We start from the raw sequence: 134,598 nt of genomic DNA, 5'->3' as shown, positions 1-134,598 counted from the left end.
ACACACACATCTCCAGCCCTGGGGCTGCAGGGCCCTTGGAATGTGCCGAGAGGAACAATCCAGGAAGTCGCCGCACTTGCTGCACATGCGCCACAGCTCCCCTGCCTGTCATCTCAAGCCCCAGGGGCCTGCGCTCAGTTGTCAGCGAGACCTTCCAGCCTTTGGTCTGCAGACTAAGGTCATCGCCGTAGTTTTCGTCGTCATCACAGATCACCGTCATCATCGCTGCTACATCAATAGTGCTTCCTATGTAGCAGGCATGCATGTGTAGCTCACCTCATTTTATCCCGTCCGGCCTATGAAATGGGCGTTATCATCATCTCCACTTTCATCACGTGAAGCACAAAGCGGTTAGGAGACTTTCCCAAGATCACACAGCTACTAGCGGCAGAGTCTGGCTCTGGAGTCCTTTTCTGAACCATCAGAAATAATCGTGAGCCCTGGCTGGTTTGCTCCGTGGGTTGGCCTGCGGACTGAGGTCCCAGGTTCGATTCCAGTCAAGGGCACAGGCCTGGGTTGCAGCTTGATCCCCAGTAGGGGGCGTGCAGAAGACAGCCAATCAATGATTTCTCTCATCATTGATGTTTCTATCTCACACATCTTTCCTCTCTGAAATCAATAAAATATATATTTTAAAAAATAATCATGACGTAAAGTAATACAACAGCTGGGGATTGCTGCAAATGACCCCACAGAATAGCCGGGTCACAGTGGAAAGAACTTGGGCCCCTGCCAACCTGGGTCACTCACACCTGGAGTATATGTGAGAGTAAATTCCTTTTTAGTTTAGTTGTCATATTTTGAAGTCTCTTTGTTTTTATTTTTATTGAGCTCAAAGAGAAAGGGAGGGGGAGAGAAGATAGAAACATCACTGAGAAATCAATGATCGGCTGCCTCCTGCACTCTTCTTACTGGGGATTGAGCCCGCAGTCTGGGCATGTGCCCTTGACTGGAATGGAACTCCAGACCCTTCAGTCTGCAGGCTGATGCTCTATCCACTGGGCCAAACCAGCCAGGGCTAAATTCTCTTTGCTATAGTGACTTAGCTTACATCCTATTATACAACGAGGCCATCAGAGTCATGGGGAGGGCTTGTTAAATGACAGGTTGCTGGCCCCGCTCCTGGAGAAGGGATGGAGAACGTGTACTTGAAATAAGTTCCCAGGGGTTGCCGCTCATCTGGGGACCACACTGTGAGAGCCACTTCCTGGACGATGCAGGTCCTCGCCAAGTGCTGCCTGCATGCCCGGCATCACGCTTTCTCTGTGGGAAGCGTCTCCGTCAGTATGAGTCCGGGTTGACCCTGCAGGGAGGCTCCAGTGAGTCCCTTCCCTGGCACCTTTGCTGTTGGTTCAGAGATGGCCATTTCCCAGAAGCCGGGCCTATGAGAGGCAGCTCTGGGACTATTGCTGAACTGGTGGGAGGGACCTCCGAGGCTTGCTGTATAGGAAAAGTTACGCTATAAATTAGAACATTATTGGATCAATGACAAAACTGCTATATAGTAGATGAGAAAAATTGTGTGTATTGATAAATTCATTAAAATTAGTCATTGTGCTGAAACCGGTTTGGCTCAGAGGATAGAGCGTCAGCCTGCAGACTGAAAGGTCCCAGGTTCGATTCCGGTGAAGGGCATGTACATTGGTTGTGGGTACATCCCTGGTAGGGGGTGTGTAAGAGGCAGCTGTCGATGTTTCTCTCTCATTGACGTTTCTAACTCTCCCTCTCCCTTTCTCTCTGTAAAAAATCAATAAAATACATTTTAAAAAATTAGTCATTGTACTGTGGTTATATAAGAGAACTAGAGGCTCATTGCATGAAATTTGTGCATGGAGGATTGTGTCCCTCAGCCCAGCCTGCATGCTCTCCATTATGGGATATCCCTCTCATAATCCAGGACTGCTGACTCCAATTGCTCCCCTGCCTGCCTTCCTGATTGCCCCTAATCACTTCTGCCTGCCAGCCTGATCACCCCCTAACCACTCCCTGCCAGCCTGATTGATGTCTAACTGCTGCCCTGTCAGCCTGGTTGCCCCAACTGGCCTCTCCTGCAGGCTTGATCACCCCCAACTGCCCTACCTTGCAGGCCATCTTGTGGTAGCTATCTTGTGTCCACATGGGGGCAGGATCTTTGATAACATAGAGGCAGCCATCTTGTAAGTTGGAGTGATGGTCAATTTGCATATTACTCTTTTATTAGATAGGATAGAGGCCTTGTGCATGGGTGGGGGCCAGCTGGTTTGCCCTGAAGGGTGTCCCAGATCAGGATGGGGATTCCCTTGGGGCATGAGGTGAACTGGGTGAGGGGCCTGTGGTGATTTTCAGGCTGGCCACACCCTCCCAACAACCCAAGTGGAGGCCCTTGGATCTGGGATTTATTTATCTTCTATAATTGAAACTTTGCAGCCTTGAGCAGAGTTTGCTCAGTGGCCACAGTCATTTAAAAAAAAATTTTTTTTAGAATAACAAAAAATATTTTACTAAAACATAAGATTTACAGAAGTTTCCAGACAAGCCATACAAAATGGTCACAAGCTTTTCCTGAAGGGGGGATTCTACATTTGACAGCAAAGTCACAATGTTATTTGTGAGGGCCATGGTATTTGTTTAATGTTCCCATTTTGGTTCAAATAATCAAGCTTGTCCACCTACAGAATCTAAATAAAGTTAGACTTGGCTAGGGAGCATATTCTAAAGAACTGGTTAGCTGCATTTAACCAATGCAATTAGATCACCATAAAAAGGGGGAAAGGAACCGAAACCGGTGTGGATCAGTGGATAGAGCATCGGCCTGCGGACTGAACGGTTCTGGGTTCAATTCCGGTCAAGGGCATGTACCTTGGTTGAGGGCACATCCCCAGTAGGGGTTGTGCAAGAGGCAGCTGATCGATGATTCTTTCTCATCGATGTTTCTAGCTCTCTATTCCTCTCTCTTCCTCTCTGTAAAAAGTCAATAAAATATATTTTAAAAAAAAGAAATGAATAAAAGCAGAGAGGGGTCACTGCTTTTAAACATTTCACAACAGTCCAGATGGTACTTCTAGCCTCTGCTCATGCTTTATGACAGTGAATCAGGACAAGACATAGATATGCTAATGCAGTGTTTTTCAACCTTTTTTGGGCAAAGGCACACTTGTTTCATGAAAAAAATCACGAGGCACACCACCATTAGAAAATGTTAAAAAATTTAACTCTGTGCCTATATTGACTATATATAAAGTAATTCTCTTGAATAGGAATCAAATAAACACAAAGAAAGTATTTTATAATTACTTTATTATGAAATATTAAGTAAACAAAATAGTGAAAAATTATAAAATTCTTGTCTTGTCTGCACCTACGGCACACCAGGCAACATCTCGCGGCACACTAGTGTGCCGCGGAACAGTGGTTGAAAAACGCTGTGCTAATGTGCATTTAATCACCAAAGGACTGAAGATGTCTGGGCTTTTATTCTGTAATGTTTCTAAGACTGTGTCCATTAAATGCAAACAAAAAAGGAAGAAGTCTTGGCAGAACAGGAGAAGTGATGCACACTTGATGATCAGATCGATTTAAATATTACCCAGGGCATATAGCCTAGTCCGTGCTCTAGCTGTTTCTATGGCTTGGGCTTCGTTGGTCTTCCATTGCTCCGCTACATCATTTGCTAATGGGTCATCTGGATTGGGAGCACTTAACAAGGCCTGGATCGATAGCAGAACTGTGCGAATCTGCAGTGCTGGGGACCACTTATCTTTAAAAATATCTAAACATATTCTTTCCAACTTGTCTACATTAGGATGATAAATTTTGGTTATGAAACATACTTTAGGTGCTGCCATTGGGTATTCTTCTGGAAGGAATAGTTCAAGTTTAAAAGTCCCTCCCTCAAAGGGGGAATCCTGGGGGCCAGCAATGACCACATGAAAATAAGGGTGTTGCTCTCATCTGGTTCTGCTTTAATTCCGGGAACTGGTTCTGCCAGAAAACTCTGGGTTTCCTTGATAATCCTGTGGGGCAGCCCGGCCATCTTGTCAGATCCCAAGTTTGGCCTCCGGTCTAGTCTGGCCACAGTCATTTTTGTTGGAATTTATTTATCTTCTTTAATTGAAACTTGGTAGCCTTGAGTGGAGGCCTGGCCCACCAGGGTGTGCAGAAAGTTTGACTTCCTCCATTGCTGGGAAAACCCAAACCTCCTACTAGCTCTGTGGCAGCAGCCATATTGGTTGGATTAATTTGCATACTCTCCCCTGATTGGCTGGTGGATGTGGCTTGTCGGTGTAGCAAAGTGATGGTTAATTTCCATATTAGTCTTTTATTAGATAGTATATCTCCATTCTTAAGAAAATACATCCAAGTATTTAGGAATAAAAGGTCATGGAGTATGTAACTTAGCATCATGGTACAAAAAACAACAACAACAACAACAAAAAAAAAAAACAAGGGGAAGAGGGAGAAATAAAAAAAGTAAATAAAAAAAATATTAATAGAATTTGAGTAAAAAGTGTATATGTTATTTGTACTATCTTAGTTTTGCTTTTGTCTGTGTGAAATTATCTCCAAATAAATAGCTTTTTTTTTTTTCTTTCTTTTTTTTAAGAAATGAGAACTGGATATCAACGTGGAAGAGGCCAACTTGGAGGAGGATCCAAGATGGCTGCACGAGTAAACACCTAACCGCAGCCACACACAACAATTTCAATAAAATATAAAATGGACAATGCCCAGAGCTACAGGAAAGTTGACTGACTGGAAATTCTACAACGAGAAGGAAAGAGAAAACCAGAAGGAAAATCAGAAGAGCTGTAAAAGCCTAAGGTACAGAGACATGCTGCACACACACGCGGAGAGGACGGAGCCGGAGAGGAGGGAGAGGCTGAGTGCCTGGCTGGTGTTCCCTAGTGGGAAGCACAAATCACCTGGCTTGTGCTGAACCCCAGACCCAACAGCGCTGAACCCCAGTTCTAGGCCAGACCCTGGGGACCCAGGCTCAAACAGAGGGAGCCTGGGCTGTGAGGTGGAAACCCGAGGGAGCGGCGAAAGGCAGAGCCCCCGGAGTCATGCACATTGCGTGCAGAGGACAAACTGTTGACTTTGCTGCCAGATTGCCCTAGTGGGAAGGAGACAAAAACTCCGGACTGTGCTGAGCCCCAGTTCCGACTGCTCTGAACCCCAGTTCTAGGCCAGACCCCAGGGACCCAGGCTCATACAGAAGGAGACTGGGCTGTAAGGCCGAAACCCGAGGGAGCGGCAAAAGGCAGAGCCCCCGGAGGCACGCACATTGCATGCAGAGAAGGGACGATTGGCTGTGCCAAGGGATTGCCCTGGTGGGAAGGAGACAAAAGCTCCAGACTGCTCTGAATCCCACTTCCAACCCCACTTTCAACTAAACTGAACCCCAGTTCTGGGCTCATTGGAGGAGAGACTAGACTGTTTGGTAGCAGGCGAAACTCGAGGGCACCTCACTCTCAGAGGTGCTTGCAGCAAGTACTGATGGACCCTGGGGAATACTGAGACTCAGGAGCTGCATAGGGCGGGGCTGACATGACTGATGGAAGCCACTGCTGTAGGCTCCACCCTGAAACTCTGCCCCATCCAATCAAAACACAGAGACTTTTAAGGCTACCAACTCAGGGAAGCTGCAAAAATGCCGAGATAAGGAAATAGATCACAAACGAAAAAAATGGAGGACAAAAAGCGACTGGATATAGAGTTCAAAACCACGCTTAAAAGGTTTTTCAAGAATTTCCTAGAAAAAATTGATAAGTCCTATGAGGATATGAAAAGGGATCAACTAGAAATAATAAGGAATCAACAAGAAATAATAAGGGATCAACAAGAAATAAAGAATACATTGTCTGAAATAAAACATATTATACAGAGACCTAAAAACAGAATGGAAGATCGCAAGAATCAAGTCAAACATTTGGAACATAAAGAGCCAGAAGACACTCCTGTGCAGAAGCAAGAAGGTAAGAAAATCCAGAAAGTTGAAGATAATGTAAGAAACCTCTGGACAACTTCAAGCGAACCAAAATCAGAATTATGGGGGTCCCAGAAGAAGAGAGAGAGCAAGATATCGAAAACATACTGAAAGAAATAGTGACAGAAAACTTCCCCCACCTGGTGAAAGAATTAGACTTACAAGTCCAGGAAGCACACAGAACTCCAAACAAAAGGAATCCAAAGAAGAACACACCAAGACAAATCATAATTAAAATTCCAAGAGCAAAAGACAAAGAGAGAATATTAAAAGCAGCAAGAGAAAAGCAGGTAGTCACCTATAAAGAAGCATCCATATGATTGTCAGCTGATTTCTCAACAGAAACCATGCAGGCCAGACAGGAATGGCAAGAAATATTCAAGGTGATGAATAGTAAGAACCTACAGCCAAAGATAATCTACCCAGCAAAGCTATCACTCAGAATTGAAGGCCAGATAAAGAGCTTCACCAATAAAAAAAAAAAAGCTAAAGGAGTTCATCACCCCCAAACCAGAATTATATGAATTGCTGAAGGGGGTTCTTTCAGAAGAGAAAGTAAATAAAGATAAAAACTATGAACAACAAATATGTAACTATCAACAAGTGAATCTAAGAACCAAGGAAATTTTTAAAAATCTGATGAACAATATTAACTGTTGAATATAATAGAATCAGAGGTATGGAAGGGAAGTGAACTGACAATTCTTGGGGAGAGGGGGATGTGGGAAGAGACTGAACATAAACTGTGCACACTATGGATGAGGACAATGAGGGGTGGGGTGGGAACCTGGTGGAGGGAAGCAATAAAGGGGGGGGGGGCGGAGAGGAACATTTGTAATAATATGAACAATAAAGATTTATTTAAAAAAAAGAAATGAGAACTGTAAAAGTCTGGACAACAATCTCAATATAAGTATAACTGGGGAGATAAAGATAAGATAAAGTCCTCTGGCCTGGCTGGTGTGACTCAGTGCCTGAGTATGAACCCATGAACCAAGTGGTCCCTGGTTTGATTTCTGGTCAGGGCACATGTGGGGATTGCAGGCTAGATTCCCAGTGGGGGGCATGCAGGAGGCAGCAGATCCATGTTTCTCTGTCATTGATGTTTCTACCTCTCTATCCTTCTCCCTTCCTCTCTTTCTAAAATCTAAAAAACATATTTTAAAAAAGATTAAGCACTCTATAATCCAAGTATGCTGATTCAACTATGGGTTAAACTTAACACCTGACTTTTAAAAGAATGTGTGGTGGAATCTCAAGGATTACTACTAAAAGAATAGAAATGGTGTATAGATTGCAAACTGGTAGAAGGAAGAGAGCGAGGAAGAAATCACAAGACAAAACAAAAAAATGTAGCCACTTTAGAGAGGGAGAAACGCACAGAGAAAATGGGGACAACAGAGTCACAAAGTAAGAAGATAAGAGTAAATTCAATATATCACTAAGCACATACAGAAAAATGCCTTCTGAGGCCAAACACCTCTGGCTCCCACCTTAGCCAGTTTGGCTGAGTGGATAAGCATTGAGCCTGTAGAAGGGTCCTGGGTGCGATTCTGGTCAAGGATACTGACCTCGGTTGCAGGCTCCTCCAGGGCCCCAGACCCTGGTCAGGGCGCATGCAGGAAGCAACCAATCAATGTGTTTCTCTCACATCAATATTTCTCTCTGTCTTTCCCTCTCTCTTCCCCTCTCTCTAAAAGTCAATGGAAGAATACCCTCAGATGAAGATTTTTTTTTAAAAAAAGTAAACACTCTGGCTCCCATCCTGCCCCCACCCTGCCTTCCTCTCTGCCTCCCTCCATGGCTCCCACCCTGGCTTCATCCTGCCTCCTGAAAGATGAGAAGGACCCCTGCCGGGCTGCCCCGCAGGGGGAGTAGCCACCTGTCCAGAGGTGAACACGCCTTTTGAGGGGAGGAACAGGGATGGAGCTTAGGTACTCGACACTCGATGATTGTTGGTTTCATATATGGCACATGATTAGGCATTTAGGTACTTAGGAATCGCCAACCAGAAGCTGTGGGAGATCTACCTGGCCTTGAATTCAGAACCTAGAGACACCTATGTCACCAGAATCCTTGAGACCCTGGGTAGACGCCCCTAATGACGCCCCCTCTCAGCAGGAATTAGCTACTGAAGATGGACCCTCACCCCCTGACCTTGCCTGGACTCTCAATTGTTTTTTAATTACCAAAAGCATGGAATGATAGATTCTCCCTTCCCCCAACTGAGGGACAGAGTGTGACATAAACTGCACCTGAGGCCTGGACACTCCTGAGCACCTAACCAGGCACCTTATATGGACTGAACATCGAACCACCAATCAGCACCTGCCAAATACCCTAAGCACCCCCCCCCCCATTCCTAAGTCCCTAAGTGCCTAATCATGTGCCTTACATGAAACCACCAATCAGCGTGTGCAGAGTACCCTAAGGCCCATCCCTTCCCGTTCCCCTCAAAAGGCGTGTTCACCTCTGCATGAGTTGCTACTCTCCCTTGTGAGACAACCCGGCAGGGTCCTTCTCTTCTAATAAAGCCTGTAGTCCTGGTTTCAGGCCCTCTGTCCCATCTTTCACCTCCCTCCCTGCCTCCCACCATGACTCCCTCCCTGCCTCTCTCCCTACCCCCCACCTGCCTCCCTACTGCACTTGCCCCCAGGAGCCCTTCTGTCCTACAGCTGAGGGACTCAGATCCAGCCCCTCCCCTGCTCAGAACCTTCCTGACGTTCCATCTGACTCAGAGTGAAAGCCAGGGTCCCCCCTGTGGCCTGTACCACTCTCACCTCATTGCCCCCTTCCCCACCTGGCTTGCTCCTCTCCAGCTACCTGACCCTCCCAGCACCAGACACGTCCCACCTCAGGGCCTCCGCACTGGCTGTTCCCTCTGTCAGCTGGGCTCACGCCCGCACCCGCGGGAAATCGGTAAGAAATTGGGCAAATCACACAGTGGAGTCGTGCACCACCGTGAGCATAACCCGTAACTGCACACACTAGCAGGAATGCGTCTTAAACTGTGTTGAGTGGATAAGGCCAGACACTAAAGAGACTATGTTTTCTGATTCTATTTATACAAAATTCAAGACAGGAAAAAGCAGCCGGTGCAGCCGGAAGTCAGAATGATGGTGGATTTGAGGGGAGGGAACCCATTGTAGGAGCCCAAAGGGGCTGGGAGGGGGAGAGGGGCTAGAAATGCTTCCTGGTCTGGGAGTTGGCAGCCCCCGGTGTGTTGTTGGTGAAAAGCCACCTCACTCTGCATTTGTGGCTTGTACTGGTTTGCATGTGCATCTACTTCAAGAATCAGTTTAGAAAAAAACAAAACCCAAAGGAATGAAACTCCGTGTTCCCAGCACCTAGCTTAAGAAGCAGGACGCTCCGCACTCAGGCCCCTCTCCACCAAATGTGTTTTTGTAGCTGCTCAGCCCGCTGCCACTTCAGTTTCTTCCCCCGACTTATAAGCACCCCGCCCCCTGCGTGTTCCAGACCGCAGGCACCGGCTCCAGGGCAGAACTCAGGCGCCGTGGGGCGAGGGCGGGAGGGACTTCCCCATGGAACCCGGGCAGGAGGAGGTAATGTTAATCTGGTGCCCTGGCCCTAAATCTTTATTGGTGGGGGGGCTTTGTAGGGCACCCCTAATTGTTCAGGGCCCCGTGTCTGCAGCGGTACTCCTGTGAAGGAGGCTGAGCCTTCCTGTAAAGCAGCCATTGGCAATGCAACCTGCTGGCATGCACTCCGTGTCTCTCTCTCTCCCTCCGCCTCCTTCCCTCCCTCCCAGCCTCTCTTCAAGAAAAGGAATAAAACTTCACAATTATTTACATAAAGTTTTATTACAGCAAACTGTAACCAAAGGATCCACATTCAAGCTTTGAATCTTTCAATAAGCTTTGAATAAATAGCAGTGCATTTTTTCTCTTTTGTACTGTAATGTTTATTTTGAAATTCTTTTTCTGCTGGCATGATTTCATATGAATGAGGTTCAAGAAAAGAAAATGTTCTCTGCTTGCATTTCTTTTCTGGCCACTAATATTATTCATTTCACTTCCTGATTGTTCCTGGGAATAATTTTGTCATGTAGGGCCTGAAGGGGCTGGACAGGCCTCTGTGATATCTGGAAAGGGGGGGAAAGGAAGGGTGTGGAGAGACTTAGGAAGGCTCTCGGTGGCTGAAAGGGAGTGGGTCCCAGAGGACACAAAGGTAGAACAGGCTGGGGAACTCTGGGATGGGGGAGGGGTATTGACGGTAGTGTGGAGGATGACTGGGGGGATGGGGGGAAGGGGACACGGAGTGCTGGCTGCTGTGTGGGCCTGGTGCCTGGACAAGGGGATGACTTAGCCTGGTGGGGAGGGGCTTAAATAAAGAAGAAAGAGCAGGTCACAGCAACCTCTGTGGTTGAGAGCTTCCTGGCACCTTTCCTAACTTACTGGGTCCTCACAGCTCCACCTCACAAATGAGGAAACTGTGGCTCAGAAAGTGGAGGCCATTGCCTGGCTGGTGTGGCTCAGTGGTTGAGTGTAGACCCATGAACCAAGAGGTCACCAGTTTGATTCCTGGTTGGAGGCTGGATCCCCAGTAGGGGGCATGCAGAAAGCATTGGATCTATGTTTCTCTCTTTCATTGATATTTCTTTCTTTTTTTCTTTTAATATATTTTATGCATATTTTTACAGAGAGGAAGGGAGAGAGATAGAGATCTCTCTATCTCTTAATATATTTTATTCATTTTTTTACAGAGAGGAAGGGAGAGAGATAGAGATCTTTCTATGAGAGAGAAACATCGATCAGCTGCCTCCTGCACACCCCCTATTGGGGATGTGCCTGCAACCAATGTAACATGCCCTTGACCAGAATCGAACTTGAGACCTTTCAGTCTGCCAGTGGACGCTCTATCCACTGAGCCAAACCGGTTTGAGCTAGCTAGCTTGCTTGCTTGCTTGCTTGCTTGCTTCCTTCCTTCCTTCCTTCCTTTCTTTCTTTCTTCTTTCTTAATTTGATTTCAGAGAGGAAGGGAGAGGGAGAGTGAGTTGGAAATATCAATGATGAGAGGAGAAACATTGATTGGCTGCCTTCTGCATGCTTCACAATGGGAATTGAGCCTGTAACCCAGGCATGTGCCCTGACAGGGAATTGAACTGTGCCTCCTGGATCATGGGTTGATGCTCAACCCTGAGCTATGCCGGCCCAGCCTTCATTGATGTTTCTTTCTCTATCACATATCTTTCCTCTCTCTCTAAAAAAAAAAAAATCAGTTAAAATATTTTTTAAAGGTTATTAAAAGAAGGCCCTCGCTGGTTTGGCTCAGTGGACAGAGTGTGGGAGCCTGTGGACCGAAGGGTCCTGGGTTTGATTCTGGTCAAGGACATGTACCTCAGTTGGAGGCTCCTCCCTGGTCTGGGCCCTGGTCAAGGCATATGCATGAGGCAACTAATCAATGTATTTCTCTCACATTGATATTTCTCTCTGTCTTTCCCTTGCTCTTCTTCCACTCTCTCTAAAAATCAACGGAAAAATATTCTCAGGTGAGGATTTAAAAAAAAAAAAAAAAAAGGTTAGAAAAGAAAGAAAGAAAGAAACCAAGATGTTGGCATAGGTAAACACCTAAACTGCTGCCTCGCACAACAATTTCAAAAATACAACTAAAAGACAAAATGTCTGTCACCCAGAACCACGGGAAAGCTGGCTGAGTGGAAGTTCCACAACTAGAAGGAAAGAGGAAAGAGCATTGAGACGTACACAAGTGCTGAAAAGCTGAGGTACAGAGGTGCGCAAACCGAGCTGGCAGTGGGCTTCTGGGTGTGCTGCTTTTTTCAACCCAACGGGAGACAAGCTCCCGATTACTCTGAACTCCAGTTTCTGGGGAGACACTGGGGACCCAAACTCCTACAGGGAGAAGCTGGACTGTCTGCCATCGGGTCAGAAAGTGAGGGTGACTTTCTTGCAGAAGTGCGCCCAGCAATTGTTGTTACTGTGCTGGGGTGCGGGGTGTGAGGACTTGGAAACATGGAAATGCAGAGACAGCTGACTGGCAGACATCACTGTTTGCCACGCCCTAGCCTAGTGACTCCCTGAGACCCCACCCAAGCTCCACACAGTGGCTTTTGCATATAAATGGCCTGCCCTATCTCAGCTTAACCTAACAAACTGCAGCTCTGGTCAGACAGCTCCAAAACCTCCAAATTCCAAGCAAAGAGGAGTTTGTAGCTCACTGTAGGTAGCTCCTGCTGGGTGGACTCAGACAGTAGCTGACATGCACCCCATTGGAGATCCAGAAGCTAGTGTATCTAGTGGTCAGTGTGAGACAACACTAGATTTCAACATCCATGAGTGACACATTCAAGAGGCAGACTCAGTGAGCACCAAAGCCCCACTGAAGCAAGTGCTGCCCCATAAGCATGTATCCAACACAGCCGTTCTTCCATTATAGACACAGTGGGTCCTCACAGCCAACTGGCCTGGAAATCAATTCTTCCCAGTGATACCAACAACAATCAAGACTTAACTACAACAAGGCTGTACACACAGTCCATAAAGGAGTGCACCAAGAGTGTCCACCTCAGGTAACTGGGAGGCTGACCTATTGGACCATATAGGACACCTAGCACACAAACTCATCTTTCCAACTCAGGGAACTAGCAAAAATGCGGAGATAAAGAAACAGATCACAGGGAGAAGGATCCAAGATGGCTGCTCGGGTAGACACCTAACCGCAGCAGCACACAACAATTTCAATGGAATACAACTAAAATGTAGAATGGACATCGCCCAGAGCTACAGGTAGTCGACTGACTGAAAATTCTACAACAAGAAGGAAAGAGAAAACCAGAAGGAAAATCAGAGGAGCTGAAAAAAAGCCTAAGGTACGGAGACATGCTGCGCGCTCATGCGCGCGCGGAGAGGTCGCAGTTGGAGAGGAGGAGAGGGCTGGGTGCTGCCTGGCGTTCCCTAGCAGGAAGGAAATAAAACCCCCAGCCTGGGCTAAACCCCCGAACCGGCAGCACTGACCCCCAGTTATGAGCCAGACCCTGGGGACCCAGGCTCTGGTGGGGGAGACAGGGCTGTGAGGCGGAATCCCAAGCAAGCAGCGAAAAGCAGGGCCCCCAGAGTCACGCGCATTTTGCGCGCAGAGGACTGAATGTTGACTCTGATGCTGGATTACCCTAGCGTGAAGAAACAAAGCCTCCGGCGGCGCTATGCCTCAGTCCAGACTGCTCTGAACCCCAGTCCTGGACCAGACCCTGGGGACCCAGACTCGGGCAGGGGGAGATGGGGCTGTGAGGCGGAATCCCAGGGGAGTGGCAAAAAGCGGAGCCCCCAGAGTCCCGCGCACTGCTCGCAGAGGACAGTATGTTGACTCTGATCCTAGACTCCCCTAGTGGGAAGGAGAAAAAAAAAAAAAGCTCCAGACTGGAGGAATGCGACAGGGAGCAGGAGCCCCTGCCGGACACCAGCCAGCCGGGCGCCAGCAGGGAGCCGGGCGACGGGGCCCCCGGGGGGGGGGGGTGCCCCCGAACCATCGACCTCTGAGCTCGGGCAACGGAGTCAAGGCCAGGGGCTGCTTCCTGGGCGGCGCCGACCCCGGCAACAGGCTGGAGCAGCGCGGGAGCCCGCGGAGAACAAAGGGGTGCCACAGGCCAACCTGCTGAGCTCCCAGGACAAGGAGGAAGAAACCAAAGTTCTCAATGTGAAGAAATCAAGTGAGAGCAAAAGATAGTAAAATTACTTAAGAAAGAATACAAAGAAGATCTTGAAAAATAAAAGACTAAGTCAGAACTCAACTCACCAGCCAACATTGCAACATAAATGCGTTTAAAAAAAAAAAAAAAAAAAGGACAGAATGTTGGAACAGTGGCTGCCAGGCCTAGAGTGGCCAGGCACGAACCAATGGCAAACAGGGCCCGGAGCAGCAGCGGCCAGAACCAGAGCAACAACAGCCAGCACTGGAGCAGCCAGACCTGGGGCAGTGGCAGCCAGGCCTGAGGCAGAGGCAGCCAAGCCCAGGGTGGCCAGTCCAGGAATATCCAGACCCGGAGTGGCTGGACCCGGAGAAGCCGGGCCCAGAGCAGCCGGGTTGGGAGCAGCCAGGTCCAGAACAGCAGTAGCCAAGCCCAGAGCATCCAGGCTGGGAGTGGCCAGACTCGGAGCGGCCGGGCCTGGGGCAGCCGGGCCCAGAGCACCCGGGTCTGGTGCGGCCAGGCCTGGAGCAGCGGCTGCCAGGCTGGGAGCGGCCAGGCCCGGAGCAGCCGGGTCTGGTGTGGCCAGGCCCAAAGCAGTGGTTGCCAGGCTGGGAGCAGCCAGGCCCGGAGCAGCGGCTGCCAGGCTGGGAGCGGCCAGGCCCGGAGCAGCCGGGTCGGGTGTGGCCAGGCCCAGAGCAGCGGCTGCCAGGCTGGGAGCGGCCAGGCCCGGAGCAGCCGGGTCTGGTGCAGCCAGGCCTGGAGCAGCGGCTGCCAGGCTGGGAGCGGCCAGGCCCGGAGCAGCAGGGTCTGGTTCGGCCAGGCCCGGAGCAGCGGTTGCCAGGCTGGGAGCAGCCAGGCCTGGAGCAGCCAGGTTTTGTGTGGCCAGGCCCGGAGTAGCAGCTGCCAGGCTGGGAGCGGCCAGGCCCGGAGCGGCCGGGCCCGGAGCAGCTGGGTCGGGTTCGGCCAGGCCCGGAGCAGCAGCTGCCAGGCTGGGAGCGGCCAGGCCCGGAGCAGCAGCTGCCAGGCTGGGAGCGGCCAGGCCCGAAGCAGCCGGGTCGGGTGCGGCCAGGCCCAGAGCAGCAGCAGCCAGGTCCAGAGCAACTAGGTAGGGAGCGGCGGTGACCAGACCCGGAGCAGCTGGTTGTGGAACGAACCAGAGCAACAGAGGCCAGTCCCGGAGCAGCCAGGTCCGGGACAGCTTGCTTCTCGCCTGCCCCTGCCCCATGGCTGCCTCTCAGACATGGCTGGAAACTTTGTGGGAACTTGAGGGTCTGCTGAATCAAGTGATGAAGGCTTAGATCTGGATGTGTTGAGTTAGTACAGGGCTGGGGTGTTGATCTGTGAGTGCCTTGGGTGGGTCCTGGATGAGGCTGGTTGACCTATTTGGAAATGTCTTTTGTGTGAAATGTATCATTGGGCATGTGGTGGTATTATTGATATGAGAAAATGCTAAGTAACTGATTTACTATCTGAAAAGGGATTTACTATCGGGGAAAGGGAGGGAGGAAGAGACTGAACATAAACTGCACCTATAAATGAGGACAATGGGGGATGGGGAGGGGGCGGAGGGTGGGGTGGGAACCTGGTGGAGGGGGGAAGAAATGAGGAACTTTTGTAACAATATGAACAATAAAGATTGATTTAAAAAAATAATAATAAAATAAAATAAATTAAAAATTAAAAAATTTTTTAAAAAAACTTAAAAAAAAAGAAACAGATCACAAATGAAATAAATGGAGGAACACAAAAGACTAGATATAGAGTTCAAAACCACAGTTATCAGGTTTTTCAAGAATTTCTTAGAAAAAGCTGATAAATTTAATGAGACCCTCGAGAATATGAAAAAGGACCAACTAGAAATTAAACATATACTGACTGAAATATAAAATATTATACAGAGGAACACAAGAATCAAGTCAAAGATTTGAAATACAAAGAAGCAAATAACACTCAACTGGGAAAGAAAAAAGAAAAAAGAATCCAAAAATTTGAAGATAGTGTAAGGAGCCTCTGGGACAACTTCAAGCATACCTACATCAGAATTATGGGGGTGCCAGAAGAAGAGAGACAGCAAGATACTGAAAACCTATTTGAAAAAATAATGCCAGAAAACTTTCCCTACCTGGTGAAATAAATAGACTTACAAGTCTAGGAAGTGCAGAGAACCCCAAACAAAAGGAATCCAAAGAGGACCACACCAAGACACATCCTAATTAAAATGCCAAGGGCAAAAGACAAAGAGAGAGCCAAAACCAGTTTGGCTCAATGGATAGAGCATTGGTCTTCAGACTGAAAGGTCCCAGGTTTGATTCCGGTCAAGGGCATGTACAGTACATTGGTTGCAGGCACATCCCCAGTAGAGGGTGTGCAGGAGGCAGCTGGTCAATGTTCCTTTCTCATTGATGTTTCTAGCTCTCTATCCCTCTCCCTTCCTCTCCGTAAAAAATAAAATAAAATAAAATAAAATAAAATAAAACAAAGAGAATATTAAAGGAATAAGAGAAAAACAATTAATTACAAGGGAGCACTCATATGATTGTCAGCTGATTTCTCAACAGAAACTATGAAGACCAGATGGGAGTGGCAAGAAATATTCCAAGTGATGAATAGCAGGAATCTACAGCCAAGATTACTCTACCTAACAAAGTTATCATTCAGAATTGAAGGTCAGATAAAGAGCTTCATTTATAAGAAAAAGCTGAGTTCATCACCACTAAACCAGTATTATATAAAATGCTTAAAGGTATTCTTTAAGAAGAGGAGGAAGAAGAAAAAGGTAAAGATAAAAATTATGAACAAATATATATCTATCAACAAGTGAACTTAAAAATCAAGTGAATAAAAAAATCTGATGAATAGCCGAAACCGGTTTGGCTCAGCGGTAGAGCGTCAGTCTGCGGACTGAAAGGTCCCAGGTTCGATTTCAGTCAAGGGCATGTACATTGGTTGCGGGCACGCACATCCCTGGTAGGGAGTGTGCAAGAGGCAGCTGGTCGATGTTTATCTCTCATCGATGTTTCTAGCTCTCTCTCTCCCTTCCTCTCTGTAAGAAACTCAATAAAATATATATTTTTTAAAAATCTGATGAACAGGATAAACTGGTGAATATAATAGAATCAGGGGCATAGAATGGGAGTGGACTGACAATTCTCAGGGGGATGGGGGGATGGGAGGTATGAGAAGAGGCTGGACAAAAATTCTACACCTATAGATGAATACAGTTTGGAGGGAGGTAAGGGCAGAGGGTGGAGTGGAAACTGGGTGGAGGGGAGCTATGGCGGAGGAGAAACAATTGTAATAATCTGAACAATAAAGATTTATTAAATTTTAAAAAATAAAATAAAAGGAGGGATGGAAGGAAGGAAGGAAGAAAAAAAAGAAAAGGAAGGAAGAAAAAAAAAAAAAGGAAGGAAGGAAGGAAGAAAAGGAGGAAAAGAAAAAATAGGAGGCTTTAAGATGGAGAGTGGGGCCGGGACCGGTTTGGCTCAGAGGATAGAGCGTCGGCCTGCGGACTGAAAGGTCCCGGGTTCGATTCTGGGCAAGGGCATGTACCTTGGTTGTGGGCACATCTCCGGTGGGGAGTGTGTAGGAGGCAGCTGGTCGATGATTCTCTCTCATCGATGTTTCTAACTCTCTATCCCTCTCTCTTCCTCTCTGTGAAAAATCAATAAAATATATTAAAAAAAAAAAAAAAAAAAAAAAAAAAAGATGGAGAGTGGGGATGGAGGCCTGGTCTTCTATACAGCCTTGTTCTTCGAGATCTTAACTTCAGGGCTTAAATCACCTCTGATTATTGATTTTTTTTTCTCCCATTAGAAAAACAAATACAGAAACATGAAACCAAAAATATGTATTAGTAGCTGCAAAGATTGAGAAAGTTTTTGGAGTGGCAGAACTGCCAAGAATCCTGCTTGCAGTGGTGGTTACATGACTCCATGCATTTGTCAAAGCTCATAGAGCTGTGTACACCCATAACTTCTACTGTTCGTAAATGAAAATAATAATAGAGAGAAACCAAGATAGCAGCATAGGTAAACACCTGAACTTGCTACCTTGCACAACCACTTTAAAAGTACAACTAAAAGACAAAATGGACATCATCCAGAACCACAGGAAGGCTGGCTGAGTGGAAATTCTACAACTAGAAAGGAAGAGAAAAGCACACTGAAACTCAGAGGAGGTGCAGAAGTAAAGTGCAGAGGTATGGAGGCATGTGTGCAGAGAGGGCTGGCAACTGAATATGTGGCTGGCTTTTTCAATTGGGAGGGAGACACAAGCTCCCGATTGCTCTGAACTCCAGATCTGGGTGAGACTCTGGGGACCCAGACTCATATGGGGGGAAACTGGACTGTCTGGCATTGGGCCGAATATGAGGGCGGCTTTTTCTCAGAGGTGCTTGAAGCGATAACCAAGAAACGCTGAGACCTGGGGACCTCTTATGGCAGAGCTGAAGATCAGCCATTGTGTTTTCTCTGCCCTGTTGATTCCCTGAGACCCTGTCCCATCCAATTTACAACCACACCCCAGCTGTGTGCAGGGGCTTTTGCATATGAATGGCCTGGCCCTTTGCAACCTAAACTAACAAACTGCAGCTGTGTCAAAGAGTACCAGAACTTCCAAAAGAAGGCCCAAGGCTCCACAGCAGCTTGTATTGCTTCATAGCTGGGCCTCATCTGGGCACCTCCACACCCAAAACAAAGAAGAGAAATCTGCAGATCTCTCTGTAGCTCCTGCTGTGTGGCCTCAGGCAGAGGCTAAATTTTGACCTCCTTGGAGAGCCAAGAGCCAGTGTACCCAGTGGTCAGAGTGGGACCATCCAGATTACAGCTCCTCAGATCCATAAGGGACACACTCAAGGGGCAAACACAGTGAGCACCAAAGCTCCACTGAAGCAAGTATTGTCTCATAAGGGTGTCACCAGCACAAAAGTTCTCCCATCGTAGACACAACTTATCCTCACAGCCAATTGGCCTGGAAATCAATTCCTTCCAGTGATACCAACAACAATCAAGGCTTAACTACAACAAGACTGTGCACACAGCCCACAAAGGGGTGCACTAAGAGTGTCCAACTCAGGTAACTGGGGAGGCTGAGCCACTGGGCCCTATAAAACACCTAGCACACAAAGCCACTCTATCAACACAGGGAAGCAGCCAAAATGTGGAGACAAAGAAACAGACCACAAATGAAAGAAATGGAGGAACACAAATGACTGGATATAGAGTTCAAAACCATGGTTATCAGGTTTTTCAAGAATTTTCTAGAAACCGCTGATAAATTTAGTGAGTCCGTCGAAGATATGAAAAAGAACCAACTAGAAATTAAGCATACACTGACTGAGACAAAGAATAATATCCAGAGATCCAATAGCAGACTAAAGGATCACAAGAATCAAGTTAAAGATTTGAAATATAAAGAAGCAAAAATACCCAACCTGAAAGAAAAAATAAAAAATAAAAATAAAAAGAATCAAAAAAGTTGAAGATCGTGTAAGGAGCCTCTGGGATAACTTCAAGCATACCTACATCAGAATTATGGGGGTGCCAGAAGAAGAGAAAGAGCAAGATACTGAAAACCTATTTGAAGAAATAATGACAGAAAACTTCCCCCATCTGGTGAAAGAAATAGACTTACAAGTCCAAGAAGCACACAGAACCCCAAACAAAAGAAATCCAAAGAGGACCACACCAAGACACATTATAATTAAAATTTCAAGGGCAAAAGACAGAGAGAGAATATTAAAAGCAATAAGAGAAAAACAGTTACCTACAAGGGAGTACCCATGCAAATGTTAGCTGATTTCTCAATAGAAACAATGCAGACCAGACAGGAGTGGCAAGAAATATTCAAAGTGATGAATAGCAAGAACCTACAACCAAGATTACTCTACCCAGCAAAGCTATCATTCAGAATTAAATGTCAGATAAAGAGCTTCACAGACAAGAAAAAGCTAAAGGAGTTCATTACTGCCAAACCAGTATTAATGAAATGCTGAAGGGTATTCTGTAAGAAGAAGAGGAAAAAGAAAAAGGTTAAGATAAAAATATGAATAAAAAATACATATCTGTCAACAAGTGGATCTAAAAATCAAATGAATAAAAAACCTGAGGAACAGAATAAACTGTTATGAATATAATAGAATCAGGGGCATAGAAAAGGAATGGACTGACAATTCTCAGGGGGAGGGGGGAAGAGGGAGGGGGTAAAGTGTATGGGAAGGTACTGGACCAAAATCGTACACCTATATATGAGGGCAGTGGGAACTAAGGGCAGGGGGTGGGGTGGGAACTGGGTGGAGGGGAGCTATGGGGGGAATAAAGAGGAACAACTGTAATAATCTGAACAATAAAGATTTATTTTTAAAAAATAAAATAAAATAAAAAAGCAACTAATAGTGAAGAAGAAGAAGAAGAAGAAGAAGAAGAAGAAGAAGAAGAAGAAGAAGAAGAAGAAGAAGAAGAAGAAGAAGAAGAAGGAAGGAAGGAAGGAAGGAAGGAAGGAAGGAAGGAAGGAAGGAAGGAAGGAAGGAAAGAAGGAAGGAAGGAAGAAGGAAGGAAGGAAGGAAGGAAGAAAGGAAGGAAGAAAGGAAGAAAGGAAGAAAGGAAGAAAGGAAGAAAGGAAGAAAGGAAGAAAGAATAATAACATATCAAAAGACCAGCAGGAATGGCTCAGTGATTGAGGGTCGACCTAGGAACCAGGAGGTCATGGTTCCATTCCCATCAGGGTGCTTCCTGGTCAGGATGTGGGCTCGATCCCCAGTAGGGGGCATGCAGAAGGCAGTTGACCAATGGTTCTCATCATTAATGTTTTTATCTCCCTCTCCCTTCATCTCTGAAGTCAATAAGAATATATTTTAAATAAATAAATAAAACAGAGCCCTGGCCGGGTAGTTCAGTTGGTTAGAGCATCCTCCTGCTACTCCAAGGTTTCGGGTTCCATCCCTATCAGGGCACATATAAGAAGCAACCAATGAATGCATAAATGAGTGGATCAACATATGTTTCTCTCTCTCTCTCCCTAATCATTAAATAAAAATTTTAAAAATACGAGAATTTGTTGTTTGCTAAGCACAATTTGAAAAATACAGAAAACTGGAAAAACAGTACCTCTGCCTCCCCCACCACATGGCCCTCTTCCAGCATCACTATTGTATTTAACATTTTGATACATTTCCATTCAGCTTTTCTATTTTACTCAGGCTTTTAAAAACGTGTGTGTTTTACATAACTGTATGACCAAATTGTTTATACGGTCCTGCTTTTTCCCTTAAAACGTAAGCTGTTCCCCTGTTCCCCGTCCTCTCTGTGTAAACACAATCTCTAGTGTTTGCACGATGTTTACTCAACGGGCCATGTTGCCAGACATTGAAGCTGTTTCCAATTTCCTCCCATTATAAATAATGCCTCGATGCACATCCCCGTGAGTCCCAGAGGCGGGATTCCTGGGCCAAAGGGTGCGGACCCTTTGGCAGCTCAGTCAAAATTGCCTTAGAGTTTCTGCCTGACCCAAAGCTGAAATGACCTCATTCAGTTAAAGTGGGATTTCACTGCCATTTGTTATTTCCTAAAGGTTTGATTCATGACTCACATTCATGAGAGGATGTCTTTTTTTCTTTTTTTCTTTTTTCTTTCCTCAATTTGCAGGAAACAGAAATCCATTCACACTAGCCCATGTTAAAAGGAGATTGATCAGTCAGCGAGTAAAGCTAATGTTCAGCTTGGACAAACTATCTTGTTCTGTCCATTGTTAAAATACTTAAACATTCCTATGTTGCTTGGTAAGTCGTGCTGTCCCACCAGACTGTTCCAACCGCTTGAGTCCCTTCCCCAGGACTTCCCAGACCTTCCCACCCTAACACCAGGCACAGCCTCAAACCATTCAGTGCCCAACATACTGGTGGTTAAATATTTTCTTTAGTCTTTGATGCAAGTAACAGAAGAGCTGATTTAATTGGTTTAAATTCTAAAGGAAATGTGTAACTGGACAGCAACAGGACAGCAAGGTTCCCATTACTTTTCAACCTCTGTCAACCGAATAAAATAGTCAGTTATTTTACCAGCAAAAATTAGTTTATTCGAGAATACAAGAAAAATTGCAATTCAGAACAAGCAAACTATCATGAACCACAGGCAAGTCTGGAGAACAAGAGAGGAGCATTGTTTTATAGAGAAAAAGGGGAAAGTTGGGAGGCGTGGTTGTCAACAAAAGTTTATTGGAGGAGAGAGACAGAGACAGAGACAGAGTGTGTACTCAGGGTGGCAGTGGCTCTTCATTGGCTGGGCTGTTGCTAAGCAAGAAGAAAATCTTCCTTCCTCCTGCTGGGGTAGTAAAGTAAGTTTCTTTCTGCACCGATTTGTAAATTAAGCTGCCATGAGTAGTACCTGAGAGAGAGCTCCCCATTCAGGGCTTTCTAACTCCACTTTGAGTGAAGTGGGGTTTTAACATTTTTTACACCACTGTTGTACTGGTATCTTTTCCGGTGACAGCTCCCAAGATGGCTTCGATGAGCCTGTGGCCACATGGAACTGCATTCATATATCATAGGTGAAGAAGAGCACCTTTATCCCAGAGTTTCCAGCCAAAGTAATGAGGCTGGCTCTGATTGGCTAACTGAGTTCACATTCCTGTGCCAGAACCAATCACTGTGGCCTGGGGACCTGATTGGCTGAGCCAAGTCACATGTTTCTCACTGGTAAGGTTAGTGATTAAAATTTGCTGCTGAAGCCACAACCAGGTTCAGATTTCATTCTTAGCCAATCCTACAATCCTTTCTGCCCTGTTTCCCATCCATAAAAGAGATAATAATGGCACACCTCCTAGGGTTGCTGTGAGGACTAAATGATTTGGTTGATACCAAGCACTTAAAATGGTGCTCATTCACAGAAAGCACTTAAATGTTAGCTGCTCCTTTTGATCATCTTTAGCTACCAAGGCTCTGGCTCTATCCAAGCTCCTTATTATTTTCCACATCATCCTCTTTCTAGTTAGTGTTGTGGGGTAAAAGTCACCCCAAAACATGGTGGCTTAAAGCAACAGCCAGCCAGGAAACAGTGACTCTAAATGACACACTGGATCAGATGGATTTAATTGACATTTATAGAACATTTCACCCCAAAGCTGATGAATATACATTCTTCTCAATGCACATGGGTAATCACAAAGATAGACCACATGTTAAGACACAAAACAAGTCTCTACAAGTTTAAGATTGAAATCATATCAAGAATCTTCTCAGATCACAGTGGAATGAAATTAGAAACTAACTACAGTGAAAACACCCAAAAACTTTCAAATACATAGAGGCTAAGTAGCATGTTATTAAAGAATGAATTGGGTTACTAATGAGATTAAAAAAAGAAATTAAAATATTCCTGGAAACAAATGAAAATAAACACACAATAACCCAAAATCTTTGGGACACAGCAAAAGCAGTCCTAAGAGGGAAGTTCATGGTACTACAGGCATACCTCAAAAGACAAGAAGAATTAATGATAAACTATTTGACCTTACAACTTAAAAAATTAGAAAGAGAACAAGAAAAGCCCAGAGTAAGGAAAGAAATAAAGATTAGAACAGAAATAAATAACAGAGATTTAAAAATAAAAAACAAAACACACACACACAAAAATCAATGAAACCAAGAGCTGGTTCTTTGAAAAAATAAACAAGATGGATGAACCATTAGCTAGACTCATCAAGAAATGGAGAGGATCCAAATAATTATAATCAGAAACAAAAGTGGAGAAGTAACTACTGGCACCACAGAAATACAAAGGATTGGAAGAAAATACTATGAACAACTATATGCCAACAAGCTGGACAATGTGGATGAAATGGATAAATTCCCATAAAAATACAATCTCCCAAAAAGGAATCAGGAAGAATTAGAAAACCCGAATAGGCCAATAACGACTGAGGAAATAGAAGCAGTAATAATAAAAAAAAATCACAGCAAACAAAAGCCCAGGTCCAGATGACTTCACAGGGGAGTTGTACCAAACATCCAAAGAAAAACTAACACCTATATTCCCTCAGCCCAGCCTGCCCCCTCTCACAGTCTGGGAGCCCTCAGGGGTGGGAGGTAACCCAGAAATCAGGGGAATGCGATGCCCCCATCAAACCTCTGCTGCTGCCACTGCCAGCACTGCAAACCTTGGCTGGCCCTGGTTACCTGAGCCTCGGGCGGCCTTGGACAGCTGGACAACTGCCATCTGAGGTTTGCCTGCACCTCGGGCCAGCCCTGCATGGCTGGGCAGCCAACGTCCGAGGCTTGCCTGTGCTTCAGGCCTGCCCTGGGCAGCTGTGGGGCTGAGTAGACTAGGGACTCTGGAGGCAGGCATGCAGAGTGGCTGGACCCATCTGGGCGGCGGGCCTGGCTGTGCCATGCACCTACCAACCTGGCAGGGCTGAGGGGACTGAGTGCTGCCATCTTGTGGCCATAGGTGTCGCCATTATTTTAGGGTGTGATGGTCAATTAGCATATTCACTCCTTATTGGATGTGGGCACCGCCATCTTTGTGAGGGCATGATGGTCTATTAGATAGCCCATGGACACAGAAGAGGTCAATGGGGGGGAAAGGAGGACATATGCAATACTTTCTACAATAAAGACTTAAAATCAATAAAAAAGAGAAGCTAGATGGCTTGTTCTCTCTTACCATGATTGTGGTCAGATTTGGGGGACAGCCTATCTGGGCTTCTCCACACAGTCTAGTCTCTCCAGGTGGGCTAGTTTGGGCTTCTCTCCTGGTGGTGGCCTCAGGCAGTCAGACTTCTTGCCTGGCAGCTCAGGCCCGGGGCCAGATTTCAGAAGAGGCAGAGGCGGCCTCACCTCTTCCGCTCCACCCTCGGGAGCGAGGCAAGGCCTCTCTGCCATCTGTTAGTTACAGGCCACTCACAAGCCCCAGATGAGGAGAGAGGGCACACAAAGCTCCCTCTGAGTTGGCGGGGTCTCAAGGTTAAGAAAAATATGTGGACGGACATTACTGCAGCCATCTTCGGAGATCCCGGGCTGACTCCGCTTGGCACTCACCTAAGTCCCACCTCTACAGTCAGTGCCCCCGACCACCCACCTGGTCACGGCCTACAAGGCCCAATTCTAAATGGAAACCGTTTATTGACAAGCCTCAATTCCCTGGGATGGAAAACATGATACAGTAGTCCCCCTTTTCCACTGTTTCAATGTCATTGTTTCAGTTACCACTATGATAAAAAATAAATAAATAAATAGGAAATTCCAGAATTAGGGAACTCATGCTTTAAATTGCATGCCATTCCAAACAGAGTGATGACGCATCTTGCCATTTGACTCTGTCCTACATGGGACCTGAATCACCCCTCTGTCCAGCGTCTCCATACTCACACGCTACCCACCTGTTAGTCAGTTAGCAGTCCTCTCGGTCATCAGCCTGGCCGTCACAGTATGGCAGTGCTTGTGTTCAAGTCACCCTTATTTTACTTAATGACGGCCCCAAAGTGCAAGAGCAGTGATGCTGGCAATTCGGATGGGCCAAAGAGAAGCAGTCAAGTGAAAAGATAGTATGTATGCATGTGAAAAAACATCGTAAATATGTTTAGGTTCTTAGGCATCCACAGTTTCAGGCATTCACTGAGAGTCCTGGACCAGGTCCTCCATGGATAAGGGGGACTTCTATATTTTCCTCTGTTTTTAAGTGACTTCCCCCACCTGCTATCTACGCTAATTTTCTTTATTCTTCTGCAAAAAGGTGGAAAAAGGGAGCCTTAATGACAATTTCACTGGATTCTCATTCATTTTAAAACTCGGTCTTGGATATTAGATCATCCTTTGAAATGATCGCTCCTGTTTGTAGGTGTGACAATGGGTGAGAGGATGGCCTAGTTCTGAGAGGACACAGGGGGATGTGTTTAGGAGCCAGGACTCAGGATGACTCAGCAGATATTCACGTGTGCATGCATGTGTGCGTGCACACACGTGTGTGGATTGAGAGAGAGAGAGAGAGAGGAGAAAAACAAACAACATAAAATGTGAACAACTGCTGGTTCTAGTGGACTGAACCCTAGGTGCCTAGAGGAGGGAAGGTTCTCCCCTTCTGAGAACTCTGCCATCCCGCACTCCTTTCTCCTCCCCTTTTCTGAGGTGTGTGTGTTGGGGGGTGATGAGGTAACACTGGGCTTGCCCTATCTGAGTTCTTTGGGTAGGTGGCTGGTTCCCATGGCTGTGACCTTGACCTTAGGCTGTGGGGTGGTTGGCCACTTTTGTCCTCAGCTTTGGCCCTGGTGGCAATCCTGGAGGTCCTGGGAAAGTGCATTCGACATCCTGTTACCGCCCTCTGAGGGCAGACTGCATTTGGCGTCCAGCAGCTGCTGGCTGAGAGTCTCACCCACGGCCAGGGACCTTCGGAAATGTGCGGGTTGTTTGTTGTTGCCGCGGTGCCTCTGGGGAGGGCTGCTTTGGGCAGCTGTTCTCTAGCTTTTTTACTTCATTTCCAACTCCACCCTGAGGACACGCCAGCCCTCCCGCCCTCAGTGTGCGCCCAGCGCTGCTGCCCCCCAGCCGGGAACCGGCCCCCTCAGAGCTGGGCGACCCGCCCTCCAGTCAGGTCTCTGCTCAGGGTCCGGTGCCACGCACCCTGGTGATGGGGCGAGGTCACCTGTTAGGGCAGGGATGTTAACCCCGCTGTCCCCGGGTCTACTGACGTTTCTTTTCTTTTCTTTTTTAAAAATTCATTTTTATTGATTTCAGAGAGGAAGGGAGGGGGGGAGAGAGACATCAAAGATGAGAATCACTGATTCTCATCACCTCCTGCATGCCCCCCACTGGGGACTGAGGTGCCCGGACCAGGAATCCAGCCCTCAACCACTGAGCCATGCTGGCCGGGCTCTTCATTGATGTTTCTCTTTCTCTCCCTTCCTCTCTGAAATCAATAAAAATACACTTAGAGGAAGAAAAGACAAGAAAAGAAAAAACACACCAAAAAACAAACAGGTGACTCTTATGAGATGTATATTATACTTCAATTAAATAAAACAAAGCGCATATTGGTTGAGGACGTGAATGAATGCCCTGCCGGCACCTGCCTTACTCTGTGCCCTGCCCTGGCGACACGGGGGCCACGGTGTAACCAAGACAGCCCTGTCCCTGCCCTCGCAGGCCACAGGGCAGCACAAGTGGTGGGGCCTGGACCGGGAGGCACAGGCAGGGGGCTCAGCCAGGAGGGGGAAGGGCTGCCGAGGGGGAGGGGAGCTGGGCGGAAGGGAGGTGAGCTGGACGCCGGGGCGGGTGCAGGAGCAATCAGAAAGAACTTCCTGGAGGAGCCAGCGGCGCAGCCAGAGCCTGGAGAGTCACGCTGCTCATGACCGAGACTCCAATTTTAAAAAGCCCTTCTGTCTTAGTATCCGCGGGGGTCTCGGCTGGAGCCACGGAGGCGGCGCCCCGGATTCCGAGAACAAGGCCACCAGGGGGCGCTGTTCCGCCGCGCCCGCCGCAGCGCCCACGCGGTCCGGCGGCGGCGGGGCCGGACGGCGGGAGCCCAGACGGCCCGGAGACGCCGCGGCCACGTGGATGGGAGAGCCGCTGGGCGGGAGAGGGCGCCGAACACCCCGAGGTGGCGCCACGCACAAAGGAGGGTGCTGGGTGCCGCACATGGCCCTGAGGGGACGAGGCCACCCGCTGGAGCAGGGACGCTGGCTGGTTCTGTCCCACGTCTATTCCGAGCCCCCAGCCCCGGGGAAGCAGAGGGCGGGAGGTGACCCCCTGATCTGCGGTGTCAGCGGAGAAGCCCCAGAACTGGGGCGTCTCCATCGGGCGAGGGAGGGAGGAGGGGGATCGGCTCAGGGAGCTTGCATCAGTGGGGCTGGGGCAGGGGGGGATGCGGGGGGAGAGGATAAAGGGGGGTCTGAGAAAGGCCACCCTGGGCACAGGGAGGGTGGTGTAAGGTCAGCCTCTGCAGAGAAGAGCTGACTCCGTCCCTGTTCTCTGTGGCTGCGTGGCCTTTCCCCACCCACCCAATGGTGGGACCAGCCCTGCCAGCCTCAGCCCTCCCGGCCCTCCCTCAGCGCCTGTAGAGCAACTGCCGATGCCTGGCTGCGCTGCCCACACCAGCCTCACTCACGGCCCAGCGGGCACCGGGCAGGGACTGCCCTGGATGGGCGGCAGAGGCAGGACTCAGGGCCCTTAGGATCCAAGTGTGTGTGTGGGGGGGGGGGGGGGAGTAGTGCTCCTGACCCAGCCTGAAGGGTCAAAGGTCTTCCTAAACTTTGAAAGGGCTGTCTGGGGGCGGGGCCTGGGGAGAGGGTCCATTGGTAAGAAGGGGCTGCTTGGCCCCAGGCCTGCAGGAGTGGACTCTTTGGTGAAAGTGCCCCGGCCGGACCCACAGCTGATGGACTCCTGAGGGCGGACCCTAGCGGTTCCCTCTCAGCGGGTGGATACTAACTGGCCTGCAGATACGACTCCCGGCTGCCCCACCAATCAGGGGTATGACGTGGGAGAGTGACAGTTCCCCACCCCTAAAATGGAGAGATGACATTGGGCTTCACCAAACCCGTCACCTCATTTTAAAGCGCTATAAAGAGTTAAGAGTATAATTTACATATAATATATTTAAAAATATATAAGGTAGATTATATTAAGGGGCCCCAAAACAAGACAGACTTACAACATGCTGCCACATCAAATGACACTTTGGTCTGTTACAGAGAATACAGCCCATGAACAAGAATGGACCAGCTCATACTATTCCAAACCTCGGTAACGAGAAGGGATTTTAATACTGAACTTATTAGCAGCAGATGAGAACTTTAATTCCTGGGTTCAAACTCTTAAGTATCAGGAAGGGGTGATCAGTGGTGGGCACCCTTTACTACTCACCTCTCTGTGCCAGGCCAGCCGCTACCTGCTGCTACGCTCTGACCCGGGGTATCATGCAGGGAGCCCCTCTTGCTTTGGGGGCGCCTCAGGAGAAAGGCTGCGACCTCATCGTCCCTCCCAGACACACACCCAGCTGTCCTGAGGGGCACCGTTATAGTCTTCCTTTATTGGCTATCCTGGTATAATACAAATCTGCAAGTTTAGATACAAAAAAATCTGGAAATAAAAGATAGAAAAGTACCCGCCAGGCACCCCTCCCCCTTCCTCTGGGCCCCTCCCCAGGGGGCACCAACGTGAGGTAACTGAGCATCTCCTCCTCCTCCCCCCAAACTCACTTCCCAGCGTGGCCCTGCCCCCAAGAGACCTTGTCCGAAGGAAGGTGTGGGCCGAGGGGGGGAGGCCAACGGGTGAGCACAGCATTGGCAGTGAACGCAGCGGGTGGGCAGAGGGAAGCCCTTGGCTTGTGCTGTGTGGGGGGCAACCACGTGGGGCCCAGGAGAGCCCCTAAATGGACATCCCTCCCTCATCCCACCAACAATGGGAGGTGGACGGTCAACAACAGAAACTGGGAACTAGCTTGAACGAGGGCACTCGTGGGCCTGCAGCCGGGCCGGGTCTGTCCCTGAATTCCATCCTGTGGAAACCTGGGCGTCACATGTCGGTTCTATAGTGGTTGTGGGGGCGGTGGAGAGGAGGAGTTAGAGGGATGTGGAGGGGCGAAGCCCCAGAGAGCAAGGTGAGGGGAGAGGCGGGCCTCCGCTCCTGGGTGCGGGCACCTCGAGGCCTGGGGTGGGCAGGGCGGCTGGGGCTACAGTTCAATCTCGAAGGTCTTCTGCAGGTCGCCCGAGAAGGGGTTGGAAGGCTTCTCTGCAGCGGGTTTGCCCTCTAACGCCGCCCACTGGGCCTCAAAGGGGTCCAACTCGGGGGCTGGGGTGGGTGCTGGCTCTGGGGGCCAGGGAGCCGCGTTGGGGCGTGGGGGGGCCTGGCCCCCGGGGGCACTGGGCACAGCAGGTGGGGGGAAGGCTCCGGCCTTCCCAAGCAGGGCGGTGGGCTGCGGCTGGAGCTGGGCAGCTGAGCAGAAGGCGTTGGCCACCATCTGTGAGGGTGTGATGCCCACCACGGGCACGCGGGGCATGGGCGGGTAGCCCAGGCCTGGGTAGGCGGGCACAAAGGGGGGCTGCATGTGTGGGGGTGGCAGGAACAGCGCCACCTGGGCGGGTGTGGCATCGAAAGGCCCCACGGGGGCGGGGAAGGGCTGCAGGGGAGGGGGCACGGCGGGCACCGAGGACACCTGCTGCTGCTGCTGCTGCTGCTGCACTTTGGCCACCTGGGACACCTCCTCCAGCCACCGCTCGGCCTCCGAAGGCGTCCGCTTGTGCCCAGGCTGGAAGGCGGCTGCCGGCGACGCGGAGGGCTCGCCCCAGGCAGACGGCCCTGCACAGAGGAGAGGGCGGTGAGAGCCAGGCCTGGGATCGGACTCTGAACCGGGCCTGGATCCATCCTGGACCACAGAGGGTTCTGCGGTGCTAAGAACACCCAGGGCTGGGATCCTACGGCCCCAAGATGGGAGCATACAGGCAGGACTGCAACCATCACCCAGGCGGCTTCACCTCCGACGGTGAGCGCCTAACCTGGTGTCACCCATGTTAACGGCACCCTAAGGCTCCATAGATCTTTCTCACCCTAACGTGATGAGGAAGGTTCGATGGTTTTGTCTCCGTTTTCTAAGAGCTTTGCACTGACATTGTTGGCAAGCCTCCGTGCTCCGCTGGTTCTAAGGTAAGCCCCGAGGCTGAGGTGACTCCGCTGGGATGCCTCAGCGAGCACTCCCCTAAAGCTGGGAGACTCCAGGGTCATGGCCCAAATCTGTTCCATTCCAGTATTCTGTCATGATAAGGCTAGAGGCTTCCGGCTTTTATTATTCTAAGACCGGAAGTCTTTCTTAAAATATGTTTTTATTTATTTTTTAGACATAGAGGAAGGGAGAGGGACACAGAATCAATCGGCTGCCTCCTACACACCCCCTACCGGGCATGTGCCCTGACCAGAACTAAACTGGTGGCCTCTTGGTGCACGTATGACGTTCAATCCACTGAGCCACGCTGGCAGGATCAAGACAGGAAGGTTTAAAAATGATTCCATGGCCCTGGCCGGTTTGGCTTAGTGGATGGAGCGTTGGCTGTGGACTGAAGGGTCCCAGGTTTGATTCCGGTCAAGGGCATGTACCCTGATTGCGGGCACATCCCCAGTAGGGGGTGTGCAAGAGGCAGCTGATCGATGATTCTCTCTCATCAGTGTTTCTAACTCTCTATCCCTCTCCCTTCCTCTCTGTAAAAAATCAATAAAACATATATATTTTTTAAAATGATCCCATGGCCCAGCTCGTGTTTCTCAGTGGTTGAGCATCAACCTATGAACCAGGTCACGCTTAGATTTCCAGTCAGGGCATATGCACCAAATGTGGTCTCGATTCCAGTGGGGGGCATGCAGGAGGCAGCCAATCAATGATTCTCTCTCATCATAGATGTTTCTAACCTCTCCCTTTCCCTGCCTCTCTAAAATAAAAACGTATTTAAAAATAAAAGAAAAATAGCCAAAACCGGTTTGGCTCAGTGGATAGAGCATCGGCCTGCAGACTGAAAGGTCCCAGGTTCAATTCCGGTCAAGGGCATGTACCCTGATTGCGGGCACATCCCCAGTAGGGGGTGTGCAAGAGGCAGCTGATCAATGATTCTCTCTCATCGATGTATCTAACTCTCTGTCCCTCTCTCTTCCTCTCTGTAAAAAATCAATAAAACATATATATTTTTAAATATATTTTATTGATTTTATACAGAGAGGAAGGGAGAGAGATAGAGAGTTAGAAACATCGATGAGAGAGAGTCATCGATCAGCTGCCTCTTGCACACCCCCTACTGGGGATGTGCCCGCAACCAAGGTACATGCCCTTGACCAGAACCGAACCCGGGACCCTTCAGACCCCAAGCCGACGCTCTATCCATTGAGCCAAACCGGTCCCGGCAACATATTTTAAAAATAAAGAAAGAAAAAGAAAAAGGATCCCATTGTGCCCTGGTCAGGTAGCTCAGCTGGTTGGAGCACTGTCCCATACACCAAGGTTGCGGGTTTGATTCCTGGTCAGGGCACATACCTAGGTTGCAGGTTGTCCAGGTAAGAGCACATCTGGAAGGCAACTGATCGATGTTTCTCCCTCTCCTCCTTCGTCTTTCAAATCAATAAAACCATGTCCTTGGGTGAGGATTAAGAAAACAAAATGATCCCCTGGTTCTGAGGTGCCGGAGCCCTAAGATGACCCAGGTCCCTGGAGCCCTGAGTGACCCTGAGCGGAGCAGGAGGGTGCAGGGGGCACCTAGGAAGGGCTGGGCTCACCGGTCGAGGCGGGCGGCGGCCCTGGGGCTGGGGCCCCAGCACTGGCAAAAGACGAGCTGATCTGCGTGCACAGAGCACTGATGCTGTCGCTGTCGCTGGCACCAGGTGGCTCCATCTCCGGCACTGGGGGGTCAGGGAGAGGCGGAGTCAGTGAGGCCCAGACCCTGTGCCTGACCCCTCTGCCCTCGGCTGCCCTCTCACAAGGTGTGTGGGTGGGTGGTAACTAAGTGGCCATGGTCACTCTGCATACGTGTGTGTGACATCTGGGTGGTGCCAGCAGTGTGGCGCGGGGGCAGGGAGAGGCTACACCTGGATCAGGGGTCTTCAAACTACGGCCCGCGGGCCACATGCGGCCCGCAGAGGAGTCTGATCCGGCCTGCCAGGTTTTTTGGGCAGTGAGCGCAGCCGAGGTGTTACAGTAGGAATTAGTAGTTCATATAGTCCGGCCCTCCAGCTCTCTGAGGGACCGTGATCTGGCCCCCACTTTAAAAAGTTTGAGGACCCCTGAGATAGTCTGGATGGGCCCACAGGCCAGGGCAGGGCAGCACGGAGACTGCTTCTGCACCTCCCCTGGGCGGTCTCCTCCGCCCCAGGTGCGCTGCTCCAGGATCAGGGCATCGCCGGCCCTAGGCAGGCAGGTAAGCTGTCTTCCCCTTACCTGGCAGGCCACACCCGTACCCCGCCAGCCTGCCCTGTCTTTTACAACCTCCTGGCGCCTGCACGTGGCACAGCGGGTACTCATGTCATCTTGCCTCTGCCCACGATGTGTCTCGAAGTAAATCCCTTAATAAACTCCTGGTGTCGTGATGGAGTCATCGGCCTCTTTCTCTGCTCTCTTGGCCCTGGGAAATTTTCCCCACAGTTGGATGGCAGTCACAGGGACCCCAAATCAAGGTGGACCTGTCTGTAGCTACAAACCAGAAGAAAGACTTAAAACTGTTTAAAAACGAATAGTGGCCGGTCAGGGGCACAGTGGGTGAGCATCAAACTATGAACCATGATGTCACGGTTCAATCCCAGGTCAGACACATGCCTGGACTGCGGGCTCGATCCCCAAAAGGGGGTGTGCAGGAGGCAGCCAATCAATGATTCTGTCTCATTGGTGTTTTTATCTCCTCCCTCTCCCTTCCTCACTGAAATCAATACAATTATACTATAAAAATAAAAACATATAATAATTTTAAAAATATATTTAACCACATAGTAGGTGGCAAGAGCACTGACCAGTCAGAATGGATGTGGGCCACATGGGCTGGAACCCCTTGTCCTGCTTTGAGTGGCTAATGGGGCCTGTAGCACAGAGCACGAGGGCAGAGACAAACCTGTGCCAGGAACACAGGGAGCAGATGTGGGGCCTCAGAGCACTTGAGACGAGCAAAGGGACCAACTGAATGAACGGCAGTGTGGGCGACGAGTGCCCGCGCCATCTCAGCAAGCCGGTGTGAGCGTGAGGAGGAAACTGACCGCAGGAGTCCGCGGTGGGACGTGGGGTGGGCAGGTGGGAGGGTGGGCGGCTCCCACGTCATTTACATGAACGTGTGTGTGTTAGTCCGAATGAGCGTGAGGCTTCTGAGGCTGTGGCATCTGAGTGTGACGGAAACCCAGTGTGTGATGACCTGACTGATTCCCAAGTGTGAGCCAATCTGCCTGCATGATGTACGAACACGTTTGCAAGCATGCATGACTCTGCATGTGTGACTTCCAAGTGTGTGTGAATGGGGGGGTGTAACTGCAACTTCCAATTATATGTGATTTCAGGGTACACATGACGAAGTGTGTGACTGGAGTGTATGACACCTGCAGCAGACTGTAACACCGTGTGAGCTGGTGACATTTCTGTGTGGCAAGTTGCGTCTAAGCAAACAAGCAATTGGCTACAGGAGTGTGAGGCCCCCATGTAAAGCTGGGGAGCCTGTCCCCTCCAGGCAGCATGTGTGCAGCCCCGGGGTGAGCTGAGCGTCAGGCGGTAAGAGGACAGCAGAGGGACGCTGCCTGCCGAAGGAGTGAATGCTTAGCAAGCCCTGGCACCTGCCCCGCAGACACCCCCTGGAGCCACCCAGCCTCCTGGATACCACACCCCACACCAGCCCTGGGGCCGTGAGGGTGGTTGTCTCAGATGAGGTGTCTGGAGGCAGGGGAGCAGGCCAGACCAGTGACTGACAGCTGGGAGGAAAGGCAGCCTCCTGCCTAACTCTCTTGCACAAAACGTGTACGCCTCCTCTCTTCTCCCTATCTCACCGCAGATGTTGCTTTATTTTTTCTTTAAATATATTTTTATTGAGTTCAGGGAGGGGGAGGGAGAGAGAGAGTGATAGAAGCATCAGTGAGAGAGTGTCATTGACCAACGGCCTCTGGCTTGCCCCCTACTGGGGATTGAGCCCACAGGGGTGCAAGCAGTGTGTGGCACTGGGGTAGAGGAGAGACTACGCCTTGGTAGTCTGGTCTAGACCCACAGTGTGTCCTGGGCATGTGCTCTGACCGGGTTCGAACCATGACCTCCTGGTCCACTGGTCGGCGTTCATCCACTGAGCCACATCGGCTGGGCCAGACATTGCTTTACATCAGGACATGTACCATCTTTCTCCTTTTCCGGCCCATCACAGACATTAGTAATCAAACACAATGTTTCTTCCTCCCCACCCCCCACTCTCCCCATCCCCCCACCCCCGCCACTGAACTCTGCTCACCTCACCCCTCACCTGGCTCTGGCCTCCTCAGGCCAAATCCTGGAAGACAGGACTGATCCTTGTGACTCCAAGCAAAACAGGACATTTAACTGCCTCTCTCCCAGCATTCCCCACGGCAGACATTGCTAATCAACATGGTGGGCCTTGCCCTAGCCTGATCCTCTGCCCTCAGGTGACACCACCACCACGCTCCCTGGCCCTGCGATTCCTGCTCCCTGTGCCTCCGCTGCACGTTTCCTCTGGAATTCCGCTCTCTCCTAGGGTGAGAACACAGCGTGCCCATTGCTCTCCCTGCTCCCTGGCCCACAGCAAACTCTGCTGATTATTCACCTGCCGTGCCACCTTCTCCTTTCCTCGCTCTCGCAGACACTGGAAGGAGATCACGATGTAAGCTCTCACCCTCTTCCCCCTGCCTCAGGCCTGAATTCACAGCCTGGCCCATCTCCTGGCTTCATGGGGGAGGCTGGTGCCTCCGTCTCCTCCTGAGCAAAACCATAACACAGGTGCAGCCTCCTCCTCCCATGTCCACTGCACTTCGCACTTCGCGGGCAGGTCCTGCAGGCCGCCCTGCACTTCCCTGGCCACAGCCCACGGAGCTCACTGGTCATGGTCTGTGCCACCTTTTACACTTTGTCCACAGCGGACACTGCTGACCCAGCACGATTTCCTCTCTCCTCTCTCTGGCCCGCGGCAGACTGCTCCCTGACCACAGCTGTCCACTCTCCCCTCTGCACGGGGACAGTGCCGCTGGGTCTCACAGGCAGCGGGGCCGACCCCGGGCTCACCTGTGCTCTTCACCTGGAAGTCGGTGCGGCGCTGCAGCGTGGACGGCAGCTCGTTGAGCCGCAGGCTCAGCTGCCGCTTGAAGGGCGAGTTCTTCTGGCTGAGCGCCGGGAAGCCGCGGAAGGAGCCCTGGCGCACCAGCTGCTCCAGCGGCGCGTGGCGCCGGGGGATGGCCGCCGCCGTGGTGCCCGCGGCCACGGGGGTGCCCGCCTCGCCCTTCTCCCCGGGGGACGTGGTGGCTGGTGTGGGGGACACGCGCCCGGGCTGGGCGGGGCCCGGAGCCGCGGTGGGGGCAGCCGCCGCCTCTGCTGGAGACACGGAGAGGGCGGTCAGGTAGCTCGGCGGCGCCGGAGGCCCCCCACCGGCTCCCCTGGGTCGTTCCCCACCGATTACCCTGCCCTCCAGACGGGCTGGTCGGGGGGCCATGCATGCCCCTCACCCCACCCAAGTCAAGACCACTTCCCCAGGAAGCCGCTGAGGAATTTCACCCCAACCTCACCTCGGTGTCTTGCTAGCTTTCTGCCACCCGCCTCTTTCCTCTGCTGTTCCCCCGTTTTCCCTGTGAGACCTTCTATCTCCTCTCCTGACTAGTGGAATGGACACTTGTTTGGTGCGTGATCAATGGACCGGGCCTTGTTCCAAGTGCCTGGCAATTATTAACTCACTCAATCTTCAAAACCACCCCTGAGGTCAATACTACCGACATCCCCATTTCACAGAGATGAAAACTGAGGCTCAGCAATGGCAAGTGCCCACGCCACAGTGCTGGAAAGAGGCAGGCTGACTCGAGTTGGTGATCCAATTACCCTAACCCCGTGGTCGGCAAACTGCAGCTCTCGAGCCACATGCGGCTCTTTGGCCCCTTGAGTGTGGCTCTTCCACAAAATGCCACGGCCTGGGTGAGTCTATTTTAAAGAAGTGGCCTTAGAAGAAGTTTAAGTTTTAAAAATTTGGCTCTCAAAAGAAATTTCAATCATTGTACTGTTGATATTTGGCTCTGTGGATTAATGAGTTTGCCGACCACTGCCCTAACCTGTCTCTCCCTCTGGCTTGGTCTCTGCTTGTCATGCTGTCTTCCTCTATCATTCATCAGTTCTTTCCGTCTCTGTACCTCCCACCATTCTGCCCACCTCAACCACCTCCTCCCTTCCTCCAGCTGCTACCCATCCTTCCAGACCCAGCTGACACACTTCCTCTGGGGAGCTTTCCCTTCAGCCTGTCTCCCTCCCTCCGCTCAGGGTATTCCCAAGGCCTGCTCTTCCGTGAGGGGACCCTGCCCCCCCCCACACCCTCCCATCAGGGCCCACTCAGCTGCAGCCTGAATGCCGGGAGATTAAACTCAGGTGCAGAGAGGGCAGGAGGTCACCTGGCATTTCCTCTTCCATCTTCCAGGTTGAGAAGCCTGGGACAGGATGGAACCAGCAACTACCTTTACCCCACCCCCACCCCCACCCCCTTTAGGGACCTTAGGAAGTGCCCCCGGCTCTCTGGGCTCCAGCTTCTGAACTATAACTGGGCCTCCTGAGAGGGTCAGTTGAGGCAGTAAATGTTCCATGCTTTTCCTTCCTCTCTGAAATCAATAAAAATATATATACATATTTTTTATAAAGAATGCTATTGATAAACCAATAAAAATTAGTTAAAAATTAGTTTTCCTGCCAGGACCGGTTTGGCTCAGTGGATAGAGCGTCGGCCTGGGGACTAAAAGGTCCCGGGTTCGATTCCGGTCAAGGGCACATACCGTGGTTGCAGGCGCATTCCCAGTAGGGGGTGTGCAAGAGGCAGCTGATCGATAATTCTCTCTCATCGATGTTTCTAGCTCTCTATCTCTCTCTCTTCCTCTCTGTGAAAAATCAATAAAATATATTTTTAAAAAAATTAGTTTTCCTAACATCTTAGTTAGAACTATTTTAAACTTACAGAAAAGATATTATAATGGAACAATGGGTGTGCATATTTCCTATCTTTAAAAAAAAAAAAAAAAAGATGTTTTTACTGATATTTAGAGAAAGGGGAAGGAGGTAGAAACATGGATGAGAGAGAAACATCAATCGGCTGTCTCCTGCACACCCCCTACTGTGTATCAAACCCACAACCCAGTCATGTGCCCTGACTGGGAATTGAACCAGTGACCTCTTGGTGCATGGGACAATGCTCAATCCACTGAGCCACACCAGCTGGGCAAGCATGCAGGTTCTCTTAGCCTAAGGTTCCCCAGAGTTAACATGTTATCATATGTGCTCTCTCCCTCCTTCTATAATTTCCCCCTACCATTTAAGAGTAACTTTCAGTGTGGCCAGCATGGCTCAGTGGTTGAGCCTTGACCTATGAACCAGGAGGTCACGGTTCGATTCCCCATTAAGGGCACAAGCCTGGGTTGTGGGCCGATCCCCAGCAGGAGGCAGCCAACCAATGATTCTCTCTCATCATTGATGTTTTTATTTCTCTCTCCCTCTCCCTTCCTCTCTGAAATTTATTTTTTAAAAATAAAATAAGAGATATTATTCTAATTAAAAAAAAAGTAATTTTCAGACAACTTAACCCAAGCCTTCAGCATGTACCTCCCAGGAACAAGGACAGTCTCCTACACCTGCAGCCTATTCCTCACATGGGGAACTGACCATGAGCTCAATATTGTCAGCCAGCCCACAGGCCGTATTCCAGTTTCCCCAACTGTCCAGATCATGTCCTTCATAGATGTTCTTTTTTACATACATGCAGCACCACACACTGCATTTAATAACACTTGTCAAATCTCTTCAGTCTCTTTTAATCTGGAACAGTCCCAAAAGTAAATTCTTTATCAATTTTAAGCAGTATTTTAAAAATATCTTAAAACTAGAATCCAGCCGAAACCGGTTTGGCTCAGTGGATAGAGCGTTAGCCTTGGGACTGAAAGATCTCAGGTTCGATTCCGGTCAAGGGCATGTACCTTGGTTGTGGGCACATCCCCAATAGTGGGTGTGCAAGAGGCAGCTGATGGATGATTCTCTCTCATCGATGTTTCTAACTCTCTATCCCTTTCTCTTCCTCTCTGTAAAAAAATCAATAAAATATATAAAAAACAAAACAAAACTAGAATCCACAGAAAAGAAAAATGAAGTCACATTGTGACTTAGCATATAATACACTTACGTTGAAAAAAATTTTTTTTAATAATTTACAAAGGTATTTGCCAGTCACTTAGAATGTTAGTCTATCAGATGTTTATCAAGCTTTCTTGATGGCAACCAGAGTAAGAAATGCCTTTACATGATAACCTAGTCCACGTATAAACATACACAAATGAAATAAAGATATCATTAAGCCATGCTTATCCTTAAGCATTCGCTGGCTCTGTATTTTCCATTTCATCTTCGTTGTACGCGCTGTGGGAAGCCTGGGAACCTGCCTGAGTCGGCAGGTAGCAGAGCAACTTGTGAACTTTGCTGGGACCTGCGGCCTACAGAACCCTGCCCACAGGCCTCTGACCAAACGGGCTTTAGGAACTGGAACCCAACTCTGTGGTTGCGCTCTGCTTTGTAAGCTGTAGAGTCCCTGAGCGGCTGCAGCTTTCCCTGCAAACCGCACCCCCAGCCCCAGGGGCCCACGCTGTGCCCGCTGCCTGGGCGGCACCCACCTTTCTTTTTGTCCGGGGCTTCTCGGTCAGTGGGCCGCCCACCCCCCGACAGGCGGAAGGAGCCCTCGCGGGCGAAGCTGGTGCGGCTGGCATCGAAGGTAGCCGTGACCCCACACTCCTTCTCCCGCCGCTGTTTCCGCTCCAGGCAGGCAGCAAACGCACAGCCCACGGCGTGGCTCAGCCTCTCGCCCTGTGAGAAGCGGGGGAGGGGGCGGGGAGAAGAGTTGGAGACTCTGTGGTGTGCACCCTGGACACCAGGAGCCCTGGGTCCCAGCTCCCTCTGCCTCTCGGACCTCAGTGAACACCCGCCCCGAGGGACACAAATGACAGCCCTGAGTGAAAATAAAAAGCCAGCAACAAGGGTTCGAGACTGTGGAGATTCCTCAAAAAATTAAAATCAGAGCTGTCATATGACCCAGCAAGTCCACTTCTGGCTATTTATCCAAAGAAACAAACAAACAAAACAAAACAGAAACAGACCTATAAGATATATAGAACAAACTGATGGTTGTCAAAGAGAAGGGGGTGGGGATGGGAATTCAAAAAGAGTGCCATACTGGATAACTCCATTTATACGAAGGTCTAAAATAGGCAACACTGATCTTCGGTGAAAAAAGTCAGAACAGTGGCTCTTTCTTAGGGGGTGGGGTGGGGATGGGCTGGGAAGGGCAGGGCTGGTTGGGTGGTTGTCATGTTCTAAAGCTTGACAGGGGTTTGGGTTCCACAGGTGTATGCAGTTGTCAAAAGTATACCTAAGGCTTATGGTCAACATGTGTGGTTTTTTTTTCAAAACAGAAAGAGCTGGGAAGCTGCTGTGGTTGCTCCACTGGCCTGGTCTCCCTGGGTGTGGGCCCAGCACCACGGGGAAATGAGACAACCACGAGGCTTATGGAGTCCCAAAAGCTATGGCCAGTTCAAAGGCTTCCATCCAGTCTTCAGGTCAATGATCCAAGTCAGTTACCCGAATCAACAAGGGCCTACCTGGGAAGAAGTGAAATAACAACTAGAGAAGAAAAAGGAAGGCTCCAAGGAATTGGCTGAATTTGAAGAAAAAATGAATGAGAACTTGAAGAAAGACCAAGAAAAAGACCAGGGAGAACTGAGTAAGTGGAAATGGGAGCTCAGCCAAAAAAGGACCCCACCCCCAGCCCCACCGCGGTGCAAGGGAAAAAAATCTGGTGGGTATTCATCTTCTTCTTCAAGCTCTGCTTCTCCCAGCAGTTCCCTAAATTCTGAAGATGTGAATTTAAAAAAGAAAAAGAGCAACCATTCACATTAATCTACTGAAAGTGCTAATTTAGAGAGTGAATCAGAGAGAGGAGAGTTAAAAAATAAATTAAAAAAAAGGAAAAAGATGCAACTGAGCCCTGGCAGTGTGGCTTGGATGGTTGGGCATTGTCCCATGCACTGGAGGGCTGCTGGTTTGATTCCAGATCAAGGCACATACCTGGATTTCAGGTTTCATCCCTAGTGGGGTTTTTCAGGAGGTAGCCGATCATTGTTTCTCTCTCACATCAATGTTCCTCTCTCTCCCCCACTCTCTCTAAAAAGAAAATCAGCCGAAGCCAGTTTGGCTCAGTGGTAGGGCGTCGGTCTACGGACTGAAAGGTCCCAGGTTCAATTCCGGTCAGGGGCATGTACGTTGGTTGCGGGCACATCCCCGATAGGGGGTGTGCAAGAGGCAGCTGGTCGATGTTTCTCTCTCATCGACATTTCTAGCTCTCTATCTCTCTCCCTTCCTCTCTGTAAAAAATCAATAATATATAATATTTTTAAATTAAAATGACAAAAATTAAAGACAAAGAGAGAATCTTAAAGGCAGCAAGAGAAAAGAAAATTGTTACCTACAAAGGAGCTCCCATAAGGCTGTCAGCCGATTTCTCATTAGAAACTCTAAATGCAGAAGGGAATGGCATGAAGTATTCAAGGTAAGGAAAAGCAAGGATCTGAAACCAAGACGACTATAGTCAGCAAGGCTATCATTCAAAATAGATGTGACATAAAGATCTTCCCAGACAAAAAAAAAAAAAAAAGGCTAAAGAAGTTTATCACCACAAAAATAGCACTAAAAGAACAATATATATATGGAGAGTGAGAGAAGAGAGAGAGAGAAACATAGTGTGATAGCATGATATTAAACAATGAATGGGTTACCAATGAGATCAAGAATTAAAATAGCAATAAATAAATACCTATCAATAATAACCTAAAATGTAAGTGGATTAAATGGTCTAGTCAAAAGATGTAGGGTAGCGCCGAAGCCGGTTTGGCTCAGTGGTAGAGCGTCGATCTGCGGACTGAAAGGTCCCAGGTTCGATTCCGGTCAAGGGCATGTACATTGGTTGTGGGCACATCTCCGGTAGGGGGAGTGCAAGAGGCAACTGGTCGATGTTTCTCTCTCATCGACGTTTCTAGCTCTCTATCTCTCTCCCTTCCTCTCTGTAAAAAATCAATAAAAAATATATATATATATATTAAAAAAAAAAAGATGTAGGGTAGCTGAATGGATAAAAAAATGGGACTCAATTATATGCTGCCTATAAAAGCCCCACCTCAGAACAAAAGACTCACACAGGATGAGAGTGAAGGGATGGTAAAAAATCCCCCATGCAAATGGAAACAACAACAACAAAAAAGCTGGAGTAGAAATACTCATATCTGACAAAAAAGACTTCAAATGAAGGCCATGAGAAGAGACAATAAAGGTCACAACATAAACTAAACAGATTCCTCCAAGAAGAGAATATACACCCAGCATAGGAGCACCTAAATATACACATACACTTCTAGAGGACTTCAGGGGAGAGATCAACAGCAACACAGTCACAGCAGGGACTTTAACACCCTGCTGATTTCTCTGCACAGATCTCCCAGACAAAAATTAACAAGGAAACGGTGACTAATTGACATACTAGATCAGATGGATTTACCTGACATTTATAGAACATTTCACTCCACAGCTGCCGAATATACATTCTTCTCAAGTGCACATGGATCATTCACAATAGAGACCACATGTTAGGACACAAAACAAGTCTCTAGAACTTCAAGAAGATTGAAATTACATCAATTAATTGAAGATTCATGCATCTTCTCAGATTACAGTAGAATGAAATTAGAAAACTATTTAACCCTACAATTTAAAGAATTAGAAAGAGAACAAGAAAAGCCCAGAGTAAGTAAAAGGAAGGAAATAATAAAGATTAGAGCAGAAATAAATAGCATAGAGACAAAAAAAAAAAAAAAAAAAAAAAACAAAAAAAAAAAATCAATGAACCCAAGAGCTGGCTCTTTAAAAAGATAAACTAGATTGATGAGCCATTAGCCAGACTCATCAAGAAACAAAGAGAGCGCTAGCTGGTTTGGCTCAGTGTATAGAGCATCAGCCTGCAGACTGAAAGTTCCCAGGTTCAATTCCGGTCAAGTGCATGTACCTTGGTTGTGGGCACATCCTCGGTAGGGGGTGTGCAGGAGGCATCTGATCAATGTTTCTCTCTCATCGATGTTTCTAACTCTCTCACTCTCTCTCTCTTTCCCTTCTTCTCTGTGAATAAATAAATAAATAAAATATATATTTAAAAAAAAAAAAGATAGTGGACCAAATAAATAAAATAAAATCAGAAAAGAAAGCAAAGAAGTAACATCTAACACCACAGAAATAAAAGGATTGGAAGGAAATACTATGAACAACAAGCTGGATAATGTGGATATGTCAACAAGCTGAATAAAATGGATAAAATGGATAAATTTCTAGAAAAATACAATCTCCCAAAACTGAATCAGGAAGAATCAGAAAACCTCAATAGGCCAATAACAACAGAGGAAATATTGATAGAAGCAGTAATTCAAAAACTCCCGGAAAACAAAAGCCCTGGTCTGGATTGCTTCACAAGGGAGTTTTACCAAACATTCAAAGAGAACTAACACCTATACTCCTCAAACTATTCCAAAAAATCCAAGAGGAAGGAACACTTCCAAGCTCTTTTTATGAGGCCAGCATTATCCTAATTCCAGAGTCCGATAAAGAGAATTACAGGCCAAAGTCCCTGATGAACATAGATGCTAAAATCCTCAACAAAATATTAGCATAGCAAATCAGATCCAGCAATATATTAAAAAGATTATATACCATGACCAAGTGGGATTTACTTTAGGGATGCAAAGCCTGGGGGGGGTGTGTGTGTGGAGGAGGTGGTGGCGTAGGGGTTGGTTAGAAGGGGTCAATGAGGTAAATAGGAGGACATGTGTGATATTTTCAACAATAAAGATTTTATTTTTATTTTTTTAATATATTTTATTGATTTTCCACAGAGAGGAAGGGAGAGAGACAGAGAGCTATTGTAGAAACGTCAATGAGAGAGAAACATCGACCAGCTGCCTTTTGCACACCCCCTACTGGGGATGTGCCCACAACCAAGGTACATGCCCTTGACTGGAATTGAACCCGGGACCTTTCAGCCCTCAGGCTGACGCTCTACCACTGAGCCAAACCAGTTTCGGCAGATTTAATTTTTTTTAAAAGAGAAAAACCAGGATTCCCTTATAAAGAAAGTGTAATGTCTGAGGAAATTTCAACTGTGAGAATTGTAACATATCTATCAACACACATAATTTTTTTTTTTTTTTTTTTTTTTTTTAGAATTATTCTTGTACTGCTCTGTAGCCACTCAGATGTTGCCATGTGAAAGGGTCATAAAAGTTGCCAGGGGCTTGAATATGTGTCTTTTTCTCTTCTATTTCCTAATAACTCTGGGAGATAATGCACTGCAGTCATACCTAATGACTGATATTTGGGAATAAGCTAATTTTGACAAGAAGTATCTATATATCGATATATAAAAGCCCAAGTGACCATTCGACTGTTAGCTATGATGCACACTGACCACCAGGAGGCAGATACTCAACACACAGGCATGGAAACATGGAACAGACTGATGAATCTCAGAGGAAAAGGTGGAGGGTGGAAAGAAATTAACCAAAGATCTTATATGCACACTAGAGGTTTGGTGCACAGATTTATGCACTGCTAGGGTCCCCCTGCCTGGCCTGCAGAGATGGAGCTAAAACCAGCCCGGTGCATGGATTTGTGCACTGCTGGGATCCCTTTGCCTGGCCTACGGGGATCAGGTCAAATCTGTGCACCAGGCCTCCGACATCACCCAAGGGGTTCTGGATTGTGAGAGAGTGCAGGCCAGGCCAACAGACCCCATCAGTGCATGAATGTTTGCACTGGCCCTCTAGTCTAATGACAAATCAATAGAAATCTAGTCTGGACACATTGTTAACATGTAAACAGCGTTGAATGGGTGATTTCAGTTAACATTTCTGAAGTAGGGATTACATTGTCATTTCAAAATCCTTACTCTGTAGGTAAGTGTATTATTTCACCTTGTATCCTTTTAGTTACCTGGGGAGGGAATTTTTAGGGTTGGGTGGTAGTGGTTTGCTATTTCTGTAATTGTGCCTTTAACCCTCACACAGCCTGTTTCTGGGGACACAGCAGCATGCTTCGGGAGGTTAGAGCCGGGTACAGCCGTCTGCTGCTTCACCCAGCTTAGTGACATCCTTGGTCTCTGTCACGAGTGAACCAGAAACAGCCTTTTACAGCATAAGAAAGTCCAGAAGCTCTGGGATTTACCTCTAATTCAATAAATACCGAAGGAATTTTAGCATTAAAATGTGTTATAACATTGAATTAATTTTGACCACACTTTGGCTTTGGAGAAGATAGAGAGAGGGAGAATGGTTGTTCCACTAATTTATGCATGCATTGGTTGACTCCTGTGTGCTCTGACCGGGAACCAAACCCAAAGCCTTAGCACATCGGGAAGACACTACAACCTACTAACCTGGTCAGGACCTCGACCCTGGTACTTTTTGAACTTAATAGATAAAGATTTTAAAGTGCATGTTTTATACTGCTAAGTTTTAATCAGTCAGGAAATTTTTTATATAGTAATAGCTATTTTTTGTATGAATTTTATTTAAGTTGTGATGGTTAACTTTTATTAACTTTAATTCTTGCTATCTTAAATTCCTTACTGCATTTAACAGCATTTTTGCCAAGATATTTAGCATGTAAAAAGCAGGTTTTAAGTTATAGGTTTTTTTATTAGCTTCATATTGAAGCTGAGACATCATACATAAGCTGAGTGGCAGACCTGGTATGCTCTGTCTTGTTACATAAAGCTGTTGCCAGAATCTTAGCAAATATAACATGTTAAGAGATTGCCTTTGTATATTCATAACAAATTATGACAAGCTAAATTTACATGAAAATTACATTATTTTTTTTTATGTGACATTTTACTAAGATTTTGTGTCTTATGTCTCCTGCTGAATTGGTTACTCGTAATGTTAAAAGGAATTGATATCATTTTCACTTTGCATTTTTATATACTCAGGTAACATGTAATATAATTTGATGTACAATTTTGCCTGTTAAGAGGGTGTGCTCATACAGCAGTATACCCTCAAAACATTTTGTCATGACAAAAGGCTGAACAAGTAGCTATTTTACTTTAAAAAAGAGTTGGAAAAATATGAATTCTACTTAAAGGTATGCATGCTGAAGTATGGGGGAAGTGTTCAGGTATCTGCAACTTTATTTATTTATTTATTTATTTATTTATTTATTTTAATATATTTTTTTTTATTGATTTTTTTACAGAGAGGAAGGGAGAGAGATAGAGAGCTAGAAACATCAATGAGAGAGAAACATCGACCAGCTGCCTCTGGCACACCCCCTACCGGGGATGTGCCTGCAACCAAGGTACATGCCCTTGCCTGGAATCGAACCTGGGACCCTTCAGTCCGCAGGCTGAAGCTCTACCACTGAGCCAAACCGGTTTCGGCTAGGTATCTGCAACTTTAAAATGCATCAAAAATGAGCTCTAGCTGGTTGGCTCTGTGGATAGAGCGTCAGCCTGCAGACTAAAGAGTCCCATACCACTTGTGACTTGATCCCTGGCCATGATGAGGGCCCATGTGGGAGGCAAACAATCGATATGTCTCTCTCACATCGATGTTTCTCCTTGTCTCATCCCCTCCTTTCCACTATCTCTCTAAAAGTCAATGAAAAATATCCTCAGTGAAGATTAACAAAATAAAAATAAATAAAAATACAATTAAAAATGGGTAAAGAATTTGAAAAGACATTTCTCCAAAAAAGGTAAACAAATGACCAATAAACACATGAAAAGATACTCAACATCATTAGTCATTAGGGAAGTGCAAATTAAAATCTCAATGAGATAATTACTTTGTACTTACGAGGATGGCTATAATACAAAAAATAAAACTAAGTGTCAATGAGGATGTGGAGAAATTAGAGATCTTGTACATTGTTAGCATGGATGTAAAATAGTGCAGTCACTGTAAAAAACAATTTGATAATTCCTCAAATAGTTAGACATAAGTTTACCCTATGACCCAGTAATTCCACTCCTAGGTATATACCCCCCAAAATAATAAAGCGGTTCTCAAACAAATACTTGCACACAAATGTCCATAGCAGTACTATTTACAAGAGTCCAAAGACACAACCCAAATTTCCAACAGTGAATGAATAGATAAACAAAATGTGACTAATTCATACAATGGAATATTATCCATCCAAAAAACAATGCCTTAATTGGTTTGGCTCAGTGGATAGAGTGCCAGCCTACGGACTGAAGGGTCTCAGGTTCGATTCCAGTCAAGGGCATGTACCTTGGTTTTGGGCACATCCCCAGTGTGGGGTGTGCAGGAGGCAGCTGATGGATGATTCTCTCTCATCAATGTTTCTAACTCTCTATCCTTCTCCCTTCCCTTCTGTAAAAAATCAATAAAATATATTGGGGGGGGGGGGTAACACAATAAGGATGAACCCTATAAACAATGCTAAGTGAAAAAAGCCAGACACAAAAGACCATGTACTGTATGATACAATTTGTATGAAATGTCTAGAATAAGTAAATTCAGAGATGGAAAGCAGATAAGAGGTTGCCAGAGGCTTACTATGTGTGGCAAGGAGGAGGGAAGGGGAGGGGTGGTGCAGGGAGTAACTGCTTACTGGGTATGAGGTCTCTTTGAGGAGTGATGAAAATGTTTGGAAATAGATAGAAGTGATGGTTAAATGGCATTTTAATGGAATGTACTAAGTGCCACTGCATTGAAAATTATTAATTTAATGTAAATTTCTACAGGAAACCAAGATGGTGGCATAGGGTAGACACCTGAATGCAGCCTACTACAACAAATTTGAATTTAGAACTGGAAAAGAGGGGAAACATCGCCCTGAAGCATCGGACGGCTGGCTAAGAGGAGACTCTACCATCTGGGAAGGAGAGAGAAGGCATGCTGAACCTCAGGAACTGTGAAGGTGCAGTGAACTGTGCGCGCAAAAAGGCGACCACCCGACTTTACTGCTGGCTTGCTTGCGGAGCACAGTGAGGGCGGGCTGAGTTCGCTGCGGGCTTACTCCCTGCACAGAGAGGGCGGACAGCTAATGCTCGGCTGGCTTTCTTATTCTGGAGGAAAACAGAACCACCCTATTGCTCTGATAGACGGCCCCAGACAGGGAGAGGCCAGGCTGTCAGGCAGTGGGCAGAGATCTCTCGGAGGTGTGTGAAGCCAGCAGCCATTACTGCAGGACTCAGAAACCAGACCGTCATAGGGAGGGGCTGACCAAAGCTTGTCTGCACCACCCGAGACTCCATCCCATTCAAGCGAAGCACAGAGGCCCTTCCAGTATCTAGCTTTCTCATTCGCCATGAATAGGACTCTCCTAGGGAGGGACAGACAGCAATCCAAAGCCTGTCTGTGCCTATACCAAAGAGATGCACACCAGCAACCAATCTCGCGGGATTCACCAAAGCTTGGCTGTGCCACCCCAAGACTCCACCCCATCCAAGCCGAATACGGAAACCCTTCTTGCTAAGACACTTCTGATCCTCATAGCCAATTGGCTTGATCAACGCTTCCCAGTGATACCAACAACAAGCAAGGCTTAACAACAAGACTGCACACACAGCCCACAAAGGGCTACACCAAGACTGTCCACCTCAGGTAACTGAGAGGCTGACCCATTGAACCATATAGGACACCTTAGCACACAAAGCCACTGTACCAACTCACAGAAGCTGTGAAAAAACCGAGACAAGGAAACGGATCACAAACAAAAGAAATGGAGGACAAGAAGCGACTGGATATAGAGTTCAAAACCACGCTTATAAGGTTTTTCAAGAATTTCCTAGAAAAGGCCGATAAAATAAACAAGACTTATGAGGATATGAAAAGGGATCAACTAGAAATAAAGAATACATTGTCTGAAATAAAAAATATTATACAGAGTCCTAAAAACAGAATGGAAGATCACAAGAATCAAGTCAAAGATTTGGAACACAAAGAGCCAGAGAAAGCAAGAAGATAAGAAAATCCAGAAAGTTGAAGATCATGTAAGAAACCTCTGGGACAACTTCAAATGAACCAACATCAGAATTATGGGGGTCCCAGAAGAAGAGAGAGAGCAAGATACCGAAAGAATACTGGAAGAAATAGTGACAGAAAACTTCCCCCTCCTGGTGAAAGAAATAGACTTACAAGTCTAGGAAGTGCACAGAACCCCAAACAAAAGGAACCCAAAGAGGACCACGCCAAGACAAATCATAATTAAAATGCCAAGAGCAAAAGACAAAGAGAGAATATTAAAAGCAGCAAGAGAAAAGCAGGTAGTTACCTATAAAGGAGCACCCAAAGATGGCCAGCTGATTTCTCAACAGAAACCATGCAGGCCAGACGGGAATGGCAAGAAATATTCAAAGTGATGAATAGCAAGAACCTACAGCCAAAAATACTCTACCCAGCAAAGCTATCACTCAGAATTGAAGGCCAGATAAAGAGCTTCACCAATAAAAAAAAAGCTAAAGGAGTTCATCACCACCAAACCAGAATTATATGAATTGCTGAAAGGATTCTTTAGGAAGAGGAAGAAGATATAGATAAAAATTATGATCAACAAATACGTAACTATCAACAAGTGAAACTAAAGCCAAGGGAATTAAAAAACCTGATGAACAATATTAACTGGTGAATATAATAGAATCAGAGGTATGGAAAGGGAGTGAACTGACAATTTTCGGGGGAAAGGGGAGTGGGGGGTGCGGGAAGAGACTGAACATAAACTGTGCACCTATGGATGAGGACAATGAGGGGTGGGAAATGGGCAGAGGGTGGGGTGGTAACCTGGTGGAGGGGAGCAATGGAAAGGGAAAAAATGAGGAACATTTGTAATAAGATGAACAATAAAGATTTATTAAAAATAATAATAAATAATAATTTTTTAAGTAAAAATAAATAAATAAATAAATAAATAAATAAATAATATAAATTTCACCTAAATAATATAAATTTCACCCAGGATTCCTTGGGGAATCCTGGGAATTGCACTGCTTACTGTTTTTAACCTGAAGCTCAGAGGCAGGAAGGATTCGCCCAAGGCCACACTCTACCCAGAGGAGATGGCCCTGCCCTTTGCTTGCTTTGATTCTCATCCCTGACTCCTTTTGAGATGACAGCAACTGCTCCATTTACTGGCCACTTATTACAAGATTCTGTTTAGAACGTTCTGTGTGCGGCCGTAATGAGAAAGCTTCCCCAACCAACCTGTGAGGAGGTGCTGCTGTGACCCCCCATTCTATAAAGGAGAAAACTGAGTCCTGGAGAGAGGTCACTAATGCCTATGGTCCCAAAGCTAGGTGGTCTGACACCAAATCCACACTAACCAGAGGGCAGTGTATTTAAACAAAACAAAAACAATTGAAATGAATTTCTGGCCCCACATGCCCTTCCGGACCCTGTAATTACCCCATCAGAGGTGAGGCCTGTGTTCTCTTCCCTGAGCCGGGAAGTCCTCTAAGACTGTCTGGACATACAGAGCAACATGGAAGCAATGCTATGGCTTCCAAGAACAAGACCAAAAAGGCAATAGCTTCCTCCTGGCTAGTGCTTGCACTGAAACAATTTCTCTCCTACCCGCCCCCCACCAATCCCCTTGTTTTGGAGCCTGTGCGGTTGTGTAGGAAACCCAGCTTTCTGAAGCCTCCATGCCGGAGAGGCCCTGAGAGTGACCCTGTGACCACAGGAAGAGAGCGATGTCTGGCCAGTCTCCGGAGCTACAGCTCACACACCACCTGGTGCCACTGTGAGATCCTGGAGGCGGATCTACTCAGCCGCGCCTTTCCCAAATGCCTGGCCCACAGAAACGTGAGGCACAATAAGTCACTGATATCTTAAGTCACTAAATTTTGGAGAAACCCGTTACGCACAACAGATAACTGATACAACTATGCTGCTATTTCTCTAGAAATAGCCGTTGCTACGGGCTCTCCATTTCAAATATCTCCATGCTAGTCCCTGGCAGTACCAGCCCCAATTTGTACTGGCTAATCAATACTGACACCCTCAAATTTGTTTTCTCTACTCCTGGATTCAGGTCTACAATTGTGTGTGTGTGAGGAACTCTGGGTATTGACTTGTTTTGGGGGCTCAGAGCTCTCTGCAGTGGGAGTTTCCCAAGATGAAGGAATCGTTGAGTGGAGACGGCTAAGGTCCGCAAGGTACAGGCGTTATTTTACTTGTCCAGTTTACCCAAGAACCCCCTTTGGGGAGCTCCTTTACAACACTGGGTCAAGCAACCCGGGTGCCCTCCCTTCCCCTGGCCAAGGGGAAGATGGTGGCCCCAGCCAGGCCAACCCCATGCCCTCACATCAGAATGGGAACCGAAGCTGGAGGAGCTGGGTTCCCCTCACAATGGTTCCCGGCAGGACCTGTCCCCTGCCGCCCGTCCCAGGATGTCCTGCTCGCTGCCCTGTTACTTACCACTCCGAATGCCCTTCCGCTTTGTGTGATTCCCGGAGCCTTCCAAGCCTTTTATTTTAGGCTTAAATTAGCCAGGTTGGTTTCTATTGCCAGTAACGAAAGCACTGGCTAATGTAGGAGGCTGGGATTGTGGCTTCCTACCAACGTGGGTGGGGGACTGAATTCAGGGTCCAGGTGACAGGGCAGAATGAAGACTCTAATTCCCACTGTCTTTTGCAGGCAGGGACGTCCGTGTGACCGGGTTCCGACCAGTGGGATGCAATTAGAAGTGACACGCAGTTCCCACAAAGGAGAGGACATGCCCTCTTCCCGCGCCCCTTTGTGCTGCGGTCAGAGGAAGATGCGAGAGCGGGAGGGTGCGCAGCCATCTGGGCCAGGAGGTGGAGCCCTCCTTCAGCAACAGGAGGAAAGGCGCTGGGCATGCTGAGCCGAGGGGAGCCACACCAGCGCTGCATGGCCTGCCTCTGGGCCTCTCCCAGGAAACAGAGGAAACCTCCGTTTCACTGAAACCACTGGTATCTGGGGGTTTTCTGCTACAAGCCTCACAGAGAAAGCTCCTGAGAAAACAGCCCGTCTGATGCTTTCATCTGATTCTCAGAGGGGACCTTGACCCCACAAAATACAAAGAAACACAGGAAAAATGAATCAAGGCTGAAGGAAGATTCATTCAGGGAGGATCCAAGATGGCTGCTCGGGTAGACACCTAACCGCAGCAGCACACAACAATTTCAATGGAATACAACTAAAATGTAGAGTGGACATTGCCCAGAGCTACAGGTAGTCGACCGACTGAAAATTCTACAACAAGAAGGAAAGAGAAAACCAGAAGGAAAATCAGAGGAGCTGAAAAAAAGCCTAAGGTACGGAGACATGATGCGCGCTCCCACGCACGCGCGCGCAGAGAGGTCACAGCCAGAGAGGAGAGGGCTGGATGCTGCCTGGCATTCCCTAGCAGGAAGGAAATAAAACCCCCAGCCTGGGCTAAACCCCCGAACCGGCAGCGCTGACCCACAGTTATGAGCCAGACCCTGGGGACCCAGGCTCTGGTGGGGGAGACGGGGCTGTGAGGCGGAATCCCAAGCAAGCAGCAAAAAGCAGGGCCCCCGGAGTCACGCGCACATTGTGCGCAGAGGACTGAATGTTGACTTTGATGCTGGATTACCCTAACGTGAAGAAACAAAGCCTCCGGCGGCGCTATGCCTCAGTCCGGACTGCTCTGAACCCCAGTCCTGGACCAGACCATGGAGACCCAGGCTCGGGCAGGGGGAGACGGGGCTGTGAGGCGGAATCCCAGGGGAGTGGCGAAAAGCGGAGCCCCCAGAGTCGCGCGCACTGCGCGCAGAGGACAGTCTGTTGACTGTGATCCTGGACTCCCCTAGAGGGAAGGAGAAAAAAAAAAGCTCCAGACTGGAGGAACGCGACAAGGAGCAGGAGCCCCTGCCGGACACCAGCCAGCCGGGCGCTGGCAGGGAGCCGGGCGCCGGGGCCCCCGGGGGGGGGGGCGGGGCGGCCCTGAGCCATCGACCTCTGAGCGAGGCAACGGAGCCAAGGCTGGGGGCTGCTTCCTGGGCGGCGCCGACCCCGGCAACAGGCTGGAGCAGCGTGGGAGCCCGCAGAGAACAAAGGGGTGCCACAGGCCAACCTGCTGAGCTCCCAGGACAGGAGGACGAAACCAAAGTTCTCAATGTGAAGACATCAAGTGAGAGCAAAAGATAGTAAAATTACTTAAGAAAGAATACAAAGAAGATCTTGAAAATTCAAAGACTAAGTCAGAACTCAACTCACCAGCCAACATTGCAACATAAATGCATTTAAAAAAAAAAAAAAAAAAAAGGACAGAATGTTGGAACAGCGGCCAGGCCTAGAGTGCCCAGGCACAAAGCAATGGCAACCGGGCCCGGAGCAGCAACGGCCAGGCCCCAGAGCAGCAGCAGCCAGAACCAGAGCAACAACAGCCAGCACTGGAGCAGCCAGACCTGGGGCAGTGGCAGCCAGGCCTGAGGCAGAGGCAGCCAAGCCCAGGATGGCCAATCCAGGAACACCCAGACCTGGAGTGGCCGGGCCCGGAGAAGCCGGGCCCAGAGCAGCCGGGTTGGGAGCAGCCAGGTCCAGAACAGCAGTAGCCAAGCCCGGAGCATCCAGGCTGGGAGCGGCCAGACTCGAAGCGGCCGGGCCCGGTGCAGCTGGGCCCAGAGCAGCCGGGTCTGGTGCGGCCAGGCCCAGAGCAGCAGCTGCCAGGCTGGGAGCGGCCAGGCCCGGAGCAGCCGGGCCTGGTGTGGCCAGGCCCGGAGCAGCGGCTGCAAGGCTGGGAGCGGCCAGGCCCGGAGCAGCCGGGCCTGGTGCGGCCAGGCCCGGAGCAGCGGCTGCCAGGCTGGGAGCGGCCAGGCCCGGAGCAGCCAGGCCTGGTGTGGCCAGGCCTGGAGCAGCGGCTGCCAGGCTGGGAGCGGCCAGGCCCGGAGCAGCCGGGCCTGGTGTGGCAAGGCCCGGAGCAGCGGCTGCCAGGCTGGGAGCGGCCAGGCCCGGAGCAGCCGGGTCTGGTGTGGCCAGGCCCGGAGCAGCGGCTGCCAGGCTGGGGGTGGCCAGGCCCGGAGCAGCCGGGTCGGGTGCGGCCAGGCCCGGAGCAGCAGCAGCCAGGTCCAGAGCAACTAGGTCGGGAGCGGCGGTGACCAGACCCGGAGCAGCTGGTTGTGGAACAAACCAGAGCAACACAGGCCAGGCCCGGAACAGCCAGGCCCGGAACAGCTCACTCTTCGCCTGCCCCTGCCCCACGGCTGCCTCTCAGACATGGCTGGAAACTTTTGTGGGAACTTGAGGGTCTGCTGAAACAAGTGATGAAGGCTTAGATCTGGATGTGTTGAGTTAGTATAGGGCTGGGGTGTTGATCTGTGAGTGCCTTGGGTGGGGCCTGGATGAGGCTGGTTGACCTATTTGGAAACGTCTTTTGTGTGAAATGTATCATTGGGCATGTGGTGGTATTATTGATATGAGAAAATGCTAAGTAACTGATTTACTATCTGAAAAGGGATTTACTATCGGGAAAAGGGAGGGAGGAAGAGACTGAACATAAACTGCACCTATGGATGAGGACAATGGGGGATGGGGAGGGGGCGGAGGGTGGGGTGGGAACCTGGTGGAGGGGGGAAGAAATGAGGAACCTTTGTAACAATATGAACAATAAAGATTGATTTAAAAAAAAAAAAAAAAAAAGGCTGAAGGAAGAGTGGGGAAGGGATATTGTTTGAGAAGGTTCCGAGGGAGCCTGCTGGGGGAAGGAAATCCCAAACTTGACCTGGGTGGGGCTTACCCATAAACAAAAACTCATGGAGCTGGAGAAGGAGTGCACATGTATGTATATGGTCCTCAATTAGAAAAGTCAGGGAAACATGAAGAACTACTGATAATAAGGAGGGTGGTAACCAGTGTTTTCCTGTTTCCCATGTGCCAGTCATTAATCTAAACACAGTGTATTAACCTCTTCAAGTCAACAAAATCCTCTCAGTGAGGAGCTCTGAGTGCAGCCCCGTTTCTGGACCAGGACACCAGCCTGGAGAGGAGAGGTGGATGGCAGGCCCGGGAGGGGCTGGAATGCCGGGGATGGGAGAGGAGTCGGCAGGCTTCGGGCTCTGGCGATACTCACGGAGTCCTTGAGTGCCAGGAAACAGTGGCAGATCCAGCGGCGGGTGGTCCCATCCCGGCAGATGTAAGAGAAAGCCTTGTCTAGGTTGCGGTCAGGTGCACAGAAGGAGACCTTTTCAATGGTCTGATCCACCAGCAGGTCCTGGGAGTGGCCAGGGAGGCCGAGGAGAATGTGAACTGTCTTCCGTGTATTCACTCAACATCCCCTTAGTGTCTGCTCTGTAGCCCATGCTGATTGGGGTAGGCACCGAGCAGGCACTGTGCATTCTGTCGTGGACCTTACTGGCATGGGGCTCCCAGTTTATCGCAGAACCCGACCCACCACCAGGAGAGAACCCCTGCTGTAATGAGAGAGGTACAGGCAGAGGGATGGGGAAGGCAAGGGGCTTGCAGGAGCCACGAGGAGGTGCCTGACCCAACTTGGATTTATCTGGGGGGTGGAGTCAGGCAACACTTCCTACAAGCAAAAAGCAGGGAACAGTATTTCAGGCTGAGGGGCTGCCTGTGCAAGGTTGTCAATACTGTTCTGTCATTAAACTAACTCTCATCGCGTGCTGGCTGCCTCCTCTTTTGGTCTCTGGCTGGAGGCAGGGAATTCAAAAGTGAGCAAACAGACACCAGATCCTGGCCCCGTGGCACTCCTCTCTGGCTGCGTAGACCAACAACAAACACATAACAGCTAACATTCACTTATGCTGTACCAGGTGATAAAACCAATAGCAGCTTTAAGCAAACGTACTTAGTTGGGAGGGCTTATAGGAATTAGGGCTTATGGAAGTTCTCACACTCTATGTAATCATAAGAACCCTACATGGGAGAACCCTATCTATACATATAAAAGCCTAAGCAATGGGAACGACAGGTTGCTATGACACGCACTGACCATCAGGGGGCAGATGCTCAACACAGGAAATGCGCCTTTGTGGTCAGTGCGCTCTCACAGCCAACCTCCCCCCACATCGGCCAACCTCCCACGGTTCCTCCCTGTCCCCCACCCCCATCCCCACCTGGCCAACAGGCCCCATCACACCCCAAGCTGGGATGGGGAAATGGGGGTGGGTGGCAGCAGACATGGCCCCTTTCCCAGAGGGGCCAAGGCTGGCTCCCTCCTGTGGTCTGGTGGCCAACCTCCCAAGCCATGTCTCTCCCCGCAGCCAGCAGGCCCCAATCAGCCAGCTGCCCGCTGGATTGGCAGTGGGCAGTGAGGGAAAGAGGAAGGGGGGAGGCATCGGCGTTAGGTGTACATTCCTTCCACGCCCAGCCCGGCAACTGTTGCCTCCTCTCCTGACCCTGCCAGGGCCTTCAGGCCCCAATTGGCCTGGCCCTGATCACCAGCCAGGCCCAGGGACCCCACCTGTGCACAAATTTCATGCACCGGGCCTCTAGGGTTTATAGTAAAACTCTATAGCTAACTTCTTCCCTTAACTTCCTCTTCCCTTTTATAAATACCCCTCCATCTTGGCACGCAGGCCAGCGTGTGCATGTGGCTTCTTTTGTCTGTGTGCACTGAGTTGCAACCCTTTCCCTTTCCCTAGTAAATCCTTTTTGGTGACAAAACAACCCATCGGTATTATTTTTCATTTGACACAGGCACAGTTTTAAACCATGTGACAGACTTTCTCAGGTAACAGCAGGGTCTTCATTATCCCCATTTCACAGATGACACAACTGAGGCACAGAAGGGCAACATCTCACACCGAGGGTCACCCAGCTGGTAAGGGGGTGAGCTGGGATCGGAGCTAAGGCAGCCACTCCACAATCTGTGCTCTTACCCACTATCTATGCCAGCTCACAGATAACCACAGGACTCAATGTTGAATTATGACTGGAGTGTGCCATGGTGTGGCAGGAGCACATGGTCTAGAAGGTCCCTGAGGGAGGGACATCCTAGAGGTGGGTGGGTGGGAACACATCCTCGGCCCCATTTGAGCAGGATGAGGAGAGGGGCCCTCTGGAGCCCTCTCCTAACCCTAAGGACCTCTTACCTTGGTCTTGTCATCCACCACACGGAGCCCATCGGCAGACACCCACAGGACGGACTTCACGGACTTCCGGCCCATCTGGGGGGAGGGGAGAACAGAGGGCCGGATGAGGGCTGCCTCTCCGGGTCTGACCTTGCCCCCTCTCTGTGCCAGCCCCTCACTCACAGCCTTCAGCTTCTTCACAGCATCCTCACACACGTGCATCCCCCTGGACTCTTCCACCTCCACGTGACCCAGGTACTTGGAGGGAGGAAACAGGACATGAAATAAGCAGAGTAATCAATAATTGCTAGTGTTCCCTGAGCAGCTGCGATGCACTACACAGTGTCCTAAGCACAACATGTGTATTAACTCATTTACTCTGCACCTCACTCTACCAGATGGGTACCACATTCCCATCCCAGATACACCAACGAGAGTGCCTCTATTCCTGGGCCTGACAACATCATTCTTGTCCTGAGTGCCAGCATCTCCATGAGCCTGAAGACTGGCCCCAGCAATAACTGATGGGATTTGGGGTACACCTGCTCCAGCTCCCTCCGCTGGTGGGTAGATGGCTCTATTTCCCAGAGTCCCCAGAGGCATTAAGCACTGTTGCCCACAGCTGCAATTGAGTAACACATCATTGACTGGCTGCCTTCCCTTCCTCACTCCCACCAGCACTTCCCCCAAGGCCCAATGGTCTGCATCTAGGGGAATGGACCACGTTGATATTTAAACTTGAACCTGCTGTCTCCCTTACAAATGTGTAGAGTGGGTTGTAAAGAGTCACAGAAGGATGTGAAAATGCCACAAAATCTTTATGACTCTCCAGTGCCCTCTGGAAATTGTGAGCTCCCACAAAATAGGGTGACCCAGGCATGATGTCCCCCAGGTAACATTTTCCTGGTACAAGAGAATGTGTGTAGTTTTTTAAATATGTTTTTTTTTTTTAATTGATTTTAGTGAGAGAGAGAGGGAGGAAGAGCGACAGAAAAACATCAATATGAGAAACATCAACCTGCTGCCTCCTACACGCCCCCTACTGGGGGTTTAGCAGACAGCCCACGGGGAATCCAACCAGGGACCTTTGGTGTACCTACACCTGCACACCATCAGCCAGGGCTAGGTTTTTGTTTATTTTTTATTATTTAATTGATTTTTCACAGAGAGGAAGGGAGAGAGATAGAGAGCTAGAAACATCAATGAGAGAGATACATCGACCAGCCGCCTCCTGCACAGCCTCCCCTGGGGATGTGCCCGCAATCAAGGTACATGCCTTTGACCGGAATCTAACCTGGGACCCTTCAGTCCGCAGACCGACGCTCTATCCACTGAGCCAAACAGGTTTCGGCCTGGGCTAGGTTTTTACTGCCGACTCTGAACGACTCAGGCAGTAGGGTCACGCTTGAGCCGGCTCCACAGTTCTCTGTGGATGCGCTGCCTCCCTCAGCCAGGACAGAACCGCTTACCCAACTGGGACACGCATGCGCCCGCCCCACCCGCACCTCACTCACCCTCACGGGGAAGCTGCAGGTGCCCTTGCGCACCGCGTCCTCGTCCGCCTGCCACTGGTGCGGGCGAGACGCCTCGGGCATGTAGGCTGGCTTCCGCCGCCGCAGGCTCTGCCTCAACTTGTTCATTGTGCCAGCCCCGTCTGCTGACAAAGGACAGGGGGCGGGTCAAAGGCCAAGGTCAGAAGTATGGGGCGCAAGGAGGATGGACACAGAGCTCAGGGAGCAAGGGAGCGGATTTAGGGGGTCACTGGGTTAGAGAACATGACCCCCTGGACCAGCAGCCATGACAGGGAAAGAGGTGATGTAAGGCAGGGGAGTGCAAGAGTCAGAAGACATGGAGCTAAGAGATAGGGAGGTCTGGGATAGGGGTCACCGCTTTTAGGGGTCTAGAGATTGGGGATGTGACAGTCTAGAACCCTGAGGATCCAAAGTAATGGGAAGTCAAGGCATTGGAAGGTCTCGCCCGGGAGTACAGGGCATGGAGCCAGGGGTCATGAGGTCAATGGCTTTAGGGGAACAAAGTCAGGGGGTGAGGTGGTCAGAGGGAACATGAGTTGGGAGGTGCATAGGTCCACTGTGTGGGGGCCTCAGAAGGTCCAGGGATGGAGGTCCAGAGTCACGGCAGAGGGTATGAAGAACAAGAGCTTATCTCTGTGTCCCAGAGATACAACCCTCTAACTACTGTGTCTAGTTAAAGCAGGAGACCCTGAGGCAGTGTGCAGCTGGGACTGTCAGAGGTAGGGAGGAAGGTGGAGGGGACCAGCTACTAAGATAGTTTTCACTGACTAAGACAGTCTTCACTGACTGACAAGCCATAGTGGCAGTCCCAGGAAGAGGGTGAAGGCACACCAAGGACAGGGCACCAGCAGATGGGGACTGTGTGTGTGTGTGTGTGTGTGTGTGCAAACAAGTATGCAAATGGTGTTCCTGAATGGTGTCTGTGAGGGTGTCCACAGCTGAGCATGCAACTGTTGTGAGTGTGTGTATTTCTGAAGGCTGTACAGGAGGACGTGGGTCTGAGAATGGCTGTTTCCAAGAGTATGTGTCTGTGCAGGCTGGCCCTGAGAGGATCTATGGCCAAGAGTGTGGTTGCTGTCTGTCAGTGCAGGTCCTCAAAGATTGCTGCTGAAGGGGATCTATTGTATGTGTGAGAGTGGTTGTGAGTGTGTTAGGGAATGTTGCCTGTGAGTATGTGTCACTGAGCAAGAAGCTGGCATCTTTGAACTGTGTGTCTGCATGAGGGTGTGGCTATTGTCATTGATGACTGCTGCCTCTGACAGTACATGTATGACAGTTACCCAAGAGACCATGTCTATGTCCAAGACTGCAGCTGTTGTTTGGGAAGGAATGTCTGCAAGCATGTGGTTGTTATAGAATTGGGTCCATGGGTGTTGTTCTGGGGATGTGCCAGTACACACCCATGAGGCTGTTGGCTGTGAAGAGTTGTTTGTGACAGTTATTTATGAGGATGTGACTATGCGGGAACATGGCTGTTGTCCATGAGTGCTGGGTATTACTGTGAGACTTCTGTATGTAGAAGTGTAACCGTTATGAGAGAATGGGTCCACAGGTACTGTCTATGAGGCAGTGTCTGCTTGAGAAAGTGTGTCTGTTTATAAAGATGTGGGTCTGTACATGCAGTCTGGCTGACTGTGTGCAAAAGTGTGTTTCTAAGAGTTGGTATTTGCTTAGTGCCTGTAGTCACCTGTCTGAGGGAGTCTAGGTATAGTCTGGGGATGTGTCTGAGTGTTTGTGATCCTGCACTTGTGTGTGTGGGGAGGTCGATGTGTGTCTGAATGTCTCAGTGTGTGTATGACATGGTCCAGGTATGTGTATCAGTCACCGAGTGTGCAGGGAAGAGGTGTGAGGGCATCTACTCCTGAGTGTGAATAGGCCTGTGTTATTGCAGACACTTCTGCTGGGCATGCGAGGCAGACCCACCCACGCACTCAGTCCTGCTCCTGTCTTAGCTGCTCACTCACCTGACTCCGTCCTGGAGGTTTCAGGGGGCCCCGGGGCCCCACAGGGGGCTGGGGGCAGATGCTGCTCAGGCCTTCTGGGTCTGCCCTGCCCAAGGGACAGAGGAAAAGGTGAGCGGCTGGCTTGGGATGGGCACACTCCCCTCCTTTACCCCCTTTTTGGGCATCAGCCATCCCCCCTCCATCTCAGGCTCCTGCTGATAGCCTGGTTGTCATAGCAACTGTTACAAGGGAAATGAGCCACCTGGTTATGTTTTGGGGGCATTTCTTAGGGGATATTCTGGGCTCAGGAGGCTCTTAGTACCCACAGGGATGGTGTGAGGAGGGGAGCAGCCTTGTCCTCTAGACATGTGTTCAGGGATACGCAATCACGTGTATGATGCAACTCATGCCTACAGATGTCCCTAGCACCGGCTTACAACTCTGCACATTTAGATATACACAGACACAACCCAAACTGTACAGACCAGGTCATACAGACTTACCTAAACAGTCACAGCCACCACAAACATCTTGTCACATAGCCATGTACACAGATATACACAGTCTCCACTACAGACATATGTCTACATGCATAGAGAGAGTCCCAGCCTGCCTAGGCACTGGTTATGCCAGATACTGATATTTGGTCACTTCTACTTTTTCAGCCACATATGAAGAGCGGAGCCCAGGCATAGCCACCAGAGTGGCATACGTCAGCCACACCCAGTGACAGTTATGTTCCCTCAGGCAGCCACCCAAGATACTCACATCACAGACCCACTCACACAGAATCACACCCAGTCACACAGATGAAATCACAGTCATAAACACTGATCACATCCAGCTCCACTGCTATGTGTTGACATCTGGTCACAGCATCACAGAGAAACACATAGTCTCTCTTCATGCAAACACACAAGTCACATAAACATACACACAGCCACACCCGGTCACAGCCACATGTGTTTAATCATCTACAGGCACACAGCTGCACATGGACATTCAACCCCTGGTATTAGTCACACCGGTACACCTTTTTGATCACACATTGTCACACAATGACACATACCCAGTCATAGGGGCTCACATTTACTCACAGTATCAACTAACTTATATGGACAGTCCTCCATCTCCAATCAGACAGAGACACTGATGGCCATGGCCCGTGAATTATAAAGAAACAGGATGGCACACTCAGGACATGCCTACCACCACTCAGAGACAACTGTCCCCAAGGATGGCCACACTCAGACACAGCGAGCCAGCAGGTGTCCAGAGTCACAGCCATACACATTTCAGAACTGGTCACGTATGCAAAGTCACACAACATCAGTGTCCATATTACCCAGCCATATCACAGTCATATTTCATCACCCAATATCCCATACCCAACTGTACCACATCATAGCATCACAGAGAAACACGGACACACAGATACACGGCCATATACAATCACAGCCCCATTTAGGCAGACACATATCTCACACATAGAGATATCAGCACACAATTTCCACTTTACACTACATGCACACAGTCAGGTGCATGCTCAGAAATGCAGTGACCCAGGCATAGCATTTACAGCTGCGTTTATGCAGAAGACACAGCTCCTGACAGTCATGCTGTCACCAAATCACACTCAAACACAAGCAGTCCAGCATACACACAGACACACACACACACACCAAATAGTCACAAAGACACAGACATACTCTCACAGCCCATGACACAGACACAAGTACATATAGTGACCCAGGGTCACAAACATGCAGGTCACACAAATATAGAAGCCCAGTCACCTACACTCCCTCCAACACACACAGTAGCCTGGTGCCATCAGACAGACACATCTATATCTTGAGTCAGATACAGTGAAATAACCCACTATTAATGGTCAGCCAGAGTTTCAGACCCCAAGTCAAGTATATAACTCAAACCACACATTCACAGCTATATCTACACACAATTACTCAGTATCAACACACAGCTAGATACAGTCATTTATATAACCCTGGTCACATACACAGACCAGTCATACAAACATACCAGTCACAGTGCCATCACACAAACCCGGTCACATGGACACAACGTGACTGACTTCATATACAATGGCAGTCACATTGTGTGCCACAGACCTATGTGTGACACAAATATAAAACCAGACACAACCACAACCGTTCACAGTCATTGGAAGAGTGGCACATGGACAGTCATAGACACAACTCCATTTACACACAATCGCAACTCCACCCACATCTTCAGTCAATCACACACAAGTCCAACCCCAGACTCAACATATGCACTTTCACATACCTGGTTACAGTTACCAAGGCACACAAACACGGGGTCACTAAAGATGGAACCACAGACACAACCCACGGTCACAACCATGCACACATGCAAACATAGGCCAAAAAGTACAGGGTTCTTTTAGAGCAGCTGTCATACACATAGCCACACAAATGCTGGGGTCACTCACAGACACAACCACAGGCACAAAACACAGACACACAGGATTCTTCGTAGTCACCAGCACAGATTCACATAACCAGTCACGTAAACAGGGGGTCACAGGGCACCCCCCCACCGCTTGCTTCCCCCTCCCCCCAGGTACCACACACAAAGCCGCCATCACCTCAGACACTGCAGACTGACAAGACTACAGCCAGTCTCTGGAAAGCCGCCCCCACCGCTTCCAGCACGAATACTGGAGCCTGGGGGACCAGCGCATTATCCGAGGGTGGGGCCACTCCCAGGCAGCTGGGCAGCCACAGGGACAAAGGGGGTGGCCCCGAGGACCCAGCCCTGGGACCCTTGACCAAGCAGAAAGGGGAAAGGGGATGTGCCTGAAATTTCCCTCATTTTATTCGGCTGGGGAAGAGGTGGAGTCCCAGGCCCTGGGACCTTGTTTTGAGAAGGGCTGTTCCTGGGACGCTGCCCGAGGATTGGGGGAGGGGGCAAGGGATGCTGAGCCCAGGACGCCTCTGAGGGGCAGATCTTGCCTGGAATCCCCCCAGGTCTTGGGTTGATGGGGAATCGGTGCCCAGGGACCCCACCAAGCCCTTGCCTAGAGGGTTGTTGTGCTCAGAGATCCCCTCAGGCAGGGAGGAGTCGGGATGGCGTCTGGTCTGGAATCGCCTCCAGGGGGCCTTGGCTTCATCTGGGGTCTGTATCCCGGACCTATCCCCAAACCGTGCCTAGGGAGTTGTACCGAGAATCTGTCGTCCTGTCCTTGATTTTTTCTGAGGTGGAGTTCTGTGTCCGGGACCCCTACCTTTAGGGCCTTGGAAAAGGAGGGCCTGTGTCGAGACCCCCGTCTCCCAAGCTTTAACTGGGAGGGGGCCTGTTCATGGACCCCCACCCAGGACCACTCTCCAGCCTCGGCACCCTCTCTCCACCGGGTGCATCCCACCCTCCGCCACATCAGCAGCGGCGCCGCCCCCCACCCGCCCGCCCTTCTCACGCTGGCCGCCGCGCTGCGGGACATCCAGGGCCCGGGCGCCCCCGCCTCCCGCGGCCCGGCTGGGCCCAGATCCCCGAGTGCTGCTGCTGCTGCTGCTGCGGCGGCGGCGGCGGCGGCGGCGGTGCTGACGGGCGCTGGCCCGGGATGCAGCCCCGCGGAGGGTGCAGGATGCACAGTCTCCAGCCCACTCCGCTCCCGTTGGTTTCCGATCCGGGGGCGGAGGGAGCGCCCCTCCCGCCTCCCCTCCCCGCCCGGCCCCGCCCACTGGCCCGCCGCCGGCTGGATACACAGAGACCCCGCCCCGCCCTGCGCCGCCGCTGGCCCCGCCCCCTGGTCACCAGGCCCCGCCCACACGCAGAGTACAGCCCCGCCTTCTCCGGTGCGGCCCCGCTCCGCCACGCCCACTAACCAGCCCCCGATGGGCTGTGCACAGGAGCCTCGACCTTCCCTGCAGGTCCTTCCAGGCCGGCACTCCCTTCCCCTCCTCGACCACTGACCTCAGCTCTCCTCCAGTTCTGCGTCCGAAAGAGTTGCTTCGAAAAACGTCTCCCCGCCCCACATCCTCAAATCCTCCAGCTAACCCCACGGTTTTCCCAGCCCAATGGGGGCGGGAAGAAGCGGTGACGAGGCACTTTTTACCAGAAATGGGAGGGGAAATGAGCAGACCCCTGCGTCCTAGTGCGGGTCCGTTTTGCAAAGGCTGTGGGGGCGCCGGCTGGGACTAGGGCGTGGCTCTGGCCGCCGCTGCGACCTCCGCTCCCTCCGGATCCTGTGGGTTTGGCAAAGCAGCTGGCAGGGGCATAAAGGCCCATTAGCAAAGGCGAGGTTGGGGCGTCGGAGTGGTGGTGTGGGAGAAAGCCTCCTCAGCTGCCACAGTCTTGTGAGCAGGTGGTCAGCACGTGCGGGAGGGGTTGGGGGTGGGAGAGACGGGGAGGAGGATCCTAGCAACAGATGGCCCGGGCAGAACTGGGGCTTTCAGACAAGAGGGTGGGAGGGGGCTGGCCATCTGTACCTGGAGGCCGTTCTCGTCCTAGACTCCTTCCCCTCCGCCCCAGGACAGAGAAAAGAGCTGGGGAAGATTGGGGGGGGGGGGGGTTGCTTTTATTCAGACTGAAGGTTCAAACACCCCCAACCCCTCCCTAAAACAGAAAGGATGGACAGGGAGAAAGCAGCTGGTGAAGGGGTGAGAAAGGCTGCCTCCACCAACCATCACCCCTACCCTCTCATTGGCCTGATCTGGGGGAGACCTGAAGCATAGACGACGGGCTCCCCTCTAAAGGAGTCTGCATCTCCACTGTGGCATGCAGAGAACCTGACGCTCTCTCAGATGTTATCAGAAATAAATAAATCCCTGGAGTAGAGTTCCCGGATGCCCACTGCGGGGTGGGAAGAGCAGGATCTGGGAGTGTGAAATGGGGAGTTACCTAGCCGCAGGGTTCCCCAGGCTAGAGCAGAGTGGGAAGGATGCATTGGGGGAGGATGGCCCTCTACTGGCTGAATTCCCCAAAAGGAAGCTGTCTGAATGGTCTGACCAGACCTCCGCTCTGGTCAGGAGGCTTCAGGCAGTGGCTGAGACTGGCGACTGGCCCAGTAGCGGTGATAGGTGTCCTGGAAGAGGTCCTGGCATTTGATGCAGGCTCCGAGGCGGGCACAGGCCAGGAAAGCTCCTGCCAGCTTACGGTGCAGGGAATAGGTCTCCTCAGGCGGTGGGCGAAGCCGGTGCTGCAGCAGCACTGGCATGAGGCCCTGCACTCGGCGGGCAGTGTCCCCTGCCCCAAAGTCATATGGACCCTGGGTGGCAAAGGGCTCTCCAAGGATCATCACAGCCTCCACGTGGGCATCAGAGAATGCCTGGGGGGGGGGGGGAGAGAACAAAGGCACAGCCCTTCTCTTAACCAAGAACCAACAAGCAGACGTCACTCTATAGTACAGAGGAGCAGCCTCCATTCCCCCGCTCCCTCCCTCTATAATAGGTATGTGGTGCCCATTTCCCCAGGCCAAGTAGTCCCCATTCTCCCCTAGTCCTCCCCAAAGTCCCCCAGTGTAGACCAGCAGTTCCCTGACCCCCAGAGAGTTAAGCTGCCCCCAGGCCCCCAATAGACACCAGCCCCTACTCCTCTAGTGTCTCCCAACCTTGGTTTCAAAGCCTGTGAGGAGCTTGAGGTCCTGCGATTTCTGTAGGACCCGGTCTCTGTCTCCATTGGCTGCAGCCATCACTACCTAGGAGACAGGTGTGGAACACAGGGTCAAGGCCAAGCAGGGTTCAAGGAGGGGGCTGGCAGACTAGAGACAGGAGGTGGCAGGCAGTTCCCTTCTCATCTGCCTAGGCTTCTTCCGCCTCACCTTGCCCAGATGTGTCTCAAACTGTTCCAGAGCCTGGGGGGTCAGGATGGCCAGGGGTTCTGCCCACCTGGCTGGGAAAACACAGGCTGCTGGAAACTGAACAGTGTAACAGCCAGAGGAGGATAAATGTCAAGTGCTGCTCCTGGGTCCAAACATTCATGTGGCCAACGATGTGACCGAGACCCAAAACAGCACTGGAGCCCTAACCTGTTTGGCTCAGTGGATAGAGTGTTGACCTGCGGACTGAAAGGTTCCAGGTTCGATTACGGTCAAGGGCATGTGCCTTGGTTGCGGATACATCCCCAGTGGGGTGTGCAGGAGGCAGCTGAATCGAAGTTTCTCTCTCATCTATGTTTCTAACTCTCTATTCTTCTCCCTCTCCCTTCCTCTCTGTAAAAAAATCAATAAAATATATATTTTTTAAAATGGCACTGGAGGTTGCCACTGGGCCATCTCTGGCCACCTGACTGATGTCTGTGTCCTGCACCGGAATGGAGCCCTAAGAGAGCGAGCAGGGATCCCAGATGCGTTCAGTCTCATGGAGTGCGAGCTCCGGCTCCCAAGAGGCCTTTGTGAACCTTTGTTTGGCACATTAGTGTGTGGAGCTAAGCACCCCTCCAGCCAGGAGTGCACGTGGCAGTGGGACTTGAGGCATGTGGGCAGACAGAGGCGAAAGCCAGCCTGCCTGGGCTCAGTCCCAGCTCTGCCACTTGCTGGCTGACTCTGGGCAAGTTGCTTTGCCTCAGGCCTCTACTTTCTTTCTTTTTTCTTCTTTTTTTTTAAAATATATTTTATTGATTTTTCACAGAGAGGAAGGAAGAGGGATAGAGAGCTAGAAACATCAATGAGAGAGAAACATCGATCAGCTGCCTCCTGCACACCCCCCACCTGGGGTGTGCCCACAACCAATGTACATGCCCTTGACTGGAATCGAACCCAAAACCTTTCAGTCTGCAGGCCGACGCTCTATCCACTGAGCCAAACCGGTTTTGGCAAAGCCTCTACTTTCTTATCTGTGAAGTGGGGATGATGAAAATAGCTTCCATATGAAGTTGTGAGGATAGAGAAGCCAACAGCTGTGCAGTGCTGAGCACTACAACAACATGTAGGAAGCACCATCTAATATAATAATAGAGTAATATGCAAATTAACCAAATTAACATCACTCCGCTACACAAGCCATGCCCACCATCCAATCAGAGCGAGTATGCAAATCAGCACAACAAAGATGTCAACAATTTGCATATGTGGAGGGAGGAAGGAAGGAGTGAGGACTGAAGCCAGCATAGAAGGAAGAGGGAGGGAAAGTAGAAAGCAAAGCGGCTGCAGCTGCTGAAGGGAAAACACTGGCAGCACGTGCGGGGCGAGGTGCGCAGCAGTGGTGGCAGCGGTGGCCCGCCCTCCCTGCCCGCCCCGCCCTGCCTGCTGCGGTGGGAAAGGTGGGGGGATAGGAGAGGTGGGGGAGGTGGAGGGGAGCCCGCCAGAAGTCTTGCAGGAATATTCCTGCAACAGGTGCCTAGTCTGTAACAATAGAGGAATATGCAAATTAGCCTGGATGCTGTAGCATCACAACTGAAAAGCAGGGACTCGAGGCTGCATGGCACCTGGCTGTGGCAAGGACCTCAGGCCGTGCCCCCACCCTGGCACTGGGCCTGAAGACCTCAGGTCACACGCCTCAGCCCATGGGGCTTGACAGGGACCTCAGGCCACACCGTCACCCCGCAGGGCTTGATGGGGGACCTCAGGCCATACCCTCCTCACCCTAGTGTGGGGAGGGGAACCTCAGGCCATGCCCCCCGCCTGGTGGGGCTTGACAGGGGACCTCAGGCCTCACCCCCATGCCTGGTGCTGGGCTGGGAGACCTGAGGCAGGCCGCCCCCTGCCAGGAGTGGCTTGATGAGGGTGGGGCGGGCTAGGTCTGGGTCTCATTTTCGAATTGAGTGAGGGTGATGGGCAGGGACTTGACTCTAGGTCCTTTGGTGCATTCCAGACTCTGACAGGAGGGAGATTTTCATATACATTTTACTAATTTTCTTTTATCTCTGATACTTCTATTATAAAAGGCAAATAGCAATATTAAAATATTTCCTCTAAGTAATTCCCTTTTATTTTGCCCCTTTTTTGTTTTTTTTGTTTTGTTTTGTTTTGTTTTAGTAATTCCCTTTTAATGTGCACGAATTTTGTGCACTGGGCCACTAGTAAATACTATAAACTATTATTACTACTAAGAGATGGCCATGAGGATCCCAACTTCATAAAAGAGAAAACAGGCTCACAGTGGGCAGTAGGAAGGTGAGGAATGGAACCTGGGCATTCCTTTAACCAGTGAGTTTCTTGGGAAGGGGAATACAGGGCTAAATCTGGCAGTTCCATTCTGTCTTGGCTTCCTTGCCCATGCCTGTCTAGCCATCTGTCAGACCTATGGTCCTTGGGGGCCGGTGTGACAGCGTTTTTTAAAACTGGAAAAGGCTGGGGTGGTGGCAAGAAGGCCATACTAAAAAGTCTGGGGGCGGGGTAATGAGATGTCCCAGAGAGGCCGCCCTGTGGTGCCTCAAGTGGCCTGCAGAGAGGGCCCAGCCCAAAGGGCCTATATGTGTGGTAGCCAGGGGTGGGTTACCAGCTGCTCCTTCCTGTTCCATCTCAAGAGTGGCCCTTCTATGCCAGTACCCAAGCCAGAGCTCTGGGCCTTGTCCCAGACACTATTCTTCCCTTCCCCACAGACTCCTTGGGCTCCCAGTCTCTAGTCTTAAAGAACCCTCGTGACCTGACCCCTCAATTGGTTGGAGCATTGTCTCCTATACCAAAAGGTGGCAGGTTCCATTCCTGGTCAGGACACATACTCAGGTTACAGGTTCCATCTGTGTCCGTGCATATATAGGAGGTAACTGATCAATGTTTCTCTCTCTCACACACTCTTACTTTCTCTAAAGTCAGGTAAGAAAAATAAAGACCACTCATTATTCAGAGGGAGTTTCCTAATTGTGGCTGCACCCCTCTCCTGCTCAAGTCCTTCCCACAGCTCCCCAGGGTACCCATATACAGTAAAAGCTATAGCCCAGTTAGCATGGCTCAATAGTTGAACATCAACCTATGAACCAGGAGATCATGGTTCGAGTCCCAATCAGGGCACATGCCCAGGTTGTGGGCTCAATCCCCAGTGTGGGACTTGGAGGAGGCAGCCAATCAACGATTCTCTCTCATCATTGATATTTCTCTCTCTCCCTCTCCCTACCTCTCTGAAATCATAAAATATATTAAATAAATAAATAAAGTACAAACTACAAATCATGGCTTCTGAGACCCAGAATGATTTGGCTCCAATCTCATCCCTGGCTCCTGTTCTGCCCCTTACCTTCCCACCCAGGTAGAACATGAACTTCCTCTTGGTCCCTAGGCCTTACTTCTCAAAGTGTGGCTCCTGTGCGAGAAGCTTTGGCATCACCAAGCAGCGTGTTAGAAATGCAGCATCTTATGTCTAACTCCAGGCCAGAATCTGCATTTTCACAAGGTCATGGGGTAGGGGGTTCACACACACTCTAAAGTCTGAGAAGCGCTGCTTTAATGGGAATATCTCTTCTCGCCTCTTAGCCTTTGTACATGTCCATCTGGAATACCCTCCTAGCCTCTTCCTGATTGGTCTCCTCATCTCTCAGGTCTCAACTCTGATGTCTCCTTTAGGAAGCCTTCCCTGATTCCAGAGGCCTCCTCTGAGCCAGGCTCCTCTGAGCTCCCACAATGCCCTGTGCTTCCCCTTCCCAACCGCGACCACTCTGGGTCCTCACTATCTGTCCTCCCACTGGACTGTAAACTCCTTGAAAGTGGGGTCCTGGATTGGTCACTATTGTCCCCAATATTACCCAGCATAGGGTTGGGCACAGATATGTTATCAAAGAATGTTTAAATCCATGACTAAATGATTAGAAAACCCAGGTTGACTGTCTAATCTCACCAATCAATGAATGAGATAGTGTTCTCTATGGCCTCTAAGACAAATTACCCAGTTAACTGACGTGGGTCCAAAATGGAAACAATCCCCACATGCCACGGTATTTTGAATTTAATTGCATCTATAGACGCTTATGGTATACAAAGGGTTAACCCCAGTTGGTGGTAGGGACAGGCAACAGGTGAGGACAGAACAGCTCCCCAGGGAGCAGCCGCCAGGAAGTTATGTGAGGGCAAGGCCGGACACCAAGATCCTGGACAGTGTGGGGTGTGGGACAGTGACATGGGCCTTTCTCCTAAGACCATGGTTGGCAAACTGTGGCTCTTGAGCCACATGGGGTTCTTTGGCCCCTTGAATGTGGCTCTTCCACAAAATACCACAGCCTGAGAGAGTCATTTGAAGAAGTTAGAAAAAGTTTTAAAAATTTGGCTCTCAAAAGAAATTTCAGCAGAAACCGGTTTGGCTCAGTGAATAGAGTGTCGGCCTGTGGACTTAAGGGTCCTGGGTTCGATTCTGGTCAGGGGTATGTACCTTGGTTGCGGGCACATCCCCAGTAGGGGATGTGCAGGAGGTGGCTGATCAATGTTTCTCTCTCATTGATGTCTCTAACTCTCTATCCCTCTCCCTTCCTCTCTGTAAAAAATCAATAAAATACATATTTTTAAAAAGACATTTTAATCATTGTACTGTTGATATTTGGCTCTGTTGACCAATGAGTTTGACGACCACTGTTAAGAGAAGGCTAATCAGTGTGGAGAGCATAAGCTGTGGACCCAGTCATCCTGAGTTTGAATCCCAGGACTGCTGTGACCTTGGGCAAGTGACTTAATCTCTCTGAGTCCCAGTTACTTCATCAATAAAACAAAGCTAAGAATGTCCTTACCCCATGCAGTTGCTGTATGATTTAAATCAATTACCAAATGTATAACACTTAAAATCACACCTGACTTAATATTATTTTTAATTTATTTATAGTTTCAGAGAGAGAGAGGGAGATAGAATTATCAATGATGAGAATCGATTGGCTCCCTCCTGCATGCCCCCTACTGGGGATTGAGCCTGTATCCTGGGTATGTGCCCTCCATGTTCATGGGTCAACACTCAACCACTGAACCACACCAGCCAAGCTATTTTTTATTTCTTAATTCAAGATACTATATTTTTCCTTCTCACCCTTGCCTCAGTAAATGGCCCTTCAGATCCCAAGGTTGGGGGCACTCACCTCAATGTAATTGTCTGTGAATTCAGTCCCAAATTCCCGGCTTGCACCAAAGTCCAGCAGGGTCACCTGAGAACAGGGATGGTGAAAAGGAGGCTGGGAGTCCAGCAATGCTCCCTATTGTCTATTTGGGGTGGCCAGGGTCATCCTTCCTACTCTGGGGTCTCCTCCTGCCAGAGTCCCCACCCACTGTGTCCCCAGGCTCCTAATCTCCTGTCTCCACAATTCCAATCCACCCCCACACAAAGCTGAAGGCACTCGGCTTTTTTTTTTTCTCCTAATGGGTTTCTTTTTAAAATATATTTTTATTGATTTCATAGAGAGGAAGGGAGAGAGAGAGATTGAAACATCAATGATGAAAGAAAATCATTGATTGGCTGCCTCCTGCACAGCTCGCAACCTGTGCATGTGCCCTTGACCGGAATTGAACCCGGGACCTTCAGTCCACAGGCCAATGCTCTATCCATTGAGCCAAACCAGTTAGTGCCCTAATGATTTTAATAATAACATGTTTTTAGCACAGAAAGAAAATACAGGGAATAAAATATATGGAAGAGTGAACACAAGTCTCACCATGCTTAAAATATAATATAAAATAGCTGTGATCGGTTTGGCTCAGTGGATAGAGTGTCGGCTTGCAGACCAAAGGGTCCCAGGTTCGATTTCGGTCAATGGCATTCACCTTGGCTGCAGGCACATCCCCAGTAGGAGGTGTACAGGAGGCAGCTTATCGATGTTTCTCTTTCATCGATGTTTTTAACTATCTATCCCTCTCCCTCTCTGTAAAAAAATCAATAAAATATATTAAAATATATTTTAAATAGTATCAATCCAGGTGGGGTCTCCCATCTAACCTAGACTGTCCTACCAGACCCACATCCCCACCTTCTTTTCTAGGGTCACCACATCTTTCAGGGGATGTCTTATCTTTCAGGTATTTCCTGAAATTACCATGTGTGTATTTCTACATTTTCTCCTCCCCCATAAACGATAGTCATGTTTTGTGTATTTAAAGTTCACATAAGTAGTATTTATGATAGTGATCCTGTAACTTGTTTCTTGTGCCCAACATGATTTTTTTATTTATCCCTACTGCTATGTGCAGCTCTAACTCATTCATTCATTTCTCACTGCTGTGAAAGGACTTCATTGTGTGGATTTATCAGAGCATTTATCTGGTTGATGGACAATGTGGGTGTTTGAATTTTGCTATTAAAAACAGTGCTCGATGAACACATGTGTAGGAGTTTATCTAGGCAGTAGAGTTGGGATTATTGATTACAACCCATAGTAAGAAATGCAGAATATACTGGGTACCAGTGCCAATGCCAAATAAATATAAACACAAACAAAAGGGTCCTAAAATATAGCTCCCTCCCATGTGTGACACAGTGATATTTTCTATTCTATGTCTTTAAAACAAACCCAAAAAATGTAGTTGAAACCCAATAAATTGACATCAGGATGCAGGACATGTATTACCTACCAGGTCAGAAAACCCCTCCTTGAGGTACCAGCCTAGGAGGGGTGCAGAGTGTACTTGGGGGTAAGGCAGTGGCAAAGGACTGAAGCTGGAGACTCAAGGGGGCCACTTTGCATTTGGCAAAGGACCTAGACTTAATCCTGAGGGCACTGGGGGACCCTGGAAGGGACAGTGTGGCCAGATTCGTGTTTGAGAAAGATCGCTCTTGGGACAAATGGGGACCGACCACATTGGAAAGCCACTTGGCAATCACGCATGCTGAGAGCCTTTCCATCCAACCTCTCATCCCAGGCCTTTGGACACACTGTGCTCTGCTAGGAATGCTTTTCCTTGCCCTTTAGATGACCGTCCTCTTCTCATCTTTCTGGTTTCTTTAACGACACTTTCTTCAAAAAGACTTCCTTGCCCATCTTGTGTGGCTCAGTGGTTGAGCACTGACCTATGAACCAAGAGGTCATGGTTCGATTCCCAGTCAGGGCACACACACAGCCAGGGTGCGGGCTCAATACAGGAGGCAGCGTATCAGTGATTCTCTCTCATCATTGATGTTTCTCTCTCTCTCTCCCTCTCCCTTCCTCTCTAAATTCAGTAAAAATAATTTAAAAATTATTTTTACTGAATTTAGAGAGGAAGGGAGAGGGAGAGAGAGAAACACCCTGTTTCCCCGAAAATAAGACAGTGTCTTAATTTTTTCTCCCAAAGTTGCACTAGGTCTTATTTTCAGGGGATGTCTTATCTTTCCATGCGCTAGGTCTTATTTTCGGAGAATGTCTTATTTTCAGGGAAACACGGTAATATTTCCTTGACTCTACATACCCGGACAGATCAGCCACTTTCCCTGGCTTCCCACCACCCGCTGTACCTCCCCCACCACTGACAACCCTGGCTGTGTTCCTCCATCCTGGTACTAAGTACTCTAGGTCACCGCTGGTGACAGGTCCCGCCACTGGGCCAGGAACTCTGAGAAGGTGAGGATCAGGATTGTCTTGGCATTGTTGTCAAGAGGCAGCAGATGCTTGGTGTGTTCCAAATGAGTGAGAAGTGCAGTAAAGATGACTAACTGCTTTCTGTAAGTTCCCTCTTTTATATTGTCACATTGCCTTTAGGAAGCCACTGCCTAGCCAGTGACTGTTTTTCCCAGCATCCTTTGCACCTAGACAGGTTGTGTGAACAGCTATCAACAGAATTGTAAAAGGAATGATGTGTCACTTTTGCTCAGAGCAGTTAGGAGAGGATTATACTCTCAATCTCTTTCCTTTCCTGGGATGGCACAATCACAAAGGGAAGGCACCTGGGTCTCCAAATCACCACCTGGAGAACTGCCCCAGCCTGTCACGTGGGTAATAAACTACTATTGTGATAAGCTACTGAAATATTGGAAAATATTTCCACAGCAGTTAATGTACCCTGTCACACATCACAGGAAACCAACCTGGTGGCTGGAGGCATCATATAGGAAGTTGGCCCAGTTGGGGTCCGTTTGCATGAATCGGAACTCAAACAGCTCCCGCAGACACAGCCTCAGGAGCTGGAAGCAGATCTGGGGTGGAGAGAAGGAGTAACAGACACCTCAGAGTCGGCTGCCCCTGTCAAGCCCTGGAGAGGGATATGGGTCTGGCCAGCCCTGCAGGCCCTGCCCTGTGGCAGCACCCTCCCTGCTGTCCTACCAGATCATGTACCTGGTTTCGGATGTCCTGGCTCAGGCTCTGGCACTGGTCCAGGGGGACCCCTTCAGCCAGCTCCATGCCCAGCACCCGTGTAGTGCAGAGGTCCGTAATCACTGCCGGCACTTGGAAGAACGGGTCATCTGCCAACAGCTGCCTGGGGTGGAAGGGAGGGGTGGGTATGGGACTTGGCTTCAGGCCCCTGTGGCCCAGCTCGAGGACCCCTCCTTTGAGAAGTCCTCCATGCACAATCTGTCTCGCCTTCCCTCCTGCTCTCCTCTTGCCTCTGTGCCCTGAGTGATGGCCAACACCTGGCTGGACTGACATTCATTCAGACATTTTATTCATTAATTCATTCAACAAACATCTCCGTAGGGCCTACTCTGTGCCTGCCCCTAAGCTGGCTGCTACAGACCCAGTTACCACTTCCCTACCAGCAATACTTCCGTGATATGCAGTTGCCTCATGATGAGTTTAATGTGTTAAGCTCCATAAACATTGTTTTTTTCATCAACTTATTAATTCATCAAAAAAAAACAGCACACAAGCCGAAACCGGTTTGGCTCAGTGGATAGAGCGTTGACCTGGGGACTGAAAGGTCCCCTGTTCAATTCCAGTCAAGGGCATGTACATTGGTTGCGGGGACATCCCCATTGGGGGTGTGCAGGAGGCAGCTGGTCAATGTATCTCTCTCATTGACATTTCTAGCTCTCTATCCCTCTTCCTTCCTCTCTGTGGAATATCAATAAAATATATATATTTTTAAATAGCACACAAAAAACAAAAACAACGAGTTACTGATATACAAATCTTTGATTCTACGGTGATACTCATTGCTACTCCTTGAAGTCATTACTGGGAACACTGGTTAATTAAGGGAAAGAGTCCTCAGTGTCTGTCCCTGTGCTGGGCCATGCTGGGGACAGAGCAGTGGATGAACTACAGGCCTGCCCCTGATATACACCAGAGACCACACTCGAACAAACAAATAGACCTGTAGATTGAGATAAGGGTCAATAAAAAAAAAAAAAAAACACAAAAAAAACCCATAATAAATAAATAAATGAGATAAGGGTCAATGAGTGAGGCCTCTGGTTGGGGACCTGTGGGATGGCTGGAGTAGAGTAAGTTGGGGAGCAGGGAGATGAGTAGGGGCCAGAGGAAATGATGTAGGTTTTATTGTAAGGGCACTAAGAAATCCTGTGGGAGAGGGCTCTCCCCAGATCCCACAAGGAGCACTCTGGCCCAGTCTGAGCATTTAATCAGCACAGTTCCCTTTTCATTTTCCTGTGAGGATACTCTCCCAAGGCCACTGTGCAGAGTCAGGGCGCCAGCCTAAGGGCTGACCTGGGGCTGGATCCCACATGGGTCTTTCCAGGCCCGTGCCCCTAACCACTGCCTTCCACTGCCTTTTCTCTCACTTTGTATTTATAGAGCTTGGCTCAATAAATGTGTGGGCTTTAGGCAGCAGCTTTAGGGCCAAGCCTTGGCTGACCTGTGACAGGGCCAGCCTGGAGGGCAGAGCTCTCCTAGCATAAGTAAGCCTGACCTGTAGCCCTCCCTAATTCCTTCCTACGTAGCTAGTGGGCTGTGGGAGCTGCAGCAAGTGTTGCCGAAACAAAACATGTGTATACATGTTAATCTACCCTTGTTTTAATTAGACTATAAAATAAAGGCTGGGTCTTTTGTGTCCTCATCCAGGCACGGGGAGATCCACGGAGCCCCAGCTGTATTCTCTTGTCTGTCTTTTCCTCAGTTCTTCACCGCTCCTCCTCAGGTTCACCCTTGGCCGTGCTGGTGTGGCACATGGGCTAACTTATGAAGGATCTCACTAAGGTATTTGCTGCATCACAACGCTTCTAAGAGACAACCACACTGTTCCCAGTAGCTGTGATTCATTGGTTTTCACTGCTGTATGATATTCCACTGATGAGTATCACATAATTTATTTATCCACCCCACTGGATGAATTTCAAAGGATTGGGTTGTTTCCAATGTGGAGCTATTACTACTCTGAGCTTTCTATAAAAGTCTGATGGTGTATACTGGCATTAGTGACCCTAGAGCAATTAGCCAGGAGGGCAACTATTGGGATGTATGTGAATATCCAGCCTGATGCCAAACTGGTCTCCAGAAGGCTTATCTCAAACCTCCTCCTGCCCTGGCAGAGAAGAAACGCCATGGAGCCCTGTCCTCTCCAGCTCCTGACACTGTCAGATTGCTGTAGCTTTGTCAGTGCAGCAGGTGTGACCAAGTATCTACTGACAAGATCATCTCCCTCACAGGACTGAAGAGGTTACCCAGCCCGTTCCACAGATGAGAAAACTGATACTTAGAGAGAGGAAGCAACAGGCCCAAGCTGAGAACACAGCGGATAAGTGAAGTAATGAGTGAAAGGGTGAATGGATGAACAAACGAATGAAGAGAAAGAGTTTGCCAGCTTCGTTTCAGGGCTCCACTTCCACTCAGCCTGGGAGGGAGGGAAGGAGGGGAGCTGGAAGGAAGAGGTCCTGAGGGGGCCTGCCAGCCACCCGAAGGCTTGTGCTCACCTGAAGTTCTGGGCACAAGCTGCTTCCCGGCGGTAGTCACACTCCCAAGCCAGCTCCCGCTGCAAGGCCTGCAGGCTCTGCTCCGCAAACAGGCCTGAGGGGCGCAGCTGAGTCAGCCAAGGAAGGTCACAGGCTGTCCACCCACCGCCCAGCCCCTCAGCTCCACTCATGAATGTCTCCTCTTGCCAATCCTGTCTCTCACTTGTCCCTCAGGCCTTCTGCTCCAAGTCTTTTACCCCAGGGTCTGTCCACACACCTCCCCTCAGTCCTCATATAACTGCGGGCTCTTCTGAAGTCTCTCTCCTGGGGTCTCTTTCACAGGCATGCACACCAGTCCTGAGGCATCTTTGTCATAGTCACACATGCCACCTATTCCACCTTTTTTGAACTCTCTGGATCTTACTCTGCCTCGGCCTCTCTCTCTCCCTCTCCCCCTCTTTCTCTCCCCCCCCTCTCTCCCTCCCTCCCTCCCTCTCTCTCTCTCTCTCTCTCTCTCTCTCTCTCTCTCTCTCTCTCTCTCTCTCTCTTTCTCTCTCTATCACACACACACACACACACACACACACACTGATCCTCCTTCTTTAGGCTCTTTAACACAACATGAGGCCCCACTTACTCTCTTCCTGCTTCTGTGGCTCTTTTTCAGACTGACAGTCTCTCTGCGTACCTTCTGTGTGTGTGTGTTTCTGGATTTTGGTCTGGGCTTCTGACTCTCAGTGTCTCTGTCAGAATCTCTAAGTCTCCTTTTGTTACACGCTTGTACTCTACACTCTCTCTGCCGTGGCATCCCTTCTTTCTGTCTCAAACACACACTCACACACAGGCACACCCTGCCCAGCTGGTACTCTCTGGGCTCTCCCTCCATCAGCCCCACTTCCTCTCTTCAGGGTACCAGTCCTACATGGGCACCTCACCCTCAGGCAGAGCCACGCTCATCTTCAGCACTGCCAGCAGGTTCTGGACATCACTCTGGATGCTCTGGGCCACGCCTGGGTACTGTGAGGGGAGCGGGGAAGGGAGTCATTCTTCTGGGACAGCAGGGTGCCCACTGCCACCTGTCCATCCCCCCTCTCACCTGGATCTTCACGGCCACCTCTGTCCCATCCCTCAGCATTCCCTGGTGCACCTGCCCAATTGAGGCGGCAGCAAAGGGCACCTCCTCCAAAGAGGCCAACTTGGACTGCCAGTCCCTTCCGAGCTCCTCTTCGAGAACCCTCTAGGGAGAGCAGGGGTAACAGTCATCACCATGATTACAGGCAACTGAGTTCATTCCCCGTGTCAAGCACTTTACACGTTAATAACTCCAACTCTTACCACATGCTGGGGCCTGGGCTAAGCTCCTGGCTGCTACCCCACTTTACAAATGAGGAAACTGAGGCTAAGAGAGAAGTCCTCAGCCAAGGTGAACTAGGCACTGGCAGACAAGAAGGCCCAGCCCAGCTGGTACTAACTCAAAGTTAATGAAATATGTACCTTAATAAAAAAATGAGGAAAAAAGCCGAAACTGGTTTGGCTCAGCAGTAGAGCGTCGGTCTGCAGACTGAAAGGTCCCAGGTTCGATTCCGGTCAGGGGCATGTATGTTGGTTGCAGGCACATCCCCGGTAGGGGGTGTGCAAGAGGCAGCTGGTCGATATTTCTCTCTCATCGACATTTCTAGCTCTCTCTCTCTCTCCCTTCCTCTCTGTAAAAAATCAATAAAATATATATATATTTTTTAAAAAGTTCTTTAAAAAAATGAGGGGAAAAAAAAGTTAATGAGATAGATAAAGAATTAAAATGTAAGGGCTTCCTGCGGGCTGGGTGCTGTTCAGAGTGGCTCAGAAAACAGCAATAATCGCCCAGAGTCACATGGTGAGTGAGCAGAACAAAGATCAGAAGACAGGGGGCTGGATTCTGGATCCACACCCTTCCACAGTAATTGGAAGAACAGCTCCTGTCTTGGGCACTTAGTGCCAGGTGCTATGCCTACCGGTGGACAGACACACCCTCCTCTATTTAAAAAAAACACAAACAGTTAATAATAACAGCTAAAATTTGCATGTCACTCATGCAAACCCTTCTAAGTGCTTTCTTTCTTTCTTTCTTTTTAAAATATATTTTAATGATTTTTTACAGAGAGGAAGGGAGAGGGATAGAGAGTTTGAAACATCTATCAGCTGCCTCCTGCACACTCCCCACTGGGGATGTGCCCGAAACCAAGATACATGACCAGAATCGAACTCGGGACCTTTCAGTCCGCAGGCCAATGCTCCATCCACTAAGCCAAACCAGTTTCAGCCTAAGTGCTTTCTGTATACTAACTTATGTAACACTATGACGTGGGATGGCGATCACCATCGCCATTTCACAGATGAGGACACTAAAGCCCAGAGAGGTCAGGCCGCAGGTCTGAGATCACACAGGTAGGAAGTGGCAGAGCCAGGGTTTCAATTCAAGAAGCCTTACCCCTAACCACTGTGCTCACTGCCACTTAAACAGCTCACTGAGCCTGCCAGGGACTGGACTAAGTGCTCTGCACCACCCTTATTTAATCATCACTACTATCCTATGAGGAGTGTGCTCTGGTGATCCATTTTACAGGTGGGGAAACCGAGACCTAGAGTCTGACAGGGAGTAGAGCAGTAAAGCCAGGAGAGACAGGCAGGTGGAGCCCACCTCGCTGGTCAGCCTTCTCCCACTGGGCACTCACCAGCATCTGCCAGCGGGGCATGAAGTCGGCGCTCTGGCGGACCCGCTCGAAGATGTGCTGAAGCTGGGGGCTGATGAAACTGTTGTCTTGGGAGACAGGGAGACAAGAAACACGGGAAGCAGTGAGGGAGGAGGCGAGGGGGCCCCTGTGGGAGTACCTGAAGGCCGGGATTGTTGGTGAGGGGGTAGGGTAGAAGTGAGATCAGGGGTCAAGGGTCATGCTGTACCCTGGATGCTGAGCATTTGGCCAATCTTGAGGGCGGCCCCCCGAACTGTACACAAGGTCTGAACAATCCGTTCAGCATTGGCCTCCGACAAGAAAGGGCTGGAGCCAGGCTGGGAGCTGTCCTCTGCGGTAGAGAAAATAATTATTAGTATTACAACCACAAAAATAACCAGTATGACACCACTACACACCCACCAATATGGCTAAAATGAAAAAAACATCAAGTGTTGGCAATGATGTGGAGCAGCCTGACCGCCAACACTGCTGATGACTGACGACAGTTCCATGGTACAAGCCCACAGGAAAACAGTGGGGAAGTTTCTAGTCACGCACATGCCTGTACTGGATGCTGTTCTTTCATACGTATGCCGAAGAGAGATGCATCAATGTGTCCACTGACATATATTCCAAAAAGTGTCATCGCAGCAAAGCTCATAAAAGTCCCAAACTGGAAACATCCCAAATGACCCTCAATACAATGAACAAAGGAATTGTAGAACAGTCAATGAATGACTACTACAACCAGGAATAAACAATCTACATCCACTCACAGCAAAATGGATGCCTTTCCCAAACAATGCATGGATTCAAAGGACCAGATGCCTATGAGAATACACTCATTATATTGGTGTAAAGAGCAAAAAACTAGAAGTAAGTTTGGGGTTAGTAGCCAAAACAGTGGTTACCCTTGATGGGGAAGTGCCCAGGGTGGGGTATTGGAGGAGCTTCTGGAGAAGGTATTTTCAGGGGACCCCTGAGGATCCTCGAGATCCGTCAGAGGATCTGTGGGATCAAAAATGCTATCATAATAATATTAAAGTTATTTGCCGCTTTTTACTCTCATTCTCCCACAAATATTCTGTGAAATATTCCAGAAGCTCCATGACCCATGATGATACCACTGCTCTGATGGCTGAAAAATGTGTGTTCTTGTGTATTAAAATTTCTCAGTTTGGGCCTTTTCACGAAGATGGCGCCGAAAGCGAAGAAGGAAGCTGCTGCCCCTTCCAAAGCCGAAGCCAAAGCAAAGGCTTTGAAGGCAAAGAAAGCAGTGTTGAAAGGCGTCCACAGCCACACAAAAAAGAAGATCCGCATGTCACCCACCTTCCTATGGCCAAAGACACTAAGGCCCCGGAGGCAGCCTAAATATCCTCGGAAGAGCGCACCCAGGAGAAACAAGCTTGACCACTATGCCATCGTCAAGTTCCCCCTGACTACCGAGTCAGCCATGAAGAAGACAGAAGACAATAATACACTTGTGTTCATTGTGGATGTCAAGGCCAACAAGCACCAGATCAAACAGGCTGTGAAGAAGCTCTATGACATTGATGTGGCCAAGGTCAACACCCTGATCAGGCCTGATGGCGAGAAGAAGGCATATGTTCGACTGGCTCCTGACTATGATGCTTTGGATGTTGCCAACAAAATTGGAATCATCTCAACTTTGTCCAGCTGCCTAATTCTAAATATAAAAATTTTACACGGTAAAAAAAAAAAAAGTCTCAGTTTTGATCTCTAATACAGTGAGCCCTAGCCAGTGTGGTTCAGTTGGCAGAGCGTTGTCCCCTGCACTCAAAGGTCACTGGTTTAATTTCCAGTTGGGTAGTGAGTTTGGTCCCCAGTAGGGTGCATGTGGGAGGCAACCGATTGATGTTGATATTTCTCTCACATTGACGTTTCTCTCTCTCCCTTCCCCTTCCTCTCTCTTCCTCTCAAATCAATAAAAACATATTTTTTAAAAATCCCTAATGCAGTGAATATCCATAATTATAACCCACATAAACAAACTTTTTGGGGTCCTCATTCTATTTTTTATTGAATTTATTGAGGTGACATTGGTTAATAAAATTATATAGGTTTCAGGGATACAATTTTATAATACATCATCTGTATATTGTATTGTGTGTTCACCATTCCAAGTCAGTCCTCATTCTATTTTTAAACAGCTTTATTGAGAGATAATTCTCATACCATATAATTCTCCCATTTAAGGTATACAAGTCAATGGCTTTTAGAATCCTGAGAGTTGTCTTTTCAATAATAAGCACTTATAGTAGCATTCTGACTGAGAATAGTGTTAAAAATTTGTGTCACATAAGTGCTTGTGTCCCGGATGTTTCTACAGCTTATAATAGGATCATATTGACTTTTCAATAGAATATTGAAAGTTGTGGATGTCACTATAACCAATCCCAGAACATTTTCATCCCCCAAAAACCCCTTCCCGCCGAAGCCAGTTTGGCTCAGTGGTAGAGCATCGGTCTGCAGACTGAAAGGTCCCAGGTTCGATTCCGGTCAAGGGCATGTACCTTGGTTGCGGGCACATCCCCAGTACGGGGTGTGCAAGAGGCAGCTGGTCGATGTTTCTCTCCCATGGATGTTTCTAGCTCTCTATCTCTCTCCCAATAAAATATATTTAAAAAAAAGAAAAGAAAAAGAAACCCCTTCCCTATCATTAGCAGTTATGCCCAATCCTGGAAACCACTAATCTACTTGCTGTCTCCACAGATTTCCCTATTCTGGGCATTTCATATAAATGGAATCATACAATAAGTGGCCTTTTGTGCCTGGCTTCTTTCACTTAGAATACACTGTAGCTGAATAATATCCCATTCCTTTTTTTTTTTTTTTTTTTTTTTTTTTTTTAAATATATTTTATTGATTTTTTACAGAGAGGAAGGGAGAGAGATAGAGAGCTAGAAACGTCGATGAGAGAGAAACATCAACCAGCTGCCTCTTGCACACCCCCTACCGGGGTTGTGCCCGCAACCAACGTACATGCCCTTGACCGGAATCGAACCTGGGACCCTTCAGTCCGCAGACCGACGCTCTACCATTGAGCCAAACCGGCTTCGGCTATCCCATTCCTTTTTAATGGCTGAATAATATCCCATTATATGGATATACCACATTTTTATTTTTATTTTTTTTAATATATTTTATTGATTTTTTACAGAGAGGAAGGGAGAGAGATAGAGAGCTAGAAACATCAATGAGAGAGAGACATCAACCAGCTCCCTCCTGCACATCCCCCACCGGGTTGTGCCGGCAACCAATGTACATGCCCTTGACCGGAATCGAACCCGGGACCCTTCAGGCCGTAGGCTGACGCTCTATCCACTGAGACAAACCGGTTTTTGCACGATATACCACATTTTTAAAAATCCATTCCTAAGCCAGCCAATAAGTCTGCTTACCTTAATGTGTTCTGCAGAAAGTTAGAGAAAGCTGGCAATAGTAAAGCCATGTTATGAGCCTTAAAGATACTTAAGTCATTAAGGCCCCTGAAAATGGCTATAAGAAGAAAGAAAAGAAAAAAAAGAAAAAAAAAATCTATTCCTTAATTTTATGCGTACATAGGGGTCCTGAGACCAAAAAGCTAAAGAAATGCTGTTTAATCAGCTGCCTCCTGTGCAACCCCTACTGGGGATCAAGCCTGCAACCCTAGCATGTGCCCTGACAGGCAATTGAATCAGTGACCTCTTGGTATGTGGGAAAATAGTCAATCAACTGAGCCACACCAGCTGGGCATGTTCTAGAGTTTTGTGATCTGGGTGCATAAATGTATCCACCTTGTGAAAAATGAACCAAGCCTACATTTGTGATGTGTAGGCAAGTCTACATGCAAATTATATTATTATTAAATAAAGTGCCAATATACTTTTATTTATTTTATTAAAAAATTATTGAGCTCGTCCTGGCGAGCTCATCATTGTTGTTTCTATCCCTACCTCCCTCTTCCTTCTTCTCTCTCTGAAATTAAGAAAAACATATTTTTAAAAAATTATTGAGCTCTTTATTGAGAGCTCACTCTGTGCCAGGAAGAATTCTAAGTGTCTCTCTGGATTCTCTGGCAGAATCCCTACAATCACCCCAGGAAGTAAAAACTATCAATGTCTTAATTTTCAAGGCAAGGAAGCAAGAGATTCAGAGAAGTACACTGCCCAGTCCTGGGTCACACAGCACAGAAGTGGCAGTGCCGGGTATAGACTCTGTTTGGCCTTACCCTAAAGCCTAATCCTTCACCTACATCCAACTTTTTATTTAAAAAAAAAAAAAAAATCCAAACAGACAAAAAAGTTGCATCATGAACACCTGCACACCTGATTCAAACATTTTAATATTCTGCCTCCTCTGCTTTATCTGTGCGTGTGTACCCAAACACTCACATTATTTTTTGTCTGACCCATTTGCATGGAGTTGCACTCAACCTGTGCTAAAATAAGGAAATTCCCCTATACAATCACAGCGCCATAGTCACCCCTAACTAACACTAATTAACACTAATTCTCTAATATTTACTATCCAATCCATATTCAGATTTTCCTAATTATCCCCAAAATTACAGTTCTTTTTTCCTTTTAATTTTATAATTTTTCAATTAGAGTTGACATTCCTTATATTAGTTTCAGGTGCACAGCTTAGTGGTTAGAAATTTATATAACTTATGAAGTGATCGCCCCGTAAGGCTAGTACCTGCCTATTATACATGGCTGTAACAATATTACTGATATATATCCACACGATTTATGCTGTACAATGCTGTACTTTATATCCACATGATTTAGTTTTGTGTTTTTTTTTCCAACTAACACCCAGTTATGGTCCTCACATTCCATTTGTCAGATATCTCGAGTCTCTTTTTAACCTAGAATATCCACTCCATTTCTGTTTGGCCATCGACTTGTTGGGGAATCCTACCTACAGAAGCTGATCTCACACACCTTGTCCCCTCTCTGTTGGACACAGACTCCCACGAGCATGCCTATTTTCAGCCTTCTCCTGCTCAGGGTGAAGAACTCAGCTCCGGATGGTTTACATGTTTTCTCTCTCATGATCCATTTCAATCCATCAGGACCCTGACAGTGGCTCCACCCTGTTCTGAGCACTTTTCAGGGACCCTGGGAAGTGGGTATATTAGCATCACCTCCACTGTCCACAGGAGGAAACAGGCTCGGAGAGGTGAAGCCTCTTGTCCCCGTCACACAGCCAGGCCAGGGCCCGACCCCAGGCGGTGTGGCTAACTCACCTGACTGCAGGTATCCTCCTGGCAGGGACTTCTTGACCATCTCTTGCAGCGCTCCCAGCCCCAAGCCCACAGCCAGTCCTGAGGAGTGAGAAGAGCCTGAATGCCCTCTTGCCCGGGGCATCCCCCACCCTCTCTCCTCTGTCTCTCTCTAAGCACACAGTGTCTCCCAGCTCTTTGTACCCAACTCTCTGTCTTTAGCTCAGTCACTTAACTCCCTCTGCTTGGGTTTCTCTTCAAGGCGAGGCCAGCTCTCTCTGTTCCTCTCTATAGGTCTGTCTCCTGTGTCAGCAGTTTTCACCCCTCGCTGCACATTTGAGTCGAGTAAGGAGCTTTTGTAAATACAATGCCCAGGTCCCACCCCTGAGGTTCTGACTAAACTGGCCTGAGATGAGGCCTCAGGATTTATCTTTTTATTAAGCATTCCACATGATTTCCGTGTACAGCCAAAGGTAAGAAGACTCCAAAATGGTCCCCCAAGTCTCTCTGACTTCCTATGATTCCCGTTTCTCTGTCCACAATCTCTTCATGTTCACCTTTCCTATGTCAGCTATTTCTTCATCTTCCCCCTCCCCTACACTTGACTTACCTATCTAGGCCTCTTTCTCTCCGTTCCTTCTTTTGATGTTCTGGACAACTGTTTTCCTCTTGTCTCCTTGTCCCTAAAGATAGCTTGAGTCTCTCTGCCTCTTTCACTATCACCATAACCAAATACCCAAAGCTGGCATTTTCTGAGCATTCTACACGCCAGGAACCATTCCTAATGGGTTATATGCTTTAATTCATTTTGTCCCCATACCCTCATGTAGTAAGTTTTGTAGCAAAACTTCCATTTTACAGAAAAGGAAATAAAGGCTCAGAGAAGTTAAGTAACTCATCCAAAGTCACAAAGTGAGGATGTAGCAGAATCACCCCTGGAAGCCCGTGGCAGCACAGGGCCAAAGCTCTAACCACTGCACTCAACTTCCTCTTTATACTGTGAATTGTCTTTAAAGCTTGAACCGGAAGATAATTGCATTATAACCGGTAAGTACCAATATACTTACAATGTTTCATGAAAAAATATTTTCCTTTACTAGAATAAAGGTGAACTCCTATTTTCCATTCTATACTTTGTAATTATTTCATGCAGGTTGAGTCCTGAAGTTTGAACCATTCTGCTGCTCCCCTGAGGTCAAGTCACTTCACCTCTTTTAGCCTCCATGTCCTCATCTATAGAATGGAAATACCCAATCATCAACTCAGTGCAGATATCACATGCCTGGGGCCTTGCACCGAGTTCTCAATAAATATTCCCTTCCCTTCTATTTCTCTTGGTTTTGCAGGTCTTTACTTTCGTCCTCTTTTCATCTCTCCCTAATTCACCCTCTCCCTTACTTAATTCTGTAAATGTTGCTTCCTCTGACCTGAGTCACAATCTCCCACAGTCACACCTACCCCCAAAGTTAGCCAAGCGGCTGATGCGGGAGGCAGGCACCTTGCGTTCTCGAGAGCGGTCACTCAGCTGGAAAATGGGGAGAAGGTCTGAGGATGGGAAGGTGGGTACAGTGCCCAGGAAGTCCAAACAACCTGCCACCACACTACTCCCCAAGCTCGGAGGCCAGCTGCCTTAATGGGGTGGGAGGTGGGAGGCAATGATACCTTGGGCCGAGGTGTCTTCCTGAGCCGGGCCTTCCGGGCCTTGCAAATGTCCTCCTCACTCAGGCCTCGGCCAGACCCACCCTGATGAAGCTTTTGGGCCCCAGAACCCTTACGTGGCCCCTGCAAGAGATGTGGACATTGGTAAGTGAAAGTCATGGGGTCTGCCGGCCCTTTGGATTCCTCCCTAGCCCTTCACTTACTGACGATTCCCTCTGGCTCTTACCTTAGAGACCCCTCCCCAGTATCTTACCCACCAGTGGGGCCCAGACCCCAGGGCCCCATAAGGCAGACCAACAGTCCGGCCCAGCTGTCCACAGGTCCCCCGCAGTCGGCCCCCCACTTCCAGCCACATCGCCTGGGGGAGAAGAGGAGGAATTATTCGGGCAGGAGTTGTGGGGCCGACCTCTGGCTTTACTCCACCCACCCCAAGCCCTCACAGTCCAAGGGTCTGCCCTAGGACTCCCACCCAGCAGACTTCCTCCCCTGATAAAGGCCCCTCCTGGTTCCCTCCGGTTGCTAGGCACCCACAGCTGTTCCTGCTTTTCTACCCAAGCTCACTTTCTCTGTCCCACTTCCCCGCCGTTGCTAGGGTCCGCTCTCATAGCCAGACACCCACAGATCCTCCGGGCCACCTCTCCCCTTCTCTGAGCCCCCTCGTCGCCAGGCACCGCCTTCCCCTCTGTTGCTAGGCACCCACAATCCCCCCCACCTCCCGAGGACCCACCACGTTGTTATTGGGCACCTCCCCTGTTGCTAAGCACCCACAGCTCGGGGCTCCGGGTCAGTAATGTGTAGGGGGCCGCTAGCACTTCCGGGAGCCTCCACACGCCCGCCCTCCCGGCCAGTTAACCAATGGTGGAGCAGCAGTTTGTTGACTGGCACCAAGAACTCCTCGCTGTGCGCAGGGGCGGGGCCAAGGCCAGGGCGGGGACGTTGGCAACGTTGGGAGATTACCTGGGCCTTGCGGGAGCACGCACGTGCTTTTATTGGCTTCCACCATCTCAAAGTGCCCTGTGTGCGGCAGACGTTTCTGTTCCGTACCCCGGCTTCCTTGCAAACTTCCCTCTCCCTAACAAACTTCACACCTCTCCTCTGCACGGACATCTTGTGAATCTCATTTCTACCGCCAGCATGTTCAACAGCTCTCCTTTGAACACACGTCTTCCCTGCAAACATTTCCCATGTACGGGAAGCCCATCCACTTTGCATTTCCACCCTCTGCTTCCTGCATTCACATCCTGGCCCACAGCCTCCTCTCTCGCGCGCGCGCTCGCGCGCTCTCTCTCTCTCTCTCTCTCTCTCTCTCGGCAAATTTTACTTTGGTGTTACTAGAAGTTGACCATAAAATCTTGCCTAGAAAATACTGTTTTTTAGAAATAAAATATATTTCTATTGATTTCAGAGCGGAAGAGAGACTTGAAACGTCAATGAGAATAATTGATCTGCTTCCCAGACCCTCAGGCCTATGCTCTTCACTGAGTCAAACCAGCTAGGGGGGGAAATATTCTTTTGAAACAGTTTATTGTTGAAAGTATTATAGAGCTCTCCCATCCCTTCCCCACACCGGAATCCCCTCCCCTCCCCGCCCCTCCCCTCCCCTCCCTTCCCCGCCCTCCTCTTCTCTGCATTGACCTTACCCTCCCCCCCAGGACCCCTCCGCAGGACCCTTCCCCCTCCTCCACAGGAGCCCTCGCTCCTTCTCATGGTGTGCATTTGCTTTGCTTGTAAGTACGGAAACACTTTCATTTCTTAGGATGTGCCCTTGGATACGGAGAAAATCTTACACCGCCACTAAACTAGGTCTCAAAACCCCTTTATTTCTCTTTTTTTGGACAAAGCAAACAAGCCCTGCCGAAGCAAGGCCACCAAAAATTTTGGTTGCCTCCCAAAAAAAAAATTGGGAGAGAGAGAAATTTTTGAGAGAGAGATACTGGCTGCTCTCCTGCCGCCACATCTTCAGTAAAAGCAAATCCTATTTCAATGACATTGCCAAGCCCTGGTGTTTGAATAAAAATTTCCATGTTACTCTGTATATAGCTGTCTAATCTTCAAAAAAGGTAAGTCGAAGAAAATTTCAAGTTTGTCCTTTAATCTTGGATTTCCTCTTGAATATCATTTTCCCATCAGCCTTTGCATTTACGTGCTATGCAAATTTTACCTTGGATTTTTACTAAAGCCATTGCTCATAAAATGTTGTCTAGGAAGTACTTTTCAAAAAATATTTCTTGCCCAAACCGGTTTGGCTCAGTGGATAAAGCGTTGGTCTGTGGACTGAAGGGTCCCGGGTTTGATTCCGGTCAGGGGCATGTGCCTTGGTTGCGGGCATATCCCCAGTAGGGGGTGTGCAGGGAGAAGCTGATCTGTGATTCTCTCTTATCATTGATGTTTCTACCTCTCTGTCCCTCTCTCTTCCTCTCTATAAAAAGTCAATAAAATAGCCAAAACCGGTTTGGCTCAGTGAATAGAGTGTCGGTCTGTGGACTGAAAGGTCCCAGGTTCGATTCCAGTTAAGGGCATGTACCTTGGTTGCAGGCACGTCCCCCAGTGGGGGTATGCAGGAGGCAGCCGGTCGAATTTTCTCTTATCCATGTTTCTAGCTCTCTGTCCCTCTCCCTCTCTGTAAAAAATAAATAAAAATATATATTTTTTAAAAAGTCAATAAAATAAAATTTTTAAAAAAGATTCTCTTTAAAAAAATTTTTCCCCTTATTGTTGATAGTATTACAGCTGCCTGCCAATCCCCCACCCCCACCCCGGCCAGCCCTCTGGCGCCACAGCAAGTCTTCATTATTTTACCCCATTGGTGGTGACCACTCTCCTTGAGAAGTGTATAAAGACTTTGATAAATCCCCCCATTTCCTCCCTTAACCTAAATCCACCCAGATTCTTCCACTTCTTTCTTTAGAACGAAGGACGAAAGCCTAGATGAAGCCAAAAATTTTGGTTGCCTCCCCCCCAAAAAATTGGGAGAGAGACAGGCCCCCTTCTTTACTTGGCAATTGTCTCCTTCAGCTCTCACCCCATACATAAACCCCTCACCTCAGCTCCTTGCATTTCTGGCCCCTGTTCCCTCATATTCCCTGCTCTCTCTGCTCCCTGCCCACCTGCAGGATGGCCTGAGTGAAACTCCTCCGTTTCCCCTGGGCCTGACATTTCCCAGAACACACTCAGCCAAAATTCCCAGTGCTGAGTCAGGAGACTTGGCATTCCAGAAAACCAGCTGCCATCCCATCTGGGTGTGTGTGTCTTGGGTGGGGGTGTGTAGGCAGCTTAAAGCCTGCTCCCCCCACAACGCGCTGACTCACCCCTCTTGTCACAGTCAGGAAGCAGCTGGCCAGGTCCTCTCTTCCACTGCTGGGAGGGCACGTGACGCTTCCTCACAGAACCTCTGCCCCTGTCTAACCCTTTTGTCGGGAATCAGATATCCCTGTCTCTGTTCCTGTGCTATGTGACCTCAGAAGAGCCTTGACCCTTTCTGGACTTCTTTCCCAACCTATATGATGTGTGAGGGGGTCTCTGCTATGACTTGTCATTGGTCCGTGAAGAGATGACTCATTTTAGATTCCTGGGCCTGGGCCCAATGCCCCTCCCACAGGTGACTCAATAAGACAAACCATCCCGTCCCCCTTCAGACACAGGGTCTGACTCAGGAGCTGGGTGACAGGTAAAAATATGTACAAGTACCTATGACAAGAACTAATTCACATGGTGTGGCAGGTGGTGCCAAGCCTGAGGCCACCTGCAGGCCATATAAACAAAGGCTAGAGGCTGGGAGATCTCTGAGCCTCAGGATCCCCATCTGTAAAATGGGGCTGTGTCAGCACTTCCTGCTCAGTGATAGTGAGAGAGAGAGATGCAGTGAAATAGTGTCCATAAAGAACAGAGGGGCCCTAGCTGGTTTGGCTCAGTGGATAGAGTGTCGGCCTGCGAACTTAAGGGTCCCGGGTTGGATTCCGGTCAAGGGCATGTACCTTGGTTGTGGGCATATCCCCAGTGGGGGGTGTGCATTCTCTCTCATTGGTGTTTCTGGCTCTCTATCCCTCTCCCTTCCTCTCTGTACAAAAATCAATAAAATATACATTTTTTTAAAAAAAAGAACAGAAGGCCCTGCCCTGGCCAGCATGGCTCAGTTAATTGAACGCCATTCAAATGACCAAAAAGTCACTGGTTCAATTTGGTCAGGGTACATGCTCAGGTTTTGGTCTCAATCCCCATAAGGGGTGTGCAGGAGGCAGCTTATCCATATTTCTCTCTCTCCCCCTTTCCCCTCCTTTCTTTCTAACATTAAAAAAACAAAACAAAAAACAAACAAACAAAAAAACAGCCCTAGCTGGTTTGGCTCAGTGGATAGAGCACTGGCTTGTGGATCAAAGGGTCCCAGGTTTGATTCTGATCAAGAGGACATACATCCCTGGCCAGGGCCCTGGTTGGGCTTGTGCAGGAGGCAATCAACCAATGTGTCTCTCTACCTCTCTCTAAAAATCAATGGAAAAATATGAGTGAGGATTAAAATAAAAACATACTTAAGAAAGAGAGAGAGAGAGAGAGAGAGAGAGAGAGAGAGAGAGAGAGAGAGAGAGAGAGAGAGAGAGAGAGAGAGAGAGAGAGAGAGAGAGAGAACAGATGGCCTGGTTACAGAATAAGAATCTATACACCAGAGAAATTTCTTATGGAGAAATTCTTTTCAAATTTCTATTAAGCACCTATCATGTGCTTTTCTAGGCACTGGGGACATAGCAAGGAACAAAACAAGCAAAAATCTTTGCTCTCTTGGTCCTGGCTTCTGGTGAGGGCACAATCCTATCTCTATAATAAAAGCCCCGAATGACCGGTCGACCAGTCACTATGATGCGCATTGACCAACGGGGGCAGATGCTCAACGCAGTTGCTACCACCTGGTGGTCAGTGCACTCCCATGGCTCAGCTGACTAGGATGAGCAGTGCTCCCACAGTGGGTGGATCCCCGTAGAACACCCCCCCCCACACACACACACCAGTGCATGAATCCCCTGAACCAGACCTCTAGTAAACAAAATAAATGAGTACAGACATACCTTGTTTTTATTGTGCTTTGCTTTATTGTTCATATTGCATTTTTCCTTTTCTTTTTTATATTTTTTATTGATTTTATAGAAAGAGGAAGAAAGATGGAGAGAGAAAGATCAATTGGCTGTCCCCTGCATACCCCCTATTGGGGATCGAGCCTAAGACCCCAGGCATGCATTCTGACCAGGAAATCAGACCAGCAACAGCAATCTCTAGATGCACAAAATGTCACCCAATCAACTGAACTATACCATTCTAGGCGTTTCAGGCCATAAAAACTGTGAACAATGCACTGCCCTGGGGGTGGGGGAGGGTCTTTATCACTGGCCCCAGGACAGATCATCAGATATGACCTAGGGACCCCCAACACCTGGGGAGCTTCCTGTAAGCCCATGAAAGGAGGCAGAACCATATCTGCAAGCAAAGACCCCAGAAGGTTATAAAGAGTGAAGCCCTCTGCATGTTTCTTCACTCAGATTTGGAAATTATTCCTTGAGTCCACTAGTGTCAATAAACAGGGTCCCTCCCTTTCTCTAGGAAGTGTGCTTCGTATTTCTTTGGTCTTCTGCAACAAGGCCAATAAAGTATTTTTTAAATTAGGGCATGTACATTGTTTTTTTAGGCATAATGCGATCATACACTTAATACCATGTTTCCCTGAAAATAAGACATCCTCCGAAAATAAGACCTACTTACAGGTTTCCTTCTGAGTGAAATATATGGCAGCCCCCCCTGAAAATAAGGCCCCCCCCTAGGCTAAACATGAGAGATTTGGTCCACTGATTCTGAAAGAAATGGAATTTCTTCACAAGAAATTCACCATGAAATTCAGGAATTGGATTGTTATGATGATGTTCCAGAAGATGATGACATGATTGTCATTGAATAAATGAGTAAATTCTTGATACTGTAGGATTCACAGTTTGTCTGGTTTGTGTTGACAACTACCGTACTACCGTACCGTATACAAGTAATAAATTTCCTTTATTTTCATTTAACAATAAATGTGTACCGTATTCTTCTTCATGGAAAAGTAAGACATCCCCTGAAAATAAGACCTAGCGCATCTTTGGGAGCAAAAATTAATATAAGACACTGTCTTATTTTCGGGGAAACAGGGCAGACTACAATATAGTGTAAATATAACTTTTACATGCATTGGGAAACCAAAAAATTCCTTGACTTACTTTATTGCTGTATTCACTTCATTGTGGTGGGCTGGAATCAAACCCACAATATCTCTGTGATATGCCTGTATGTTTAATAAGGTGACATGTGTTAAAGAGAAAAATAAACCTGGGAAGGGGGTCAAGGAGAGGAAGGAAGAATGTGAGATTATATAGGATGTTCAGAAAGGCCTCGCTGAGGAGGTGACATTGAAACAAAGACTTGAAGAAGGTTAGGGAGGGAACTATTCCTGAGGGAAGGGTGTTCCAGGCAGAAGGATCAACCAGTGGATCCTCGGAGGCCAATGGGCAGAATAAGGAAAAGAGAGGAGATTTGGTTTGGGAGATAACTAGAGCCAGATCATGTAGAATATATGAGCCATGAGGAGGACTGTGGCTTTTACCCTGAGTGGGATGGGAAACATGGAGTGTTCTGAACAGAGGGTTATGATCTAATTTAGAGAAAATACTCTTACTTCCAGCTCCTCCTCCAACACCCCAACCTCAAAAGCAAGTTATATCACCCAGTAGGGAACAAAAGCTCAGACTTTGGATAAGGTTGGCCTAGGTTCAGATCTACACAATTTAGATATGTGATCTTGGATTTTGACTTTCTGTGCCTCTGTTTCCCTGACCATGGATGGTGGTAATTCCTACCTCAAAAGGTACAGGGTATAAAGTGGTAAGTACAGTCCATGGCACAAAGCAAGTACACAAATGTCTATGTTGCTGTAAATAAATAAAAATTCCCATAACCCCCCCCCAAAAAAAAATTCCCATAACGCCCCCCCCAAAAAAAATTCCCATAACCCGGTGGGGAAATTATCATTGCTATCCCCTTTTTACAGATGAGGAAACTGAGGTTCAGCGGATACAAGTCTGTTGGAGCCAGGATGAGTTAAGGCCATCCCTTGCTTTGTCCCTCATCTAACCTCCCTTTGACCTTAGGCAAATTCACTACTCTGGGCCTCAATTTCCCTGCTGGTAACGTACTTGGCTTTTGTGGTATTGAACACATTTTTTCGAAACAATCAAGTAATATTATGTACCCTCATTTAACAGGTGACAAAATGAGCTCGGGTAAGGGCGGAAGCCATTCGTTCAAGGTAACACAGCTGGGAATTGGCAGAGGTGGGTCTCAAACTCACACATCCCTGGGATCCCCAAGTCTTTGGAACGCTGCTGGACTCGTCCCCGAGAGTTATAAGAGGCTTGATTGGTCACTCAAAGTGTAGGGAGGTTAGATTAGTCGCGGGGTTCTAGGGAGGGGCCCCACTGCCCCTCAAGCAGGACCCCAGGGGGCCTACACCTCACCAGGATCACCTTGTGGCGCTGGGACTCCATCCCTCCGCGGGAGGGGGCGGGGACAGACGAGGTCCCGCCCTGCGCCCCGCCCCCTACGCCACGTCCTGTGGGCGGGGCCTCGGGCTTCCCCGGAGGTGGAGTATCGGTTAACCACTGTGTGGACTGGAGATCCGCGGGCCGGAACCGCGAGTCGGGGATCCCCCGCCACACCCCTCTCGGGATTTAAAGGGCCAGGAGGGGCCGTGTCGGGCCGAAGTCCGAGCTGAGGGAGCGGGCATGAGACGCTGCCCGTGCCGGGGGGGTGTGAACGAGGCAGAGCCCGGGGCGCTGCCGGTAGCGGGGGCCCGCATGGGGCTGGAGGCGCCGCGAGGGGGGCGGCGGCGGCAGCCTGGGCAGCAGCGCCCGGGGCCCGGCGCCGGGGGCCCGGCGGGGCGGCCGGAGGGGGGCGGGCCCCGGGCCGGGGCCACGGGGTCCTGCCTCCACTCTGAATGCGAGAAGGCCAGCCTGGGGCCTGAACCGGGCACAGACAGACCAACCGAGCCTGAAGCTGCCGGGCTCGGAGCGGAGACAGAGCGGCCCAGTCAGAAGACGGAGCCAGACCGGTCCAGCCTGCGGACACATCCAGAGAGGAGCAGCCACTGGTCAGAGCCGGACACCCCCGGCCCCTGCACGGAGGAGACTGGCACAGATGGATTTTGTTCGGACCCACGCAGGCCTGGCCTCCAGGCTCGGCCACAGAGGGCCAGGCTCTGGACACATCCAAGCGTTGATGTGGCCTGGACAGAGTCAGAGATCCATGGGTCACAGACCCAGCCAGAGAGGTCCAAGCCCTGGACGGACCACCCCTGGACCCGCCAAAAGAGCTCCAGCCTTCAGACTCAGCTGGAGGGGGCCTGGCAGGAACTGTACCCTGATGGCTCCGGGACACAACAGGATCCCGAAGGCCCCTGGACATTGTCTCACACTGGTGGCTCCCAGATACAACAGGACACTGAAACAACCTGGAGACAGGTTGGCACTGATGGTTTCCCAACACCACAAGCTACTGATGGCTTCCGGACACAGCCTGGCACTGATGGTGCACAGACACAAGATACTCAAGGACCCCAGACAGAGCCCGGGACACACTACTCTTTGGGGGAGCCCAACCAAGATGGCCCGTTAGCGGAACCAGAACCTGGACATTTGGTGACTCACCTGTACTCTCACCTGGGGTATAACTCCCTGACCCCTGTGCCCCGCCTCATCATCACTCCTGAAACCCCCGAGCCTGAGGCTCAGCCAGTGGGACTCCTCTCCCAGGCTGAAGTGGGCAGTGGAGGCTTCTCCTCCGCCTCCTCTTTCGATGAGTCTGAGGATGACGTGGTGGCCGGGGGTGGAGGTTCCAGCGACCCTGAGGACAGGTCTGGGGTGAGTGGGACCCATCTTGCCCTTAAGCCACATCCCTCCAAACCCCTTATTCCCCTGCTTTGCTTTGAGAAGTTCTCTAGCACCTATCAGCAATTTCATCTCCAGGAACTTCTTCCATCCATTTACCTTCTCCCTCTGACAGCTGGGATACTACCATCCCTCTGCTGGGACCCTCCTCCTAATCCTCCCACCCCCTCACCCACTGTCTCCCCTCTCCCCCTCATCCACTGCCTCCAGTCCTGAAGTCTCAGATGGATAGCCACTGGCTGACTTTATGCCCAGGAATCATATGGTGGTGTGAGCTGGTGTGTGTGTGTGTATGTGTGTGTGTGTGTGTGCACATTTTTTTCAGCAAGGGTCCATGACTTCTGTTGGACCCTCTGAACTGTGAAGTGTGACCCCAAAATCTGAACAGCAATAGTATAGGGGGACAAAAGGTGTACTTTCTTGGCTACCCCACATTTCTTAGTCTGGGGCCTGTGGCTGTCTTAAGGCGTCCTGAAACTTTACCACCCTTAGTTCATTCACTTTTGTAGGGTGTGAGCCCCCCACCCAGATTTTATTAGATTCTCAAAGGGCTGTGTAAACCCAAAATGCTCAGGGACCCCCCCCCCCCCCCAACCTAGCCAGGGACCCTTCAGTCTCTCCATTGTCCCCAGCTCCCCAGGGGCCCCTGGCAGATTCTTGTTTACAGCCGCCCCCCTCCCCCCAGCATGGGTGTGGTTCTCTGCTGATGAATCAGGAGGGCTGGCGGGGCAGGTTCAGGAGAGTCAGCAGAGTCAGGTGTGAGAGCCTCCCATGGGCCCGCCCACTTGGTAGTCCCATTGTTTGGGGCCCTTGGCTGGAGTCCACCCTCATCCCCCTCACCCCACATGCCTCCCTGAAGTACATGCTCACACATGTGGCCACAGGTGTGAAAGACAGACCTGCCTCAGCCTGCCTATGCCAGAGCAAAGGAGTTGACCCATGGGCTGTCTGCCATTGCTGTTCCCTCTGCCTACTCTCACCTCTGGCATCTCAGTACACCTGAGCTGGAAGTAGGTGAAGAAAAAACCATTCATGCCCAGCCCTATAGGAAGCTTCTTGCTCGTATTAACTCATTTAATTCTCATACAGCAGCCTTAGGAGGTAAGTGCTATTCTTGTCTCATTTTATAGATGAAGTTGAGGCACAGACAAGAGGTCAAAGACACTTGTCCAAGGTCACACACCTTGGAAGATACAGAGCTGAGATTCAGATCCTTACTAAATATAGCACTTTTCTAAGTGCTTTATATGTATTAACTCTTTAAAATATATATATTGATTTCAGAGAGGAAGAGAGAAGAGGGAGAGAAAGGAGCATTAATGAGAGAGAATCATTGATTGGCTGCCTCCTGCATGCCCACTACAGGGGATTGAGTCCTGACCATGAATTTAACTGGGACCTCCTGGTTCATAGGTTGATGCTCAACCACTGAGCCATGTTGGCTGGACTGTATGTTAACTCTGAATTCCTATAACAGCACTGTAAGATTGGGATTATTATTATTTCCATTTTACAGATCAGTAAACTGAGGCCTAGAGTGGTGAAGTCACTTGCTTAGGTTGGCCAAGTCTGGTTGGAGCCAGACCTGAGGATTTAAAAAATATATATATATTTTATTTTATCTTCCTCCCTTTTAGAGAGGAAGGGAGAGGGAGAGAGATCGAGCCTGCAGCCCAGGCATGTGCCGTTGGCCAGAATCGAACCTAGGACCCTTCAGTGCACAGGTTGATGCTGTATCCATTGAGTCAAACCAGCTAGGGCAAGACCTGAGGATTTTAACTCAATTCTGGCTGAGTTTAAAACTCAGTTATGTTCGTTTGTTTATTTATTTATTTAATCCTCACCCATGGAGTGAGGGTATTTTTTCACTGATTTTTAGAGTAGAAGGGGAGAGAGTGAGAGGAGAGAAACATCAATATGAGATTGACACATGGATTGGTTGCCTCCTGTACATGCCTTGGCCAGGGGTGGGGATGGAACCTGCAACCCAGGTACATGCCCTTGACCAGGAATGGAACCTGAGACCTTCCGGTGCCCAGGCCAATGCTCTTACCACTGAGCCATGTTTGCCAAGACTAAAACAGTCATTTTAACCCCTTCGGTGTGTGGATCCTCCCTAATTTACTTTCCTTCAGGTTTCCTGCCTCCAGCTTTTTCTCATTCTTCCAGAATCTTCCTCCATAGCCCACCACTGATCAACTTTTGAACTTTGCCTGCTCCAGCGCCTCTGAAGGCTCCCCAGGGCCTTGCTGATAGCGATCAGAAGTCCAGTACTGTGTTCAGAGCTTCCTGTCTCCAGGCTCCTTCCCATGTTCAGCTTCCCTTCTCCCCCCACCCCTGCTGTAACAAAGCCGAAGTACACACTGTTCCTCGAACACTCTGCCGCCATCCTGCCTCCACTCATTGCTCAAGCTGTTCCTGCTGCGCAGAATACCCTTGCTTCCTTCTCTCTTCATTTTGAAATCCCATCTGACCTTAAAGCTTCACTACTTTCTTCTTTTTCTCCCTCCTCCTTTCTCACATCCATTCCGTCCTCCTACTCAGACAACAAACAGTCCCTGCACCTCTACAATGTGTCAGGCCATTTGCTGGGGACACAGCAGAGATCAAGACACACCTCATGGAGCTCTCAGGGCCAGGAAGGGGACAGACCCCACCCCCAGGCTGTGACAGCTCAGAGTGGTCAGGCTGGGATAGAGGAAGCCCAGAGGATTGTGGGAATGCAGAGGAGGTGACTGGTCAGACCTGGGGTATCAGAGGGCTTCCTGAAGGAGGGGGCATGTGAGCTGAGACCATCATGAAATCATCTGAGAAAGCTAACCTAGCCATCAGATCTAAGAAAAAAGAGAAGATCTGAAATCTGCTTATGATTTAAAAAATAAAAATAAATGGGTGCAACCAACCTCCTTCGATCCCAGCAACATTTTTGGAGCTCCTGTTGTGTATCAGGCCATAAGCTGGGGCACAGTCATAATCATGACAACTCAGTCCCTGCCCTCAGAGCTTGTTAGCAGGGTTGCAGACAGACCTTTGGGTGACCTTGTAATCACTGGAGTAAGTGGGCTTGGCTCACCCCAAGCCTAGGTCAGAGGGGCGTCAGACCAGAGGTAGAAAGAACTGTGTTTTAGGCGAGTGACTAATCCCTCTGAGCCTTTGTTTCTTCCTCTGTAGCAGAGTCAATTCTCCTGGGGTTGTATGTTTAGGATTAAGTAGGTTATGGCACACTGAGTCTTTGTCATTATGCCTGGAATGTTCCAGGTGCTTAGTAAACAGGAACCTTTATTAATCACCTCTCCACTCCTGTGAGCTGGAGGCGGTAGGGGCTAGGGAAAAGGTCTTCCTGAATCCTGCAGCCCAGCACCCTGACTGCTTGACCTTCCCACCTCAATTAGATGTCTGCTGGGGAGCTGGGCTCTGAGGGGTTGGGAGAGAGCATGCCCTTGATCCTGGGATGGTGGGGGATAGGAGGGATGAGCACACAGCCTCTCTGGAGGTGTTCCATTCTCCCAATGGAGCTAAGGGTCTGCTGTGTGCTTGGAGCAGAGAATGCATTTGTGTGTGTGCACAAGTGAATCAGACACACAGTCTAAAGAAGCGCTTAGCTGAGGCAACATGATACAACTATCTCCATGTTACAGATGAGGACGCTGGGCCCGGTGAGGGAAAGTAACTTGCCCAGGGTCACTCTCACATAAAGAGCAGAACTGTTTGCTTCTCTGATTTTCTATTACTCTCTATCTGTTCTCTGCCTCTGTCTGTTTCTTTCCCTGCCATTACTTCGTGTCTGTCTCCCTTTCTGTGTCTTCTAGTAACTCAGTGTTTATCTGTGTTATTCAGAATAGGTCAGGATTTGCTGTAGTAATAAACAACCCAAAACTTAGTGATTTGGAGAAGCAAAGGTTATCTTTGTTCATCCTTCATGTTGACCATGGTCAGTGGTGGGTGAGGGAGCTGAGGAAGTCTCCATTTCTCTTTCCACTCTTTCTACAATAGGGAAAAGAACATAGAAAAACACAGTGGCTTTAAGGTTTCCACCCAAAAGTGACACTTCTGTTCGTATTTCATTGGCCACAGCAAGTCAGTAACTCCACGTTCAAGAGGGAGGAACAAAATAAATAAATAAATAAATAAATAAATAAATAAATAAATAAATAAAATATATATATATATGCAGGGACACGTCCAGCATGGCTCAATCTACCTATGAACCAGGAGGTCATAGGTTGATTCTCAGTCAAGGCACATGCTCGGGTGCGGGCTCGATCCCCATTGTGGGGTGTGTAGGAGGCAGCTGATCAATGATTCTCTCTCATCATTGATGTTTCTATCTCTCTCTCTCCCTCTTCCTTCCTCTCTGAAGTCAATTAAAAAAAGAAAAGAAAAAAAGAGCACAGGGATGTGCCTGTGAGGGGAAGGGCTGAAGCTATTGGGTGAGCAGCTCATGACTGCTGCATCTCCGTCTCTGCCCATGTCTCTCTGTCTCTGTCGTCACTTTGTCACCTGTCTCAGTTTCTTCTCTTTGTGAGGTGGCCTCCATTCATCAGCCCCTGCCTCTGTCATTTTCCCTGTAAGGTCTCACTTGGTTGTTGGACAGAAATGAGGCTTCCAGGCTTTTGGTATGTGTATGTATGTTGGGGGAGGCTTGCGGGTTGCTTGGTACTGCAATAAAAACAGGCCTATCTTTACTCTTTGGAGGACAGAGAGACACAGATGCAAAGGAAGTGATGACAGGAAGAAATGGACAGAGACTCTTCCCCACCTTTGTGGAGGCCTTTGAGGGATATTGTGATTCTTGGAGTAAGTGGGCTTGGCTCACCCCAACCATCTTGGGGGCATTGATCTCAGGAAGCCCCTTGACCTTGTAAAGGTCCCAGGTCCACCTTCATTCCCTTTCATGGCAATATCTGCATTCCCTTCCCTTCTCGGCCTCAGTCTTGACCCCACCCTGCTCTGCTCCTCACAGAACAAAACCTGGAAGAAGCTGAAGACAGTTCTGAAGTATTCGCCCTTTGTCGTCTCCTTCCGAAAACACTACCCTTGGGTCCAGCTGTCCGGACATGCTGGTGAGAGCAGAGGCAGTGGAGGGCAGGGGGCAGACAAGGCTGGGCAGAGACGCCGCCGAACTGGGGACAGATAGCTACAGAGCTGCTCCCTGTAGTTTAGTTTCCTCGTCTGTGAAATGGGCTTTGTGATAGCCCCATCTCATGGGGTTGTTATTTGAAGTGCTTAGGCCTGGGCTGGGCGATTTATACATCAGAGTTGAGGGCTGCTCCCTGTTATCCCAATGGTGTGTGTGTCTGTGTGTCCTTGACCCTGGGGACAGAAGGCCTAGACTTAAATCCTAGTTCTTCTTTTTATTTGTGAGTGACCCTGGGCAAGTTACTTTCCCTCACTGGGCCCAGTTTGCTCAACTGTAACATGGAGATAATTGTCCCTCCCTTGCAGAGTTAACTGAAGGGTTAAAATAAAAATGAATATTGAGACTGAGACACAGGCCCCTCGTGTATGGAAATTATCATTCCCTGTCCTTGCCCCATGTCCAGAGCTTAGTAGGCCCTCAATAAACACCAGCTGCAATAGTTTCTTCCCAGGGCCTAGCACAATATCTCTGGCACAATGCCTAGCATATGCCTAACATATAGATTTTTTTGTAAAGGTCTAGATAATAAGTAAACTACTCAACTTTATGGTGGCTGCATGAAAGTAGCCATAGATAATACATAAACATGTGTGCCTGTGTCTCAATAAGACTTTATTTACAAAATTGGGCAGTGAGCTTGATTAAACAAACCTTACCCAGTGGCAAAGAGAACTCATCTGCCTTATTCATCCTTAGATCCGAGTCAGAGAAAAGGCAAGGCCCCCTCAAACTGTAAACACAGGCTTGCCATCAGTATGTGTTCTAGTTACTATTACTGAGTTTAAAATAATTCAAAACCCCCACAAAACTCAAAACTTAGTGGTAGTTAAAAAAATTAGTGAAATAGAAGTACCATAGTATTCCCCTCATAGGTTTGGGGTTGGGAATTCAGACAGGGCCTGGCAGGGATGGCTTGTTGCTGCTCTGTGGTATCTGGGAACTCAGTTAGGACAACTTGAAGGCTGCAAGCTGGAAACTTTTGGAGGGCTATTCACTCACATGCCTGGCAATTGATATTGACTATTGGCTGGGTCTTATTTGGGACTCCTGGCTGAAAAGCCTGGTTGTGGCTTCTTCATGTAGCTGCTTGGGCTTCCTCACGGTATGGTGGCCTTGAGAAGTAACGTTTTTAATGTGACAGCTCAGGACGGCAAAGACAGGCTTTTCAGTCAGGAGTCCCAACAAAGTGGAAGTTGAATCTCCTTACATGACCTAGACTATGAGGTCACACGGTCATGCTTCTGCCATAGCCTCCAAGATTCAAGGGGAGAAGAGATTCCACTTCTTGCTAAGTATTGGCAACATTCTAGAAGAGTATGCGGGACAGGAACTATTGTACCATCTTTGGAAAATATAACCTGCCTCAGTAAGAATTGTAATTCTAATCTATACCAAGGGCCTGCATGGTCCAAGAAATGTCAGATTTATAAATTAACTTAAATAGGCCCCAGAAGCAAATGCATATCTGCTCTGGAGAGTTAGGTTCTGGACTCAGAGCTCACAAAAATTCCCACAGCTTATTGTGAACATATAAAACAAAGGATGACACAATCTGCTGTGAAGAGGACTTTGTCTAAACAAAGAGCAGAAATATCTCTTCCTTTGCAACCCTGGCTATGATTTTGAGAATTGCAGGGAAGGCGAGAAAGTGCTGTAGAACTGCCAGGCAAAATGACAGTGTCCAGGGTCTGATATATGCAGGATACAGGGATTCTCTTGCTGATACAGTTTCTGACTCTCATTGATTGTTCTGCTCACAGGGAACTTCCAGGCGGGAGAGGATGGCCGGATTCTAAAGCGTTTCTGTCAGTGTGAGCAGCGCAGCCTGGAGCAGCTGATGAACGACCCCCTGCGGCCTTTTGTGCCAACATATTATGGTGTGGTGCAAAGGGATGATCAGGCCTTCAACCAGATGGAAGATCTGTTGGCGGACTTCGAGGGCCCCTCCATCATGGATTGCAAGATGGGCAGCAGGTGGGTTCAGGGACAGCCCTGAGGCAGGGGTGGAGGGTCAGGAGTGGGCATTTTCACCCCATTGATTTTTAGAGAGAGTGGAATGCAGAAAGAGAGAGAGACAGAGACAGAGAGAGAGAGAGAGAGAGAGAGAGAGAGAGAGAAAGAAGAAGAAGAAGAAGAAGAAGAAGAAGAAGAAGAAGAAGAAGCAGCAGCAGCAGCAGCAGCAGCAGCAAAAGAAACATTGGTGGAGATTCCAAGATGGCTGCACAGGTAAACACCTAGCCACAGCCGCACACAACAATTTCAATAAAATACAACTAAAATATAAAATGGACATTACCCAGAACGACAGGAAAGTCGACTGACTGGAAATTCCACAACGAGAAGCAAGGAGAAAACCAGAAGGAAGGGCAGAGGAGCTGTAAAAGCCTAAGATACGGAGACACGGGGCGTGCAGAGAGGACAGAGCCGGAGAGGAAGGAGGCTGAGTGCCTGGCCGGCGTTCCCTAGCAGGAAGGAGATAAAAGCTCTGACTGTGCTGGGCCCCAGTTCCGACTGCTCTGAACACCAGTTTTAGGCCAGACCCCGGGACCCAGGCTCATCCATAGGGAGCTGGGCTGTAAGGCAGAACCCCAGGGGAGCGGCAAAAGGAGGTCCCAGAGGCACACACATTGCGCGCAGAGAAGGGATGGTTGGCTGTGCCGCGGGATTGCCCTGGCGGGAAGGAGACAAAAGCTCCGGACTGCTCTGAACGCCACCTCCAATCCCACTTTTAACTGAACTAAACCCCAGTTCCGGCTCATTGGGGGAGAGCCTAGACTGTTTGGTAGCAGGCGAAAATCGAGGGCACCTTTATCTCAGAGGTGCTTGCCAGGAGTACTGAAGGACCCTGGAGATTACTGAGACTCAGGAACCGCATAGGGTGGGGCTGACAGAAGCCAAGGCTGTAAGCTCCACCCTGAAACCCTGCCCCATCAGGGAAGCTACGAAAATGCAGAGACAACAAAATAGATCACAAACGAAAGAAATGGAGGACAAAAAGCGACTGGTTATAGAGTTCAAATCTACGCTTAAAAGGTTTTTCAAGAATTTCCTAGAAAAGGTCAATAAGACCTATGAGGATATGAAAAGGGATCAACTAGAATTAATAAAGAATCAACAAGAAATGATAAGGGATCAACAAGAAATAAAGAATATGTTGTCTGAAATAAAAAATATTGCCGGGACCGGTTTGGCTCAGTGGATAGAGCGTCGGCCTGCGGACTGAGAGGTCCCGGGTTCGATTCCGGTCAGGGGCATGTGCCTTGGTTGCAGGCACATCCCCAGTGGGGGGTGTGCAAGAGGCAGCTGGTCAATGTTTCTCTTTCATCGACGTTTCTAACTCTCTATCCCTCTCAATTCCTCTCTGTGTAAAATCAATAAAATATATTAAAAAAAATATTATACAGAGTCCTAAAAACAGAATGGAAGATCGCAAGAATCAAGTCAAAGATTTGGAACATAAAGAGCCAGAAGACACTCCTCCGCAGAAGCAAGAAGGCAAGAGAATTCAGAAAATTGAAGATAATCTAAGAAATCTCTGGGACAACTTCAAGCGAACCAACAGCAGAATTATGGGGGTCCCAGAAGATGAGAGAGAGCAAGATATCGAAAACATACTGAAAGAAATAGTGACAGAAAACTTCCCCCACCTGGTGAAAGAATTAGACTTACAAGTTCAGGAAGCGCACAGAACTCCAAACAAAAGGAATCCAAAGAGGACCACACCAAGACAAATCATAATTAAAATCCCAAGAACAAAAGACAAAGAGAGAATATTAAAAGCAGCAAGAGCAAAGCAGGTAGTTACCTATAAAGGAGCACCTATATGATTGTTAACTGATTTCTCAACAGAAACCATGCAGGCCAGACGGGAATGGCAAGAAATATTCAAGGTGATGAATAGTAAGAACCTACAGCCAAAAATACTCTATCCAGCAAAGCTATCACTCAGAATCGAAGGCCAGATAAAGAACTTCACTAATAAAAAAAAAGTTAAGGAGTTCATCACCACCAAACCAGAATTATATGAATTGCTGAAGGGGGTTCTTTCGGAAGAGAAAATAAATAAAGATAAAAATTATGAACAACAAATATGTAATTATCAACAAGTGAATCTAAAAACCAAGGAAATTTAAAAAAAAATCTGATGAACAATATTAACTGTTGAATATAATAGAATCAGAGGTATGGAAGGGAGTGAACTGACGATTCTTGGGGAAAAGGGGAGAGGGAGATGTTGGAAGAGACTGAACATAAACTGCACCTATGGATGAGGACAATGGGGGGTGGGGAAAGGGCAGAGGGTGGGGGTGGGAACCTGGTGGAGGAAAGCAATGGAGTGGGGAGGGGAAGGAACATTTGTAATAATATGAACAATAAAAATTTATTAAAAAAAAAAGAAAAGAAAAAGAGACATTGATTGGTTGCCTCCCGCAGTGCCCTGACCGGGACCTGGGATAATTGAAACTGCAACCTAGGTACATGCCCTTGACCAGGAATCGAACCCGAGACCGTTTGGTGTGTGGGATGATATTCCACCTTCTGAGCAACACCAGTCAGGGCAGGATGGGCATTTTTTAAGTTAGTTCCAAGTCTGCCTTTAAAGTAGTTGTACGTACATTCCCACCAGTGTTTGTGAGATCCAGTTACTCTATCGTCTCACCAACACTTTATGGTTTTAGTTCTATTTCTTTGATGACCAGAGAAGCTGAGTGTTGATTGGCCATTTAAAAGGTGCCTGTTTGAATACTTTGCCCATTTTTCTGTTGGGCTATCTTTTTCTTTTGACTTGTAATTTTTTTTTCTTTTTCTTTTTCTTTTCTTTTCTTTTTTTGTAATTTTTTATATGCTCTGGATACAAGTCTTTTACATACCTACGCACACATTCTCCAACCTCCCATTTCACTCTCTTAGTACTGTCTTTTGATAAAGAGAATACTTTTAATTTAGTCCAGTTTGTCAACTTTTTTCATTATGGTTGGTAGGTTTGTATTGTTGTTTTTCACTTATTTATTTATTTATTTTTATTTATTTATTTTTTGTTGTTGTTTTTCTAATATATTTTTATTGATTTTATAAAGAGGAAGGGAGAGGGAGAGAGAAAGAAACATTGATGATCGAAACATTGATGATGGCTGCCTCCTGCTGGAGATCCAGTCCACAACCCGGGCATGTGTCCTGACCAGGAATCAAACCAGCACCTTTGGTGCACGGTAGAATGCCCAACCAACTGAGCCACACTGGGCAGGGTAGCGCTTTGTGTTTCAGAAATGCCCACGGTGTCACATCCTCTGTGTCCCAGGACCTACCTGGAGGAGGAGCTGGTGAAGGCTCGGGAACGGCCCCGGCCCCGCAAGGACATGTATGAGAAGATGGTGGCTGTGGACCCCAAGGCCCCCACCCCTGAGGAGCACGCCCAGGGTGCCGTCACCAAGCCTCGCTACATGCAGTGGAGGGAGACTGTGAGCTCAACCTCCACGCTGGGCTTCCGCATTGAGGGCATCAAGGTGAGGTCCAGGAGCTGCTAGCCTGTCGCTTGAGGACTATATCTAGGCAGGGCTACTAAGGGAGCACGGGTGTCAGGAAAAACAGGAAAGAGAGTAGGAGACTGCAGAAAAGATGGGGCTAGGAGAGGTCCTGCTCCTCTCACCCCACATCCATCAGTGACCAAGTGCTGTTCATCCCTCTGCCTGAGCATCTCGAGTCGCCTTCTTTCCTCCCATGGCCCTGTCCTAGTCTGGCCCTGTTTTCTGCTCAGCCTCCTCTGATCATCATCCAACACATCAGCTGGAGCGATCCTTTTTCCCCCTCAGGGAGATTTTTCTCTTTCCTTTCTTCCTTTTTTTTTCTTTTTGTAAATTAAATCTAATTTTTTAAATAAGTAGTCACACCATTCAAAAGTCAAAATTATGTTATAAAAGGGTGTGCAGAGGAAATCTCTGCTGATCCTGTGGCTGTCCTTCCCATTCTGTCCCTCTCCCCACCTCACCCCCCACCTACTCTCAGGGAATCACTTTATAAGTATCTTATTTCTCTTCCTGCAAATGCACACAAATTCAATTGTATATCCTAAAAATTCCACCCTTCTTGACACAAAAGATGGCATATCATCTCATAGAGAGTTTTCTCTTCCTTTTTTTTAAATTATTTTTTTTAATTAAAAAAAATATATTTTATTGATTTTTTACAGAGAAGAAGGGAGAGAGATAGTTAGAAATATCGATGAGAGAGAGTTATTGATCAGCTGCCTCCTGCACGCCCCCTAATGGGGACGTGCCCGCAACCAATGTACATGCCCTTGACCGGAATTGAACATGGGACCCTTCAGTCCGCAGGCCGACGTTCTATCCACCAAGCCAAACCGGTCATGGCCTTTTTTTTTCTTGAACTGTAATAGCTTTTTGTGGATGTGCCATAGACTCCTATAGATGGCCACCTGGGTTGCTTCCATTTTTTGTCATTACAAAAACACCTCAATGGATCACTTAGAACAACCAGTAAGGCATTTTGCAAGCATGAGATTTAGCTGTAGACTAGATTCCCAGAAGCAGGACAACTGAGTCAATGATGAAATGCATTGGGAATGTTGCTAGAGGTTGCCGAACCCATTCCATAAGTGTGTTATTGTGCACTCCACCAGCAATTTTTGAGAGTGCTTCTTTCCCCATAGCCTCCTCGGATAGAAGTCTATCCGGGTGTGTCATTTTCCTATTTGAAACTCTTCAATGGCTCCCTAGAGCCCTTAAGAGATGTTCCCTGACCTAGAGGACCCTCCACCATCTAGCCTCAATCCTCATCCCTCTCTTCCTCCTTGTTTACCTTCAGGCTACAGTGAAGCTTCATTTCCTTGAAAGGGTCGTGGCCTCTGCACTTTCTGTTCCCTCTGGCAGGACTGTTCTTCCCTCTTCTTTTCTCCCAGTTGGCTTCCAGTCATTTTTCTGTCTTTCCACTTCCTCCACACCTCCTCATAACTCCATTACTCCTTCATTATTCTTTTTTAAAAATATATATTTTATTGATTTTTTTACAGAGAGGAAGGGAGAGAGATAGAGAGCCAGAAACGTCGATGAGAGAGAAACATCGACCAGCTGCCTCCTGCACATCCTCCACCGGGGATGTGCCCGCAACCAACGTACATGCCCTTAACCGGAATCGAACCCAGGGCCTTTCAGTCCGCAGACCGACGCTCCACCACTGAGCCAAACTGGCCTCGGCTCCTTCATTATTCTTATCTCCCTTTGTGATGTTCTAATTCAATATCTGTCCCCCTCATCTGACTGTGTCTGTCCTGTTACCACCATGTTAGCAGTGCCCACTTGGTACCTGGCACAGCATGACAGTACGACTCAAGTGGTCCTCTCAGAGATAAAAAATAACAGTACTTATTGAGTGCTTGCTTACTATGTGCCAAGCACTGTGCCATGCATCCTACATACCCAGTCTCCTCTATTCTGAACAGCTTTAGCACAATTCCCATTTCCTAGATGAAGAAACTAAGGTTGAGACAGATAAAGTGACTTGTTTAAAGCCACCCAGCTAGGAAGTAGCAGAGACACAATTCAAAGCCAGATTTACCCCTTCCAGAACACATCTGGCTAGACTGGCTCAACCAGGGGGTGCAGGTTAGACTTGGGAGGACTAGCTGCTCAGGAGTGTGACTTGGGGCTGGTTTGATCTGAGCTGGGCAGGTGGGCTGGCTTCTGTGAACAGCAGGTGAATGTGGAGGCAGGCAGGTGGCCCCAGGAAGTGCCTGCGGCTGGTTGGTGTCGGGCATGGGAAGGAAAGTTATGACACTGGACCTTCAATCTTTGTCCTGCAGAAAGCCGATGGGACCTGCAACACCAACTTCAAGAAGACACAGAAGCTAGAGCAAGTGACAAAGGTGTTGGAGGACTTTGTGGATGGGAACCTTGGAATCCTGGTGAGTGGGACACCGTGCCCCCGACTTAGCAGTTCAGGGCCACCACTGTCACTGTTGCCCCTGTATTTTGCTTAGGGCTGAGGTTGGCTGGTACTGGGTGGTGTTGTTCACCATCCGGGTCAGTGGGTGGCTGGGCCGGAGCTGGATTTCTAGGATTGCCTGCCCCTGTATCTGGTAGCCTCGGGTGATGACTCCTCCCCTTGTCAGGCTAGTCTGGGCTGTTCTCACAGTGGAAACCCGTGACCAAGAGAACAAACGGAAATGCAAAGCCTCTTGATGGCTAAGACACCCTCATTTCTGCCATGTTCTGTTGGCCAAAGCAAGTTATGACCAAGCCTAGAGTAGAGGGTAACAGACTCCACCTCTTTATGGGAGGAGCTGCTGGGAGTTATGGGTATTCATGTAATCTACTAACCTTACCCTTGTCTGTGCCACCCCTATGTTTCCAACCTCACCTCCCGTTTTCCCCATGGCTCCCCTTTTTCCCTCCTGGTCGGGTACGGGATGAGGCCAGATCTCAAATGGGGAAGGACCCACACAGTCCCTGTGCTAACCAAGAAACTCTCCCCCTCAAACAGAGAAAGTACGTGGCACGCCTAGAAGAACTCCGAGAAGCTCTGGAGAACTCCCCCTTCTTCAAGACCCATGAGGTGTGAGTCCCGGCCCCCAGGGGAGAGAGGGTCCTGTGTATGTGTGAGGTGGAGGTGGGTTGGGGTCCAGGTTGCCCTGAGGAAAAATCTCTGGCAGAATTAAGGCTAAAGCAGTTTAAAAGGAGACCTATGTTTTGGGGTGTGCCTTTTCAGAGTAGGCAGCACAGGGGATCTCAGGGAGCATGGACTCAGCCAGGCGGCCTGGGATGAGGTTGGCTCTGCTCTGTGACCTCTCAGGCCTCAGTTGCCTCCTAAGATAGGGAGGAACCATATCTTCCTTACAGGCTGCTTCCTTACAGGTGTGAGACTAGCAACTGTTGAACACCATTTGGAGCATAAAAGCACATTTAACCCCTACCTCTTACAATTACTTTATAATCATAATTATTTACAACTAGAAGCCCTGCACATGAATCTGCCAGCTGCCCGGCCCTACTGTAGATCCCCTCTACCTCACTCCAGCAGGCTAGTCTGGGCTGTTCTCACTGTGGAAGTTGCCCTGTCCCCTTGTGTAGCTCTCCGCCCCACCCTCCTGCTGATCCCCACCCTCCTGCTGATCGCTGATCTGGTCTGTATGCCTCAGGGCGTAATGGATAATTAGCATATTCCTCTCATATAGGATTGTTGTTACCTGAATTCGTGGTTCAGTGGTTCTCTCCCTCCCGCAGCAGCCTGTCTCTTTGAAAGGGCTCCTCTCTTTGGGGCTGTCTCAGAAAGTCTGGGAAGTGGTGACAGCATCCTGTGCATCCTCTCCTCCCCTCCTCTGTCCAAGCTCTTCCCTCCCCACGCCCAAGCCCTCCACCTTCTCCTGGCTATCACTAACTTCTGGGAGAGCCCTGATCTGAGAGTCAGGCTGGCCTGGGTTTGGACCCCAGTTCTGCAGGCCTACCTACTGACCTGCAGGATGGAATAACGGAGTGCCTGCCTCCTAGGCAACCTGAAGGTTAAGGGATTAAACAGGGACAGTGCAGCCCATAGTAAACCTTCAGTATGTGCAGCTGTTACTGCCATGTCTCTTATCAAACTTCACCCTCATTGTCATTGTCACGGCCTTTGGGCTTTACACACAAGTCTCAAAGAGGAGGCCTGGGGAGCTCATCTCATCTGTCCTGGTGCTTGGTTTCACCTGCTTGGTGACTTAACTTTTTAAAAAATATATTTTTTTATTGATTTCAGAGAGGAAGAGAAAGGGAGAGAGATAAACATCAATGATGAGAGAGAATCACTGATTGGCTGCCTCCCGCATGCCCCTTACTGGGCATCTAGCTGGCAACCTAGGCATGTGCCCTTGACCGGAATCAAACCCTGTGCCTTTCAGTCCGCAGGCCAATTCTCTATTCACTGAGCCAGCTAAGGCATGACTTTACATTTTAAAAGACAAGTTGCTGGCCAAAACTGGTTTGGCTCAGTGGATAGAGTGTTGGCTGCAGACTGAAAGGTCCCAGGTTCGATTCTGGTCAAAGGCATGTACCTTGGTTGCGGGAACATCCCCAGTGGGAGGTGTGCAGGAGGCAGCTGATCAATGTTTCTCTCTCATTGATGTTTCTAACCCTCTATCCCTCTCCCTTCCTCTTTTTAAAAAAAAAAAAAATCAATAAAATATATTTTAAAAAAAATAAAAAATAAAGGTAAAAGATGAGTTGCCAACATTTAAAACGTGGGCCTTCCCACCAAAATCAGGGTTTCCAGTTTCCCTTGGCACATTGGGAGATGTGGCAACACCAGGCCACTCGCCACATGTCAACAGCCATTTAGAGCAGGCAGCATCTGCTTCTCCTCAGAGGCGCCCACTCGCCTGCCCCATCATCTAGGTTCCCTGGCTCCAGGGAGTGCAGTTTGCAGTTGGTTAGGAACAGGGAAGGGTTTGCAAATGTGGACTTAGATGAAGGCAAGGAAACTGCTATTTCTCATTAGAAAAACAAAACCAGCATCTCTGAGGGCTACATCCCAGCCTCACAGGCACGTGGTAAGTGTGTAGATCAAAGAATGCTGCCAGTGACCCCAGGAAGTAGGGCTGTGTGTCGTCCCCCCTTCCCCCCATTCTATAGATGAGGAAACCGAGGTTTGGAGAAAGGAAGCCACTTGTCTGGGGTTATCAGCAGCAATTCGCAAGTGGAAAGCATGATCTACTTTCTTAGTCCCCACCGGCTCTCCTGATCCATTCAGGATCCTGCAGGCATTCGAGTTTATGCTCAGTTTGAGGAACAATACCAGTTAACATGTGTTGTGCATTTGCTATTTTGCAAGTGTTCTAAGTGTTTTATATGATTAATTCATACATGTAATGTGCACAGCAACCTTACAGGTAAATGGCACTATTATTCTATTATTCCCACTTTGTATATTGGGAGGCAGAGTCAGAGAGGTTAAGCCACCTGTCCAAGGCATAACAGCCTATAAGTAGCAGAGCCAGGATTTGAACTCAGGCAACCTGGTTCCACAGTACATGAGGTCAGCCACCCTGCTCAGATGCCCCTTGGGGAGGAGACACTGGCCAGTGCTTTGCCCCTAACCTCCTGTCTGCCTCCTTGCAGGTGGTGGGCAGCTCCCTTCTCTTTGTGCATGACCACACTGGCCTGGCCAAGGTTTGGATGATCGACTTTGGCAAGACAGTGGCTCTGCCTGACCTTCAGACACTCAGCCACCGGCTGCCCTGGGCTGAGGGTAATCGTGAGGACGGCTACCTCTGGGGCCTGGACAACATGATTCGCCTTCTTCAGGGGCTGGCCCAGAGCTGACCTGCTTGCCTTCTGCGAGGATTCTTTATTGGATGGTACCCAGCTGGCTGGAGGAGGCCTGAGGGGTGCAGGGGCCTGAGTTCAGCCATGGAGGCACACCACTCAAGCCCAGTGTGGAAGATCTGAAGGGCCCAGTAGACCAAGTAACACCCAGCCCTTTTATGATCCAGGGGTTGTAAGGACTGGAGAGGGGACATGACATGGCTGGGTCCCACTGTGGGTCAGAACCAGACAGGGTCCTCTGACCAGCCAGGAAGGTTCCAGAGGGGCTGCTGAAGGCCACAATAACCCATACATCCTGAAAGAACATTCAGATGCTGTGGCTACAGGTCTGACACATGCCTGTCATGACAGGAATGACTGATCACTACTCCTTGTCAGCCCCCTCCGGCTACAAGCTGGCTCTGATGCCAGGGACCAATCCGCTTCATCTGTGGTGCCCCAGGACCAGACCTCATTTGTGAGCCAATGAGGAGCTGCCTGTCTGCCTGGGAGCATGATGGTCCCACCTCTTCTAGGGGCCCTTCAGGTGCTGAGAAGGGTGTGACACCATGGGACCGGCCTGAGAGCTGACGCTGCTGAGCAGAGCCCATTCACCCTGTCCTGCCCTCCCATGGCCTCATGGGATCCTTCCTGCTCCTGGAAGAGCTTTGCTGACCGGCTGCAGACCAAAACCACGGCCACATCCTGTGCCAGCACTGACCAACACAACCTCATTCCTCTGGCACCACCTCAGCTTTGGGACTTCCTCCCCTTACCCTGTTAGGTCCCCTTCCTCCCTGCTGACTGAGGTGCAGGGGCAGGGAAGCTGGCTCGGGAACCAGAGCTGCCTGCCTTTGGTGGCCTGCACCCCACGGCCCCTGCCTGAGAAGTGCCCTGCTGAGTCAGAGGCTGAGAGTGGAGGGGCTGCTGGCTGTGACCAGCACACCCTGGTCCAAACCAAAGCCCCTCTTCCTTCTCCTCCTGTACTTTTAACTGGCCTCCTGGCCCTCAGGGCTGGGCTGGGGAGGACAGGCAGCTCTCTTTCTGGGTCAAAACTCTAATGTAGTCTTCCAGGGCTCAGGAGGCCTGTTCCTTTTCTATGGACCTTTATACTTATTTATACAAGAGAGACAGGTAGTTGTTAGATGGGGCAGTGCTGGGGAACAGGAGGCAACATCGCTTCACTGCCTTCCCCCCACGACGACCCCTAATAAACAGAACATTCAAAGCCAACTTTGTGGATTTTTTTTTTTTTATGGGCTCAAAGCTCAGGACAGTGATGGGTTTGGGGTACAGATGAAGGCTTGGAGTGCTCACTGAGCTGCTCCTCTTGGGCCTCACTGCTGGATAAGGCAGGATAACTGTGGTGACCAAGACAGTGCCCACCCTCCCAGGACAGTTCACCAGAGGGCCAGTCACTGCTGTCAGGGCTGCGAAGGGGAAGTGCAGGTGGAGGGATTAGGGCTGGGATTGAGGATTCCCCTCTTCTGGTTAGAAACACTAAAAAACAAAAAGCACTATACTTATACCATATAGTCTCTCTAAAGCCCCTTTGTACTGAAGACATGGCAGCCATCAACGCTGATCTGTTCCTCCCCTTTCTGAGGGGAGGCAACAGGTATTAATTAAACTAATCTCTCTCTAAAACTACGTACCTATTTATCTAGATACTAGTGCCCCTGTGCATGAAATTCGTGCACATTAAAAGGGAATTAGAGGAAATGCTTTAATATTGCTACTTGCCCTTTTTCTATAATAGAAGTGTCAGAGATTAAAGAAAATTAGTAAAATGTATATGAAAACCTGCCTCCTGTCAGAGTCTGGGGCACACCATAGGACCCAGAGTCAAGTCCCCGCCCACTTGTGTGCGCCTCAAAATTGTACGAGACCCAGACCCAGACCCAGTTGGCCCTACCCCCAATGGATGAAATCCAGACTTGGCTGGTCCCATCCCCGTCAAGCCCCACTGGGCAGAGGGCGCAGCCTCAGTCCCCCAGCCAATGCCAATGGTGAGGCCTCAGGTCCCCTGCCCCCGCCTCTGCCCCAGCACCAGGGTGGGGGGTGCACCTTGAGATCCCCCATCAAGCCCTGCCAGGGTGGGGGGGTGCAGCCTGAGGACCCCCGACCTGGCACCAGGGCAGGGGGTGTGGCCTGAGGTCCCCTACCTCAGAGCCATGCAGCCTCAAGTCCCTGCTGATCAGTTGTTATGGGAACCCCCCCTCCACTGTGGGCGCAGTCATCGTGCAACATGAGGGTTAATTTTCATATTACCTCTTTATTATATAGGAGGACTTATATCTGTGTAGGTATTATCTGCCTGATTCGAATCCTGACCCTGCCATTTGCCAAGCTATGTGACCTTAAGCCTGTGACTGTACTCCTCTAAGCCTTAGTCTCTCCATCTGTAAAATGGGGAGGACCTTGTACCTTCCTTACAGGACTTACAGGAAGATTTAATGAGTTAACACAGGTACGGTAAAGGGGTTGGCACATTTAACTGTTCTTAGAAACATTTCCTGTTTTTAAAGAAGAACAGAGGTGGGGAAGGGGCTTAATCTTGGCTGAGGGAACCTTCCTTGAGGAAGTGATAATGAGTCAAGATGGTGTAGGGGTTCAGACCAAGTCACCCCAAGACGTGCCTCTGTGGTATGTGGGTTGTTTTGAGCTAGGGCAACCAAGACACCACATGCTCAATGAAACCTCTGCCCCACCCACCCTTAACTACCTAGAAGAATTTGAATTCGAGGGCTAGCTCATAAAGACTGAGATAACCTTTTCAGACCTATCTATAGGGCAGGGTAAACTAATTGCTGAACATCTGCTCTTATCATCCCGTAATGACCTCCCTCCCTCTGAAGCCCCATAATTATCCTTAGTTCAGAATGGCATATTTGCCTCATTTTCCCTGTCTTGATTTTTTTTTTTTTTTTTTAAATATATTTTATTGATTTTTTACAGAGAGGAAGGGAGAGAGATAGAGAGCTAGAAACGTCGATGAGAGAGAAACATCGACCAGCTGCCTCTTGCACACCCCCTACCGGGGATGTGCCCGCAACCAACGTACATGCCCCTGACCGGAATCGAACCTGGGACCTTCCAGTCCGCAGACCGCCGCTCTACCACTGAGCCAAACCGGTTTCGGCTTCCCTGTCTTGTTTTAACGTTAAAACATTCAAATCTGTAAAGAATTTTTGTGAGTTTATTTGAGCCAACCTGTAGACAACTGCTGGGAAGCAGAATTTCAATGGATTGGGATAATGCTCCAGAGAATAGTTTTAATCTATTTTTATATATTGCAGTCAAAGGAGGGGATTTAGGTGGGTTACATGAAATCCACTGAATGATAGATTAGAGAGGCGGGAGAAAGCAAACCAGGGAAATTTCTGGAATTGGATAAAAAGTAAAATGATAAGGCACTTAGGTGGTGCAAGATAGTTAACAGTCAACAATTAAGATGATAACAATAACAAGGACATTTATGGTACCCAGAGCATTTGGTTGAGCCTGAAGGGCCGGAAAAAAGAAGTTACAAGTTACTCTGACATTTCAAGGATATGTTATCATAGATGCAAAAAGACAGATAGGCAGTTAAAGGTTGACCTTGTCAGTGAAGATACCTGCCCAGGACATAGCTACCCATCATAATTGCTCTTAAAGTTTAATTTCAGGTCATCTTTGTGTTACTTTAGGTCTCTGAGTTTGCAAGACTGCCATGCAGGCCTTCAGTTTGTCAGGTTAGCATGTGCCCCTTTTGTCCACACTTGGTATCTCTCGTGCACGTGGGGGTTTGTATGTATTAAATTTGGTTACTTTCTTGATAACCTGTCTCATGTAACCTCCTGAGAACAGATGAAGGAACCTTGAGGGGAAAGTGTGTCCCTCTCCCACACTGGGAAGTTGAGTTCTGGTCAGCAGAGGGCTGCAGCGGGGTTGCACCAGGAACCTAAAAGGTCAGTGTGGCTGGTGGCAGGAAGTGTGAGGAGGAACAGCCTGGGATAAGGAGAGGTGAGCTGGGCTGGGAGAACAGGACTGTGAGGAAACAAGAAGCTGCTAGAAGTTTCTCTGGAGGAGAACTAGTTTGCTTTTTTGGTGTTCTCTCAGCCCTGACCCCATGTGAAGATTCTGGGGGCAGCAGGGAGCCCAGTGAAGCTCTTGCAGATGTCCAGAGAGATGTGGATGGTTCAAAAGAGGGGGGCCACCAGTGAAACGAATGGATGCAACATTTCAGGGGGTGTGGACGAGACACAGGGTCTGAGCTGTAGTCACTCTCTCCCCTGAAAGAGGGAGCTTGTCTTGCTTCTGGCTCTAACCTCAGCCCACAGAGTAGGTGTTCAATTCTGAGGGGATGCAGGAGCTGGAGGCTCAGTGGATACAGCGTCGGCCTGCAGACTGAAAGGTCCCAGGTTCGATTCCGGTCAAGGGCATGTACATTGGTTGTGGGCACATCCCTGGAAGGGGGTGTGCAGGAGGCAGCTGGTTGGTGTTTCTCTCTCATCAATGTTTCTATAATAACTCTCTATCCCTCTCCCTTCCTCTCTGTAAAAAATCAATAAAATATATTTTTTTAAAAATGGAGTGGAGGGGATCCTGCAAAAACGACCTCTGGCTGAAGGTCCATTAGAGATCCAGCCCAAACCCTGGAGTGGTTACACAAAGGGAGAAGCTGGGGTCTGGGTTCTATCACCTCCAGTTCAGGACAGCAGCAGGCTAGGGACTGGAGTCCTGTGGTCTGAGGAGCAGGGCCTGGCCACAGAGGCCAGCTCGCACCCCACCAGCAGGAACCACATACTCCTGGCCATCAGCGGCCCGAGAGGGGGAGAAGTCCGTCAGCTGTAGGTTGCTATCCTGGACTTGGTCGTAGTCCCACAGCTGGTAGTGCCAACTCTTGCCCTGCTTGGAAAGAAGGTAGACTGCTCCCAGCGAGCCTTCCTCTGGCAGGGATGGCAGTTGGTGGGGCATGCTGGGCACTGGGTGAAACAGGCCTGGCAGCTCAGGGTCCTCAGCGTAGCCGGGGCTTGGCACGCCCCGAACACCCAACAGGACCCCTGCGAGGAGAGCGGGAGGCTGTGAGTGGAGGCTGAGTCCTGATGAGCTGGGGCTCACTGTTTCCCCCCACAGCCTTCCAGGGAAGGTGCTCCCCAACACTAAGAGAAATCAGTGGCGGCCACCGGGCACACAGACGGGCTGGGATTTGGAGCCGGTGTGTCTGGCTCCAGAACTTCAGGCATTTTAAGTCCTGCCTCCTACAGCCTGTCAGCACTGGGAGGTGGAGAGGAGACATTAACCAGAGCAAACATTGTCACCCCGTCGTCTCCAGCTGCCCAGGTGGGAGACGCTGGGAGTGCAGCTCTCAGGCCAGCGCCAGGAGAGGGCTGAGCAGAGACTTGATCCAGGCCACCTGATGGACACAAATCCATCCCTTTTTCCAGGCAGGTGGGATGACGACAATGCTAGTCACGGCTAATGCCTACTGAGATGTGCAATGTGCCAGCCACCACCGTTCTAAGGGTTTCCCTTGCTCTGCCAACAAGGAAGCCCTATGAGGTGGGTACTACTGTTGCTTCAATTTCTAGATAGGCCCGTGGAAGCCCAGAGCCAGAGCTGGAGGTGACAGGACTGGCCGGGAGTCCAGAATGTTTGATCCAAAAGTCTGCACACTGAGCATGTTTGGCAGATTCTGAGGTACCTGCTACCTGCCGGGTCCTGTCTTGAAGAGTACTGGGGAGGTGCCAGAGCCAGGGCGAGAACGTGGGGGGGGGGGGGGGGGGCTGGGGAGATCCAGGGTGAGAACACAGGTTCACAGGGGAGGGAACCCACCTGTGCTCACTGCCCAGTGGGCCTTGTGGCCCTTCCGCCGACAGGGTTCATGGTTGAAGTCTTCATCGTAGCTGATGCTGGGGTTAAGGCCAAAGCTGTGATATGGCCCTGGGGCCCGCGCTTTTCCACCCCACCCTGTTCCCTTCATGTCCTGGGATACGGGATGAGCAAGGGGTGTCCAGAGACAAGGTGCTGCAGCACACGGCCTTTGTTGGGACCACCCAGGCCCCCACGGAGCAGCTCAACTTGGCAGCCTAATGCCTCCTCAGCCAGCCTGCCCATGTTGGCCACTGCATGGACAGAGCACACAGAGAGCAGGGGTCACTCTGTGCTTCTCACCGTATCAAGGGGTCCCTAGGGAGCGATGCCTCTCAGCTTTCCTGTGACCATGAGAAGCATAGAGAGGGTCAGGGTCCAGGGCCACATAGTAGGAAGTGGCAGAGTTGGGCTGGGAACCCAGACAGCCTTGCTCCAGAGTCTACCTTGTAACACTGGGTTGGGGGAAGGGCCTGAAGATTGGAAGAAGGCCCTCCCATACACCTGGCAGTGTCTCACCCAGCCTTTCAAGTCCATTCCTAGTGAAGAAGGCCAGACTTGCACCCAACTCACCGGAGAACATCTCTCCCTGGGCCGTGTAGCCTTTCTCCACGGCCATGTGCACGAGTCTCTCCAAGGGGATGCCGCTGGGGGGTACCAAGAGAGTGCCTGCCATCCACAGGGCCACCAGCCCACACCTAGAAGAGACAGGCCCAGCCCCTCAATCCCTAAGTCAGGTCTTTATGGCCCCTCTCTGCCCTGGAAGCTGGAGTGTGGGGAACAGAATGGCTGCCCTGGGGGAGTTCCCTAATCACGCAGGGAGATCTGATACTCTTTCATGGCTGAGGCTGACCAAGTACTGAAGATGAGGGAAAGGGGTGGGGGTGGGGGTGGAGGGTGGGGAGATGTCACCTGGGATTCCAAGATGAGTAGTTGCCCAAGTAGAGTTAGAGATAATGGACCAGGTCCATTTATTCACTCACTTGTTCACTGATTCCAACTCCATTTACTGTGCATGTGCCCAGGACCCCCTTTCCCCTCCCCAAGCTGCTGAGATGAAATGAACCCACCCCTCCCACCCTCCTGGATCAGTCCTCATTAAGTGTAGTAAAGGCAGAGGCTTGAGACACACGCAGGCAAGGGTTTGAGGTTCCGGATCAAGGTACATACTGAGGGCCTTCTTGGATGAGGGAGGGCAGGTCTGCACAGAAGAGGATCCACTGCAAGTCACTTCTGAAACTGAATAAGAGCCGAACTCAGGTCACCCAGGAGCCAGCTCCTAGTCTCCCCTGAGGTCTGGCTGCAAGAAGTGAGGGAGAGGAACAGAGGCCAGCAGTCCCCAGGCCCCAGCACGGCTCCTGGCTACTCCTGGCTCGGTCACTGACTTCCTTCGCCCCTGATAGGTCACCTTCCCTGCCCAGCCTGTTTCTTCATCTGCTCAGTGGGAATGACCCTCCCAACTACTGCTCCCTGTTCCTTCTTAGTTACTGAAGGGGCAAAGGGCAGATGTGCACAAGTTTTGTAACGAGGAGCCAAAGAGATTTATTTGAGGAAATTTCTCAAGGAGTGTCTCTATACCTTCCTCAAATCTGTTTCTCAGGCTGTTAAATAAGGTGAGAATTCCTTCACTAGGCCTTGACGAAAACCAGGGAACAGGCTCCAGGCCTGGAGATCACCTGGATAACAAGCCCCTCCTCCCCTCTGGGGGGTCACTGAGTGCTGGTGATCCAGTCACTTCTCCCCCTGCACAGGAGGGCAGGGGGGTGCGCATGTGCTTAATTTCTATGTTAAGGCCAGTGAAAGGGCAAGGCTGGTGGTTGGGGGAGTGCCCTCCTGATGGCAGGAGATGACACACAGCATGGCGGTTAGCATGGTGCCCCACTGGCACAGTTCAAACGCCTCTTCCTCTGCTAAGCACTGTGGCTGACTTCACTGCTATGAGCATCAGTTTCTTCATCTGGGAAATGGGATAATAGTTCCTACTTCCTGGACTTGCTGAGAGGATTAAATAAGTGTTTAAAAACACAAGGCTGGACATTTGCTAGGCACATAATAACAGGTGTTTTCATCTGCATTAGGTTTGTCTCACTATGGTTGGGGCATTTAGGACAGATTATCAACTCGCCGAGAAAGCTGGAAGTCTTTTATGAATCTAGACTAGTCACTTCTCTCTCTTCCTGTTAAATAAGGTTCCCACTGCCCAGCCAGGTCCTGCCCTCTCCCCTGCCCTGGTGTTCCTGCTTCCAGCCCCAATTCCGGACTCACCACCTCCACTCGGGTACGTAGCCTCCCTCCCATGGCTCTCCCATAGCCACAGGGCAGTCTCCGTCCTCAGTACCCGCCCTGCCCACCTGTGAAACCCCATTCTCGCCACTTCCCTGTCGCATTAGGAGCACCTCTTCATTTCAGGATGGGGCCCTGCACAAGCTGCTCTCCCTGCTTAGCCCTGATGGTACCTGCTCGGGAGCACTCAGGGGTCCTCCAGGCAGCCCCTCGGACTCCCAGCCTGGGCGGCCTCCCTCATCAGTCCCTCAGGCTGCCTGGGCCACATTGGGTGGCGGGGAGGACCCCTCACTGACTAGTGCCCCAGCGTCTTCGCGGCTGAAGGCACCCAGTGAGGGTGTGTCAATAATTAAGTAGTCAGGCTGAGGGACCCAGAGGGAATGGGAACCCCAGGAAGAGAGAGGAAGGCTTTTGGGGGCGGGTGGGGTGGGGCCCGGAGACCCTACCGGTCCTTGTGAAGCTTCAGGAGCCTCTTGGCGTCTTCCCTGCTCCCGGGGGCCGGGCCGGCCTTCTCCAGGGCCTCTCTCAGCAGCTGGCTCTTCTCCAGGCCGAAGACGTGAGGGGGAGCGGCAGCCGAGGCGGGCGGCGGTGGCAGGGGCGGAGGGGGGGGAACAGGTGCCTGGAGACCTGAGGGAGAGGGTGGAAAGGCTTCCACCATTAGATGTGGGGCCGGGGGTGGGGGTGGGATGACCGGGGCCTGGGATGAAGGAGAGACTGGGGACTCCAGCGGGGAAGCGCATAAAGAAGTCATTTTGGAGTCCATGGGCTGGAAGAATGGGAGAGAGATTGATCCTTCAAAATGGGCTGGTCTCAGGGATGGAGATTTTGAAGGATTTAGGACGGAGGCCCGGAAGTGGGAGGCTGAGCAACGGGATTGAAAGAACCGGAGCTAAACTTGGAACCATGGGAGCGAGGACTGGGATGGACTCAAATCCGGAGGGCTCTGAGGGTGACGGCGGCGTCCTCTGATTCGGAACCAGATCTGCGGCACGCAGTTGGGTTGCAAGGCTGAAAGAGGGAAATGAAGTAGTTAATTTATTATTCATTGCTAGGTTTGGAAACTTGGGTCCGTTTTGGGATGTGAAGACCTGGAGTGAGGCACCTAAAGGGTCAGGTAAAAATTTAGGCTCAGTCCCCCCCTCACATCCCAGGCCCGAGTTTGCAACCTTCCAGCTGACCTTTGAGTCAGAGGTCAAGAGGTCAGAAGGACACCAGGCAGGAAAAATGGCCTAGTTGTGTGGACCTTGGAATCAGAACGCAACAGGAAAGGTCTGTGGTGGGATGGGAAGGCTCAGAGATCGGAGGCCGTAGGGAGCCGCGATTAGGAGGGATAGGGAAAGCACAGCGCTCTTCCACAAAATGGCGGCGCCGCACTCAGCCTTTCCCGTCTAAGGTGCGGGCCAGGCGTGGGTCCCGCCCCTTTAGCGACCACGTGACAGAGCGCAGGCCGGCCGGGGAGCGGTGGGGCTTCCCAAGGACGCCTCGGAAGAGACCGCCGCGAGAGCCGCGACACTATTGGCCAGAAACGCACTCTTCACTGATTGGTCTGAAGGCTTGCGGAGGCGGGGGGGGGGGCGAAGTTAGGGGGGGCGAGGAGGCGGAGTTTTTCTCCTGAGGCGGGAACTCCAGTGCCCTTTTGATTGGCAAGTTTTGGGTTGAGAGTGTCAAGATCTATCTCGAGATTTGATTGGCAAAGTCGGGCGAGACTTACTCTGATTGGCCAAGCTACCAAATTTCCGCGCACGGATTGGCTTGCAGAACGATAAAGGCGGAGCCAGTAGAGAAGGCCTCGCGCTCGGCATTCAGAAACGCCGAAGCAGCCACTAGCCGGACTTGTAGCTCCGTTGGTAAGTAATCGAGGGCGCAGGCGGCCATGGCGGGCGGATCGCTGGGCGCCCGTTTCTTCCCGTACTTCGTGTGGAGAAATTATTTTCCTGCTGCGCATGTTCAAGGCACCACAAAATCCTCCTTAAACTGGCGCTTACATCCGGGTTCTTTTTCCTGGGCCGCCCTGTGAGCGCGTGGGCCAATGGGGATCACCGCTCAGTACGCTCAGCCCACTAAGGAGCGCAGAGCATCCTGGGACTGGAAGTAAACCTCCACGCGGGAGAAGGGGTGCCCTGCTTTCGCTTTGTTTTCCGAACTGTGCTCCGGTCTTCCCTCCTCCCCGCCTCACCTGACATCTTCCTGGAAGGAAAATCCCTGGGAGCCCGTTAAGCCCACTTTCGGTCAAAATATTTTGAGGAACCAGGGCAGAAGTTAACCTTTTCTATTCTTTCAGTCCTACCGCGGCACCTCCCTCCATGGCAGTTCCCGAGACCCGACCCAACCATACTATTTATATCAACAACCTCAACGAGAAGATCAAGAAGGATGGTGAGTTCTCGAAGGAGACCACACTCCAGGTTATCTCGCCCGAGGCGGCCCCTCTTTCATCCCCAGCATCTACTTATCTCTGCAGCCTTCTCTCTCAGGCAGAATACTAGAGCTCATGCCTGCGTCTTTGCACATGCTGCTTCCTCTTGCTTTAACACTCCCCCCCAGTTCATCTTCCATTCTGTCCATTAACCTGGTCACTGTCCCTCATCCTTGAAGGACCCCTCTCCCAGGAGCCCTTCCCCATCTTTCTCCTCAGATGCCTGTCCGATTTCCCAGAGGCCTCGCCTCCTCCCACATCCCAAGCCCTGATGGTTCTGAGCTGTTAGAGAGCTGTCTCTCCACTGGCCTGTGAGAGCAAGAATGGGGGCTGGCTTAGTCAGTGTCGTGTTTTCAATGAAAATGTTTCATTTCAAAATGAAATGAATAATGATGAATAACACTCTATACCAGGTGCTGATACATGTCCTAATTATATTTATTTTTCACAACAACTCTACAGGAAGTAGTTATTGTTCCCAATTCTCAGATTAGGAAACTGAGACTCAGGGGTGATGTGACTTGCCCAGGGGTCACACAGTAAAGAAAAATAGTTTATGTCACCACTGGAATTCTGCTTAAGAACTTGATTCTCATATATATATATATATATATATATATATATATATATATTATTGATTTCAGAGAGGAAGGGAGAAGGAAAGATAAACATCAATGATGAGAGAGAATCATTGATCCACTGCCTCCTGCACACCCCTATTGCTGGCTCTTGTGGGATTGCTGACCCATGGTATTGTGGGCATCCTTTGTTGGCTGATGTTTCCCTTCTGGGCTATACTTTTCCTCTGAGAACAGGAGTTTAAGATCCAGGCGTGATACCAAGACCTGTAGTCATCCATGGACCTTTCTTTCCCCCACTGTAGAGCTGAAGAAGTCCCTGTATGCTATCTTCTCCCAGTTTGGCCAGATCCTGGATATCCTGGTGTCACGGAGCCTGAAGATGAGGGGCCAAGCCTTTGTCATCTTTAAGGAAGTCAGCAGTGCCACCAACGCCCTGCGTTCCATGCAGGGTTTCCCCTTCTACGACAAGCCCATGGTGAGCACTGTGGGTATAGAGGGTGTGCACTTGTTTGTGAGGTGCGAGACGAGACAGGATGGGCCTGGATCTCCTGTCACCTGTATTCCAGTTCCTCAGGACAGGAGTTTCTCTTGCCGTTCCTCACATTTACTGCTCACTGTACTAGGTGTGGGTCACACACTACCTAAGGGAACCCTAGCCCTGCCCTCTCAGGCTCACAGGGCTGTAGAGAGACAAGTCTCACCAGATAGTGACAACTCAGGAGTTGGCTGGAATGGGGATTGTGTACAGAGCTAGACAAGCTTAGGAGAGGCACCTCAACCAGGCTGGGGGTTCAGGGAAGGCTTTTGGATGGGATGAGACTTAAAGAAGTGTTAGCAGGGGAAGTAGTGGGAAAAAGGTTGTTAGGCAGAGGGATCATGTGGACTAAGGCCTAGAAATAACCAAGAGCATATGTAATTGAGGAAGCAAGTCAAGTTCATTTGGCTGGAGTGATGGTAGGAGGAGTGGGGAGGGCATGGCCTGCAGACCATGACCAAAGTTTGTCCTGAAGGGGAAGTGACTCCCAGGGTGCTGCAGAGCCATGGAAAGGTTTAGGCCGGGAGATGCCTGTGGCTCTTGGATAGAGCGGATTGGAGGAGAAAATTTAGGGTCCAGTGTGAAGGAGAGGCTGGGTCAGGCTCCCAGGCAGGCTGGGATGAGAAAGGTGGCTGGATTGCAGATGTTTGTACTAACTGCTTGGATCATATCAAGCTCTCAGGCCTGTGTGTGTTTTCAGGGAATCTTGTCAACTCTACCTTTCAAAACACCCACCAGCTGTCCCCAACCTGGGCCCAGCCACCACTATCCCTAGTTAGACTGTGGCAGTGGCTGAGGTCTCCCTGCTTCAACCCTGCTCCCCACAGGCCGTACATGGCCACACTGCTCCTTGTGGAGCACCCCATGCTTATAATATCCACTAGTTTCCTTAAGGAAAGACAGAATCCTCCCTTACAGTCTTCAGTGTTCTTTTGCTTCTGTGACCTTTTTTCTTTCATCCTCATGTACATTGACCACCTTGCTGTTCCTTGAACACCCTTGCATACCTTAGGTTTTTTTTGTGTGTGTGTTTATTTATATTGATTTTTTACACAGAGGGATTGAGAGGGATAGAGAGTTAGAAATATTGATGAGAATCATTGATCAGCTGCCTCTTGCACACCCCCTACTGGGGATGTGCCTGCAACCAAGGTACATGCCCTTGACCGGATTTGAACTCGGGACCTTTCAGTCCACAGGCTGACACTCTATCCACTGAACCAAACCGGTTTTGGCCCCAGTGATTTCTTTAGCGTTATTTACTGAGGTCCTGGTAAGATCTACTTTTGTACCCAGGCAATTAACTCCAAAGTCCACTCTCTTAACCCTTTGGCTCTCTGTTGCAGCGTATCCAGTATGCCAAGACCGACTCTGATATCATTGCCAAGATGAAGGGCACTTTTGTGGAGCGTGACCGTAAGCGGGAGAAGAGGAAGCCCAAGAGCCAGGAGACCCCAGCTGCAAAGAAGGCCGTGCAGGGCGGGGCAGCCACCCCTGTAGTGGGGGCTGTCCCAGGGCCTGTCCCGGTAAGCAAAGGCCTTTCTCTGCTATGTAGCCTGTCTGGGGGAGGCGTAGGGGAGGGATCTCCACTTGGGGATTCAGACACCACCCCCCTTCCATTTCCTTATGTAGGTTGCATGCCTTTCTCTAGATTAGGGGTGTCGAACTCAATCAGAGAAGGGGCCAAAATCTAAAATCCAGCCTAAATCGCGGGCCGAATGGTTTACTGAACAGTCATAAACTGTCATTGTGATGGAAACGCAGCGGAGTGCAGTGATGACAGTGCGGTGCGGGCCACATTGCAAGGCCTGGCGGGACGGATTTGGCCCGCGGGCCTTGTGTTTGACACATGTGCTCTAGATGATGGTGTTTCCACTTCAGAAATACCGTCCCTGCTTACCAGATTCTTCCTTAGGATCTTTCTTTGTGTCCCAGGCTCTTGGTTTCTCTCTCCATGACCTTGATGTTCTCTATGTAAGAAATCTAGAGGAATTTACTAAGCAATAGTTGGGATTAATAAGTGAATTTTTGCCAGGTGTGAAGTCAATGTGAAAAAAAAGCTTTATTTCTTCTCTTTTTTCCTTTTTTTTTTGTATTTGAAGAGCATGTGGATATTTTTATTTTTATTTTATTTTCTTTTTTTCTTTTTATTAAATTATCTGTGTACATATTGTACCATTGCCCCCCCCCCCTACGTACCCCCCCTCCCCAGAGTTTTGTGTCCATTGGTTGTACTTATATGCATGTATACAAGTCCTTCGGTTGATCTCTTATCTCCCCCAGATCTCCCTCCCCTCCCTGCTGTAATTTGACATAAGCTTTATTTCTATATGCTAGCAACACACATGTAGACTTCAAACAGAAAATAGCTCTGAAGAGTCAATCCAACAAAAGGTGTGCAACCCTCCCCTTATATACACACACACACACACACACACACTACACTACAGAACACTGCTGAGAGAAATTGGAGATGGTCTCAGCAGATGGCTAGGGAATCTCCCTGATGTTAAGATGTCACTTCTTCCCAGATTGATCTAAAAGTCAGCAATTCCAATCAAAACCCCAATAGGAATTTTTGGGGACACTGACAGCCTGATTCTCAAGGTCTGTGGGAAGGCAAAGAAAGATAGGCGAGGAGAGCCGAAACCGGTTTGGCTCAGTGGATAGAGTGTCGGCCTGGGGACTGAAAGGTCCCAAGTTTGATTCCGGTCAAGGGCATGTACCTTGGTTGCGGGCACATCTTCAGTAGGGGGTGTGCAGGAGGCAGCTGATCAATGTTTCTTTCTCATCGATGTTTCTTACTCTCTATCCTTCTCTCTTCCTCTCTGTAAAAAATTAATAAAATATATTAAAAAAAAAAAAAAAAAAAGATAGGCGAGGAGAAGCCTGAGGGAGCCTGCTGCAGTGGTCAAGGTGGTGTGGTATTGAAAGACCCGATGGGGCAGAGTAAGTGCAGGTCCAGATCCACACATGTGGGTTACTCAGCCTGAAGCTAATGCTGCAATCCAGTGGGAAAGGGATTTTTTTTTTCTTAGTAAAAGATGCTGGACTTATTGGATATCTGTAAGGGAAAAAATTACTCTACCTCTACTAGATATGTTAAATTGAGACTAATCATACACCCTAATGTGACAGCTAAAACAATAAAGGTTTTGGAAGAAAACAGGAAAATGCCTTCATGACCTTGGTGAGGCATGAAAAGTAGAAGCATCCTGTTTTCTAAACAGGATACAGAAGCACATAGTATGAAAGAAAAGATGATGAATTGCATCCACTGTAGGTCTTCAAGTCTCTACGTGAGCTTTCCTGGTGGCTCACTGATGCATTTGTCACCAATTCATGTATTTGTCCTGTGTGCACTGATGGAATAAGGAATGGTGTTTGATTATTGTCCACCTTCCCCACTCTTACCTGTCCCTTCTTCTGTGTCCATCTTTCACTGTCAAGGTGTGATTCCCGCCCCCACAGCCCTGTCCCTTCGGTGCATGTGTTGTGTCATGCTGCTGTCTGCTTTCTTCCCCTTGCTGCCATCCTCCTCACTTATTTCTGTACCTGCCTTGACCATCCCTGCCTTCCATTGTTTTTTTTTCTCTGTAGGACCCTGGATCTATTTCTTTGGTTTTTCCTTATTATGTGAAAGTATAGCATTCTCATTCCCTCTTCTTTTAGTTAACTATTGTTAATACTTTGAATTTTTCCTGTTTCTTTTTCCCCCCATGCATATATCTATAGACAAAGTTAGGTTGCACTGATTAATTTTTTTTATATTAAAAATTTCTTTTAACTTTCTTATTTGACATTCCCATTGACACTGGGTCTGTTTTGCTCCATTTGTTTCTCTTGGTGTCCTTTGCCTTTGTTACCTCTTCCTAAGTCTGAGCTTTTCTCCCTGTGTCTTACACCTGGATTTCCTCCAACAGCCTTTTCTCCACTGCGATTTCTAATGACACTGAAAGCAAGTTTCCTCCCCGTCACCCACCCGCTCACTCCAGCTCCTCCTCTCCACAGGGCATGCCGCCGATGACTCAGGCGCCCCGCATCATGCACCACATGCCAGGCCAGCCTCCCTACATGCCGCCCCCTGGCATGATCCCACCTCCAGGCCTCGCACCTGGCCAGATACCACCGGGGGCCATGCCCCCACAGCAGCTTATGCCAGGGCAGATGCCACCTGCTCAGCCTGTAAGTGTCTAGTCCTCCTGGGGTCTCGAATAAATAGTTAGAACATGGGAACCAAAGGGGCGCTGTTTTAGTGTGGGTGCCTGGGTAAGCCTCCCTGAGGAGGTGCTGTTGGAGGATGAGTACGAGGCCCTGGAGCAGCATGGGATTGGCATATTTGTTGGAGGAGCTTTGGAAGGTCCGGTGAGGCTGAAGCATAGCCAGCACCTGGATTCATCCTCAGGGATCTTATGACAAGCACCTGCTCTGGATATAGCAGTGCTTCCATGTGGCTCACGGTCCAGAGGGTGCAAAGTGGAGAAAGGATTCAAGCAGGGTGGGGTGGAGAACAGAAGTCAGCAAACCCACCCGCCCCCATTATACTCACGGGCTCCTGTCTCTTCCTGTAGCTTTCAGAAAACCCACCAAATCACATCTTGTTCCTCACCAACCTGCCAGAGGAGACCAATGAGCTCATGCTGTCCATGCTTTTCAATCAGTAAGTGGGGCCTGTGGTTGGGGGGCCAGGGGGTGATGGCCAGAAAGTGGCACCATGGGGATAGGCCTCAGAATTCTGCTAGCGGAGTCCTGTGTCTGCTTGGGCTTTGCAGGTGGGACAGAGCCTACAGCCCCTATTGTGTGGTGAAGATAAGGCTTAGGGTCAGCAGTGGCCAGAGTGTATGTGTGCTGTCCTCCACCTTCATGGGGGTGGAGAGACTCTGGGCCTCAGCTTTCTATCTGTAGAATTCAAGGTACATGTTAAAAAGACCTCATTGAACGCTGGCCAGACTTGCAAAAATCAGTATTCCAGCAAGCCTGGGAGGTGGGGAGGTTTGAACCTCATGCCCTGCTGTTGGCATGTAGACTCTGCAATCATTGTGCAGGGTAACCGTTTGCTGCTTAAGCAGTGAAGTTAAGAACTGTGTCTTCATCCAAAATGTGTTTATTGGGGTGTTAAGCCACTCATCTTGATTTAGATGCTTTTATTTATTTCTATTAAAAAATTTTTTTAAATTGAATTTGAGAGAGAAACATTGATGTGAGAGAGGAATAACAATCAGCTGCCTTCTGCACAACCCCCAATGGGGATCCAGCTTGAAACCTGGGTGTGTGCCCTGACCTGGAATTGAACCAGCAACCTTTCAGTGTACGGGAAGATGCCTAACCAATTGAACCACCCTGGCCAAGGATGATTTTAGGTGCTTTAGTGATGCTCTGTTTTGGAGGAGTCTCCTCTGTCGGCCTTGCTTTTCCTCCTATATGTTGACAGCATGGTGGAACAGCCAGCACACACACTGGCTAAAGACTGGTGATTTTACAGCATCTGGGCATTTCACATCCATGAAATAAGAACTGGGCTCTACACCAGGCACTTCTTGTGTTTCCTCTTCTCTTCTGAAGAGGGATGAAGAAGATCTTTAATGAAAGGCATGTTATGGGGAGGTTGTCACTGCCAGAAAGGCTCTAAAGAAACATTTTTAAATCCTTACCTAAGAATAATTTTTACATTGATTTTTTTTTTTTAAAGAGAGAGATTTTTGAGGAGGATGGGGGAGAGAGAGAAACATTGATGTGAGAGACACATTGATTAGTTGACTTCCCCATACGCCCAGATGTAGGTACTTGCCCTTGACTGGGATGTGTATCCAAAATCCTTTAGTCAGTGAGCTCATGGTCCAGCCATTTAGCAACACCAGCCAGATCCCCCAGAAAATTATTCTTGTTTTATTTATTTATACACACATATCCTATCTAATAAAAGTGATATGCAAATTGACTACTTCAGCAACACCCACAAGCCATGCCTATCAGCCAATCTGGAGTGAGTATGCAAATTAACCCAACCAAGATGGCTAAGGCCACAGAAAGAGCAGGAGGCTTAGGTTTCCACGGCCATAGAGGAAATTTGCCAAGCTTTCCGCCTGTCCTGGCCTGCCTTGGCCTCCGCTTAAGGCTACAAAGTTTCAATTATAGAAGATAAATAAATCCCAGATCCCAGGGCCTCTGCTTGGGTCGTGGGGAAGGGGCTGGTTGGGAGTGGTGTTACTGGCCTGCAAACCATCACAGGCCCCTCACCCAGGCTGCCCCATGCCCCAAGGTAAACCCCACCCTAATCCTGAACACCCTTCAGGGCAAACCAGCTGGTCCCCACCCATGCACCAGGCTTTTATCCTATCTAATAAAGAGTAATATGCATATTGACCAACACACAAAACGGCTGTCCCAATGTGGTCAAAGATTGCTGCCTCAATGGGACACAAGATGGCCAGCAGGGGAGGGCAGTTGGGGGCAATCAAGCCTGTAATAGAGGGCAGTTAGGGGTGACTAGGCTGGCAGAGAAGGAAAGTTGGGGGCGACTAGACCTGCAGGGAAGTACAGTTGGCGGTGGGGGACCAGACCTGCAGGAGAGGGCAGTTAGGCATCAGTCAGGCTGGCAGGGGAGTGGTTAGGGGCAATCAGGAAAGAAGGCAGGCAGGCGAGCAGTTGGGAGCCAGCAGTCCTGGATTGTGAAAGAACAGTAGGATAAGGCTTAAATAGGCAGTCGGACATCCCTCGAGGGGTCTGAGATTGGAGAGGGTGCAGGCTGGGCTGAGGGACACACCCCTGTGCACCAATTTCGTGCACCAGGCCTCTAGAGTGTGTGTGTGTGTGTGTGTGTGTGTGTGTTTGTGTGTGTGTATATGTTTATTTTACTGATTTCAGAGAGAAAGGGAGAGAGAAACATCAATGATGGGCGAGAATCATTGATTGGCTGCCTCCTGCACACCCCCTACTGGGGATCAAGCCCACAACACAGGTATGTGCCCTTGACTGGAATCAAACCTGGGACCCTTCAGTCCTCAGCCCAACGTTCTTATCCATTGAGCCGAACCAGCTAGGACAAGAAATTCTTTTTTTTTTTTTTTTTTTTTTTTTTAACATATTTCACTGATTTTCCACAGAGAGGAAGGGAGAGGGATAGAGAGCTAGAAACATCGATGAGAGAAACATTGACCAGCTACCTCCTGCACACCCCCCTACCGGGGATGTGCCTACAACCAAGGCACATACCCTTGACCGGAATAGAATCTGGGACCTTTCAGTCCGAAGGCTGAAGCTCTATCCACTGAGCCAAACTGGTTTCGGCAGAACAAGAAATTCTTAACATGAGCTCCAGGGAGTATAGGTGGGACATTCCTCACAGTAGTAATGGTAGGGAATTAGCCCATGCAAAAGAAGTCAATTAGCTCACCATGGTGTCTGCAGCATTAGAAGGAACAGAGTGCCCCAGCATGGTTCTTTAAAATAGTGCTGAGAGGAAATTTTGAGAAACTGGATAAAACAAGCAATTATCACATGTTAACCATGTCCACAGAACAAAATATGTAAGAATACTGATGAGTAAAAGGATACCCAGTCAACATGAGGATGGTTGCCTCATGGGGAAGGAAGTAGGGAATGAGAAGAGGGAAATGAAAGAAACAGCAAATCCTAAAGGTCAGGGGAGTGGTTATTTCTGGAGTGAGGAAAGATTGGTTATGAGAGGAAGAAGTAATGGGGCGGCCTGAGTTTGGTGGCTTGATCTAGACCACATGTGTCAAACACAAGGCCCGCGGGCCAAATCCGTCCTGCCAGGCCTTACAATGTGGCCCGCACCGCACTGTCATCACTGCACTCCGCTGCGTTTCCATCACAATGACAGTTTATGACTGTTCAGTAAACCATTCGGCCCTCGATTTAGGCTGGATTTTAGATTTTGGCCCCTTCTCTGATTGAGTTCGACACCCCTAATCTAGACTATGGTTGTGTAGGAGTTCGTGTTAAAATTTCTCATTAAATGATAATGTTCACAATGTGTGCACTTATTTATATTAGGGGTTTTCAACTTAGCACTATATACATTTAGGAATGGGTAATTCTTTGTTATTATGGCCATTCTCTTTATAGTAGGATGCTTAGCAACATTCTGGTCTCTGCCCACCAAATGCCAAATGTTAGGAGGAACTGCTGATTCTATATCCCTGAGATCTGTTCCCTTCTCTCAGGTTCCCTGGCTTCAAGGAAGTCCGGCTGGTCCCAGGGCGGCACGACATCGCCTTTGTGGAGTTTGACAATGAGGTTCAGGCAGGGGCGGCTCGAGATGCCCTCCAGGGCTTTAAGATCACCCAGAACAACGCCATGAAGATCTCCTTTGCCAAGAAGTAGCACCTTTCCCCCATGCTTGCCCCCACCTCCTGTTTGGGGGCCTTCCCTCTTCCCCTTGGCTCGGCCCCCTGAAGGTAAGTCCCCGTAGGGGGCCTTCTTGGAGCCACGTGTGTGAGTGAGTGGTCACACAGCATTGTACCCAGAGTCTGTCCCCAGACATTGCACCTGGCGCTGTTAGGCTGGAATTAAACTGTTTTTTATGTTTGATTTTCTACAACAATTTGTTGTTTTTGTTTTCTTGTCCTCTATGGTTCCCTTTTCTGTATATCAGAGTATCCTGAATTTTTAGACCTCATCTGCAACCTCAGGAAAGCGGAGTATGTAATAATATTGTCTGAGATGAAGTCACCTTTACTGCCTTGGCAGATTTCTATTTTGTCTCAATCAGCATTGAGTGCAGGAAATTGAAACCCAAGCTACCATGTACAGTTGGACAGGTTCTATACTGCACCAGGATGCCACCTTTAATGGCACACCATTCACTTTGTAGACCATTAATTTCCTAACATGATAGAGCGTAAAGGAAGACGTTTTTCTTTGCCTGTTTCTAATCTTCACAGAGTGCCTCCTGTTACAGCAACAGTCCCACCCTGGGTACTTTAGGAACAAAGAAGGGAATTATTTAGATGCTCATGAAATCATTTGGAAGGATAGTAGGAATGGCAGTCTGGGTTTGAGACACTTGAGTTCAAGTTTGTAACCCCTGATAGAATTCAGGAAGATGTCACTGCTACACCAACAGGAGGCCCAGGCGGACTTGATCACACATGGGAAGCTACCGACCAGATGTTGGCACAAACTCAGCTGACTCCGTTGCTGCTGCCAGCCAGAAGATTCAAATTTCTCTTCAGTGCTCTAGTGGCAGGGGAATCTGGGAAATGTAGTCTCTGGCAAAAAAAGTCATGTTTGCAGCTGAAGCTATGGATAAAGGAAGATGGAATAGAGGGTCTTCCTTAATGGTCTCTTACACACCTAATCTGGAGAATTTTATATTGACTCAAAAAAATATATTGCTTCAGACCCTTTCTCATACCATATAGATGGGAAAATAAGATTATTTGACAAACAAAATGAACCACAAAAACAAGTGCAATAGGACATAGGCTTATATTCTCTGAATATTTTTCCTGCCAAGGCTAGCCCACACCTGTCTCTCCTCTGGTCTTATCGTTAAAGAGGAACATCAGTAAAGTGATGAGACCTGTAACACCAAATGCAGGCTTTCTCCCAGTACAGGCGTCCTCAAACTTTTTAAAGTGGGGGCCAGATCACGGTCCCTCAGAGAGCTGGAGGGCCGGACTATATGAACTACTAATTCCTACTGTAACACCTCGGCTGCCCTCACTGCCCAAAAAACCTGGCGGGCCGGATCAGACTGGGCCATAGTTTGAAGACTCCTGTAAGATCTGAAAGATTGGAAGGAGAAAGAGATGTTCCCCTTTACTACAAGACAGTGTTTGCAAATGGCAAGTGGAAACATTTTTTATTTTTAAAATTTATGTATTTTAAAAATATTTTTAATTGATTTTCTTACAGAGAGAAAGGGAGAGAGATAGAGAGTTAGAAATGTCGATGAGAGAGAAACATCGACCAGCTGCCTCTTGCACACCCCCTACCGGGGATGTGCCCGCAACCAAGGTACATGCCCTTGACCGGAATTGAACCCGGGACCTTTCAGTCCACAGACCGACACTCTACTGCTGAGCCAAACCGGTTTCGGCGCAAGTGGAAACATTTAAAAAATATATATTTTACTGCTGAAACCGGTTTGGCTCAGTGGTAGAGCGTCGGTATGGGGACTGAAAGGTCCCGGGTTCGATTCCGGTCAAGGGCATGTACATTGGTTGCGGGCACATCCCCGGTAGGGGGTGTGCAAGAGGCAGCTGGTTGATGTTTCTCTCTCATCGACGTTTCTAGCTCTCTTATTTCTCCCTTTCTCTCTGTAAAAAATCAATAAAATATATTTTAAAATATATATATTTTTACTGAGATTTTACAGAGGAAGGGAAAAGGATAGTTAGAAACATCGATGAGAGAGAAACATCAATCAGCTGCCCCTAACTGGAATCAAACTTGGGACCCTCAGTCTGCAGGCTGATGCTCTATCCACTAAGCCAAATCAGCTAGGGCTTTGTGGAAACATCTTGCCCACCATACTGGTTCTGTGATCAGCAGATCCCAGTCTCTGCTGTCTGCATGGGGGACACGCAGACATTCCTAGCTATCCCTTCACCTAGTTATTTTCTTGTGCGAAGAGAAACCTATGTTAATACTGGGGTATTGTTTGTACTGTCACTCTCCACTGCCAGGCACTTAGCAAGCACTCAATAAATTCAGCAGATACTTGCTGAGTACTTTTTCTGTGCTAAATACTGATCTTGGTATAGGATATACAGTGGTGAATAAAATAGATAAGCTAATTTTAGGCATTGTGTACCAGCAAAATGTCTTGGAGTGATTGGGTGATTCAGGAAGGCCCCTTGGAGGAGCTGACATTTAAGTGGAGCTGTTGAATGTTCTCATATTTGTTGCTGAGTGTTGGGTATGTTTTACATGCCCCGATGAATTTTCCACTCAAGACTTTATCCTCTTCCCCCCTGAGAAAATTTGGACTTGCTGTCCCAAAGGTGAGAATGCCTGGGGAAAGAGATGGATGCCCAGGAGAATGATCTCACCACATGGCTGTCTGATTTGCAGCACAATGTAGAAGTGAGCCTTGAATTTAAATTCTCCATTTTCTGCCGAAACCGGTTTGGCTCAATGGATAGAGCGGCTTGGGCACTGAAGGGTCCTGGGTTCGATTCCGGTCAAGGGCATGTACCTTGGTTGCGGGCATATCTCCAGTGGGGGTTGTGCAAGAGGCAGCTGATCGATGACTCTGTCTCATCGATGTTTCTAACTCTCTATCTCTCTCCCCTTCTCTCTGTACAAAATCAATAAAATATATATTAATAAATAAATAAATAAATAAATAAATAAATTCTCCATTTTATTCTAATACTGGCCATCTGAACTCCAAACTTAGTATGGGCCTGGAGCCAAATCTAGCCACTGCACTTCTTGGCTC

General features: G+C 49.1%; 6 protein-coding genes, 1 long non-coding RNA gene, 1 other non-coding gene and 1 pseudogene across 29 annotated transcripts; 4 read left to right on the top strand and 5 right to left on the bottom strand.

Annotated features, from left to right (window-relative positions):
• Window positions 1–3,404: 3,404 nt before the first annotated feature.
• Window positions 3,405–4,042, bottom strand: LOC118702352 (annotated as a pseudogene).
• Window positions 4,043–28,176: 24,134 nt separating this feature from the next.
• On the bottom strand, window positions 28,177–63,573 carry NUMBL (NUMB like endocytic adaptor protein). 5 transcript variants are annotated; one of them, XM_045570851.1, is made up of 10 exons: window positions 63,350–63,570; window positions 59,911–59,995; window positions 57,929–58,068; window positions 56,598–56,672; window positions 56,436–56,510; window positions 54,452–54,592; window positions 38,956–39,145; window positions 35,339–35,644; window positions 31,867–31,989; window positions 28,177–29,910 (listed from the first exon to the last, which is right to left on the bottom strand). In XM_045570851.1, the coding sequence occupies exons 1-10, from the start codon at window positions 63,371–63,373 to the stop codon at window positions 29,285–29,287; spliced, it is 1,785 nt and encodes a 594-aa protein (XP_045426807.1). In that variant the 5' UTR covers window positions 63,374–63,570; the 3' UTR covers window positions 28,177–29,284. The 5 variants fall into 5 exon arrangements, with proteins under 5 accessions (XP_045426807.1, XP_036263906.1, XP_045426808.1 ...); XM_036408013.2 differs by having other exon boundaries at window positions 35,339–35,641; window positions 63,350–63,569; XM_045570852.1 differs by having other exon boundaries at window positions 59,911–59,990; window positions 63,350–63,569.
• Window positions 63,574–64,436: 863 nt separating this feature from the next.
• Window positions 64,437–89,605, bottom strand: COQ8B (coenzyme Q8B). 7 transcript variants are annotated; one of them, XM_045570856.1, is made up of 16 exons: window positions 86,901–87,014; window positions 86,386–86,490; window positions 86,136–86,255; window positions 85,932–85,998; window positions 84,498–84,575; window positions 79,470–79,592; window positions 79,244–79,329; window positions 77,629–77,769; window positions 77,468–77,549; window positions 76,554–76,647; window positions 74,020–74,161; window positions 73,773–73,880; window positions 70,861–70,926; window positions 65,483–65,569; window positions 64,873–65,200; window positions 64,437–64,732 (listed from the first exon to the last, which is right to left on the bottom strand). In XM_045570856.1, exons 2-15 carry the CDS (start codon window positions 86,485–86,487, stop codon window positions 64,898–64,900), a joined length of 1,599 nt encoding a protein of 532 aa, XP_045426812.1. In that variant the 5' UTR covers window positions 86,488–86,490; window positions 86,901–87,014; the 3' UTR covers window positions 64,437–64,732; window positions 64,873–64,897. The 7 variants fall into 7 exon arrangements, with proteins under 7 accessions (XP_045426812.1, XP_036263915.1, XP_036263911.1 ...); XM_036408022.2 differs by lacking the exon at window positions 86,901–87,014 and adding an exon at window positions 89,441–89,605 and having other exon boundaries at window positions 64,437–65,200; XM_036408018.2 differs by having other exon boundaries at window positions 64,437–65,200.
• LOC118702240 (60S ribosomal protein L23a-like) lies at window positions 80,424–82,722 on the top strand. Its single transcript, XM_036407994.2, has 2 exons — window positions 80,424–80,914; window positions 82,683–82,722. The coding sequence occupies exons 1-2, from the start codon at window positions 80,439–80,441 to the stop codon at window positions 82,720–82,722; spliced, it is 516 nt and encodes a 171-aa protein (XP_036263887.1). The 5' UTR covers window positions 80,424–80,438.
• On the top strand, window positions 82,642–82,770 carry LOC118702464. The gene has a single exon (XR_004982733.1). It is a non-coding gene; the product is annotated as a small nucleolar RNA SNORA33 (small nucleolar RNA).
• A 4,190-nt stretch (window positions 89,606–93,795) lies between the features above and the next one.
• Window positions 93,796–112,750, top strand: ITPKC (inositol-trisphosphate 3-kinase C). Of its 6 annotated transcripts, none has more exons than XR_006739602.1 (7): window positions 93,797–95,062; window positions 100,053–100,152; window positions 101,990–102,203; window positions 105,529–105,733; window positions 108,046–108,147; window positions 108,619–108,797; window positions 111,332–111,469. XR_006739602.1 is itself a non-coding variant. In XM_036408009.2 (7 exons), the coding sequence occupies exons 1-7, from the start codon at window positions 93,929–93,931 to the stop codon at window positions 111,533–111,535; spliced, it is 2,031 nt and encodes a 676-aa protein (XP_036263902.1). In that variant the 5' UTR covers window positions 93,798–93,928; the 3' UTR covers window positions 111,536–112,750. The 6 variants fall into 6 exon arrangements, 5 of the variants coding, with proteins under 5 accessions (XP_045426805.1, XP_036263904.1, XP_036263902.1 ...); XM_036408009.2 differs by having other exon boundaries at window positions 93,798–95,062; window positions 108,726–108,797; window positions 111,332–112,750; XM_036408012.1 differs by having other exon boundaries at window positions 95,010–95,062; window positions 100,022–100,152; window positions 108,726–108,797; window positions 111,332–112,750.
• Window positions 108,146–109,294, bottom strand: LOC118702287. The gene is made up of 3 exons (XR_004982680.2): window positions 109,255–109,294; window positions 109,163–109,167; window positions 108,146–108,355 (listed from the first exon to the last, which is right to left on the bottom strand). It is a non-coding gene; the product is annotated as an uncharacterized LOC118702287 (long non-coding RNA).
• Window positions 112,751–114,870: 2,120 nt separating the features above from the next.
• CUNH19orf54 (chromosome unknown C19orf54 homolog) lies at window positions 114,871–121,677 on the bottom strand. Of its 6 annotated transcripts, none has more exons than XM_036408031.2 (8): window positions 121,566–121,667; window positions 120,832–120,924; window positions 120,100–120,661; window positions 118,541–118,609; window positions 117,875–118,068; window positions 117,495–117,624; window positions 117,335–117,405; window positions 114,871–116,562 (listed from the first exon to the last, which is right to left on the bottom strand). In XM_036408031.2, exons 3-8 carry the CDS (start codon window positions 120,414–120,416, stop codon window positions 116,225–116,227), a joined length of 1,119 nt encoding a protein of 372 aa, XP_036263924.1. In that variant the 5' UTR covers window positions 120,417–120,661; window positions 120,832–120,924; window positions 121,566–121,667; the 3' UTR covers window positions 114,871–116,224. The 6 variants fall into 6 exon arrangements, with proteins under 6 accessions (XP_036263924.1, XP_036263923.1, XP_036263926.1 ...); XM_036408030.2 differs by lacking the exon at window positions 121,566–121,667 and adding an exon at window positions 121,365–121,481; XM_036408033.2 differs by lacking the exon at window positions 120,832–120,924 and having other exon boundaries at window positions 121,566–121,677.
• On the top strand, window positions 121,360–131,738 carry SNRPA (small nuclear ribonucleoprotein polypeptide A). 2 transcript variants are annotated; one of them, XM_036408037.2, is made up of 7 exons: window positions 121,360–121,500; window positions 121,935–122,029; window positions 122,953–123,125; window positions 124,532–124,711; window positions 127,197–127,370; window positions 127,757–127,845; window positions 131,372–131,738. In XM_036408037.2, exons 2-7 carry the CDS (start codon window positions 121,957–121,959, stop codon window positions 131,529–131,531), a joined length of 849 nt encoding a protein of 282 aa, XP_036263930.1. In that variant the 5' UTR covers window positions 121,360–121,500; window positions 121,935–121,956; the 3' UTR covers window positions 131,532–131,738. The 2 variants fall into 2 exon arrangements, with proteins under 2 accessions (XP_036263930.1, XP_036263929.1); XM_036408036.2 differs by lacking the exon at window positions 121,360–121,500 and having other exon boundaries at window positions 121,753–122,029.
• Window positions 131,739–134,598: the final 2,860 nt, after the last annotated feature.

Source organism: Pipistrellus kuhlii, unplaced genomic scaffold (genome assembly GCF_014108245.1).
Source record: "Pipistrellus kuhlii isolate mPipKuh1 unplaced genomic scaffold, mPipKuh1.p scaffold_m20_p_38, whole genome shotgun sequence".
NCBI lineage: Eukaryota > Metazoa > Chordata > Mammalia > Chiroptera > Vespertilionidae > Pipistrellus > Pipistrellus kuhlii.
Note: the sequence above shows the minus strand (reverse complement) of the source record. Positions and strands in the feature narration are given on the sequence as shown.

Excerpts from the sequence above, each read along its gene's own strand:
- SNRPA (XM_036408037.2), top strand. The coding sequence starts at position 121,957 with ATGGCAGTTCCCGAGACCCGACCCAACCATACTATTTATATCAACAAC. Across the intron at positions 122,030-122,952 it reads CGAGAAGATCAAGAAGGATG|AGCTGAAGAAGTCCCTGTAT; the intron begins GTGAGTTCTCGA and ends CCCCCACTGTAG. Across the intron at positions 124,712-127,196 it reads CTGTCCCAGGGCCTGTCCCG|GGCATGCCGCCGATGACTCA; the intron begins GTAAGCAAAGGC and ends TCCTCTCCACAG.
- ITPKC (XM_036408009.2), top strand. The coding sequence starts at position 93,929 with ATGAGACGCTGCCCGTGCCGGGGGGGTGTGAACGAGGCAGAGCCCGGG. Across the intron at positions 100,153-101,989 it reads CCAGCTGTCCGGACATGCTG|GGAACTTCCAGGCGGGAGAG; the intron begins GTGAGAGCAGAG and ends TTCTGCTCACAG. Across the intron at positions 102,204-105,528 it reads GATTGCAAGATGGGCAGCAG|GACCTACCTGGAGGAGGAGC; the intron begins GTGGGTTCAGGG and ends TCTGTGTCCCAG.
- COQ8B (XM_036408022.2), bottom strand. The coding sequence starts at position 86,487 with ATGTGGCTGGAAGTGGGGGGCCGACTGCGGGGGACCTGTGGACAGCTG. Across the intron at positions 84,576-85,931 it reads CCGCTTGGCTAACTTTGGGG|GACTGGCTGTGGGCTTGGGG; the intron begins GTAGGTGTGACT and ends CTCACTCCTCAG. Across the intron at positions 65,570-70,860 it reads TCACAGACAATTACATTGAG|GTAGTGATGGCTGCAGCCAA; the intron begins GTGAGTGCCCCC and ends CCTGTCTCCTAG.
- LOC118702240 (XM_036407994.2), top strand. The coding sequence starts at position 80,439 with ATGGCGCCGAAAGCGAAGAAGGAAGCTGCTGCCCCTTCCAAAGCCGAA. Across the intron at positions 80,915-82,682 it reads ATTGGAATCATCTCAACTTT|AAAGTTAGAGAAAGCTGGCA; the intron begins GTCCAGCTGCCT and ends TGTGTTCTGCAG.
- NUMBL (XM_045570851.1), bottom strand. The coding sequence starts at position 63,373 with ATGTCCCGCAGCGCGGCGGCCAGC. Across the intron at positions 54,593-56,435 it reads TGGTGGATGACAAGACCAAG|GACCTGCTGGTGGATCAGAC; the intron begins GTAAGAGGTCCT and ends GGCCACTCCCAG. Across the intron at positions 31,990-35,338 it reads CTTCCAGGTGAAGAGCACAG|TGCCGGAGATGGAGCCACCT; the intron begins GTGAGCCCGGGG and ends CTGACCCCCCAG.
- CUNH19orf54 (XM_036408033.2), bottom strand. The coding sequence starts at position 120,416 with ATGGACTCCAAAATGACTTCTTTATGCGCTTCCCCGCTGGAGTCCCCA. Across the intron at positions 118,069-118,540 it reads CTCATCCAAGAAGGCCCTCA|GTGTGGGCTGGTGGCCCTGT; the intron begins GTATGTACCTTG and ends TGTCTCTTCTAG. Across the intron at positions 117,625-117,874 it reads GCTGGGTGAGACACTGCCAG|TGGCCAACATGGGCAGGCTG; the intron begins GTGTATGGGAGG and ends CTGTCCATGCAG.